Here is a 137,468-nt window from a genome sequence, read left to right as displayed (position 1 = left end):
TAGCATAATAGGAATGTGATCCCAGCCCTATACTACAGTACGAGCAAATATCACATGAGTATTATTCGTCTATTTAGTTGAGCAACATACAATCAGAATATTTTTAAAAGTAAAAACTGACATTATAATTGTTTTGATGGGTTATTACTCGTATACACTGAATAAGTAACACTCGTTGATTATTTGTTTCTACACTGCTACATGCTTTTTACATTTACAAGAATATGAATAATATTCGTTATATATATAGACGTTTGGGAAGAGAACGTCCGTACATATTAATTCTTGTACTGTATGTGATAATATTCTTTATTGGATCACTTTTATGGATGGTGTAATCAGAGTTATGTATTCTTTGTGGACTGTGAAAATGATTCAGATGAGCTCCATATATTCCCCATTATAATCGAAAAGAAAAATTCGTGATGCCCTTCGCTTACCAAGAAAAAATTGTGATGCCCTTCGACTTCAATTTCGGTGGAATGATTATTTTGGAACTAGCCCTATTGCCCACGCAGTGCGTGGGTAATTTCATATATATATATATATATATGAAATTATTATTTTTGTAACTAAGTTTTAGAAAGTATATTAGGATCAGTATATGAAGCTTATGATATGAATACCACAATTATATAAATGGGCGGCATTTGTTGTGCCACCTGAAATCATTAACTATGTAAGTAGTTAGAGTAGTAGCAATAATGTGGCTAGTATGGTGAACCATAATATAGTTATTAATTCTAATTACACGCGTGAATTGTTACAAAAAAAAATAATTTTCATAAATGAAGACCAATCTTCTCTGATGTTAGTGGTCCTATACAATGATTTATTCGAAACAATAAGGTACATAAGTTGCTACAGCAACAAAATTCTCGTAATATAAAGACCAGCACTAACATCATTTTCATCCAATTACCAATTACAAAGAGGATTCTTCAAAAAACAAAGATTTAATTTCTTCATAGCTTAACCTCGGATCTTGCATAACCTCTCTTTTATTGGGCCTACTTCCGAAAGATTGCTAACTCATTCAAAAGTATAGTATAAAATTTTACTTGGACCCATTTCACACGTACGTCAATTGATACGAAAAACAAAATTCGAGAAACATATCCAAGTGTTTCTAATATAAGTGATTGATAATAATCATTTATGTCAGGTTCGTGTTGTGATTATTCACTATCAAATTCGATATTTTCATTTGAGGAGACTTGTGTATCCTATTTGCTTTGCACCTTTTTTGAAACTTCATACAGACAAACGACTCCCCCTTTGTAATGTAGTTCAATGTCATAGTCTTATTGTTTATAAATAATGAGTACACTTTGCCTGAGCCAAAAAAAATGGTTGGTAACCATGACAGACGAGAAATCCATGCAAGCTTCAAAGTACTATTAGTTTTAGGTGGATAACATCAAACTTACGTAACGGAAAATGTCTGAATTTACTAATCGAACTGGATCTTCATCCCAAAGAAGACTGTAAAGAGCAACACAGAGACGGAGACAGAGACGGAGATGGATGGTTGAAATGGTCGATGAAACACAGTGAAAGAGAGGGAGGTGGAGGAGCCGTCGGTCAAACACAGAAAAAGAGTGATATATGGACTCTTGAATTCACCTACAGTGGATGGGAAATAGAATAAATTTTGTAGTAAAATAATTCTAGTCAATGGGCTTATTTAACTTTTTTTTCTTTTTTTTTTTGATAAGTAATTTAACTTTTTTTCTTTACCCAATGAGATAGATGAGAGAGATGAATCATTATCTTTTTCTCATGAGCCAACTAATCTCTAATAAGCGAATTAGGTCAATAAACGATGAACTGAAGCTTTTAAAAAGAATTCATTTTAACCAACCACAACTTGAATGAAGACTTGAGAATTCTTAAAAGGAGCTCTTACATTCTTATTATATATTGATCGAAAATTGTGGCTATTTATTATTTTTTTGGTAGGTTATGGCTATTTATTAATTGTCATTAGAAATACATACGTACATATGCACACACACACATATATATAAATATATGCAGCTCCGTTGAATCTCGAGATTCGATTGGACAAAGTGAGCGCCGATTGGCGGAGCCTTTAATGTCGGAGAAATGTTTGCAAAATGGAAGACTCTTCACCCAAAAATATGAAAGAGGAGGAGAAGAAAAAGAGAGAGAGAGAAGGGAAGAAAAATCCTCCACTTTAATAGATGGGCTATTGGGAAGCATATATTCGTAAAGATTTGTATTAATGGTCCCCAAAAGAATATGTGCATCTCAGTTCTTCTTATATATTAAGAAAGAATCGACCCATTATGTTATCACCTGTCAAAAAAGAAAAACGTTAATAAAAAATAGAATATAGTGTAGTGGGGCACGTGATCGATTAGTAACTAAAAGGTTTTATGTTTGATTCTCGTGATAAGACTACCCGTGCCTTTATATTTGTTGTTAAAATTTATATTTCATTATATTACGTCTGTAGGCCTCCTTTGTAAAAAAAAAAAAAGGAAAAAAATGTTATTTCTTTCAATATATATAATATTAGGCCTCTTGCATGCGTGACTTTTAAGTTATTGTGCAAAATTGTTATTTATACCATTAGTATTTATACATATATATATATATATGATAACAAAGTCCCCAATTGAATTCTCAAGCCGCCACATATTCAAAAGTATAAAACGGAGTTTTTTCGCGTTGCCATGTCATCATCACCTATACTAAGGACATTTTTATATTCTTTTATCAAGAAAATATTCTCATATAGATTGTTATTTATAATCATAATATTTTCTTGTTTACTATTAAGGAAAGTGAACGTATATTAGAATATACAATATATTATTCTAACTAAGTAGATGTCGTTTTGTTTTGTGTGTGTATATAGATATTATAGTAGAAAGTTCTAATAAAAAAGGAATTATTTTTTATTAATTATTAAGGAAATAATTTGCATATATATCTTATCTCAAGAATATTGGACTATAAGAAAGTTTTGAAATATGCACGATATAATAGTATTTACTAATTTGAGGTTCATATGAAATAATTCATCTATGGTATTTCCTATTACGTTTTTTTAACTCATACTATAAAATCCTATTAAAAGTGATATATAATTACAATTTTCATGTTCTATTTCCTCTGCCTCCACGCTCCCTCTTTAGGTTCTTCTCCCTCTTCATACTCTATTATTGCCAATGTTATATCTTCCCACAGTTGTGGTTTTATTTTGATAGTAATCATATCATCAAAAAGAGTTGTTTCACGTTGTCGTGTTATCATCACATATACTGAGGAAATTTTTATATTCTTTTATCAAGAAAATATTCTCATATAGATTGTCATTTATATTCATAATATTTTCTTATTTACTATTAAGGAAAGTGAACGTATAGTAGAATATACAATATATTATTCTAATTAGGTAGATGTCGTTTTCTTTTGTGTGTATATATAGATATTATAGTAGAGTAATTTAATAAAAAGGAAAGAAATATTTTTTTATTAATTATAAAGGAAATAATTTGCATATATATCTTATCTCTAAAATATTAGATTATAAGAAAATTTTGAAATATGTACGATATAGTAGTATTTGCTAATTTAAGGTTAAGAATGAAATTATTCATATACGGTGTTTCCTATTACTTTTTTTTAACTCTTCGTATAAAAAATCATATTAAAAGTGGTATATAATTACAATTCTCGTGTTCTATTTCCTCTGTCTCAAAGCTCTCTCTTTAGGTTGTTCTCTCTCTTCATACTTCATTATTATCAAGCTTATATTTTCTCACAATTTGTTGTTTTATTTTAACGAGTAATCACATATCTATATAAAAAAAATAGTTGAATAGTTTTAATTTTTTGCACATCATCAAAAAATATAAAATGAAACTCTTTATCATTGTCATGTCATCATCACCTATACTAAGGAAATTTTTATACTCTTTTATCAAGAAAATATTCTCATATAGATTGCCCTTTATATTCATAATATTTTCTTATTTACTATTGAGGAAAGTGAACGTATAGTAGAATATACAGTATATTATTCTAATTAAGTTGATGTCGGTTTTTTTTGTGTGCATATATAGATATTGTAGTATAGTATTCTAATAAAAGGGAAAGGAATATTTTTTATTAATTATTAAGGAAATAATTTGCATATATATCTTATCATGAAAATATTAGATTATAAGAAAATTTTGAAGCATGCACGATATAATAGTATTTGCTAATTTGAGGTTAAGAATGAAATAATTCATATATGGTGTTTCCTATTACGATCTTTAACTCATAGTATAAAATCCTATTAGAAGTGATATATAATTACAATTTTCGTGTACCATTTCATTTGCCTTTGAGCTCTCTTTTTAGGTTCTTCTATCTCTTCAAACTCTATTATTGTCAAGCTTATATTTTCACGCAATTTGTCATTTTATTTTGATGATTAATCGCATATTTACACAAAAATAGTTGAACAATTTTAATCTTATCACATTATCAAAAATGTAAAACGGACATCTTTCACGTTGCCATGTCATCGTCACCTGTAATAAGAAAATTCTTATATTCTTTTATGAAGAAAATATTCTCATATAGATTATCCTTTATATTCATAATATTTTCTTATTTACTATTAAGGAAAGTGAAAGTATAGTAGAATTTACAATATACTATTCTAATTAAGCAGATGTCGTTTTTTTTTGTGTATATATAGATATTATAGTAGAATTTTCTAATAAAAAGGAAAAGCATATTTCTTATTAATTATTAAGGAAATAACTTGCATATATATATTTTATATCTAAAATATTAGATTATGAGAAAATTTTGAAATATGCATGATATAATAGTATTTACTAACTTAAGGTTAAGAATGAGATAATTCATATATGATGTTTCCTATTATGTTTTTTTAACTCATAGTATAAAATCCTATTAAAAGTGATATGTAATTACAATTTTTGTGTTCTATTTCCTTTGTCTCCAAGCTCTCACTTTAAGTTATTCTCTCTCTTCATACTTTACTACTGTCAAGCTTATATTTTCACACAATTTGTCGTTTTATTTTGATGAGTAATAGCAAATTTAAATAAAAAATAATTGAATTGTTTTAATTTTTTTTTCTAAATTCATGTAGTTTGGTTTATATTGTTTGATGAATAATTCATCGTTAAAGAGTCAATATTAGAGATAAACTATATGATTGAATAAATTCTTTTTATTTTATTTTATTGTAACTCTTATGTTAATCGTACTTTTGTTAGGTGATTAATATATATCATGCTTATAATTTTAAATATAAGGAGATAATTTACTCAATATTAATTATTATTATTATTATTATTATTATTATTATTATTATTATTATTGTTATTGTTATTGTTCTTATCATTGTTTAAAAATTACCTTTTCTACCTAATTCAAAAATCTACTTTTTTAGATATATACTAGAACATTATTAAAAAATTTTCAATCCGGCACATTGCGCGGGTTATCATCTAGTTTTTGCTGTAATTTAGAAAATTGAATTTGATCTTTTTATTTTACTTTCTTTAAATCGATTATTATATTGAGATCATCGATTGTTATTTATAAGGAGAACGAAAGATGATTTTTTTAATTTAATCTCTTACAGAATTGGCCACGTTTTTTAGGAGAGCAAATAAATTACTTTTTTTCTGCATTAAGATTGATCTTAAGGAATTCTTTAGGCGGTTACAACATGAAGAATTCTCTCTTTTATTATAGTATAATAAATACCGAGATTCTACAGCAGTTGGTTAGGAAAAACAACTACTACTGTTATTTTATTCTCAATCATTAGATTCATTTACGTAAGACACTAGTCGTATACATGTCCAAGATTATTGTATCTTAAGATTCATCCCTTATACTTTGAGTGTTGATATTTTCGACCACGCATCTTCCATTGAGGATCGGTCTCGCCTGTGAACGAGTCGGACCGCTCTGATAACCGAATTGAAATGTACCGGTTAAATCAAATAAAAATGATTTAGTCAATTAAGAAATCTATATATAATATATAATGCCAATATGAAGGGAGAGAATGAATATGGTTTCGTCAAATTTACTCTTGGCTTCACCAGAATCTGCCACATGTTACTTCTAACTTCTCTAAATCCTGCCACATGGCATCTTCTCAATCCTTATTAATGCAAAAAAATTTATCTCCGTGTGGCATCTTCTATACCCTCTTTAATACAAGAATTGAAGGATTTCAAAATTAGTGCAATACAATAATAAATTTAATTTTGTAAATTTAATTTATTAATTATTTTCATTTTTCAATATTCAGTTTAACAAGTAAATCGATATTGACTAGAATATCTAAATTTTTTTTTGCTAACATCAAATAAACTCAAAGATTAAAAAAATATGATACAAATAAATTGATTAAAGAATTCGTATAATTTAGAAATAAATAGTCTTTTCAAATTCAATTAATTAAATTATTTTCTTTTTCAAATTTCCAATGTTACAATGCTTGATTACATTTGAAACCGTAATTTGGAATATTTAAAGGCTATTACAAGTTTTATACTAATATTAAATCCACTTAGAAATTAAAAGTGATGCTTATGAATTTATTTATTAAAAAAGGACATTTAAATATTTTTGAAATCAAATTTAATTTTTCAATTTAAAAGGGGCATTGAAATATTTTTTAAAAATTTCCACGCAAGTGATTTTACCTACATTATTGAAATCGCAAGGACCTTGGAAAAAAATAATACAAGTGAATTAATCTAAGAATTCGTACAATTTAGAAATAAATATATCTTTTCAAATTGGGCAAATGATGGCATATATCCTATGGTTTCACCTTTTTTTCAAATCTATCATATACTTTTAAAATTATCAAAAATATTCCATGGTTTACATTTTTTTCAAATTATCCCGCTATTATATCTTTCGTCAATATTTAACGGTCTTGTCACTGTTGCTCTTTACCCATGATAGATTTGAGAAAAAAAATTAAAACCATGGGATAGATTTGAGAAAAAAATTAAAATCATAGATAGATTTGGAACCTACTTACGTTTCATTAAAGGAAAATATAACGCCGGGATAGATTTGGAAAAAAAATGCAAACCATGGGATATTTTTTATAATTTTAAAAGTATATGATAGATTTGAAAAAAATGTGAAACCATCGGATATATGAAGTAAAAACCCCTTTCAAATTTGATTAATTAGAATTGGTTTCTTTTTTCTTTTTTCATTTTTCATTTCGACAAATGCTTAATTATACTCTTGAAATCGTAATTGGATTATTTAGTTCAAAAACGATGTTGAAATACTTTTTGAAAATTTTTCACGCAAGTAATTACTTACAAAATTGAAATTGTATGGAGTTTTGGAATGTTCAATAACCACGACTTGTTCTGTATTAATATTAATTACAATTCGAAACAAAAATGATGCTAAAAGAATTTATTTATTTAGAAGTTCATAAAACAAATGGATTGCTATGTCTTGTTGTGGAGTTGGAAATTCTCCATTTAACTCCACTTTACTCCACATTACTTTTTCTTCAATTCAAAAACACAATCATTACTTTTTTATCTTTTTTTCAATATAAAAATAAATTTTCTCACATATTTTTTCTTGACTCCTATTCAATTCAATTTTTTAATACTAAATTCTCTAAACTCTTCATTACTTTTCTAACAATTCAACAATACAATCATTACTTTTTTATCTTCTTCCTCAATTTATTATTACAACCCCACTTAAATATATATAGTTGGAGAGGAATGGAGTTAAACTCCACTCCATTACCAAATGCTATATTCTATGTTTATTAAATTTACTTAAATTTGAAACATTCAAATTCTATTAGTGATTTACTTTTCAGTGGCTACGAGTAATTTATTTTTGTTTCTAATTTTCAATTTCACGAGCTTAAACATATTCTTGAAATCAAATTCAATTTTTCAATTTAAAAAGGATATTGAAATATTTTTCAAAGATTTTCACGCAAGTCATTTTACTTACATTATTGAAATCTCAAGGACCTTAGAAAAAATCATACAAGTAAATTACTCTAACAATTCATATGATTTAAAAATATATATCTCTTTTCAAATTCGATTAATTAGAATTAGTTTCTTTTTTCATTTTCCAATTCTACAAATACTTAATTATACTCTTGAAATCGTAATTGAATTATTTAGTTCAAAAAGGATGTTGAAATACTTTTTGAAAACTTTTCGCACAAGTAATTACTTACAAAATTAATTATAATTGTAAGGATTTTTGGAATATTCAATAGTCATTACATGTTTTATATCAATATTTATTACACTTCAAAATAAAAATGATGCTATGGGAATTGATTTCTTTTTTTTTTTTGGCGTTAACCCTGGTATCCGGAAACTTAATTAAGCCCCGACTAATTCAGTTAAGCTGAGTCAGTCCACAACAGGGTAAAGCTTTCCCAGCGTGAATTTTCTGCATTCACAAGGACTCGAATTCAAAACCTTGTTAAAGTGAAACAAGCATCAAACCGGTTGAACCAACCGGCATTGGTTAAGATAATTGATTTATTTAGAAGTTCGTAAAACGAATGGAATAAATTTAGTAATTTACTTTTCAGTGAGCTACGAGTGATTTATTTTTATACAATAGATATATATACAAATATATTCTATGATAGATATTGAAAATTAAGATTCTTTTTAGAAACTAAAAGGTTTAATTATCACCTCAATTTTAATCAAATTAATGTTGTTCATGTTTATACTAATCGTATCTATAAAGTATATAAATTAATACTTTTTAAATAAATTATATAGTTTCTTATGTGTCTATGATAAATTTAACAATTTTATTTATTGTTATTTTGATAATTATCGAAGAGTTAATTCTATAACTATAAGCTAATTACTATTTTTAAATACACTTTATAATAAAAATATACAAATTTCTACTATTATAAGTAATCGCGCGCAATGCGTGGGTGAAATGACTAGTAATAGACAAACACTAAATGTTATCTTCTGTTCATACACTTCCAATTGAACAGGAATCAAATCTCCCAAATTGAAAGAAAAGTTCTCCAAAAAGCACAATAAATGGATTGTTAATAGAATATCAACAAATCATAGCAAGAATCGAAAAAATTCTTTGAAATTCTAGTAAGATATAAGATATATATTTATATATATATATATATAACAGGATTGTCTATCTTGCAATTAAGAAATAAAAAACGCAAATCTTTTGCATTGATTCTGGTTGGAGAAACAAAATTCACAGATACACTTACAAAAAGGAAAACGTGTCAAAGAAAAGATTCGAGCAAGTATATTTGAGGCAAATTGCAACAGCAGTGGCCTCGACTAGTCAATGCATACGTTATATGAGGAGATCTATCTATACAGAATGCCACTGATGAGTTTCCGGCTTTTCTCAATTTTTTTTTTCCTTTCGGGAGATTTGGTTCTTGTTTAATTGGGAGGGTGCAAATCGAAGATAACATTTGATGTTTCTTTATTGTTTCTTTATTTTTTCTAGAGTAAATAAATTGTTTTTTAGTTGATCGAACTGGTACACTTCGGTTCGGTTTAATCAAATCTGATCCGACTCGTTAACGGGCGAGATCGAGTGTCAATGAGAAGACACGTGATCGAAAATATCAATAGTCAAACTATGAGGGGTGGATCTTAAACGAAAAGAATTAAAGACACATGTAAGGTCATCGTATTAAGTAAGGAAATCGGACGACCAAAAATAAAATAACCATCATGATTGTTTTTCCTTACCAACCACTGTAGCATCACCCAACATTTTTAAGGACATGTGTAATTGAACATACACACCCATGTATATCTATCTATATCTATATCTATTTCTATTTTTTTTGCTCGGTCGGTAATGAGGATCCTTCATAAATCGGTCCACTGCAAAAACTGATACAAAGGAAAATTATATCTATATCTTTATCTATATCAATATTTATATATACTATAAACATGAATTCTTGTGAGCATTGTGAGAGAAAATAAAAGTTTTTGTATATTTTATTTAATTTTTAATGAATAGAAAAGAAAAAGAAACAATTTGTCTATATATTTATTCCCTTTTTATTATACATTTTAAAATTTAAAGATCAATGCATTATTTAATTAAAATAATCCCATTATTATCTTTTTGGTACTCCAGCCCCTCATTATCTTCCTCATCAAAATACACAAATGCCGAAACTGATGAATATGTCGGTTTCTTTGCCTCATGTGTGCATTTTTTTAAAAGTATTTTTTTTTATTGAATCTTGGTTATTTCATTGAGATCTAATAGCAACTACTTATTTTCCATTTTAAGATAATTTTGTTAATGCTAATATCATTTTTGGTCATTAATTGGAGATGAATGATCCTAATATAATGATAGAAAATAAAGCGAAATAAAAGAAGTCTCACTGATGAGAATCAAATTTAAAATCCTTTCGCTTTTTGTACCATTGCTCTCAACTTTGTATTTTATTTTGTCAATACTGCTTTTTTTCTGCTACATCATAGTTGAAACGAAAATGTGGATATACGTATGCATGTATATGTATATGTATATGTATATGTATATGTATATGTATATGTATATGTATATGTGTATGCACTTATCTTGGACAAGAAGACACAAGGGCAGAGAGTGAGAAGACTCGTTCAACTTTCTTCTTCAAACTTCGTTTTCACCTCCCAAAGAAATTAAGGCCACGTCGATAATTTCAAGAGGGCGTATATTTGTAATCCATATCACTCTTTCGATATTTGTTTTATAATATGTTGCAAGAATGAGATTGTGTTTTATTATGTGTGTGTGTGCGCGTGTATATATGTATGAAGGGTAATATCTATATATAGATGGATAGATCGTATGCTTCATGTGAAGTAAGGGAAGGCTGAAAGGATGGTCTGACTCGTAGGAATGACCAGCAGAAATCTGTCTTCGTCATAATAATCGATCGAAGCAATTAAAATGTCGACAGCACCTTTTTCATTTATATATTTTCAAGTCAATTCCTTAAAACTATAGATATCATGGATTATAGTCAAACTGGAGTTCCAATTTATATGACTTCCATACACATCGATTAGTGATTAGAAATTAACAATTGGCAGCAAGAAAAGGGGAATAAAAAAGGAGACTGCCGTGAATGTGAAAGGGCAAAAAAAAAAAAAAAAGAATCAGAAGATTCAAGAAAATGTAGTGTAGTTCTTACTGGAAAATGCCTTTTTGTGATCGCGAACTAGTTAATTAGGTTGTTAGTGTAACTGGCACCACTACTAATAACGTCCAAAATGAAATTCGTTATAAGGGTATTGAATTTCCTATTATACTCAATACTTCAATGAACATACAAAATAACCGTGTTTAATAAATGTATGTATTAGCATAATACATACAAACTCGGCAAATAATTGGGTTGAAGAAGGAAAAAGAAAATATGCGATTGAATTCAGAGACCCTGATGCAACCATTGCAGGAAAAAAGCAAATAAAAGAATTCCACACAGGGAAAATAAAAAAGATGAGCTCAAAAGTCCATATTTATTATGGTTGATGCTAGAGCGAATGACAAGAAAAAATAATTACCATAGTTATTTTATTTTTGACCGTCTGATTTCTTTACTTAAGATAATGACCGTATACGTGTTTTCGATTCTTTTAGTTTAAGATTCGTCCCTTATAGTTTGATTATTGATGTTTTCAATCAACACGTCTTCTCATTGACGCTCAATCTCACCTTGTTAACGAGGCAGATCAGAATTGATATTAAACCGAACCAAAGTGTACTAGTTTGATTATATAAAAAAACAATTTATTGACTCTAAAAAAATAATAAACAAACTATAAACAAACATCAAATGTTATCTTCTATTTGTACACTCCCAATTAAACAGGAACCAAATCTCTCGAATAGAAAGAAAATTTGAGAAAAGCCGGAAGCTCATCAGTGGCACTCTCTATAGATAGATCTCCTCATATAACATATGCATTAACTAGTCGAGGCCACTGCTGTTGCAATTTGCATCAAATATACTTGCTGGAATGTCTTTTCTTTGACACCGTTTTCCTTTTTGTTTGTGTATCTGTGAATTTTGTTTCTCCGACCAGAATCAATGCAAAAGATTTGCGTTTTTTATTTCTTAATTGCATTTCCTTGTGATGTGATTTATATACATACTTTTTTTAACAAAAGAAAATCTTTTATAAGATAGACAATCCTGTTATATATCTTTATATGTATATATATCTTATATCTTACCAGAATTTATGAGAATTTTTTGGATTCTTGCTATGATTTTTTGATATTTTATTGACAATCCATTTATAGTACTTTTTGGAGAATTTCTCTTTCAATTTGGGAGATTCGATTCATGTCCAATTGGGAGTGTACGAACAAAAGATAACATTTAGTATTTGTCTATTACTAGCCATTTCACCCGCGCGTTGTACGCGATTACTTATCATAGTATAAATTTGTATATTTTTATTATAAACTGTCTTTAAAAATATTAATTAGCTTATAGTTATAGAATTAACTATTTGATAATTATCAAAATAGTAATAAATAAAATTGTTAAATTTATCATATATACATAAGAAACCATCTAATTTATTTAAAAAGTATTAATTTATATATTTTATAGATAAGATTAGTAAAAGCATGAAAAACATTAATTTGATTAAAATTAAGATGATAATTAAACCTTTTAGTTTCTAAAAAGAACCTTAATTTTCAATATCGATATTGTATAAGATATTTGGATATATATCTTTTGTATAAAAATAAATCACTCGTAACTCATTGAAAAGTAAATCACCGTTTGAATTTAAATATTTCAACTTTAAGTAAATTTAATAAAAATGAAAACTAAATTTATTCTATTCGTTTTATGAACTTCTAAAGAAATCAATTTACTTAATCAATGTGGATTGGTTCAAGCGTTTCGACACTTGTTTCGCTTAAATAAGGTCTTGGATTCGAGTTTTTGTGAACGCAGAAAATTCACGCTGAGATAGTTTTATCCCCCGATGGGCCGACCTGGTTTGACTGAATTAATCTTGGCCTAATTGAGTTTTCAAATATTAGGGTTAATATCGAAAAAAAATAAAAAATTATCATAGCATCATTTCTATTTCTAAGTGTAATAAATATTGATACAAACATGTAATGGTTATTGAATATTCCAAAAATCCTTACAATTACAATTAATTTTGTAAGTATTACTTGCATGAAAAGTTTTCAAAAAGTATTTCAACATCCTTTTTGAACTAAATAATCCAATTACTATTTCAAGAGTATGATTAAGCATTTGTAGAATTGGAAAATGAAAAAAAGAAACTAATTCTAACTAATCGGGTTTGAAAAGATATATATATATATATATATATATTTCTAAATTGTATGAATTGTTAGAGTAACTTACTTGTATGATTATTTTTCTAAGGACCTTGAGATTTTAATAATGTAAGTAAAATTACTTGTGTTGAAATTTTTGAAGAATATTTCATTATCCTTTTTAAATTGAAAAATTGAATTAGATTTCAAGAATATGTTTATGCTCGTGGAATTGAAAATTAGAAACAAAAATAAATCACTCATAACTCATTGAAATGTAAATCTCCCATATAATTTAGATGTTTCAAATTTAAGTAAATTTAATAAACATAGAATATAGCATTTGGTAATGAAGTGGAGTTTAATTCTACTCCACTCTAAATATTTATATATATTTATGTGGAGTTGTAATAATTAAATTGAGGATGAAAATAAAAATTAATGATTTTGTTGTTGAATTGTTATAGTAGTAATGATTAATTGAAAGAATTTAATATTAAAAAATTAAATTGAATATGAGTTACGAAAAAGTATATGAGAAAATTTATCTTTATATTGAAGAAAAATATAAAAAAAGTAATGATTACGTTATTGAAGTGAAGAAAAGTAAAGTGGAGTAAAATGGTGAACTTCTAAAGAAATCAATTCTGTTTAGCATCATTTTTATTTCTAAGTGTAATTAATATTAATACAGAATATGTCATGGTTATTGAATATTCCAATTTATATAAAAATAGTTAGAAAAAAGTATGTAATTCATATTTTTAATACACTTGGTGAAACCACATTCATTCTCTCCATTCGTATTGGCATTATATATTATACATAGATTTGTTAATTAATTAAATCATTTTTATTTGATTTAACCGGCACATTTCAGTCCGATTTAATATCAAAGCGAATCTGACTTGTTCACGGATGAGATCGAGTGTCGACGAGAAGATACGTGATCGAAAATATCAATCTTATAATAAAATAATCTTAGACACGTGTACACCAGTAACTTACATAAATGGATATAACATTCAAGAATAAAATAACTATTATAGTTTTTTTTCTAGTCAAACATTATAAAATCTCTAAAAAAAATGTTTGTGCAACCCTTCTAAATATTTCCAACAAATACGCTTCGTTTTTATATCGCAATAGTGTTCGTTCAATCTCGAGAAGAGATCGATAGCCGCTAATCAATTTCATAAGCTATAATGAAAAAACAATAAGAAAAGTTACTTTTAATTTTTCGAAGAAAGGTAGTACGCATCAAAATTGACTGTGTCTATAGGTTGTTTTTTATTCTAAGGAGGAGGACTAGGAAAAGCAAGCAAAATCTGACCAAAATTTGCTTTTACTAAAAAGTGGTACAAACTTTCTACAGAATGATTTAAAAAATGATTGCCTACGCATTATTTGATTTTAAGATGATAATCTTATTAAATTCAACTCAACTTTATTTTTTATTAAATTTAATAATATAATTATTTTTTTAATTTAATAATAAATTCATAATTTTTTAATTATTTTTTAATTAATTTTTTAATAATAAAATTTTCAAATATTTTCATATCTATATATATATATATTCTCACGTATCAATATGTTTGTCAATATTTATAATAATTACGTAAAATCAAATTGAGAAATTCCTCCATTTTCAAGGATTAGAGAAATCATCATTTATTTATGAAAATATAACCCCTTTATCTATTACAGTTGATTAGCGGCATAAACGCACTCGATACTTCTCTTAACAATTCACGGTTTTTCTTTTCTAGTGATAATAATGGATGACGCTTTTGACGCTTGCTTTAATCTCATTTCTATGGATTCCGTTCAATTGGAAGGTTGGCCTATAAGCAATTAACTTCTTAAATTTAACAAAGTGGATTATTATTATTATTATTATTATTATTATTTTTGCTTGAACAACAAAATGAATTATAAGAGGTAATCATAACATAATGAAAAATGGAAACAAAAAAAAAAAAACGTGTTGATTCCAACTTAGGTTTGCTACGAATGACCAGACGATACGACCCCTTCCCAATGCTTTCTTTTTCCCCGAAATTTTGATCCGAACATTTTGGTTAAAATTAAATCCGTACCGTTGAAAATGCCACGTGGAGCCACCACTTGCATAAAAAGACGATGTTACCCTCACCGAATCTCCTAATTTCCTTCTTTTACCCTTTATGAACAGGACGCCAAATTCACATTGTCTGGTCAGGTTAAGTTGCACGTCCTCTTCTCATTCATTCATAATTTATGTTATCTTATATTCGGAAAGCTAATGAGTCACGAGACTAAGAGATAAAAGTTTTCTCGGTATAAATATTTTTCATTCACGGGATTTGAATTTTAAATTCACTTAACCCGAGCAGGTATTAAATCACTTTGATTAAACCAAGTTGAATTTTTACCCTTTTTTTATTTTTTAAATCTTATCTTCTCCCCGCGGTGGGGCTGCGAATCCAACCCCAGGGAACTTTATTTATTTATTTATTTTTCTAACAATTTTCTGTGAAATTATTTAATTTAGCCGTCAGCGATGACGAGTGTGTGTTATATGTGCCCAAAAGAACATGTACTGTTGTCCTTCTTTATGTCAGCTGATTAAATATTTGCAACATTGTTGGGTCGTCGTCCTCTCAAACTCATTGCAGAGATACAGGAGATACCCAGAGTTCTTCTTCCCATTCATGGCGCACATGGTGGCCAAGCTCTCGAGCCTTTGATACCCATTCGCTGCCGGAGACCAGAGGTTCGATTCGTTTTCGTTGTCTTTTTGTTGGCGGGACTTTCCGAGACACGGAAAGACGGATTCTTTTCGCCTTCCTCCTTCACCCCTTTTCATGAGATTCGGGAAAGCTGAATGCTTGATCGTGTGCGAGATTTTTGGTCTTGAAAATCTGTTTTTTCAAGGTTCTACTGTGTTTTTTCTCCTCCTTTTTTTTTTTTTTGTTTAAGCTTCCTTCGAGTCTCTTCTGTTGTCGGTTTAGCGTCGGCTGCTTTCTTCTGGTTATTCGATTGAAATGTTGCAGTGACCTGACTGATTATCAATCTGTTGGGTTGCTGAATTTTTATTTTTTTTTGCGGGGTCAACGGTCGTTATTGCCTTACAGTTCCCAGATGAAAAATGTCTTGCAAAACTGCTTTCTTGATCTGATAATGAGTCGTTCTATTTGTTCAAGGAAGAAATGAGTCAAGCTTTCCTTCTGGAAAAATCACGGGGGTGCTGGGTGCTTTTCCATTTATATTGCTGTTCAAAATCTCTAATTTCTGTGAGGTGCACGGTGAAGGTTTATACTGGCTACTCTCTAATTTAGAAACTTCATCCGTCAGGTCGGTCTTTCATGATACTTCCAGCTCTTTGAGCCTTCTCACAATGACATCGTGTCTTCAGATTTGGGAAGACTGTTAGTGTAGAGTCTCTGCCTCAAAATAATTCTAGTGTAACATAATATGGCTTCGAAAACAAGTGTCTCTATCGATAGTTGTCATATGTATGAAATGGAAGCATGTGATTAATGTTTGCCCAGGAACTGGCTCAATATGTAATCACCTTATTAGAGTACAAAGAAATTCTAGTAGAGTCCAATTTGTTTCATTCATGACCCATAATCTTTCTTCATTGTGGCTCAATGATACTGCAGGAGCATAGCTCAACACAGGATATTGCCTGAATAGAAGAGAGAAAAAGGTGGGAAGATTATGCTTTGAAGGTGAAGAGAGTGGGATAGATTGAAAGAACGAAATATGGCTTTCAAGCCATTAGTGTGGTATTGTCAGCCTGTACCTAATGGGGTGTGGGGAAGAGCTGTGGAGAATGCCTTAGGTGTGTACACTCCTTGTGCGGTTGATTCTCTGGTGGTGTCTGTCTCTCAGTTGGTGCTTTTGGGTCTCTGCTTGTACCGAATATGGCGGATAAAGAAGGATTTCAAAGTGCAGAGATTTTCCTTGAGGTCGAAACTCTACAATTACTTGTTGGGATTACTGGCCGCTTACTGCACTGCAGAACCACTCTTCAGGTTAATAATGGGAATCTCCGTGTTGAACTTAGATGGACAGAGAGGCTTTGCTCCATATGAGGTGTGCTTCTCCTGCTTATATTTCATCTGTACACTTTGCTGGAGCTGGAGCTATTATAATCAGTTTTGGTGTCAGTGGGCTGACAGTGCAATTTTTTTTTTAATGTAATGTCCGTTCTTGTTGTTTGCCTAAAGAGTTCTTCTGTTTGTGGAAGAAACCGTGTTATCACTTCCTCTCAAGTTTCCAGCAGATTCTTTGAAGCTCACATTTCACTGACCTTGGCTTCTCTTTTAGCAATTTGATGGTTGATTCTATTAGACTGCCGTCAATCCATTAGTTGAGACGGCAGTATAATTTTCGCATTCTTGTTTCTTTTTACCTGGTTAGGTAGCTTATTTGTATACTTTTGTTCTTGCAGATTGTTTCTTTGATTGTGGAGGCTCTTACTTGGTGTTCTATGCTGGTCATGCTCATCTTAGAAACTAAAGTTTATATCCGTGAGTTTCGATGGTTTGTAAGGTTTGGAGTGATCTATGCCTTGGTAGGGGATGCCGTCATGCTCAACCTCGTCCTCTCTTTGAAGGATTTGTATAACAGGTCTCTATTTTCCCATTTTCTTGGATTTGTTGTTTTTGGACAGAACAGAATGAAAATTGTTCAAGTTCAGGAGGAATCAATTAGTTACACGAGAAAAATTATTCACCTAAACTTTAAGTGAAGATGTAGACCTCAAACCTTTGACTTCTCTGTAGCAAAGATCTTTCGGCGTGCTGAATGCAGTTACCTGTGTTTTCTTTCGGATGCAGGTCCACTCTGTACTTGTACTTCAGTGAGGTCGCCATTCAGGTTAGTAGCTTTTGTACTTGCTTTGCTTTCCCCTGTAATATCAATGGGACATGTTCTGTTTATATATTAATCTTAGGAAAAGATGGAGGGGCACTTTTCCTATCAGCCTCAAAAAGCGAGCATCTATATTCCCTGTGACGCTTTTGGTAGACTTTGACTTTGTTGAGTAATTTGTTCTTGGATATGATTCTTTCTTGTACTGGTAATTTATTCTTAGATATGATATATGTAGGTTTTAACTCTTATGTAGGTTCTGTTTGGGATTCTCCTGACATTTTACGTGCCTGGTTTGGATCCATATTCTGGGTATACCCCTATACTTTCTGAATCTGTGGACGAGAATGAATATGAAGAACTGCCTGGAGGAGAGCAGATTTGTCCTGAGAGGCATGTCAACATAATCTCAAGTGCGTATCGCAGCTGTTTCAAACTGTCATTAGATTTCATAAATCGAGTTCTGATAGCTCAACAGAAAACGCAAAGTATTTCTTACGCTATCAACCTGAGGTGATTTAGCATTGAAAATATATTGTTATCATTTCTGGGTTTATCGTCTCTCCTGGGAACACATTGAAGTTTGGTTGATTCAGTTTATAAGCCCGTGCAAAGCTAGAAATAATTTATGAATATTCTTCTTAATTTTACATATTCTACATCAGTTGTAATTCTTTTCCTGTATTGTGGATTTTGCAATTAGTAGCATAAAGCATTGACTATATAACATGAGTGACTGAATCATCTCTTGTGTCGCCAGGAACACTTTTCTCATGGATGGGTCCACTCATGAAGTTGGGCTACAAAAGGCCTCTCACTGAGAGGGATATCTGGAAATTAGATGCTTGGGATCGGACAGAAACCCTATACAACAAGTCTGTACTTTTGCTCTTTTGACCCTACTTCAGGCTATGCATGATCATTAAATTTATATGCAGTTATATCTTAATTTTGCTGACTCTGTAGGTTCCAGAGATGTTGGGCTGAGGAATCCCGAAAACCAAGACCATGGCTTTTGAGAGCCTTGAATAGTAGTCTTGGAGGCAGGTAAGAATTGATTTTCTTTTCTTTGATTATAACATCAGGTTTCAATTTAAGTTGCATTTGGAATTTAATAAATCAATCTTCTTCAATAAGTTTTCATTTGAGATATATCAATATTATATTGGATGTGGCAGTTTAGGATTTGAAGAAGCTAATAACCCTTTACATTAATCTCATCTTCTCGTTCTCTGTGTTCTGCAGGTTCTGGTTTGGTGGCTTTTGGAAGGTGAAAAGATCATATCCTTGCATTTACAAGCTAAATCAATACTCTGTTTAATATTTGATGAATTAATTCCATTTGAACTTGTAAATTTTATTTATTTAGGCTTTGAACGTTTTGTAGATTGGGAATGATCTGTCGCAATTCGTCGGACCGCTCATCTTGAACCGCCTGTTGCAGGTTAGTTCTATTTCCGACCCTCAAAAAAGATAAGTGATCTGTATGTTGGTTGGTTTTCTTCACTCTCAGTTTCTAATTGTAGTAAGTCTCTCTCTTATCTTTTACGTACAATTTCATAAAAAATCTTTAGCATCTTTAAAGTTATTTATCTTGTCTAAAAATTTCCCAGTTGCCATAATTGTTTTAATTGTTTCTGATAAATCACTCGCAGTCTATGCAAGAAGGGGACCCAGCTTGGGTTGGTTACATCTACGCCTTCTCAATATTTGTTGGAGTGGTATGATATAATACTACCTTTTGCTCTTGTAATGTTGCATACTTAATTGGATCTACTGGACAACCTCATCGTTGTTTATTACTGAGGTTCCTGATTGTTGCAGGTAGGAGGAGTGTTGTGTGAAGCTCAGTACTTTCAGAATGTTATGCGTGTCGGTTTTCGCCTGAGATCAACTCTGGTAAATCTCTCTCTCTCTCTCTCTCTCTATCGGCATCTCACATTCTTATCACGACCTCATCTTTCTTGCAGGTTGCAGCTGTGTTCAGAAAATCTTTGAGGCTAACCCATGAGGCTCGTAAGCGCTTTGCTTCAGGGAAAATAACCAACTTGATGACAACTGATGCTGAAGCACTTCAGGCACGGTGTTATTAACTTTGGTTTATTCCTGCATTTTTGAATAGCGGGACAGCACCAAATCTTAGATGATGAAGCATTTTGATGTTAGTGTTCTCATGTTAGGAAATGACCAGTCCTGCTAGAGTGACGGATGGATTTAGTTTGCCTGCTTCTTTGTAGTTTACAAACTGTAATATCCGCATGAACCTGCTGAGGAATTTTCTTGAATTAATCTACCATTCTCTGCATTTGTCGTCCAAACTCCATCTTAATCAATTGATGTTTATGTGACATATCCTGCTTAACTTGAAATTTACTGGTTGTTTTTCAGTCCTAAAATATATCTTGCCATAGCAGACTTCAGCTGTTATTTGATTTTGAAAATGGAAGGTCTTCTCTCTTTGATGACAAAATGGGGGGAAAAGAGGAGAAAGATACTTGTGCAGAATTTCTGCGCTTTGTTGTTACTTGTCTAATTAACCTGTGGTTGTTGCACCGTTTGTGTAGCAAATATGCCAATCGCTCCACACTCTCTGGTCAGCTCCATTTCGTATTATTATCGCAATGGTGCTTCTGTATAAGCAGCTGGGGGTTGCTTCTCTTCTTGGAGCTCTCATGCTTGTCCTCTTGTTCCCCATACAGGTGCAGAAGCTTTTACATTGTTGGTTTATTGTTCTCTCCGATTATGCCCTTTAAATTATCTTCTTGTTTATATCTCATTTCGTCTTCATTTTTTGATTGCTTGGAACAGACATTTGTTATAAGCAAAATGCAAAAACTCTCCAAAGAGGGGTTACAACGCACAGATAAGCGAATCGGTCTGATGAATGAAATTTTGGCTGCAATGGACACAGTGAAGTACGATTTAATTGAAGAGCACTATAATTCATAATTTTTTAATGCAAACGACTGAACTTTAACATTTTCCCCTCTTCTTTGTGTACTTCAGATGTTATGCATGGGAGAATAGTTTCCAGGCTAAAGTTCAGAGTGTCCGTACTGATGAACTGTCATGGTTCCGAAAGGCTTCCATGCTGGGAGCGGTACGATATCAAGTTACATTTCTCATAAGTTTATGTGAATAGTATCCCACTTTACATATTTTATTGAAATACTGCAAAAAGAAATGGTTATTTCTAATCACACGCCAAATGTACGGAAATTAACCTTTTTCCAGGAAGTTACGTCCCCTGATGGACATTTTTCACCCGAATAGAGTTTTCCGCACAATTAACAGACCCTTGATTTGGTTCAAATTTATTTAGTGGTGGTATTAAGATTCACTTTTCTTTTGTTCTCTCATGCCTCTCTTCTGTTATCTACTCTGCAGTGCAATTTTTTCATTCTGAACGCGATCCCTGTTGTGGTGACCGTGATCTCTTTCGGAATGTTCACATTGCTTGGGGGAAATCTGACACCAGCTAGAGCTTTCACTTCACTGTCTCTCTTTGCTGTGCTTCGCTTTCCCCTATTTATGCTCCCTAATATAATAACTCAGGTTCATCCTTCTTCTCTTTACCTCATAACTAGTGCAATATCAATTAGAAAACTTTGAACATTATGAAATCTGGCTATTGCATTTATTTTCTGGGAAACCCTTATGCTGTTTGTGTTTGGCAGACTGTGAACGCGAACGTGTCGTTGAAGCGTTTGGAGGAGCTACTCTTAGCTGAGGAAAGAGTTCTATTACCAAATCCACCTCTGGATCCCCGATTACCAGCTGTCTCCATAAGAAATGGAAACTTTTCATGGGATGCGAAGGTACTCTTATAAGTTCCTTGCTCATTTCTATGTATGGAAAGTGGAACATTTGCAGAGTTCCAACAAAAACTTTGTAATGATCATTGCTCATTCTTTATATCAGTGATGATAGCAAGCTACGGTCACTGTCTTGTTAAAACCGTAAAATTTTCCTTATTCTAGTATCTCGGAGCTTGTAAAATTCCTTGCTATCTGCTGAGACCTTGGATGGTTTCTTTCAGGCGGAGAGGCCCACACTGTCAAACATCAATTTAGACGTCCCAGTGGGAAGCTTGGTTGCTATTGTTGGGAGCACTGGAGAAGGAAAGACTTCTTTGATATCAGCAATGCTTGGGGAGCTTCCTTCTGTGGGAGATGCAAGCGTGACCGTTAGAGGAAGAGTGGCTTATGTTCCTCAAGTTTCATGGATTTTTAATGCAACTGTAAGTCGTCATCAAAAAATAAAATGAAGAAACAGAACAGATCAACTCCAAGAAACTCATTCTTCAGTATGGGATTACTTGTTCGAACACTACACCAATTGACTTCAATATTTTTTATTTTGAAAATTGTCATATGTATCTGTAGGTCCGTGACAACATTTTATTTGGATCTCCATTTGAATCCTCAAGATACGAGACAGCAATAGATGTGACCGCATTAAGGCATGACCTTGACTTACTGCCTGTAAGTAAAATAAATCGCCTGAGCTATTTTGAGCTGTTTCTTATTCTTCGAACAGCATTCATGTTATTTGCCTTATACACCCTTATGCTTCTCTTATAGGGCGGCGATCTAACCGAGATTGGTGAAAGAGGAGTTAACATAAGTGGTGGGCAAAAGCAAAGAGTTTCCATGGCCCGGGCTGTTTATTCCAATTCAGATGTCTACATTTTCGATGACCCGCTAAGTGCATTGGATGCTCATGTGGCCCGTCAGGTACATCCCATGGTGTTTGATATAATTTTCTTTTACTTTTGCAATGCAGCGGCACTTAGTCAAAAAACTCAAACAAACAGATAAATAAATAAATAAGTAAATAAATGCCCTATTAGTAGTAAATTGTTCGTCTGAGGATTGTCCTCCAGCAGGGGAGCTAATGGCCTGGCAAAGTGTTGGAAGTGCTGGTGGAATTGACCAAAAGCTGTACTTTATTCTGATTATTTTTATTTTTTTTATCCCGAAAGGTGTTTGATAAATGCATTAAGGGGGAGCTGAGCAAGAAAACTCGAGTGCTCGTCACAAATCAACTGCATTTTCTATCTCAAGTAGACAAGATTATTCTGGTCCATGAAGGAATGGTGAAAGAGGAGGGTACCTTTGACGAGCTTTCCAACAATGGCATGTTGTTCCAAAAGTTGATGGAAAATGCTGGGAAAATGGAAGAGTATGTGGAAGAAAAGGAAGGAAGTAGTGAGACTCTGGATAATAAGACCACAGCCGCCAAACCGACAGCTAATGGGGTGGAGAATGATCTTTCCAAGAGTTCAGCCGACACAAATAAACCAAAGGAGGCGAAATCCGTCCTTATTAAGAAGGAAGAAAGGGAAACAGGTGTTATCAGCTCTAAAGTTTTGATCAGGTAGGATGAAGGAACTGCCTTTTCGGGTTCTTTACCGAATATGTTTCATTTCCAAGTGAATCATTTTTATTATATACCGACTCTCCTTGTGTGCAAATTTAACTAACGCCTGGTGTACTCAGATATAAGAATGCATTGGGAGGCCTATGGGTGGTTATGATCCTCTTTTCTTGCTATTTCCTGACGGAAGTTTTACGAGTTTCAAGTAGCACGTGGCTGAGCTACTGGACAGATCAAGGTGACTCGCCCAGTCACGGACCTGGTTACTATAACATGATCTATGCATTCCTATCATTTGGTCAGGTAATGAATTTAGGAAGATCAGATAATGTGGTTGTTCTCTGTAAGAGTTTCTGTTGATATGTGTGCAAAAGAGAATGGATTATCTGTACTTACAGAGAATTTTCAAACTTCAGGTTCTAGTTGCACTGACAAACTCGTACTGGTTAATTATCTCAAGTTTGTATGCTGCCAAAAGGTTGCACGATGCCATGCTCAATTCAATCTTAAGAGCTCCAATGGTTTTCTTCCACACGAACCCTCTCGGGCGAATCATCAACAGGTTTGCCAAAGACCTTGGAGACATTGATCGCTTTGTCGCCCAATTCGTGAACATGTTCCTCGGTCAGGTGTCCCAGCTTCTCTCTACGTTCGTATTGATTGGGATCGTAAGCACCATGTCTTTGTGGGCTATTATGCCGCTTCTGGTTCTGTTCTATGCAGCCTATTTGTACTACCAGGTAAGCTCTTATCCTTTCCAAAGAAGTCACTCCACTTCATTTCTTTGTCGTGCCTTAGGTTCAACTTGCATTAGACGATGGCCTTCTATTGATTGTTATGTTACTCCTCTTATAGAACTCAGCCCGTGAAGTGAAGCGCTTGGACTCAATATCAAGATCACCAGTTTACGCACAATTTGGGGAAGCTCTGAATGGCTTATCGGCAATTCGCGCATATAAAGCCTATGACCGGATGGCTGAGATCAATGGGAAATCAGTGGACAACAACATCAGATTCTATCATGTGAACATGAGTGGGAACCGTTGGCTCGCAATTCGCTTAGAGTTCATTGGCGGCCTCATGATATGGTTCACAGCCACATTTGCTGTGATGCAGAATGGGAGGGCAGCAGACCAGAAAGCCTTTGCTTCAACAATGGGTCTCCTCCTCAGCTACGCCTTGAATATTACGGGATTACTAACCGGAGTCCTAAGGCTCGCAAGTCTTGCTGAGAACAGCTTAAATGCTGTGGAACGGGTGGGTACTTATGTAGATTTGCCTTCGGAAGCTCCGCCTGTCATCGAGAGCAATCGACCCCCTCCTGCATGGCCTTCTTCTGGGTCCATCGAATTCGAGGACGTGGTCCTTCGGTACAGGCCTGAGCTGCCTCCAGTTCTGCATGGTTTGTCCTTCACCGTTCCTCCAAGCGACAAGGTGGGAATAGTGGGGAGAACTGGGGCCGGGAAGTCAAGCATGATTAATGCCTTGTTTAGGATTGTCGAGCTGGAGAGAGGCAGGATCTTGATTGATGGGTATGATATTGGAAAGTTTGGACTCATGGATCTTCGAAAGGTTCTGGGTATAATACCGCAATCACCGGTTCTCTTTTCAGGTGAGCTAAGAAATATCAACCGTTTTCATCAGTTCGAGTTTATTTGAGGCTTAACGGGATTTTGCTCATACCCAGGGACGGTGCGATTCAATCTCGATCCTTTCAATGAGCACAATGATGCTGACCTGTGGGAGGCTTTAGAGCGGGCACATTTAAAGGATGTCATCAGGAGGAATGCATTAGGTCTCGAAGCTGAGGTACAAAATACTACACCTTGGTGGTCGAATGATACTTTAACCAAATCCTTATTAATAGTTTATTTGAATGGATGGTTTTCCCTTTTATTCTCTGCAATCACCAGCCTCCTCTGTAGCTGAAGGTAAATGTTTTTCTGTTCAATTGAATATTAAGAACTTACTTATCCCGAAATCGACAATCTTCAGGTCTCAGAAGCTGGAGAGAACTTCAGTGTGGGACAGAGGCAACTCCTGAGTCTTGCTCGTGCACTGTTGAGAAGGTCGAAGATACTAGTCCTTGATGAAGCAACTGCTGCTGTTGATGTTAGAACTGATGCTCTTATTCAGAAAACCATTCGAGAAGAATTCAAATCTTGTACTATGTTGATCATTGCTCATCGCCTGAATACCATCATCGATTGCGATAGGATCCTTCTCCTCGATTCTGGCAAGGTATGTATGTTGTTCTCATATCCTTTTTAAATGAGTGAGTACCAGTGAATCCCTGCACCTTGGAGTTTGCATCAATATTCCGATTAAAAGTTCGAGTGCTTTTCAGTTTGTAATTAAACCCGGTGTTTTCGACTATCTCCTTTCTACTTTGGTTGACTGAAATTGTTTTCTTGGCCTTATTTTAGGTCCTGGAATACAATTCTCCGGAAGTGTTGCTGTCTAACGAAGGAAGCGCCTTCTCTAAGATGGTACAAAGCACGGGAGCAGCAAATGCTCAGTATCTCCGCAGCTTAGTCTTTGGTGGAGGGGATGAGGAAAGAAATTCGGGCAGGGAACAGAACAGGAGATTGGATGGACGGAGGAGATGGCTCGCTTCTTCTCGGTGGGCTGCAGCTGCACAGTATGCCCTTGCTGTCAGCCTCACGTCGTCCCAAAACGATCTCCAGAAGCTGGAAATTGAGGACGAGGACAACATTCTAAAGAGAACGAAGAATGCAGTGATTACCCTTCAGGGAGTTTTGGAAGGCAAACACGACAATGTCATCGAGGAGTCACTAGAACAGTATCAGATTCCGAGAGATGGGTGGTGGTCGTCTCTTTACAGAATGGTGGAAGGTAGGAAAATCGTCTGCTCTAATCGTACTTTCACCCTTAGATACCAATAGTGGTCAAGATAAATAAAAGCAGAACAAGATCGAAATGGCCCTTTAGGATTGTTTTCGAGCATGACTTGGTTCAGATTCTGACACCAAGACCAAAGCATGTTCCCCCTTGCATTGATATGAATCTCACAAGTTCCGTTGTTTGGCAAATCAGGTCTGGCAGTGATGAGCAGGTTGGCACGGAACAGGCTACCCCAGCCGGAGTACGGGTTCGAAGACAGAACAATCGACTGGGACCATGCTGAGATGTAGAGATCAGAAATGCCTATTGGATCTAACCAACTCTTATTGAATTTTGCATCCTAATTTCCTCCTTTTTTTATGTACAATAATTACATACTTATTAATTTAGCATAAGGGGAAATTTAGGCTTGGCAATACTACGAGGATTCTTGTGCTGTGTACATTTGTCTTGAAAGTTTGGTTCACATGCAGGCGACCCGTCAAGAAATAATAAAGGGTCCGCCTCAACATGTCATACACTACGAAGGAACACTATCGGGTTTCAAGTAATATTATCAAGTTTGGTTTTGTTGTGCTTATTACCTCTTTGGTGCAAATCGCAAAGAAGATTCCTCGATTGAATATTTGATCCGTTGTGACTCCTGGAGGAAGTATGTACTAACTAATGCCAAAGTAACGCAAAAAACATATAATATTGTGGCGATGGTTTTTGTGAGGGACACCGTTTAAAGAAAGTTAAGGTCAGTGAAATGGAGATTTACTCGTGGCGATCCTCGGCAGGCTTGTCATGGCCATGAATGGCCTCAAGGGCATCAGCAGAGGCACTCGAGAACACCATCAGTGCCTGAAAAATGTTTGGAAGGGCTGTCTTAAGGTTGTTAAGGACCATCGCCCTTGTACCGTGCACTGAGTTCACATACTCGGCTTTCTCGTCTTCTACTCGCTTCTTCAAAGTTTCAATTTTGGCGCGCTTCAGTGAGAGAGGATGCTTGGGGCTTAATGCTTCAGAATTTGTGACATCAGAAGCGTTGGGTCCTCCCTCAATCCTCTTTTCCAGATCATCAAGCGAATGCAACTCCTTCTGCAGCCTCTTCTCAAGCTTATCAGATCTCTTGCGCTGGTCTAGTTCTTGCGCCTGCTGCAGAAGGATCGACTGGACTGCACACAGAACGCCTTTGATGGCTTCCGAAGCCATCTGCAGTGAAACAAAATAAAGCCATCAATCAAGTGCAGCTGTTTTTATGGGGGTAAAGAATAAGGACATAAAGCTAATAGTCTCCTCTATGTAAGTACCTGATGGGGCATTTTCTCAAGGTGATGAAGCCATTGCTGGCAGAGGCTGCAAACTGCAGAAGAGAAGCTGCTGCGTTGCCCTTGTTCATCGACGAGGGAATCAGTCAGTTGGATCCACTGCAACAGTGTTTTTGCGTATTCCCTCTGAGACTTTACAAGGTAGCAGAAGCTGTTGTACCAGGATTCTACCTCAGCCTCAAGCTGCACTGCTGCTCGGCGATGGTAATCTGAGGTCAAGTCCGTGATCTGATCCACGGTGATACGATGCAGTTGCAGAGAAATATGGTTCTGAACTTGGTGGCACTCGTACATTGTTCTCCACATGTGCGTCAGCCTGTAGAAATAAAGAAGGTAGTATCACAATGAAATGCCAACTGATTTCCCAGAAATTACAGAGTTTTCCGTGCTATCTGGAGAGAAAAAGTACACAGTATTATACGGCTTTTACCCAGAAATCAATGCGACAAACTGAGGGTAAAGCTCCTCATCTACGAGGGCCAGTATCGATGAACAAGTCTGACTGATAGATTCTTGAAGAAATGCTATTTCAGACTCCAGGGTCTCTACACTCAATCTTGTTCTCTCAGACTTGGTCCATTCGTGCACTTCATCTTCTTGCTTCTGCAGCAATAAGGACTTCCTCTCATGCTCTAGTTTCATGCTTTCTTCCTCCTATAGAGAAAAAACGAGAGGATTGACAATTTCATAAAGGAAATCTGATTGAGGCAATGATCGAAAGTATACAACAGATAAGTACAACACTCTAGAAAATGCAAGATTAAAAGAAGGGAAAAGTACAAAAACCCCCATTGTGGTTTTAGCTTGAGACAAATTGCACCCTGTGATTTTTCGAAGGATAAATAATACTATTTGGTTCACTTCTTAAAACATAATGGACCTCACCGTTAAGTTTTTTGTCACTTTTGGTCCTCAAAATTTTTTTTTACCATTATACTGTCAAACTTTCAACTTTTATTCAATTTGATCCTTAAAAAAAGGGGGGAAAGGCCAAGGCCATCAGTGGGCAACCCTGACCCCACCACCGAGGTCACATGCACCCACAGGGGATGTCAGTGACCATGGAGGTGAGGTCGGGGCCGCAGATTGGCAGCCCCCGCCCCTGAATCGACGGGAATCTCAAACTCGAGACCCCAATAAATTCAAGGGATAGGGCCACCAATCAGCAATCCCGACCCCACCCTCGAGGTTCTGGCGTCTTCTGTGGGTTTTAGCAACCTCGGTGGTGAGGTCAAGGTCGCCGACCGGCGGCCCAAGTCCCTTCCTTCCCTTTTTTTCCAAATTTTAGGACCAAATTGAAAAAAGTTAAAAGTTTGAGAGTGATAATGAAAAAAGAAAAGTTTGAGAACCAAAAATGATGAAAAAATTAACAGTGATGTCCATTATGTCTCACGAAATGAACACAGGATGTTATTTATCCATAGAAAAATCGCAGGGTATAATTTGTCCTAAGCTAAAACCATAGGGGGGGTTTTTGTACTTTTCCCTTAAAAAAATTCTAGAGAAGAAAGTAAGTGAATGATCAGAACCAACAGCTACCAAAACTAAGGCATCTCCACATTAATCCATAAGTTAATAATTGAATCTTATTCGTTTAACCAAATCTCATCAGCTTATTTGTTTGGAAGAACTGCATGTGCTATTCACATTATAGAAATGATGTTTCAAATGCGAGTCGTACCTTTACATCCTTGTGAAGTCTTTGCTCTGCAGCAAATATCTTTTCCAGTGTAATACAATGAGCTCCAGGCCTGCATGGTTCACTGGGACCATTGCTGCAGTCGGAAGCTTCTCTAGTGAGTTGAAGCGATTTGGAAGACCAACTCCATGACAGAGCACTGAACACCTTTGCAGAATTACTTCTCTTCCCTGAAACGAAAACAAATTGAAATCTTCAATGTGATAATCTCAACCTGCAGCTGTCCAAGTATCAGAAGAAAAGATTGCGAGTGTGATTACTCTTATTGAAATTCTGAGGGGGGAAAACATCCCCTGAGTTTATATCCACGAGAATAGCAATCTCTTTCCCAAGCGCCGAAGCTTTCAAGAAATAATCATCCAAGTCCTTTACTATGCCCTCCAAGGTCTTCTTGCTCCTGCTCCATGCAACCATCGTCCTCATGTCCAAAGCTCTCTTAGTATTCCAGCTCATCACCGAAGATGAGCTATCATCCACTATCATCTCTACAGGTTGCTTTTCTGGCTTCTCGGGCAATGGATCAGAAGTAACTTCTTCTACTATTTCCTCAGCGCACTCTTCCTCGAACTCCGTCCTGGTCTCCGCCCAGTGTTCTTCCTCCAAGTGTTCAGTTTTCTTCTCCTGATGCTGTGGTGAAAGAGTCTTGAAAGGGTCCCAGAAGTCCCACGACGAGCTCGGGACTGGGGGAGGAGGTGGGGTACCACCGTCGTCATCTTCATTGATCTCTATGCTTTCTTCTTGGCCAGTTTCATTGTCTGCTTTACGGGGCTTGGCTTTTCTTTCGGGACTGAAATGGGGAGGCGGTGGAGGAGAAGGAGGCAAAGGGGGAGGAGGAGAGGAAGGCGATGCAAGGGAATCCGGTGGGATGTCTTCGATCTCGAGTGACTCCGACTCCGTGAACTGCCTAAGGGTCACTCCCGTATTCTTAAGTGCTCTCAAGTAGGCCAATAGAGCATCAGAGAATTCACCCCTGTGGACCAAAAGCTGCTTCATCAGCCTCCTCCTCTCCTTGAAGGTCTGCACCCTCTCCTCCTTATCAATCGTCCTCGAAGCAACACACCCCATTTCTCTGATTCCCACTGAAGACTCTTCTATCTCTGTCAAATGCAAGCAACTAGAGAAGCCCCAAAAAGCAAATGCCCACTAACACTATTGCAGCCCTCTGTGTTCTTTGCGGAAGATCGCTACCCTGACAGTAGAATAGAGCATTGAATATACAGCTGCAGGAAAGAAATGGTAAAATAATTCATCGACAAGGAGACATAATGAGGCATTCAACTTTCTCAAAGAACACCCCCATGGGAGAAGCTCCCCAGCACATTAAGAATCTGCAAGAACTTCAAAGCTTTGAAGCCACTGGTACTAAAGATATAACTAGAGAATGCATCAGAATCCCAAAAGCAGCGAGAACTACAAGATTTCCGAGGAAGAATCCCAGACCCAGTTCGAGAATCTGAAAAATTTGGGCAGCAAACTTACTTTTTATTGTTTGAAATCTGCCCAGATGGGCTTCAGAGCACAGCACCCCCTTGCAGGACATTGCCTCATTAAAAAAATCACGAAAAAGAGGATGAGATAGAGAGAGACCGGGGGGGTGAAACATGCTTTTCCCCGGGCAGAACCAAGGAGGAAGGAGAAGAAGAAGAACCAGGTCTGACACACGGAGACAGTCTGACAGACCGCTGGTCTCTAGCTACATTATCATTATTGTTAATATATATTAAAAAAAAACACATTAGATAAAATAATGGGGGTGGGTTGGTTTTTGGCCTTTTGTGTCTGAAGAACAACTCGGAAGGAACAGAATCATCCTATAATGTGGAAAAAGCTTAGAACTTAGGAAGAAGACAAACACCAAATGGAAAAACCCACCTCACCTTCTTCTCTACTCTCCCTCTCTCTCTCTAAGCTTCCTCCCAGATCACAACTGTGAAATCTGTCTCTCTGTACTGTACTATCTGAACTTTTTTGATTTCGCAATCTGGTCCCATTTCCCCAATCTTGGGCAGAATGTTAGAGAGAGAGAGAGAGAGGGAGAGAGGGGCACGGAGGGGAACGAAGCTCGATCGAAGGCAAGGGGCTGTAGTGGCCCCTTAAAATTTTCAACACTTACAATTAAATCTAAACAAACACAATCTTACATTGGCAATGGCATGCTTTCAGTCTCTCTCTCGGGGAGTAAAAGAAAGTGAGAGAGCTCAACGCCCAAAGCTTCAAAAAAGCAGCAGCGAAGGTGCAGATGGAGAAGAAGAAGAAGAAGAAGAGAGGAGGAGGAGGAGGAAGACGATGACAAAGCAGGCAGAGGCAGCATCCGAGGAACAAAATCAAGTTACAGATAAAGTCATTTTATTTTTCTTTTCTTTTCTTTTTTTGGGTTAAGCAACTACCGGCTTACACTCCAGTCAATGCGAGTCAAATTAGACAAATTGGAAAATAAAATAAAATTAAGATTAAAAAAAACCAGAAACTGCGCATTTTAGCACAATTTTCTGGGTAAGGAATTGTGTGTTTTTAAAAACAGGTTATTGCATGGATTAGCATAAGCTAAGTTGAATTTAGTATCTAATAAATGGGTCGAACTCGGATACATTTGCAACGATAATTAATCATGTTTAAAACCGCTGTAAAATTAATATACCTATTAAATATGCTTTATTGTATTATTATTGGACATACATAAATTATTTATGTAAAAAAAAATTGCTATGTCCCCCTGCCTTAAACTAAACAATAAAATATTGGGGCCTTCTATGGTACCCTAAGAATTTATGGTGGTAACAAAACGGGGTGGACGAGATTGCATTGCACCATGCTACTCAAGAGGGATTATTTTCTATTCTCATTCTGGACGCATATATTTCCTTCATATTGTCGAAAAAGCTCTAAATTCAAAGATCTCAATTTTTATTTTATTTCAAAATTGCCCCAATTGGGAGGGGACTCTTCGAATAAACACTCCTCTCTCTAATTAAAAATAGAGCTCTCTCACAGTTTCTAGTGATGGAAGGCTCGGTGATCATTCACCGTTGATATCTTCCCTAAGAGGGGGGAATTTTGAGGGGAAAAAAAAAAAAACCTCAATCAAGGAAGCAGGGGCGATGTAGGTGAGGTTAGCAATCACCGCATAGGAGGTCGCAGGACGATGGTCAGAGTGACCTTCCTCGGGCAGTGATGGGTGGCTAGCCATGAACACAACTCCCAAGATCTATATATAATATTAAAAACCGAGACAACGCATTGAGAAGCGTCATGTATGATAGATGACGTTTCTCCTTGTATGACATTTGATGTGATCACTAATAATAATGCGATAAGTGGCCCAATATTTTGATGTCACCTTACTTCTCGAATCGGAAATGACATGCATCATGCATGGAATGCAAAAGGACTAACCTAATGATCTATCAAATTGCCACACATAGTCTACCAAGATGCAAAATTGTTCTCTACAGTTTGCTGGAAACATTTCCTAGAAGATCGAGCACTTGCTTTTCAAAATATTTTGCTTGAGACATTTCTAGGAAATTGAACCCACTTGCCTTTTATAACTTTGTTTCACATTTTTTTTTCTAATTTGTCACATTAAGAGTATGTGTGATTTTTCAAATCTGATCGCACCATAATTTCAACTTGGGAGTTGGAGAAAAATTTTCGCTTTAATGGGAAGAATGTCATTCTCAATAGGTTGGGGCAATAACAGTCCTTTCGATTACAAAGATATGAATAATGTCCGTTCAACTAATTATAGGTTGGGGACATATTAGTCATTCGGACTAGTCTGCTCTTGGATATTGAGAAGAATCGGTTTTTAAAAAATCATAAAACTATTGAAAAAATTCATTTTCTAAATATATTGCAAGTTCTCCTAATAGATTTATAATAAATTAAATAAAAATGTTCCTCATTTGCTGTTACCATTCTTTTTACAAGTTAGATATATATATATATATATATATAAGTATCATTTTTAAGTGTTTTTTCATTCATGATATTAATGATTATACTTCATATTAGAATATTTTAAATAATATTAAAAGAATAAAATGATTGACCCCGATAACGCTAGCCCGTGCATATGCGCGCGCCTGTCGTCTAGTTAAAAGGAAGGAGCACGAAGGGGAGAGGGAGGAAGATAAGATTTTGGGGCCATTTTCGAAGAGTAGAATTATGGGGAGTGGATGGCACGTGGCAAACTGTTATTGCTTGGTTTTATTACCCTTATTTTATCGAAGGTACCATAAAGAGGTCCTAAAAAAATAACACACTATTTCTTTTTGATAAGTAATTAAAAAAAAACACACTATTAAGGAATAACACAGTATTGGGGCGTGACAACAATATGACAATTTGGTTTTATGTCTTCTTTTGTTAATTATGTACATTTTATGGAGTGTATTAGTGGTCCTTGGATTACTCTGCCATCAATTGATTTATTGGGTTAAGCATGTTTTTATTGTGTTAATTGTGCATTGATATATATATATATATATATATATATATATTTATTGGGTGAAATATATGTATATTATGTCATATAGTTGTGATACACTCTTTTTTGTTTGTGTGATGTGACATACCATGTATATAAATAAATAGATTGTGCTATAAATCTCCTTTTTTTTCCCACTATACTCTGTTTTTTCAGCTTTACATAGAAAAGCTCTTTTTTCCTGTCTAATAATTTGGCTTGAGAGTGTACCTTCTTTCTGCTAGCTTTTCATGCCTTGTCTCGTCATCTTTTTTTTTTTTCAGTTTTATTTACCAACTCCCACTTATATAATCTTTGCAATATATTACTCTCAAATAAAAATGCCTCACAAATAATTGTCTGGTAGATTGAATTTCCGGATGTATTGATGTTGCAGTTGCAAGCACATTGCATCCGATATCGAACATCAAAAGGTTATCATCTAATAATTAGCACAAGCATGGGAAGAAATGTCATGTTTGATAACTCTTTTATTTTTTTCCCCCTCAATGAGTGTAATTATGAGCATTTGATCGAGTCTTGCAAATGTGGGCAGGCATGGAATGGCTCTACTCATTTTTCCCTTCATGATTATTGATTGGATGGTCGGGTGATGGTCCGCAAACAAGCACGCGCTATTGAGTTTCGATGGCTCCCTAAGTCAATTAATTCGAGATTTGAACATGGATGAATCCGTGGATGAATATCCACTCTCCCATACCGTGATACCAAGACTCATCTGGGTGGATAAATGTCCACTCTAATCATTTGCCCAACTCTCGAAGCTCCTCCGTTCATTTCTCACTAAATCGACTAGCAAAACACTAATGATTGTTTCATAAAAAAGTACCCAAAAAAGAAGAAGAAGAAGAGATGTATGTAACACATTAATTAGTGAGATATAAAAACCGATTAAATCCCCTGTGAAATGTAAATCTTAATAAGCTGGAAAATGAAAGTCCGGCCCTCATTGTTATGATTTGACGCAATCAAGTTAGCAAAAATGGGATTTGCTTTGGCCCAAAATCAAAGAGAGATGTTAGACAAATCACGGCCAACAGCCCAAAACTCCTCCTATGATTATGGTTGCAGTCCTGCGTGGGCTTTGTATCAAATTCCATCATGTCTCGTGGGCCCAATATCATACTTACATGTAATATTTTATCCAAAGGCCAAAGTAAAGCTATAGTGCTTGACTAGTTGACTCGACAAGCCAATCCACATTAGCATTAGTATACCTAAACATGCCCACAATGACCACTCCCTCGAAAGCAAATATCGAACTTAATGAAGAGCGAATTAACGGGCGAAGTGTCAACATCTATCGCAGCTGCTATGGGATGACCCTAACATGATCCATAGCCTCATCTCGTTTGACATGTATGAAGAATCGAAATGGCGTTGTTTCTGAACTGGATAAGTCGAGCTGTTTTATTGTCTTTGCATCGATAGGGGCATTTTCCGTCTTCGTTTAACATGGATATGTATGCGGAATGAGATATTGGATGGGTTAGCTCATATGGCCTTCAAGTCCAAGCGAAGGAAATCAATTTGGCGAGCTCTGTCAGATGGATTTCATGCACTGTAGTGATCTTCGATCGGGCCAGATGAACTAAACCCTTCATTGCGATAAGAGGCGACGTCGCTGTCATTCAGTCAGTTAAAAATTATCAAAGGTCATCGATTGCTCTCTTTTTTCTATATGAAATCATTTGAAACTTAGGTTTCCTTAAAAGACAATGGACAATGAGTTCTGTTAGTTGAGATCTTGAATATTAAACTCCTAAAAAAAGTAGAAATTAAAGGTAATCCTCTGAATTTGTCTTTATTCCCTAGTCATTAAAAAGGTTCCTTGTAATCCTAAGCAATCAAACCATGACGAATAGAGGCTTTGCCCCCCCAAAAAGCAAATGATATAGAAAAAAGAATAATATTGAGTAACAAATCAAACCTCCATAATAATATAGTGTGTGGTTTGCAAGTGTTATTTTAGAATCACAATTTTAACTTAACTCTACCTACTACAAAATAAAATAAATCATACAAAGTCAAAGAGTGAGCCTCATTTATATCATATTTTTCCACAACAAAACAAAATAACTCATACAAAGTCAAATGGTGAATCCCATTTATACTACTCTTTTTCAAAATCAAAATTTGATTTTAAAATCATAATATGAAACCAAACAAGCCATAAATCTCCTTTTACAATTTAAATTTTTATTTTATGAATAAAAATCACGCCAGACATATAATTAAAAGGAAAAACCCGAAGGGATCATGTTTGTATTGTTCTTAATTTTTTTGAGATGCAGATGTTCGGCTCGGATGCATTAATAAAGATTCCAGCAGCCATATGATAACTAGATAGGAGGTTCCGAGGTTGTATACTGCACATCGGAATGAGCTGCCCAGTACGTACAAAGTTAGAATAGAGGATGCGACCGATTGTACCACCATGCTCAAATATGGGGAGATCAAGAAGGCACCGCATGATGGAGCAGCGCGAATCGTATTATCGGGCAACAAACCCTTAGCTTAGCAGCAACATTTGCCCTGAGATTTGTTCTAAGCGTGAACTCAAGAGATCTAGGCATTGTCATGGAGCTATGAGTCTTATCAACTGCTCATATAAAATAACGACAAAAAACAAGACAGAAAAGAGGGGAAGAATTCTTGGGGGAAGGATGAGGTAACGCATCCGGGACACATGGCCCAGCTGGAGCTTGATAAATATACAGACAGAGACAGAGAGAGCGAGAGAGAGAGAGAGAGAGGGAGAGAGGGAGAGGGAGGAGGGAGCAGTTACTTTCAGACGTTTCAAAAGCCTTCTCTCATGTCATTAATCTACAAAAGAAAATTCCCTCATGAATATATTATTGATTGATATTTGATAGTCCATTTGCAATTTGCATCGGTTATGGCTGTGGAATGGGATTTGTTTAATGCCACGGACGGACACAGAGGGAAGAAGGGCAGAGGTTTCTGTCTAAAAATGAAACGGCGATGAGTGTGTCTCAAGACATTGACCCCACATGCCCTCAGTAATGAGGGGTTGCTTTCTTTCTCCTCCTCTCCCCCCTGTTCCCTCCATTAATACAAAAAAAAAAAAAAGACCTCCTTTTTTGTTTAATCAATCAATCAATCAATCAGAGAGCTGGGCTCCTCCATTGGCGTGAGTGTGAGTGAGGTCTCCGAGCCCTCTGCCAGTCTGCCTCCTTCCCATTTCTTTATTCAGCAGCCCTCTGAGCGAGAAAAAGCAAAGCTTGTGCCGCAGCGTTTCAGTTCTTGTCGACTCTCTCCGGGAGAGGGAGTCCCATATGAGTCCGGGTTTTGGAATCTTCTTGGTGGGTTTTGGACCATAAAAAAATATTGCGAGCTTCGCTTCTGGGTTGGTGACTGAGCAATGCCGTTGGTATTGGGGGGGTTGGCCTTCGTTCTTTGTCTCTGTCTTTGTCGGGGGGATAAGTTGACCTAAAATCTACTGGACTGAGATCTTGGGGCATTTCGGGTACGACCCGGGTGGAGTTGTTCCGAGCTCAAGGATGAGGTCGTCTGCAGGCTTGCAGATTTGGTGAAGTGGGTTCAGTCGGCGGAGGCAAATGGGAGCAGAGAAGTTAGTGAAGAATCTGGATTTTCTTGGTGAGGCCGTGCAAGATTGATTCTGGGCTCTCTGTTCTTGCCCGGGAAAGCCTTTCTGCTCGAAGTTGGAGCGCTCGGGTGGAGGAATTTAGCATAATTTCGTGCGTACTCTGCAGAAACTTTGGGTCTTGAATTACTGTTTCGGTGTATTGTCTGCTGGTTCGTTTCCAAGAATTGGCAATGGCGAGTGTGAAGTTGGGTTCCAAAACAGATGCATTCCAGCGACAAGGCCAAGCTTGGTACGTCTTTCATCCGTCTGTTATCTCAGAATCTTATGTCGTTGTCAGACTATGAACTGTTTTTAAGATACCGGGATGTGTGGTTAGATCCATTGGAATCTTTGATCGGAGTTCATGTTGTCTTCTGTTTGGCGATGCAATGTGACTCGAGTAACGCTGTGCTGGGACTAGTTTGGGGTTTGGTTGAATTTTTGATGGTCTAATTCTGCTGGTGATTCACAATTCTTATTGCAGATATTCCTAACCATTGCCAGACAGAGAATATTAATAGATCCAAACATTGTTTGTTGAACTGTCACTGAGAAATTATTTTTTAGGGGATTCCAAGATTTGAATTGCATGAAATGTTTATGTTCGACAGCTTCTGCATTTGACACCTCCTGCAGAAGGAATTTTCGCATTGTTTGATTACTGAAACACACTATGTGCGTGTGTTTGCAGGTTCTGTACAACTGGCCTTCCTAGCGACCTTACAGTAGAAGTCGGGGAGATGTCCTTTCATCTACACAAGGTAGTGGCGCTCATCAAGAATTCTTTACCATATGGAGAAATACCAAAGCACATGTTTTTTCACGAACAAGATGACTTCAGTTTCGCAGCATGAGTAAAGCTGCTCCAGTTGTGTTGTTGTTTGCTTGGCTAGAAAATTTTCTTTTCAAGATAATAACTGAAGAGCATATGAGCTACGGGAGACTGCGTGGTGGTATTCATAAAATTCAACATGCCACTTTCAATTCTATGAATTGAGCATGATTTTTTCCATTCAAATTCAGAAGTTTCTACCCGTCCCAGATTGTTTACCCTGAGCTAACAGCAGATAGTAGAGAAGAGAACAACTTTTATGCATTTTTTTGTTTCCCTTTTATAAGTAGAACTAACACGTAATTGGTCTGATGCAGTTCCCATTGCTCTCCAGAAGCGGTGTTCTGGAAAGAATGATTACAGAGGCGACCGAAGAATCAGGGGAAGAGAAATGTTTTATAAGCCTCTCTGACCTTCCTGGGAGCTCGAAGACTTTTGAGTTGGTAGCAAAATTCTGCTATGGGATGAAACTCGAGCTCACTTCCTCGAATATTGTATATCTCCGTTGTGCAGCTGAACACCTGGAGATGACCGAGGAGTATGGGGAAGGAAATCTGATTATGCAGACGGAGAATTTCCTAAATCAAGTGGTCCTCCGGAACTGGAAAGACTCCCTCCGGGCCCTCCAGGCATGCGACGATATCCTTCCCCATGCCGACGAGCTCAATATTACGAAAAGGTGCATAGAGTCATTGGCCACGAGAGCTTCAATGGACCCGAACCTCTTCGGGTGGCCCATTATGGAGCATGGGGGCCCCCTGCAGAGCCCTGGGGGAAGTCTTCTTTGGAATGGAATAAGCACTGGAGCGAAGCTGAAGAATGATAGTTCAGACTGGTGGTACGAGGACGTTTCAGTCCTGAATCTACCCCTCTACAAGAGGTTGATATCTGCAATGGAATCTCGTGGACTCAGAGAGGAGCTTATTGCCGGGTCTCTCACTTTTTATGCGAAAAGGTACCTTCCCGGGGTGAACAGGCGGCAGGGAGTGAGTGAGTCAAGCACCCGCCTAGCCTCTGCGGGCCTGGGAGCCCCACTTTCAGAAGAGGAGCAGAGGACTCTGTTGGAAGAGATTGACCGAATGCTCCCAATGCTGAAGGGTCTCGTCCCAGCTAAGTTCCTGTTTGGGTTGCTCCGAACCGCCACAATCCTGCAAGCAGGTTCCTCTTGCATATCGAGTTTAGAGAGGAGAATCGGGATGCAGCTCGATCAGGCCACCTTGGAGGACCTCTTGATGCCTAACCTCTCTCATTCCATGGAGACTCTATACAATGTGGACTGTGTTCAGAGGCTTCTCGAGCACTTCCTTGCCATGGATCAGGCTGCAGGTTGTGCAGGTGGAGCCTCTCCATGTTCTCTGGATGATGACGAGCAGTTAATGGGATCCCCATCGTTGACTCCGGTCATGATGGTTGCAAAGCTTATTGATGGGTACCTCGCTGAGGTCGCCCCTGATATCAACCTTAAGCTCCCCAAATTTCAGGCTGTTGCCGCTGCTGTCCCTGACTACGCTAGACCTTTGGATGATGGTCTTTACCGTGCAATAGATATCTATCTCAAGGTGATGCATTTTTTACTATACATTTAGAGTTGGTTGATTTCTAAGACTCCTTTTGTTTCGATGTTCTTTAAATTTATCACGAGATCCAATGTCTTTGATGTAATTCGTATGTTCATAATGTGTTGTATGCAGTCACACCCGTGGCTTTCCGAGTTGGAAAGGGAGCAGCTGTGCAGACTGATGGACTGCCAGAAGCTTTCGCTGGAAGCTTGCACCCATGCAGCACAGAACGAGAGGCTACCCTTGCGAGTGATAGTCCAAGTCCTCTTCTTCGAGCAGCTGCAGCTCAGGACTTCCATCGCAGGCTGCTTCCTTGTGTCTGAGAATCTCGACGGCGGGTCTCGACAGCTGAGAGGCGGGCTCGCGGGACCAGCTGCTGATGGATTAGGAGGGGGTTGGACCTCAGCTGTGAAGGAGAACCAGGTGCTGAAAGTCGGGATGGACAACATGAGGATGAGGGTGTCGGAGCTCGAGAAGGAGTGCTCCCACATGAGGCAGGAGATCGAGAAGCTGGGACGTGCCAAAGGTGGGGGCGGATCAACGGCATGGGGGAATGTGTCCAAGAAGTTGGGGTTACGGATGAAATCCCAAATGTGCAGCGCCCAAGAAGGCTCGGTGAGCACCCAGAACAACCAAGGCAAGGTTAAGGAAAGGCATGGGAAGCTCAAGAAAAACTCTTCTTCGGAAGGATAATACAATTTATTCACTCTTTCTTTCTTTCTTTCTTTCTTTGGTAAGATCGTTTTCGTCGTTCCACTTGTAAGTTTCCAAACGAATCAGAAACTGCCTGTGTTCGAGCTAAATGTTACTCGATATCATGTTGTTGTGCTATTTGTTTGTTTTTCCTAGTCGTCTACTGAACATGAGAGAATTGTTTGGATGGTATGTAAAATTTGAACGGGGCGCAGGGCGGGTCGGTTCAAGTTCACGCATTTGCATCGAGAAAACTTATTTGTTTTGGAATGAGTAGGTTTGCCCGCCGCAGCCAAACCAAAAGATAATCTAATTAGCATTGGTGACTTTCATACGAGACCCCACGTAAAGGCCTAGCTACTACTAAACCCGGACAATCTACCGGCCCAAGGTTTCAGTGGCCATTTTCTATAGAAACAATAATAGAGGACCCAAGTGTAGATTCAACGTCCGTACAAATATAATGCCCGAACAATGGGATAGAATTCCTTATCGTAGGTGGAGTTAACTTCTGCGGGCATCATCGGCTTGCCGTCTTGGTTAAGTAACCCGTCAATCCCAACATTAGAAGCGTCGTATTCTACTTCAAAAACTTTGTCGAAATGAGGAGAGGAAAAAAAGGGAATTGAGTACTCGTCACCTTTTCCATGAGCTCAAAACTCTTCTCTGCTTCTTTTGATCACTTGAAACCACCTTTGATTGGAGAAATAATCGTACTAAAACTCGAAGTTAGCCTATGAAAACTCCGAATTTCCAAAACAAATATGCGGAATTGGCCAGCTAAGAATTGCTTCAACGTTGCATGAATCCATCTTCACTCCATTTTTCGAAACAAGGCATCCCAAGAGAACCAGTCTTTTGTTGAAGAATCACACTTCTTCAAATTTCGGAACAGCTTTTGATCTCTGAAAGTTTGAATTACTTGCTTAAGATGAGACAAATGTTACTCTTTGTCCCGATTAAACACAAGGAAATCATCAAAATAATCCACTCCGAACTTGCCAATAAACTGGTTAAAAACGTGTTTATCAAGCGCATGAAAGTACTCAAAGCATTGGTTAAACTGAATGGCATCGTAAAGTCCATCTCGCGTCTTGTATTGCGCCTTCCATTTGTCTCTTATTCTCATCCGAATCTGATGGTAGCCACTTCTGAGATCAATCTTTGAGAAAATAGTAGCACCATGGAGTTGATCCAAGAGATCCTCGAGTCATGAAATCGGAAATCAGCACGCAATAGTGATCTTGTTCCCAGCTTGACTATCGATACACATTCTCCACGTTCCCTCTTTCTTAAGAACAGAAGAGTTTGTGCAACGCACATTTGTTTTGGCTTGAGAATTTTAATTTTGTCATACCATTAAAAGTCCACAACATTTTTGCTCGAAATGCTGACCTGTACGCTTTGAACATTTCTCAAGTAGTTGAAAATCTTCAGAGTTTTCATTTTTATTTTTATTTTTGATTATTTTTAATTCTGCCTTTTATTTAAAAAAAAAAAAATTTAGACTGCACGTTAATTTTTAACGCTCTTTTAGTTTGTAAAAACCAAACACCGAATTTATGTTATTTCTTTTTGTTTTCCGGTTGTTTTTCTTTTTCTTTTTGAACTTTTTTTTTCAAATTTTATGAATTCTTTTGTAATTTCTTGTATTTAAATGTTTTAGTTTTTTAATAAAACTTTAATTTTCTGGATTTTTATTATTTCAGTCTGGATTTAGGTTGCTAATTTTATTTCATTTTTTTAAAAAAGTTTCAGATTATGTTACTTTTATGAATTTTTTGAAAATTAATCTAAATAAATGTTTTTTTTTGGGTGAGGAGACGTGTCAATTCATGATTAAAGAGGTATGAGATGGAAATAGAAGTAGGTACAAAGGGCGCATTTTGTGAGAGGCCGAACACAAGCCACGTGAAGTGCATGCCAAAAAAGCATGTTTCGTAAATAGAGCTGCAAGACAAAAGGTAACCATAATTTGCATAATTGAGGCGAATGGCTGGCAATAGAGGGTACAAATTCATTTATGACAATGTATAGGTATCTAAGTACATATTTGGACATATTTTCTTTTTTATTACTTCATTTGGACAGAGATTAAATACACCCACATCTAAGATACATTTTTCTTTGGGTGGCATTTGATGCATTAATATTTAAGATTATCGGTATTTTATTTTCATCGAGATTAGATTTTCACATTTAAAATTACTGATAATGTTCAATACCATGTTTAGTATGGACTGGTAATTGTTTACATTACTTGTAATTTTGTTGGTAATCTATAAACACTCAGGGTTATGTATATTACCAGTAATCTACTGCATTCATATTACCAGTAATTCATTATAACCAAACATGGTAATTTGTGGAGCTCAGGGAATTTAAAAATGAGATTATCAGTAATCCGCGTAAATTACGTCATATCAAATGCCTTATATCAGGATAATCCGTAAAATTTGGGGTCACCGGGTGTGATCAATATATTGAATTTATGTACAATTACAAATGGTAACATAATAAATGCCCCAAATTAATTACATTCTATGAGTACTCCTGAAGTGGGACACTAAATAATGTTTTATTCGGAGATACTAATCTTATCTATTAGATATTTCAACATGAAATCTTAGTCCTTCAACTATTATATTCGCGATTTTTGCCCACAATAGTTTGTATTTGTCCCTCCCTCGCCCGACAAGTGGCCTAATCAAATCGTCACGTGTGTCCACACGCTGCCAACATGTAATCGGGTGATGGAAAAAAGTCGACCCTAATTAGTCGGATTACAACCGAACCTATGGACCGATTTTTTGCAACTCCAATTTGAAATTAATTATTAAACCGGTTTGTTCGGTTTTCCATTGGTTCATTATATTGTTTTCCAACTAGTTTTTTTTGGTCTTTCATCTGTTCATCTATCATTTTCAATTCCAATCACCATATTCGATCATCATCTAGCAATTGATACAAATGTTTCTATCTTTTCAATCATTAAATTGCTATCACAAATAACCAATTTTCTCATCTCTGTATTTAATTGAAAATTTTGTTCACCGAAATTGAAACTTCAACCCCACCATCAATTTCTGATGCATTCGATATCAAAATAGTCCCCCTGCTGGATGTTCCGCCGTTGCGATGGGAAACTGATTTGGATTGTGGTGACCAATTCCCTATCGACATGTTTTGCTTCACTTCATCAAACCGCGCCAAGCCCAAATCTTTTTGTAGTACTCTCGAAGAGTTTGCCGGTGGCCGGCCATGTTGATCTTTCTTTTTTTTTTAATCTCCGATCTGTTTTCCTTTTGGCAATGATGATTTCCTTATTTTATTCCCAAATATTAAGGGATATTTTGCAACCATATTCTCCGGTAAGTTGATATTTTCCAAGGATATTTCATTCGTTTATTTATTTAATTTTTCTTTCCAAAAATGTTATATTATTCGCTCAGGCTAATATGCACATTATAATCGGGCGAACTATGGCTGACTTGTAGAATAACCGAATTTATCATTATCACAGTATTATTCGCCTTGTTGGTTTAACTGATTGGCTCAAGCCAATATTGTATATCAGTAACACGATACGACCCTCAATATTTGAAGAAAAAGATCAAAGATATGAAGGATCAGATGAAGGGTATGACCGTCCCCGATCGATTACATATCTCTCAAAAACAGGAAAAACTTAAGCATATTCGGGATGGCGTTCAGCTAGAAGTAGATTCCCTGAAGAACCGCATCGAAGAGCCTGTACAGTTCATCTGAGATATGAAGAAAAAGGAGGCTATCTCCCTAGCTTCTCTTAGTTCAATGACACAAGCATGGGATACGATAGTTGAGGAGTTTAATAATGTCTTAGGTGAAATAATTTCTTCCTATAATGTACTGCATGTTGCTCACGATAGCAACAGTAAAGAAGAACTTGATGAAAACGAAAATTATTGGAATGAATATGAACTATTAATGTGAATATTTTTGTCAGTTTATCAATACAGCCGAGCCAATATTAATGATTGCCAAAGCGGATTCAGTCTGCACAAATTGTGAATCTAAATTTCTTTAGTTTGGGAGAGTAAAATTTGATCTTAAAGACTTTGAGCAAAACTGTTTTGATTGATTGAATGACTTGTCAATGCCAACATTCATATTTTATTCTTGTTTACAGTTTAAGTTGTTGGTGAATGCGGCAATGCTGATGACCATCCAATAGAAACAAATATTTAGAATAAATTTAACTTTTCTTCTGTTTGTATGTATTGGTTCCATCAAATTGTAATGTCTGCTGGAACTTATTTGGGTTATAAATGGTAATAGTAATACGTATTTATTTAGGAGGGAAAATAAAAGCATCATTGAGTGGACCCTAATGAAAAAAATGCCAAGTTTGTATATTTACAGATTGGCCCTACCTAATTCTTGAATATGCTTAAGCCATTCTAAGTACCATGTTGAAAAACTGATATATTTATATATGGCCTTGGCTAATTCTTTAATCCGCTTAAGCCATTATAAGGACCCTAATGAAAAAACAACTAAGTTCAGTCTTTATATATTGGCTTTGTCTAATCATGTTATTCGCTTGGGTAATTCGCAGGACTCGGATGAAAAACTAATGGCTTCATATTAGCCTTGACCAATTCTTCAATCTACTTGAGCATTTCTGGATAAAGGGATAACAAGAAGTAATTCTAAAATGGTGGTTTAGATAAATAATGTTTTTCAGATTTTTTTTGACCTTTTTTTTAAAAAATTATTTTACTTTTTTAATTCCATAATTAGGGATAATGATCTCATGAAAAACTAAGATTCTATATTTTAAGGAAGTTAAATTAGTGAAGTTATATCCCCCCTTCCTTTTTGCGGACAATTGAAAAAAAGGCAATCGTTCGTTTTATCGGAAGCAGTCATCGACAACTGTGTTCATCATCTTTAAAATATGTCGATAGTTATTGTAACAATCTTGTTTCCTTTCCACAATCTTGTTGATGTTCAATGAATTTGCATCCCGCCATGTCGTGTTCATCGAGTTCCCATCTTTGTCCAACTGCACGACAAGACAACCACTAACGGTCATTGTTAGCAGTCAGCACGTATGAGCATGACTGGACATAAACCATTCGTGAAACTAAATCATAAGATGACTAAATTCATTTGTTTGATTCATTGGATTATGTATTGCTTCATTCGATTGTAATTCTTGAATGAAAACCTAAGTCCGTCTCTCTATTCTTCGGCAATGATGGAAGCCATGGCCGACACTGTTGTTTCATATGAATAACTAAATGTTTAAATCGAGTCTCCGAATCAAATCGATAACTCCGAGCCGATTTAATAATGAACCGCCTTCTATTAAACCGGTTATTTTGAAAAACCGTTCCACTCAAAAACATCGGATCGGGTTTCTGGTGGTACGAGCGTGAGCAGTTAAAGAGTCGAGTAGTAATTGTGACACGTGTCGGCTTCTAAATACGGCACATCATCATTACAATATATTTGATTGTTTTAGAATGCGATTCAATAATATTGTAATGAGATTATAAAAATTTCGTCAAAATGTAAGTTTTAATATTGTAAAAAGGTATGTGTCCCACCACGATCTATTCTGTTCACACGGCACGATATGTTTGACCCAATCTCTGAGGATTATCTTTTTTGTTCCGGTAGATCTCTAAGGATTATCTTCATTATCTCTTTTTGGTACGAATTAATGACATTCTATACACGTGTCTTCTTTTGCTGGACCTTACTTTCATAAACCAAAAACAAAAAGCAACTAATAATTTAAGAGATTTTTCTCTTGATATATAACCGTATAAATAGTCTACAATGTATAGACAGACGATTGTCTTCCAAGAAAAGCAGAAAAGAAAATACGAAGCAATAAAGAACATCGGAGAAGGAAAATTTCGTCTCTTGATAATAAGACGAAAATATCCATATCAAATTCTCATTTTTATCAATATGAGACGAAAATTTCTATCTTAAATTTCCATATATATGGTTGCAGATATTTATTATAAATTCGTATCTTCCTTTTTCTCTTTTTTCATTCCAAATCTTCTTCTTCACCTTCTGTAAAATCCAAAAGTCCTCTAAGATTTCACACTTCGAAAAAATAATTTGATCACTCTCATATTAAATGCATCAAATAAGTTATTAATTGCTATATCAATTTTGATATTGAGTGCAAATTAAATCACAAATAGCTCTGTATATGAATATAAATTATAAAGAAAGTCAATAAAAAAGTTTCAAAAATTATTAAAATAATAGAGATGAATATTGATTGTACATTAAAATTTTCGTAGATAAAATAATAAATAAATTACATTCAAAAGATTAATAGCATCGGGAAAAATGTACAAATTACAATAAGAGCATAGATATTTAACAAATAAGTAATAGAAAAGTAAATATTAGTTTTAAAATGAAAATTTGTTGATGTATAATAATAAATATAATGAAATTTTAAAAGGTAACAATAAATGAGAGTAGCCTAGGCAATAATATACACAGAAGCTCGTGCTCCCTCTAGGCTTGGCCGAACTAATAATTTATTTTATTTTTTTACTTTTTACATTTTTCGATGGGTTTGGGTCTCAAGGATTGAGATGGAGAAAAAGATGGAATTTTTCCTCTCTTATGGAGAGACAGAGCTCCGTCTCTCTTTCTGTCTCTAAGTTAGAGACGATAAATTGCGTCTCCCTTTCAGTCTCAATTAGTGAGACGGAAATTGAGACGGTATTTTGCATCTATGAAGTTAAAGACGAATTTTTCTGTATCAAATTTCCATCTCATCCTTGACTTAAGACCGAAATTTTCGTCTTATTATTTTGGGACGAGACTTTTTGAGATGGACCCGTTGAGACGGACTTTTCTGTCTCTATATCATGTAGAGACGGAGTTTATCATCTCAATTGTTATCCCTATAAGGCTAATTTCTTGTAGTGATAACTAAATTTGCTATTGCCACAATCAAAGATTGTGAATGAACCAAATTGGCCTCCTTAACAATAAGAAACTAGAAAGAAACTGCAATAAGGAACACACATCCTATGTCCCCAATTCCTATCTTCTTCTTCTTCTTCTTCTATCGTTCCCAAAGTAACAATTCCAATTTAATTTTCAAAAATACATAAAAGTAACATATAAAAATTTTAAAAAATTAAAAACTAAAATAAAATAGATCAAAATCCAGACAAAAGTAACAAAAACTCAAAGAATTTCCAAAACATTTCAATAATAAGAAATTACACAAGTTTCATAAAATTTAGGGGAAAAAAAGTTAAGATTACAAGAAAAACCAGAAAATGATCAGAAATAACATAAAATTTAGAGTTTGTAAAAACTACAACTGAAAATTAAAACGCAATTTAAAAATAAAATAAAATAAAATGCAGAAGTAGTGAAAACAATTAAAATTCAGCTACTCAAGAAATGTTAGAGAGCGTACATGTCAGCACTCTGACGGAAAACATTGTGGACTTTAGTTAACGATATGACCAAAATTATAATTCTGAAACACAAATAAAATTAAGTATTACAAAATCAACATAAATTTGTATTTGAATATCTGAATTCATCATATAACGAATATCGAGCTAGAAAACAACAAAAAAACTACAAGTTGCTTGGAAGAAATATATCCTAGCATTTCCTTTTAATATTGGTAATTCATCCCTAGTCCTAGATCCTACATCCATCCTTCTCAGCGTTATTGCCTCCTCCAATTCATTCACTTTGGTCTCTAGATGTTAGTTATCTTATTTCTATACGGAAAATAAAATAAAATATATAAAATTGCACTTCAATATAAATCTTGAAGTACTAAATTAAATAGAAAAAACTATATTATTACCTATAACGTGTTCGTGAACTTATTTGTTATCACAGAAGAGCTGATATGGAGGTCACCGTTTGAATTGAAAAAATGTCGGTGATAATTAAGACGTGGGACTTTTTTTATTGGATTAGTCGGTGTCCAATTAGATTTCTAAATACCAGAGTTCATACAAAAAAAAGATGCGGGACTTTTTGACTCTCTCTACACTCCTCCATAATTAGGGTTTTTATTTTTATTTTTTTATTTTATTAAAATATTCAAAAAAAATTATGTAAAAGGTAAACCGCTATGAGACATGTGGCACAGTGCATTTATGTAAATTTCGTTAAAATTAACAAAAGTGATATCATGCTAATATTGATAGCAAATCAATATAAACTATACATTTATATAAATTATTGTTTTTGCATATAAATTTTTATAATAAAATTTTCTTTATAAAATTTGTGCAATGTATGGGTCTGAGCTAGTGTATTTAGATATTTGTGTTGCCTAAGATCATTCTTCTAAGACTTTTCTAAGACCAAATGAAGAGATAATATATATATATATATATAGAATTTAAGGCACTTGAATTCTAATAAGTCCAATCGCGTCAGTCAAATATCCATCGACTCCTGCACCTAGGTTCGGGCTCGGCCTCGGCCTCGGCATTAGCTGAGCTCATTCCCACCATCATCAAGACCTTCTTTGAGGTTAGCTCGATGAAACTGACTACAAAGTGTCCGATTGAGTACCGTTGAGTTTCAATCAGCCCGAATCCAAACTTACTTCTTGCATTGGACTACTCCAATCCAATTCAGACAACTCCGACATCATTTTTTTTTCTTTTGCAATTTGACCCAGAAAAGTCGTCAAGATATACGGACGAACTTTTTTTTTTTCCTTAAATTTTTTTTGGTTGAATATATGGGCTACCTTTGAATGTGTGTGCTTTCAATTACACTCGGATGCTGTGGCTGGCCTATATGGGAATGGGCAGTGGCCGGAAAATGAGCCCATGGGCCGCCGGAAGAGGAAAGGGCAAACAAAGGAAGTACGGGAAGAGTTCCCCCGATAAAAATGGAACACTTTTCATTTTGCATTGATGGTTCGGAAATAAGTATTGAGAGCACCAACATACATATATATATATATATATATATATGGCTATGATACAACTGGAACAACATTAACTCGCCTTGACTTCCGAATCTTTGCACAATTGTAGTATATAGGTACATATATTTAAACCATCTTTTTAAATTTATCAAGGAATCTCAGTTAATGTCGGTTACCACAATTACCATATTTCCTTAAATTAAGGAATCCCAAATATCTGTTACCATAGGATTCCCATGAACATTTCAAGATGGCATGCATCCTATCAATTGTTCCATATGCATACATATGATCCTTAGTTACCAATATACACTTGTTGCAGACACATGCATGGGCTAGATAAGCGCATGCGTTGGTAGTGGGCATAAATGATGATAAATCTGTATAATGAAGGAGATATATGCGATACTTTTTCGTCAACGTCGCTGTGAGAAAACGACTGTTTAAGATTTTCTATCTACATCCATATTATATATAGGCGGGTTCATGTGCAATGTAATTTACCTCAAGTGTCCACTAAGAACTCAACGTAATTCACTCTCAATTAATCGACTTAATATATATATATATATATATATAATTTTTACTCGAAATATGTGCAGTTTAATCGATATCTAGTGATGTATAGTGGTTGCACGTACGTCCGAGTAATGTGAACGGAAGAAATCCTTTATTGTGATAGTTTTTGTAAAAATTCACTGGGCTAATAAGCTACTAGATCCATCTCCAATTCAAAAACTCAAGCTGGTGGGTTGTAATTACACGTGTCACGTGACCACATAAACACCCACTCTCAACAACTTATTTTGAGCCGGGTTTTCCTCTCTTTCGAACTCGACCTTAACTACCTCAAGGAGGGCTTTCTCTTCCACACTCAAGGGAGGGGGGTCGAACCAACTGCGAGCTGAGCTTCCACTTCCGAACTCGGACTTCATTGGTCACAAGTTTCACACTCCGGCCTGGCATAATATTAGTCTCGACTCGGGTGCACGAAAACTTAACTTGCTCTGATACCATATAAAATTTCACTGGGCCTAAAAGCTATTGAATTCATCTCCAACTAAAAAGATCGAGTTAGTAGGTTGTGAAACCCAATTTTTTATAAATCCGTGCATTTATTTTTAATTTTTCCGTGTGAAACAATCTCTCGATTAACCACGATTCATTAGAGTTTTGAATATCAGGCGATACACACCGGTCGAGAAATGGAGCGTTGACCAAGCAACTAGGATTTTTAATGAGGTTCCAAAAACTTCGAGCTGTCACCTTCCTTCACTGCGCAATAATTTCCCGGGGGGGCGCATGCATTGCATACGATACGATTCTCCGAATTAATTTCTCTGTTACTCTCTCATCTGAACTGTATTCTTCTGCTAAATATGGCAATTCCGCCATGGCCACCATCACTTCCCATGCGTTCGTTCGCACTGGCCGAATATGCCGTTGTGCTCCCTACGGCCTGACCCCTATTTAAGATCCGATCTCTCTCCCCCTCCTCTTCCTTCCCCTCTGTGTGTGTGTGAGAGAGAGAGAGAGAGAGAGAGAGAGAGAGATTTCTCTCTCATTTGTCACCTTCAGTCCTCCGACCAACTCCTCTTCCTCTGTCTCGTCCCCTCCGCGGCCGCCTCACCCGACGACCGAGACCAAAGCTGCAGGTGAGTCCGAATCCGATATCACGCTCTCCTTTCGTCATCTGCACAAATATCTCTCTATGAATGTCAAGAATGGCCTCCTAGCGTGATTTAGATTTAATATTATAACAAATAAAAAAAAAAAAGATTCGACCTCCGGTTCGCGAGGCTGTCTTGGCCATTTGATCGACTTAGGTTCCTCCACTCTTAAGACCTTCATGAACCGCTCCTATCCCAAGGTCGGAAAATCAAGAAAGATCTGATCTTGATTCTCGGAGAAATTATGCATGGTCATGCAATATAATATATGATATATATATATATAGTAAATTAAATAATAGTATTATACGTACGCGAAGATCTTCTGTTTCCTAGAAAATATTATGTATATCGGGTCGATAGATGATCTCGGGTGGGTGATGTGGTGGACAGAAGGGACACAGAAGATGGGAGGGAGCGGCGGCGGAGAAGTGAGGAGAAGGGGATGCGGGTGCTCCAAGGACGACTTCCTCCCCGAGGAGTCGTTCAAGAGCTTCGGCAGCTACCTCAGTGCCCTCAAGGACACCCCGGCCCGCCTCAAGGACCGCGTCCTCTCCCGGTCCCTCGACTCCCGGGAGCTCCATGAGGTCAAGGCCCAGAGCCAGCACGAGATGAAGAAGACCCTCAACTGGTGGGACCTCATGTGGTTCGGCATTGGGGCTGTCATCGGCGCTGGTATCTTCGTGCTCACAGGCCTCGAGGCCAAGGAACACGCGGGACCTGCCGTCGTGCTGTCCTATGTCGTGTCGGGCGTTTCCGCCCTGCTCTCGGTCTTCTGCTACACGGAGTTTGCCGTGGAAATTCCCGTTGCAGGTATCGTGTCGGAATCTGCAGATCTATTTTATATTTCAAATCAAATGGAACAAGTTATCCAGCCGAATTGCACCGATATGAATAATCGTTAATGATTCATCAGGTGGATCATTTGCTTACCTGAGGGTGGAGCTTGGAGATTTCATGGCCTTCATAGCCGCTGGGAACATCCTGCTGGAGTACGTGATCGGCGGGGCCGCCGTGTCCCGGTCGTGGACGTCCTACTTGGCGACCCTTCTCAACCATGAGCCCAGTGACTTCCGCATAAATGTTGACAGCCTCCCCAAGGACTACAGCGAACTTGACCCGATTGCCGTCGGCGTCTGCGCGGCCATATGCGTCTTGGCCGTCCTCAGCACCAAGGGCTCCTCCCGTCTCAACTATGTGGCCTCCGTCGTGCACATTGCCGTCATCCTCTTCATTATCATTGCTGGCCTCTGCAAAGCTGACCCGAAGAACTACACCACGTTCGCTCCCAACGGCCCACGGGGCATCTTCCAAGCGTCTGCCGTCCTCTTCTTTGCTTACGTCGGGTTCGATGCCGTGTCCACGATGGCTGAGGAGACCAAGAACCCGGCCAAGGACATCCCCATTGGCCTCGTTGGGTCGATGGTCATCACCACCACCTGCTACTGCCTTATGGCGGTGACTCTCTGCCTGATGCAGCCATACAAAACCATCGACGAGAATGCTCCATTCTCGGTGGCATTCGAGAAGGTCGGGTGGAGCTGGGCCAAGTACATTGTGGCTGCAGGGGCGCTCAAGGGGATGACCACCGTGCTGCTCGTGGGCGCCGTGGGCCAGGCTCGCTACCTGACCCACATTGCCCGGACCCACATGATGCCGCCCTGGTTTGCCAAGGTGAGCGGCAAGACTGGGACTCCGGTGAATGCCACCGTCACTATGCTCTTCGTTACCGCAGTCATCGCCTTCTTCACGAAACTCGAGATCCTGTCGAACCTCCTATCCATCTCCACCCTCTTCATCTTCATGCTCGTCGCTGTCGCCCTCCTCGTGCGCCGCTACTACGTCACGGGAGAGACCTCAGCCTCGGACCGCAACAAGCTCATCACTTGCCTTGTACTCATCATCGGGTCATCCATTGGCACTGCCGCTTACTGGGGCATCGGTGGGACTGGCTGGGTCGGTTATGCCGTCACAATCCCGATCTGGCTCATAGCCACGGTGTGCCTGCATGTGTTTGTCCCACATGCTCGTAAACCCAAGCTCTGGGGGGTCCCACTGGTCCCGTGGCTGCCCTCGGTCTCAATCGCCGTCAACATCTTCCTCCTCGGGTCGATTGACAGGCATTCGTTCGAGAGGTTCGGGGTGTGGACTGGCTTACTCCTGGTGTACTACCTCTTGTTTGGGCTGCACGCAACGTATGACACCGCGAAGGAAGCAGACGCAAACCGAGAAAAGGCAAAGATCGGCCACATCGAAGAGGGGACGATGTGAGTTCTGCCATAATTGGGGGCCATCACTAGTTTCAGCAAATATGTACATATCTCAGCAGGCAACCAGGAATATCAGGAAAACCGTCTACAACATTCGAAATTGGTAGTTTGCCCGACTCATGTGGTACGTTTATTTCATGCTTCGAAGGGGTTTTCGTAAAGATTGGTCCGTTTGGATTTCTGAAAGCATTTGCTCTTATTTGATTTGTGCATCCGGCACGAGTTCTCTCTCTCTCTCTTTCCCGTCGATCACTGCTAAACAATCAGCGACCGCCTTGACACAAAGTTCAGATATAGAGTTGGAAATCCGTAATTATGACACATCCGCAATGTTACTAAACCGGTAATAGGCCAATAGCCCGAGATTACAGACGAGTTATATACCGTGCATCAATTTTCACTTGAAACAAATAACCCCAACGCCAATCAATGATGATTTGAGGGCAGTGGGGGAAGAAAAGCTTACCACTTGCCATGAACTCAACTCAATAAAGCTTAGTGACTGAACAACATACGCACCAGAACGGACAGAACTGTACATGTAAAATCGCAAACTGAGAGTAATATATAGTTGAGCGAGCTTGTTTTTAGGTCTCTATCTTGAGGAGGGAGTTGAGGGATGTGCTGTTGAAACGCTGTGCAAGTCCTCGGATCACGAGGACAACCACATCCCGCAAGTGCTTCGACTGCACAATCAGGTCCACTTCATTATCGCTGTCCACGACTATCCTCAGCCTGTGCTGGTCGTTCCTGAAGGTCTCCACCTGCCCAACACACAGCTCTTTCCCCTTAGTCGATTTACAGAATCCATGTATTTCAGATAAATGAAGAATACATTGTAACCAAACATTTTGGAGTGGTCCGGTGAATTTTCGACTGAAATTAAAGTCTCAGCCAACTAGCCAAGGGAGAGGCATTCCCCAAAGTCAGGCTGTCGCAATGGTGGAGAACATTAAACTAATTTTGACAATTCGTGAGATATTTGCCAACAGTAGACTGCTGTTGACAACATCAGCAAATATTTGGGCATCGATACACGAGAATCCATAATATTGCACAAGTCATGGCCAACAATTATCTAGAGGTGTGGATGGCAATCAACCGTGGTCCAGAAAATGAAAATAAACCTGAGTCCTCAACTTTTAGAAATATATGACATGTTAAAATCTGCTTCAATTTCATCTGTACTGTTACTAGACTTGATGGGAGTTCTGAGAGGCTTACTGTAGAGAAACCCAATTGAAAGAGTTAGATAGAAACTCACATGAAATGGAGGAGCGTAGCTTCCACGAATTTCTGTAGTTGGGAAGGAAGTCTTTGAGCCCGGCTTCACAACTTTAACTCGTTTCCTGTTGATCTCTAATATCCTTCTCTCAAGGGTTCCAGAACCGGGAGTCTGAAACATCACTTTGTTAATAAGAAAAGATCTTTTAAGAGAGAGCCACTAATTATCACAAAGTACTCCAAGGGCCCTAACCTTTTTTGTAGACCGATCCTTGTCGCACAGTACCTGCTAGTTGGGAATATATTTGTAAGTAACTTCAGTTTTGAATGGAACCAGAATCAACGCAAGCTGAAATTGAGAAGCTTCTCAAGTTTTAAAAGACAAAAACACAGTCAAATCCCACACCTCAAACTTCACTGCTCCAAGTTCAAGCTTCTGTTTCACCTCTTTGAGAACATCGGGCTCTGCAGTCAAGCATGAGCAAGCACAAATGTTAGAGAGATACTCTTCATAAAGTTGATCTATGTAGTGCCCTAGCATTTTCAGTAGATATATATATAAATATAGAAAAGGGAATATCAATTTACCAACTGCAATTGGCTCTGTTGATGCAGACACTGGGGGCCCTTCAACTCCATCCTCTCTTTCAGGAGTGTAAATTGCCACTAACCTGTATCCGACATCATCAACATTAGCTTCATACATCGTTCCAGTCTCTCCTGCAACATCAGATTGCATCCAGCATTAGTTACAGAAAACTAAGTTGATCGTGATGCAGAAGAAAAGAACATATCTTCCCAGACTCTGCTTTCAACCCCTATTCTATCCATGGATTTTCCACTGTGCACACGTGCTAGATTACAAGCTCTTTCATTTGATTATCACACGTCGCTATATTTGTGTTTGTGAATATAAATATCAAATGGTACCTTTTCTATGCCAAGGGAAGTCTCCAATCAACAGATACATGAATGAAAATAGCTTTCTTAAAGGAGGCTTTCATCAGTGTATATATCCATGAAGGATGGGTTGTATCTTGCTGGATACCTGGTATAGAGATAAGATCAGGGCTTCCAATCATAGCCCGAAGCCACTGAATCCTACTTTTTCCTTCCTTTCCACCACTATAAACTCCACGGACGGCATATAAGTTGGTATGGAAACCTCTACCTTCAATCTCCAGCTTATCTATTCTAGGAATACCTGAATCACAATGAAAAGGTCAGCTTAATTGACAAAAATGAAGATAGGACGATAAAATGTCGCGAAAGACATGGGAAATTAAAAACACATTGAGAGAACACTGAATAGAGTTCTCCAAATATCCAAGTCCAAAGTTTTGCAGACGAATTCAAGAGACCTGGAAGAACTGGAGCAGTCTCAGCATACACTGGTTCAGTTGACCTTCCAAATACATCCGTCACAATGCATTCACATCTGAGGCATCGACCAACATCTTCGAGTCGCACCTTGTAGGAGCAGGAAGTCTGTGAAGCTAAAGGTTCAAAGGGTTCTTTATTTCCTTCCTCTGATGAGCAGAACCTACATACAAGTGAAATGCTTATCAGAGGAAAATCCAAATAGAGTTGCTTTCGGTAATTGGGGAAGTTGCTAGAAAGACACGCTTGTAAACAAGGGAAGAGATCATGAGATAAGGAATTCCAGTTTCCACCTATTTCAGGCATAGTAGGTTAAGACAACTTATCCTTTTCAGGAAATTATTAGTTTGCTTCTGAGAAAGACTAAAACATAAGTTTTCTCCCTAACTGCAACTACAATATACTATGAATGTTGGGCCACCCGATGGTATCGATCATTGACGCAATTCTGTGAAGTACCTCTGTATAGTATTGGAGTAATTATTTGCATTTACTGGAGGAAGAAAGGTTTCTCATTTGAGTCTATATCGAAGATTATGTTTAGATAAAATAAAAGTTACAAAATACCAAAAAAAAAAAGAAGATAGTTGTTAGGCTGAAGCATTTACTCTTTCTGTAGTTATACAAAGCAAGTTTCAGAAATTTTTTTGAGATACTGGAATTTGCTTGGATTTCTAGAAGCTACTTGGATTCTCACTTAGTCTAACCCCCAGTGCTCTGACAATGGTTAAACAAGTAATCCTGGTACATAATCTCAAAGACTCAAAAGTCTGCCATCTGCATTCTGTTCTGCAACTGAGATGGACTTAGAAAGTGGATGACTCCCTATCAAGTCTTTCAGGTTAGTGTCGTTCTTAAGCTTTAATCTCAGTGATACACACATCATCTGATTCTCACCAACTCAACTATCTACAGGAACTGATGGTTATTCTGAGAAAACAAAATAAGCAGCACTGTGTTATTCAATGAGATAAAAGTGTAATACCATTGGTATTTGACATCCTTCTTGTACTTGCCCCAAACGTGCTTTTGCATTTCACTTTCGGGGATCACTTCAACAGCAGTGAGCACATCACGTTCAATAGCCTTTCCAGTGAGGGCAAGCATATTTACTTGCAGTTCCTCTGAAACAAATGCAGTGAACAAGTCATAATCCTAGTCAAACATTCATGTCTTATAATTTAGATAGATCAGGCATAAGCTGCCATCAATTTTTTGCTGGGAAATCCATTAATAGGAGAAATATAAACTTTTAAAAAAAAATTGAGAATTCTGCATGCAATTATAGGCATGCAAATATTGCAAATTACAGGCTGGAACCTAACTTACCAGGGAAGATGGTTTCCATGGGGCCAGATAATTTGAGCTCACCAACAACAGAATCTGATCGAACTGGCATGTACCTGTGAAGCAATAAAGAAATTACTACAAAACAACAGCAACAAAATAAATATTATAATGGACTTTGCATAAAGAACAAATAGATGAATGCTACCACCTTTCATAGCCCTAGGATATATTTCTGCCAACAAGGATCTGATAGAATTCAATTTCAACATTGTACAGCCACTGGCAGCATAAAGTAAGATGAACTAGCTATTGATTGCATTTGGCTATAAGCGCTTGACATTGAAATTTTAAAATCTAACATACCACCTTTTTAGGTCCCTTGTTTTGGATATATCAAACGATCCTACATGCATGTTCCCAGCACATGCATATCAGAAATTCATGCTGCATGAAATAGCTAACTTTGTAGACTTCGCCAATGAGGGTGTGGGCAACTTACCCAAACAACAAACGGCAATTGTAATCTGATTCTGTAACTTCATAGGTTTTGGTATTGGCCCCATTGATAAGAACAATAGTTCCCTCCGAATCTTCTCTGTACCAACTGAAGAGACTTGACCCCTCATATCCACCAAAATATTCTCCATCTCCAGAATAAACACCCAAGGATAATTTCTTTGCATGAACATTGGTAACAACAGGAAGTGCTGCCAGCCATTTATCATAGAGGTAAATTAATTACTCAAAGGAGATAATCTAAGACTAACTCATAAGAGTTCAGCCAAGACAAATAGATTAAGCTAGACAGACCACTGCATTAAATGAGACAGAATTTGTTTATTCATTTTCTTTTTTTACGTGATAAATAAGAGAATTTTATCGATAAGTGCGAAAGATTTTTGAAAGGAAAAAATTTGAATCACACAATTTATATCAGCAAGAAATAGAAATAATCAACAAGAACAAACAGCCTCATATCTTACTGCAGATAAGGCAGTAATTAGAGGAGAAGGTCGCCATTTAACACCTCTCCCCAGAAATAGAATGCTCAATGTAAATTGAATAGGAAACCAAATATATCACCTGGGCTAACAGGAGAGTTGGAAATCGCAATTAAGGGCTTTCCTTGTTTGCCATCTGCGCGAGTAGGTACCCAACAAAAGGCCAAGTATTTTCCAACATCCTCGAGTACAGGAGTGTATGTCCTGCCAATCAGAATATCTCAATCATCAATATGTAGTTTACAATATGGTAGTAATGGTCCAAGAAATATCATAATTTATTGTCTTGATTCGCAACTTACATTGTTTTACCACGTATGAGAACACCATCAGGATCAGTTAAAACCTCCATGAGTTCCGATTCATACAGCTTATTTTTCACCTTGAACCATGTATAGTCCCCAGTACCTTCCAACCCGCCAAAGTACTTTTTTTGTGGGACTACTTCCTCATTCTCGCAGCAATCAGGAACTACCAGTTGTAGTCCTAGAGGATCCGCTGTTGCAATGAGGACCAAAGTTGAAAAAGCAGTTTACTTACAGAATAAAAGAGAGCCATAAGGTGAAATGTGTCTGTCCAATAGAATAAGAAAGCAAAAATCTAATTCTAAAGTTTGCTCGTGTTCAATTTATGTCTTTTAGAACAAGAATAACAATAATCTCTTTATTAAGATTCATTTCTTACGTGCAACTTGGGGTAATAATGAAAATATACAATTGTCAGTCACATTCAATCTAAGTCTTGATTAAAGATGATTTCTCTTACCAGGAGCTACAGTTTCAGATATAATGCTCACAGGACTCCCAAATATTCCATCACTGCGCACTGGGGTGTAAACAAGTTCGATGTGCCTCCCCACATCGTCAAAGCTCAGATCAATAAATTCTGGCCAAGGGTCAACTGACGCATGTTACATACATACAGATTTAATCTATAAATCCTGTCGACAGGAGGAAAAGGAATAATGCTAAAACATATTTGAACCAGATGTTACCTTCAGTGCTTATTCTCTCCTTGGCGCCATTACTTTTCACCCGAAACCACTCATACAAGCACTCCCCTCTTTCCCTGTGACCAAATAATTATTCAGTTTGAAACCCAGCAGATGGAAGTTGGAACTGAAAGACCAGGTCCAACAATAACAAGAATTTTCTTATGTGTCTCACCCTCCACCGTAGGAAGCAACGAAACTTATGCGTTGTCCTTCGACTATTGATCCTAGAAACTCTAGGGAATGACATGTGGGAGGTCCTACAACATATAATCAGTTTGTTAACTCCCAACTTATACAGCAAAAAAAAAGCCATTCCAGAAAGAACACTTCTGATATGGCTCAAGTAATTGCTCAAGTTAATTAGTTTTAAAAAGCTTCCAATTGCATACCAGGTATTACTGGTCCAATTTGCTCAGAGAGAACGACTGGACCACGAGCCCAGTCACTTCTGATGGGTTCACAAGAAACAGAGATAAAACAGCCAATCTCATCATATGATAGTGTGTATGATGCAGTCGTAGCACCTCTAATCTCGCATTGTGAGCCATCTGGACCAGCCTGTAATTTCAATTATTCATTTTAAACAGAAATTCTTCAGCGTCATCAATTAATACCCAAAAAAATGAAAAAAAATCAACAAAAGCCCATGCCCGGAGAAAATATAGTAGCTCATGGCACAATAAGGAAGCTTCATTATTTAAAGTACTCGTAATCAAGCAGAAAGAAACTAGATCTAGCAATAATACCCGGAACCATTGAAAAATTGACTCTCCTTCTTCACCACCCCAGTAATTTTTGTCAACATATAGTGTTGTTCCTTCAACCAGATTCCCAATTATTTGCAGTGAAAGCAATCTTGGGCTTCCTGCAGATCATGCAGTGTTTTGGTTACAAGTGAAATTAAACAAGATAATAAACCACAGTCCTTCACCAAGGACAACTGCGAAATGGAATTTATCACTGTTCTACAGAGCATCATAAAAGAACAAAGAGAAATTAGGTAGTATCCTGTTTTATTTCAATTTGTCCCATCAATATAATATCTATTAGACATGGGGTCTATTAAACATGGGGATGCGAGTGGGTGTTTGTGGGTTGGGATTAGGGGGAATGAATTATTCCAGCATATGGCACATGCAACTGACATCAGGTGAAATAGATAAAAACGTCTACCAATATGCATATTTTTTCTGTATTCACTCGACATATTTCAATTTCCATATTTGACCAGCGGAGGACCTCATTGGATCAAAAATCAACAGCAAAAGATTTTTCCATCTCTAATCTTCTGGTCAAAGTACCTAGTTTCAACATAGAAATGTCACATCACATAAGTTCCACAATTACAGACAGCAAACTTACCAGGGCGTATACGTTCTTGTCCCATGGAAGTCCTTGGCTCACCTACAGTCCCATCATCACGTACTGGGGTACACTGAAATGAGACAAACTTGCCAATTGCATCTTTGGTAATGCGATACTGAAGAAGCCCTGAAACTCCACTAATCAAAACACCAGGTTCAGTTTCAACCTGCAGATCCCAAAAGTAAGTCAGTTATGTACTAGTCTATGTTCATTCAGTCAGATATAAAGCAAGTATCGAAGCTAGTTGCTCACTGTATTGCAACCCAGATATATAAATGTAATGCAAAATGTACCTCCTCCTCTGTCTCCCGTTTAATAATTAATTATATAAAGAAATAAGTAGTCGATAATTTTTACCCAAAAAAAATTGAACAGAAAAGCACCTCGATTTTTTATCTGAAGGAAACACTGTAGCTCCAATGCAAATGTTAGAAAATTAAAAGACGCATATGGAGAAACATACTTACTGATCAAGTCAATATTTTTTTTTAGTGGAACTTTAGAAAAAACATATGGATCAGCAGAAGTAAGTTACCTCATGAAGGCACCAATTATAGATACTTTTTCCTTCATGTCCCCCAATGTAGCCATATGACGCTGTCAGAATTCCTCCTTCCGCATACTCCCCAGTAATGGACAGAAAGTTTAGGCTAGGGGGAAGATCTACAATGTGAATCGAATCAGCCGCCAAATTATCTAAGATAGGTATAATCATATAAAGTTATATAATCATGTCATCCTATTTTTCTATAAATTTCTTCATAGAACACCATAAATTTAGAACAAGAGTATAGTCATAATATAGTGAACAGGCCTTCATCCACCAAGTTATGCTTCTATTAAAACCTTCTAGTGTGTTCTTGTCCCCGCACCCGACCAAGTTATGACTACTAAAAGCCTCTTGCCTGTATCTTCCTCCCGTTCAGAGCATCCAACAGCAATATCCTGTAGTTACCATCTGAAAACCATCTCAAGTGATTATCTTTTTTTGTTTTTCCTCCGTTGATTATTCTCCAGATCCAATCCAACAAATCCTAGGACATGCATCAGGCTCAGAGCATCATCAACTTATCAAAATGGTTTTCATTCATCTTGTTCTAACACCGTTGTCGGTTATATTGCAGAAGATATGGTGGACTGCCCACATTTTAGTCATGCAAGATTAATTATTAACATTGTTTCCATCAAAGAATCAGAAACCCACATGTGACCCAATGGACTTCCAGGCCCCAACGCTACATCATCTTATATGACCAAATGCTGTTCACATCCACTCATTGAGATAAACAGAAGATGCTCGACAATGACCAGTATTATAAAATATCATCTCAATTACAACTTCTCAAGGATCAGAAAATGTATAACTTACTCTCAACAGCTCTTTCAGAGATAACATATGCTGGTTCGCCAGATTCCCCATCCGGAGTCATGGGTATATACTTTGCAACAAGGTAGTGACCCACAGCTCCTAAAGGAATGCGGAAGGCCTATAAAATGAAAGCTAAATGAGCATTGTCATCCGCTATGTACAATTTCTCGTCTTTTTGAATTTTAGCAGAAATAAGTACATGCACTGTGATTACACCAAAGAATATTAATCTTTACCTTTGCAATTTTGGAGCTGGTCAGGGCTTCAAGACCATTCTCACCATTTAGAATTGAAGAATTTGTCTTAAACCACTGCACCCTGCTTGAACCTTCAGTTCCTCCAGTAACATTGCCCGTAACAGTTATTTTACTGTTTTCCCTCAGATCACCAATTATTTTAACATTTGTAACTTTTGGAGGGGCTGCAAGTCCGTCATAAGAAATCGTAAATGACGGTCACAAAGAGCATCATAAATGACCATTCTGTTTACTGCATCATAAGCACTAGTATCATAGCACAACGAAAGCATGTGTTATGCACGATGATTTCTTTCATTAGAGTAGTTAATTAGACGCTTCCATCTCATAAAGATAAAAACTATCTGTTAACTTAGTACAGTTGATTGCAAAGTAGAAAAGGATTGCATATTTTCGGCCACTAAATATCCAAGAACTTTACCCAAAAAAAAAAAAGGAGAAAAGAGTTACAGAAGTTGGGATTCAAAACTATGAGAATGACTAGCATAATTCATACCTTGTTTCACTATCTGAGACACCAATGACACTGGTTCACCTTCCTGCCCTGGAAAATCAAAGTTACAAAGTTATAATGGGTTATTTTCATAAGGTTCAACACTTGTGTGATGACAGATTGAATACCCTCAAAGTTGATAGGAACATATACGAATAATATTCTTCGCCCAACATCTTCTTTAGTTAACGTGTATTCTGATGTTCCTCTGGACACTGTTGTGAAATCTCTGGAAGAACATCAAGTAAAAAAATTTGGGGGTTAGATTCTTAGAGAAACTGCAAGCTTGCATGTCATACCTGTATCAGTATCATTTGTGGCCTTGAAAGTTGACATAGGAATAGTAAATTTCGGGCGATGGATTTGCATATACATAGTACAGATAGAACAACATGAAAACTCCATTAGAACTTATTGTAAAGTAGAATGTAGATGCTGGAGACACTAGGAGAAGAAAACATAATTCACCCATATGAACACGTCTTTAACACAGAAAAGATAATTTATAACTAACCCAGTTTCCCCATTTTCCCGCTGCCATTCAAATTTGCTTGGACCTTCTTTTCCTCCAAAGTAGTCCCCAACTCCTTTGATGGTATTTCCTTCGACAATATCTCCAATGATCCGGACATTGTTGACTGATGGAGGAGCTGCAAAAGAAAACAGACTCATCAATTCTAACCAATTGCACAGCTCTGATTCTGACAAGGAGGAATAAGAATCTGAGGAAGCTGGATGTCCACGGAAATGCGAAAGAAAACAGACTCGTTAACTAATTGCACAGCTCTGATTCTGACAAGAGAGGAATAAGAATCTGAGGAACCTAGAGAGGAAATGATAAAGCAAATATTGGCACGAATGCAGATTCGATAAGCATTTCCAACGTCAGGAAATTTTAATGGACGAAACAATTATAAATCAGCACATTCTCCCACTTTAGGTCACATAATAACAGTGGGAAAAGATATGCTTGGAGAGCACATCCAGGAATTGAAACTATTTTCCCTAAAGGAAAATTAATAAACAAGAACAATAAACAATTGGTTTTGAAACAGCTACGAGATAAGGATAGCAATGAATTGCAAAATCAATTCCAAAGTCCAAGAAAGTACCTCCCAATCTACGGAGAAAGGTTAAGTCCATCTTTGGAAAGCAATTTAAAGTTCAAATTATTGTCTTACCTACATGGTCTCTGAAATTATAATAACCAACATGAGTGCCCAGTGCACCAGAACATAAAACAAGAAAAATAAGACATCTTCAAAAGCTTTTTTTTTTTATGGATAATAAGAATTCATTTATAAGTGAAGAACAAAGTACACGGGAGGTATACAAAGCACCTCATCATAAATGAGCTGAAAGAAAGAAGAGAACAAAGAAGAGAAAGGAAGAACCTAAGGTGCCATTTGCTACCATCCAACCACCACCCGAGGTCTCATGGATCATAAATTTTAGAAACCAATTTGCCATAATTCGGCTCTCTCTCTCTCTCTCTCTCACAATCAAATAAGCATACATTTTGACATGTTTCATAGTGCAAAAGAGAGAAGGAACCAAAAACAGATGGTCTCAACAAGCATGTGCACAAGGACATTAGATGTAAGTTTGATTTGATGAAGAACATTAACGCAGAAAATAAAGTGAAGGTCCTCAAAAGTTCTTGTTTGCACCTGCTTTTATGAAGTCAGTGTATTTATACTGAGGTTCTCCTTTGGCACCTTCTTCTGTTACTGGTGTGTACATAAAAACCAAACTTGTGTCAATGTCATCCATAGACAACTGATACCCCTCATCTTCAGCTCCAACAATTACTACCGGACTGCTGTTCCATCTCCTTCTCAACCAACTGAAGTGATGAAAGACATATCAACTCCCATAACAAATAAACAGCACAAATGAGATGGGCCTGCAACCACTATAGCATGCAACATTACCTAGCAACACCTTTTCCTGGAGTTCCACCACACCAAGCAACTTTTGCATGGCCCTTTATGGTATTTCCTTCTACAAGTTCACCTTGCACTTCGAGGCTCACAACCTTTGGAATTTTAGTTCCTTCACAAAAGACAAAGGTATTAAAGAGGAAGCCATGGGGCTGTCATGCCAACTTCAGTGAATTAGACATTTAAAAGGGCTACCCATAAAACAAGCACTAGAAAGGCAAGGAACCATGAACAAACATGAGGCAAAAAAAAAAGGACATTAAAGAGAAAAATAAATCAATGGTAAAGGAGAGGAGGTTAAACAATTATGGCATGCTTTCTATTTACTTTCAGATAGGGCTGTATTGGACTTCTAGATGAGTCATCATTCACTTTATGCTGTTAACAAGTTATTCAATACAAAGTAACAAAATGATGATGCTAGAAAAATGTCCCCATGTACCTGGTGAGACTGGTGAAGATATAGCAAAAACTGGGAGGTATTCAATTTCTCCCAAGATGGGCGTACATTGCACTTTCAAAATTTTACCGATGTCCTCATTCCTTGGCCAGTACACCTGCCCAGTTGTAGGATAATCAGCTTGGAAATTTTAGAGCATAAACTTTTCTAGAAAGTAGGAGAAGCATTAACCTCCCCAGTGGCATCCGGAATAGCAGTAAAATTTGAAGGTGTTCTCTCTCCAATAAACCATTGATACTTCAAGATCAACTGAGGATCAAGACTCAAAGTACTGTCTTGAACGAAGTTGAAATGGCAGGCACAAGCATCCTCCTCAAATGGTTTATCAATAGAAGCTTCTTTGAGCAGATACCCTGGAGGAAACTTATCCTTCCACTGCTCAACTAAAAATCGAAATGTCGATTCTGTTCAAGAAATGACGGAACTTTAGAATTGGTGCTTATACAACAGCTCTCAGAAGCAGAAAACACAAGAGGGACAATGATTTGAGATTTACCCCAGATCATTGTCTTCACTAATAATAAGTGACAAATAGAATAGACTGCAAACCCTATGATACAAAAATTCTGTGAAATCTATATAATTCTTTTACTATACAAGCTTCCAGGCATATCTTTTTCTGTTATGACAAAAAACAAGAAAAAGTAAATTATATTGAAACAGTACTTCATGAAAACAAACCTGCCGCTTGATCAGGACGGCAAAACTCCCAACCATCTCTAATGCACAAAGCAGCATGTGTTGGATAACGTTTTGCAAGTGCCAACTCCTCCCTCAACAGATCTTCATAAAATTGACAAAATCAGTGACAGAAGAAGGGTTTCCCTCCACTCATGGAAGCAAATAATGTAGCTACCTCTATCATTGAACTTTTTAAGTGTTGGACCAACAAGTAAAATAGAAGCTGCTTCCAGATGAGGCATTTTCAGTATAGGGTTCTCCTCGACTCGTAGATGCTGCAGTAACATAAATTGAAACAGATGGATCAGATCTACTTAAAGCAGAAGAGGTTGATCATTCTTTCAATCTAATCTCATTTTATAGACTCATCACTGCATCAAAAAATTGTCCCATGGAATCATAAAGCAACACTGGCCAAAACAGTAGCTTTCTTTAGCCTCATTTAAAAGTTCTTGTCAATATGAATATCCCCTGCTTCTAACTTGAAGGTAGTTAAATCTCCAAGAAAATAGAAACTTGTACATAAACCAACTCTTTTATTTTCAAGTCTAAAAGAAAAAAACAAAAGGACTATTTTTTTTTCTTTCAATGTTTGAGAACTCCAGAAAGAAAGATCTGTACATTCATATCAATCAAGTTTCGTCAATTTGCCATATTTTCTGAGTTTAGAGCTAAGATACAGATGAAGCCTGAAATATGAGGGGAAAAAAAATATTGTTGGAGATATTCTAGCAAACTAGCCGTATAAATTCCTTCAAGAAGAGCAATTGAAATAGCTACCTCAAGTGAAGGTAAATGCGGAAATCCCTTCAGGGTGGAAATTTTATTTTTGCTGGCAGCTAAAACCTGCATGAAGGACAATATATAACACCAGAAAGGAATTGCAGATTGACCTTTTACATAGGAGATAGACGAGGTCATGCTATTTAATTAACCACTATATCAGATTTTATAGAATCAAAAGAACTACCTGCAGTCTTGGTTGGCTTGCCATTGCCAGAGACTTGAGCTTGTTTTGAGCAACAGAGAGAAACTAAAGACAGAAAAAAATTTATAACTTTACAAGCCCAACTCTGTCTAACAATTGAATTGTACACTGATCACAAAAGCGAAAAGTAAAATTCAACAGCTGTACCTCCAAATTGGGAAGCTGAGGAAGGCTTGCTAGTGAAGTTATTTGATTTCCAGCAAGATATAGTTGCTGCACAAACAGGTTTAGCTCATTAAATGAATAAAATATCCCCAGCATTCATCCATGTATTCCGGTTAAAGTTTTATATATGCACCTGTAAGGCCTTGCAATTCTCAAGAGGTTCAAAACCAGGCCCTTTAAAATCATTGAAACTCAAATCCAGAACCTGGAGCACAGATCTTTTCAGAATCATAATCTAACTCAAAATATAAGAAGAAAAGAATCCCCTCAGGGATAGGGATCCAAATGAATTGTGATTAGTTTTTTACTAGGACGGAAATTATCAGTTGACACACCTTGACTCGACTTAGTATCTCAATCCCTTCAAGCGTGGACAAGAGATTGTCCCTGAGATAAACAAACTGCCAAAAGAAGTATCAGTTGAGCAAATCTTGAGTCCGGGGCCTCATAAAAATATACAATCTGTTCATAAGATAATAATATAATCACTCAAACATAAAACAAGTTTATATACCAGAAAAGGAAAGGTTAATGGTGACAGGTTCAACAAGAGTAAAAAGTTTAAATTCATTACTAATATTGTCCATACTAGTATGAAAACAGACCATGCAATGCGTCAAATTTTTTGTCAAAAACTTGAATATACTTGGTTCATTCACATCATAGCCCCCCAGCAAACCGTCACTGACACACTGAAGACTAATTTAGTCTAATTAAAGACCATCCATCTTTTGGAACCTAGCTGCTACCAATATGGTCCAGCCTCTTGTCAACTGCTTCTCTGATACAGGATTTGAGATTCTTGATCAGGCTTTACTGGACTTCAATTTTTAAGCTTACAGGCAGGCCAGCATTTTGTTCCAATTCTAATAGGAGTTGTGAGCTCAAGAATGGGCTTTTTTCTAGAAGCACACATTCCTCCGGGAGAACTTGGGATGCAGAAAAATCAATAGACTTCTCACTTATAATTTACTGGTTAGCACATCAATTGCCAGCCAACTTTACGTCAGCTCAAAGCTGAACTCAGGTATAGCAATAAGAAAGTATTTAGGCGGACCCTTCAGGACTTAAACATCCTTATTATCTTGAATATATACTATACAAGCACATTTCTTCAGCAAGACCCTATATAACAATAAATAATTATCCAAAATTTCAAAGGAAATTAACAAATGTATAAGTACGAGAAGTGAATTCTGCAATGTCATAAAATATCTGACTTGATCTTATTCTAACTATTCAAGATTATGAGAGTTGCTCACTACTCAGAGGATAAGTCCAGTGAACCAAGTTTCCATGGCACCACAAATCCAGTCCAGCAATGTGGTACGGTTCTCATGATTATAACAAATAACCACTGATAAAAAATGAGAAAAAAAACAATCTAATAATCCTGATGTTACATAATCCGCATGAAAATGTTATCTGGAAACATTTACTTCCACTGAAACAGCAGTGTTACTAAGGCAGGAAAGCAGGCCATTAAGAACACAAGCCACTCAGCAGATGGAAGCAAACCAAGAAGTTAGAACTATGAAATTATGAATAACTCTTTAAATTTCCTTTACCTCTAAATTTGGTGACAAATTCAAGCCGCTGGCATTGAGAGTTCTAACTCTGTGGCCCCTTAGATCCAACCTCTGGAACAACAAAAGGGAAGAACAGAGAAGGATGAAATAGTCAAACAAGATAAGCACTAAAATGCACCAACAATTCAAACATGAAACGTCAAAGGGAGAAATTTAACCAAAAGTGCAAAAGAGGTACGGTCAACTATTTCGATAAGCTGGTCCTGTACTTTTTTCCTGGACACTTTGAGATGGTGTTCAGGGAAATTTAGGTGCTGAGACATAAATGCTTACGGCTCTTCTTGATATCGCGGCAACATATATCAAAGAACAATAACGACTCAACTATATTTCTCACTTAATGAAATCAGATGCCAAGTGATTCGCACTGCCCAAGAAAAATAATGCAAATTTTTAACCCATACTAGTATATGATGTTTCCAGTCTTAACTACATGATATACATCAAACATGCATGACCGACTCATTGTTTTGATGTTAATAACAAAGTAAGATCTAATTTCCTCCACAGTCAAGCCCCCAAAGTTATACAAAATGATATATAACTAAAAAATTAGAACAACCAAGCTTCCAAATGAGACAAGCCTAGATTACAAACAAGCGGTGAAAAGGATTACATAAAATCCAAACCAAAAGCTTACCACTTCATCACTTGCTTTAATCTCAACCTGTGGAAGCATCATGAACTTTGAGTCCTTACTGTCTGGAGTCATAGTTTTCTTCCGCCCAGATAAATTAGCGCTCCTATTGACTGATGATGACAGAGAAGACGTTCTGAGTCCGCTAGAAACAGAAGGTGATCGAGCTGATGGGGAGGAGACTGTGGAAACCACCTTCCTAGTCCCACTGCTCCTAACACTGTCCAAAGAAGTAGAAGCACCTTTCCTCGAAGAAGAAGACAGAGTTGGCACCGCTGGCTTGACTGCAGATTTCTTGAGAGGTTCTTGCTTTGTTCCATCAGATGCAGTCGGTGTCCTCACACCCCTTCCCCCTGGAGAATCAGCTGCCCCCGTCTTCTTGATATCTGAGGCACTTGCTCTGGTTGCTGCCGGTTTGGTTGTTCCAGCAGGCAAAGATGCCCTCCTGATTTCCGGGAGGGAGCGCCTTACTGGGTCTGAGGCCGAAGGCGTGGTGAACTTCTTCCCTGAAGCTGCACCCGCACTGTTCTGTGAAGGCGTCTTCTGGGACAAACCCCCCGTGCTGTTCCTTCTGGTGGCTGCAGCTAAACACGAAGTTTTGGCCGATGCAGTCACGGTGGATTTGCTTACGCTGGAGACCGATTCCGAATCACTTTTCAGGTCCATCTTGTTCCTGCTGGAAAAGGTAGGCCTAGCAAACCGAGCAGTTTCTATGGCGACAGGTCTCGTAGCCTTCGTGGCCGATTTCGGGGTGTCGGAAGGAGCAACAGGGGACTGTTTAACCGAATTTAAGAGGATTTCCCCCGGATCATCACCTGATTGCACATCCGGATCCTCCATATGACAAGCTGGAGCAAGTAAATGAGGAGAAGATTCGCGGCTGCAATGAAAGGCAAGTAGCAGTCAACATGACGAAGTAGCAACACCAACACCACCAAAGCACACGACTTGAAGCACCAGAAATGGAAGAAATCCAAGGCGATAAACACCGGAATCGAGGAATCGGAATTCCGAACACAGACTGTACAATGCAACTTATTAGCTGGCTCGCACAGTGGTTGCAATGCATTACTCAAATAATTGTCCAACAGCCATATCCCATTAATTTAGTATTTATTCACACACAATTGTCTCATCCACCCCTTTAGGAAAATACCACAAGGTCTCAGCTACAGCTACCAAACAGAGTAGTTCAGCAGAAACCACACGCATCCCGCTACTCACACTTGCGACTACAACCTCAGAGCTTCGGGAGAGACCACCGCACGCGGATCTCAAGCAGGACGCGGCACCTGCAGGTGAACACGGGGGGTGCTCTGCACGATCCGAGCGAGATGGCCGAGCTGCGAGGTGAAACCGGCAGTGCGGATGGTGAGAGAGCAGCACGGCCACTCCGGCGAGTTCCGGATGACGGAGTAAGCAAATGCTGTAGATCTAGCGGAGCGGTAGAGGATGCAACAGCGCTAGGGTTTATTGGAGAGGGGAAGCTCAGCTGCAGAAAGGAAAAGCGAGGGAAGTTCTGTGGCGTCCAAAAAGGAAAGCGCATAAAGCAGAGTGGGAGAAACAGACGACAGTGTGCTGGAGAAGATGATGGAGTGAGGTCTGGATATTGATTTACTTCCTTTTTTTATTACTTTTTTGTTTTCATGTGTTGCTTTCATTAAAGGAAAAAAATTATGTCAACTATCACTGTAACCATCTACTTATTCATTAACGATCGTTTTTATTTTTAAAATACTTTTACTTTCAATTGTCTCGAACGTTAGCATTCTTTCTAACATTTATACTCTTCCGTTAATTTCCGTGATGAAAAATTCATTGACGACGTTATGTTTTTCGTCACAGAATAATATAAATATTAGACGGAATCTCAATATTTAAGGTTAATTAAACATGTTATTGATAAAACGATTATTAATAAATAATTGAAGAGTAACTGTGATAGTTTATTAAAAAAATCTAAATAATTGGCAGTGGTTGGATAAGATTTTTTTTTGTGATTTTTTTAATAAAAGAAAAATGGAAAATCGTAGTGTCAGGTAATAATTGAGGGCGAGACCGAACGGTTGTCCGCACAAAATGGCGGAAACAGTACGTTGGGTCGTAGTGGAGGGAGAGACACTTTTGACGGTTTTTGAATTTTTAACCCCTTCTAGAAAAAAGAAATTACAAATAAATAACTTTTAAAAAAAAATCGAGAATGGATTAGATAAATCAATCGGGAGAATACTCTATACCTAGTCATCGGCGTGGCCGACTTTAGCTATTTTGTGGTCTCTACTGCGTTCAAGTGTTATTCGAAAAGGAAGAGGTAGTGCAGTAATATTTGTGCTCCTTCATTTAACGTTTTATTTTTTTATAATAAAATCTCTCTTATAATTGAAACATAAATAATCTTTAGAGATTAATCGGGTAATTGTGTATATTTTGGTCAGTTTCGAATCTCTCCTTCGAAAATGACTATTTTGAAAATCCTTTATACTTTAAAATTAAATGTGGACGGCCTACTTTTAACTAGTCCGTCGAGATGATTTTTTTTCTAATTTAGAAAGGTAAATTAGTCAAGTAAATTAATATCGGCACTACCTTTTGTATACGAAAAATAAAATAAGATAAAAATCAGACTCGGACCTTCGAACATAAGAAAAAGAGTACAGCGACGGAGACGTACTGGTGAAGCGCCCCTTTCCGCTCCATCGTCGTCGTCTTTTAAATTTTTTGAAATTAATGATTAATTAAATATTAGCAGTTGAGCCCCAAATTAGCTGGAGTCACGTGCCATGCACGTGTGCGTATATGTCAGGAAGGATAAGAGGGAAAAGAAAAGAGGTCTCACACTTTTCAGAACCCCCAAAAAAGGAGAGTTGCTTCAGTTTCACTCCTCATCGTGATCGAACTGTCCCAACTGAAATCGAGAAAATGTCACGTAGTTGTTACCCCATCACCGTGGGCCATAACTCCCGAATATATTATCCGATAGATCTATTTAAATTTTAATTGATAGTCACTTGTAAGGGGGCAAACAAATCAAGCCGTGCCGAGCTCGAATATACAAGGTTCAAGTTTGGACTCGTCAAACTTTTCCTAAGCTCAAGCCTAATCGAGCCTTAAAACCCGAGCTTGAACTTACCTCGTCAGACAAATCAAAGGCTCGAGCTCGCTCGTGTGACACTTGGCTAATGGGTCAAGTTCAGTAGAAAAGTCGGGCTCGGACTCAGGCTCGAGTTTGGGCTCATTTAGACTCGAAAAAAAATATAAACTAAATTATAAAACAATAATATCGTGTAAAATATAATTCAAAAATACAAATTACGACCTCATAGTGCTCAAATTCAAATCGTATGGAATTCCATTAAAATACTACGTTTAACAAATATGAAAAAATTATTAGAGTTTCATTCATAAAAGGATTAACATCAATATCTTAAATGAATAATAATAATAATAATAATATAATAAAAGCTCGGTTAAGCTCGTGAGCTTCGCAAGCCGAATACTATTAAACTCAGCTCGGCTCATTTAATTGATGAGCTCAAGCTTAATAAGAGCTAGCCGAACTCGAGCTTTCGTCGAGCCGACTCTGAACTGTTCGCGAATAGTCTCGTCTAATTTATGCTTCTAGTCACTCTAACTTACTCTTATAGCCTTGATAAATAGCGACGAGCTAACATTTTTTCCGGTGAAATCGACCGAATGGCTAGTCTATCTCAATCGATTCTGTCCATGAAGTATTGCGGTAGACATCTCAAAAACAATTATGTCAAGTTTGGTTTTGAACTACTAAAAAAAGTAGACGATTTATAGATTTAGATTTTCATTATACAATTCCTATGTTAATTAAGCAAGACATTCATTTACAAATAGACAATATTTTCAATTAAAAATGGTAATCTTATCCTTGCCAAGATGCAGTCACCTCGAATACAATAATTGATGGTACATTTTTCCCAATAGATATGTTGGAACTTAGATTAGTTGTTATCATAAGCTATGCAGTTTTCATCAATCATCTCCCTGACAACTTCAATCATAAATTGCCTCATGATTAGACCCCTTTGAAATTATCTAAATACTAACTTCTATCCTCTATCTTCCACTTTTTTTTATTAAGCTAAAGTAGAGTTATAACAATCTCTCCAAAGGAGAGTAGCGAAGAAAAGCCTACTCTCAAGAGAGTGAAGATTCAATATGTTGCCCATTTTTAATTTTAGTGAGGGACCGTTTTGTTGGCATTCTCTTTTATCAATTAAAAAATTGTTCACGAAAATTGGAGAATATTAAGCCAACAAACTGAGCATGTATCATATATCATCTCTCTCTATATATATATATAATCGTATCCCACCATTAAATAGGTTAGAAAAGTAATTTTTAAAATATTATAAGGTCATATAAGTAAATGTGTAAATAATATTCTGAATTAAAAAATACTATATTGATGATATATTTACATAAATTAAATGCAAATAAAAGTGAAGTAATTGTAAATATATATAGTTATTTTCATAAAAAAATAAAATAAAAAATTGTTTTAAAATTATTCTCAAAACTTAAATAATTTTATGATATTTGATTAAAATAAATATTTTGATTTTCATGAAAATAATTGAGTCATTTTAGCTAAATTATACAAATTTCAGCTAACTATATATATAATGCCTTACAGTCAATATATCTCAACATAGAGATATTATATATATATATGGAGAGAAATAATTACGATCAATAATTAAAATTGTTAAATACGATATTAAAAAATTAATTTTTCGCCATCAAACACTAATAAATTGACTATAAAAGATAAAGTCTACTAACTGTTTGCATTAAGTGGTCTCATATAGTATTTTTACCATCAATACCAATGCCAATTCAATGTAAATTTTATCGCCAATGTTGTATAATAAATGTATTGTACTTCACAGATTAATATGTTTAAAATAATAGGTATTATTATAAATAACAATAGCAAATATGAAAATGAAAAACACATTATTTCGAATCATTATTGTTATTTGAATAGTAAATAAATATTTATAATCTTAGAAAAATAAAGAAAATTTATAATTATGTGAATTTAAACTTTATTGAACAATGTTTTCAAAACTATTGCAAATCTTATAAATCTCAATTAAGTAAATCTCACATGGAAATAATCGATTCATTCTAGCTAAAATTATTCAAATTCACGAAATTTAACATATGAGATTTAAGTAAGAATATCAAAACAAATAGTGAAATTTGATTTTTTGAAAAAATAAAAAATTATCCTAAAAAATTATCTTTTAATAACTCATAAAAAATCCTAATTAAGAAAATATTTTAGTGTACAACAAAGAGATCAAGATTTTAAGAACTTACCAATGACAACAAAAGATAACAGAAAATCAAGTGCAACGAAAAAAATTATAATCACTAAATTTTATCGGATTAGAAAATTGATAATTTTGAAAATGTTACATCACTATTTTTTTTATGGTTTTCCAATATAATTGTAATATGCGAACTGATCAAAATTCCTAAATATATTTGGATATAATTAGTAGATAGTATATACTTTAGAAAAAGGGAATATTTCTTCCCGAAATATATATATATATATACGCGAATAGATTTGTAAGGAAAGAAAAAGCCAAAAATGAAAGGGAGAAAAAGGGAAAACGATCACGGCGGGCCGGGCCTCTGGTCAATGGGCCAGGTTGGACCGCGGAAGGCCCAACCCAGCCAGAGTATCGTCCGAGTTCTCGTCCTCCTCAGGTTCTCGTCCCTTCTCTTCTTGCAGAGCTTAAACCCTACTGAAACTGAAGCTCTCACTGACCATCAATGGCGCGCTTAGCTCGATCACTCAGAAGCCTTCTCTCTCCGTCTGCTTCCTCTAGGCCGGCTCTACTGCGGGCACATCCCGGTCTCTACTCGCTCTCCTCGCGCTTGGCAGAGAAGCACGCCTCGGCGCCGAGTCCTTATGTTCCCCAAGCTGCAGCCCGGACTTACATTTCTGAAATGCGCAAGTCCGCGTTTGAAGGCAACATACTCAGGATTATCCGCAATGAGATTGAGTACGAGCTCGAGCTCTGTCCTCCCGCTCAGGTTTTAAACCTCTCTGTCTGTATATGTACTGATGGACATCTAGCTGCACTGATAGTAAGAAGGCGGATGCTAGGGGAATGAGTTGCAATCAGTTTGAGCTTATTCTGCACATTGCTCTTCGAAATCATTTGTCGGATGCCATTTTACCGACAGTCTGCGCTTACCAGTTGAATCCTGGGAATTGTCAGTAGCTCCCTAAAGTTAATCCTTGTCTTGATATTGAGGTTTTGCAATCGCCAAGGTGAAGGGCAGCGGTATGGAGTTCATTTTTTAGTCTATAGTAGCTAAATGATGGCTAATTTTCATGTCTGATCATGTCGGCAATTGTACCGTAGACATTATAGCCAATTAGCCATTCTGGGCGCATTCCATTTCGTGCTGCTAGCTGCATTGACTTGCTAGCACTCATCTTTCGACAATAACAATGGTCTAATTCTGGTATGCCTCGCTAGCGACCGGGCATATCCTTTGTTTAATTATGCTGTTGTTCTCAAGGAACTGTTTGTTATCACTCTTTGATTGCTTTGTCTTGGTACTAAAGTCAAACACGAACTTGCATACATCTGCAGGGCTTCATAGTGCCTTTACTCAACAGTTAGATGTATGTTTTTGCAGCCCGTAAACAAGTACGACTCTTTTATTGTGGATGACCGACCTGGGGAGCAATGGATTAGTTTGAAGAGGAAGTATGGGGATAATGAAGACATTGCTATTGAAGCCACCATGTTTGATGGAGCCGTTCCCCTGTCGAAAGCTGCTGTTATTGAGTCTGGAGATGCCATGCAGCTTCATATCACTATATTCGTCACTATCTCCAAGGGAGAAGGTGGTGATGTATTGGAGTTTGTATGCTCAGCTTTGCCTGATAGCATAGAAATACGCAGGCTCTACACCCGTTCGTCGAAGATGCCACCGCAGGTCTACCTGGGACCTCAATTCAAGTAAAGATTATCTATCTATTTTGCACTTACTGTCGCTCTTTGCAAATTGTAATTTTTTTCCTTCTCTATTTTAGTTATAAGAGGCATGTGGATTGATAGCTTAACGATGGAAGTAGATAGGAAGCCCCAAAACCATTTGTCTGACAACTGGAAAATATGAGTTTCTTGACCAAATTTGGGCTTTATACTATCCTGCAGTGACCTTCAAAAAAACTACCAGTCTTTCGATGTTGGAGTGTAGGTTGACATGATCTGTGTTGGTTTCAGGGAGCTGGATAATAAGCTGCAGGAGTTGCTTTACGATTACCTGGAAGAGAGAGGTGTAAGTGATGAACTTGCGGGTTTCTTGCATGAATACATGAGGAATAAAGATAAAATCGAGTTGATCAGGTGGATGGGAACTCTGAAATCTTTTGTCGAGAAGAAACGATGATATTGTGCTCTCTGCTTCTCTTCTTTTGCAGTATTGTTTTGATTAGAGATTAGATAACTGAGCCTCGTACGCCATCATAGTACAATATTTGTTTCAATGGAAGTGCATTCTCTGTCCCTGCAGGACACAAAATTTGTATAAGTCTGCTGAGAGTTTTTCTTTTGGTTAGTTCATGGGACAGAAGTAGAACATTTATAATGTTTGATACAAGAAAAATGAATAGAATGACATAGGCGCTTCATCGCATGGATAGAATAAGATTTATGATTGGATTGAACAAGATTTTGAGATTCGTTCGACTGACACTGTCCAAATTATGTGTTTGGATTGTGCAGTTTGGAAATGAAGTGAGATGATGAATGTGCTATTCTAGTTAATTATCATTAAAATTCTGGAAATAAAAGCAGTCATCGAAGTAATAAAGAAAACTAAAATTAGAAAGTATTGAGAGAAACTGGAGGGAGAGGGGATCGCTGGCTGTAACAACGCCGACCGACCATCATCTCGTTGGTGTGCAAATGAGACTGTTGATCAATAGGTTGCAAAGCTGTTTGGGAGTTGTGAAGCTCCTAATGTCGGAACTTCGTATGGTGATTGATTATGCTCGAGGCACGAATTAGGTGCGTGATTCTGCTCATGGGATCAAATCAAATATATGGCGACTCCAAACCTATTCTATGGAAATAATATGTCACTTATAAGTTATAACAGCACGATTCTCTTATTATAATTTTTTCAAAATGTTATGTCATAATTTTAAGTGTTTTAATGTCTTTTTTTGTTTTTCAAGGGGAATTTAGACTTTGTCACTTACATATCTAGTAATGTCAATTTGAGTATTTGTTAACACACCAAACACTGTAATGTGGATGATCGGTAATTCATCTAGCGGCAATCCATGTTGAGGTAATGTGGATCAACTAGAAAGATGACCGGTAATTGCACCAAACGTCTACTAAAATCACATTACGTGGACACATATATTGCCTAACAAGATGGTTCTAGGAATTCGCCATTGAAGTAACATGCTTCTACCTGATGGAGGAATTTTGCAGAAGTTATAAGCCTTTAATCATATAATCGGATAAAAGCGTTTAGATTCAGTTTGAATTATTCGTGAACACTATTTGTGCCATTGTTATTATATTATAACGCTAGTTTTCTTATTTTTTGCAATTGAATACTTAAAAAATTGGTGAATTATTTTGTTACATTTTGATGGCCATGTTAACTTATGAAAATTGAGAGGTGTTTACCCTTTGAGCTTATGTTGTGCACCAATTTACTTCTTTTGGGCGCACGACTTTTCGTTAAGGGGAAAAAAAAACAAAGGGAGTGTTTGGTTCAGTATTGTTGATTACAAGAAATGTGAAGATTGTAGAAATTTTTTACAATGAAATCATTTTCCCTATATTACAGAGAATGCGAATAATATATTATTTATTTATTTATTGAAATATGATGTGGATTTCACAACTATAATTCCGTTCATATGTTTGTTGAGTTTAAAATTTTTACAGAACATAGTTGTAAATTTTTTAATCTTGAAAAAATTATTACAATGATCAATTTTACTACCAAATGTTGTCAAATATGATGCAAATTTTGAATTTCAATATATAGAATCTCCTCTTTACATTTCACCCAAAAGAAAGAAAAAATCTCCTCCCTACATCCAATCAAACGCCCTCCTAACGTAATTTATTTTTTGGGTGAAAAAGAGTGTGTATTAAATTAACTATTAAGAATAGATATAATTAATAAAAAAGAAAAATAAGAGAGAGGAAAGAATGGATATAATAAAAAACAAAAAAGGAAATGGGAGAGGAAAGGAAAGAGTTGTGTGTGGTTTTGGTCCCTAAAAGATTCTAAAGCCTTGGGTTCGGTCCTTCAAATTTTTTTGTCATTGTTTTCGTCCCTCAATATCAATTTCATCTGATATTTTAGTCCTGCCGTCATCTTACGCGTGTCAATGATGGCGGAAATCTCACGTGGCGGATGAGCTGGACGTAACGCCGTTAACCACCCTCCAAAATTGCCAAAAACAGTGTCATTGTCTTCCTTGATTGAAGGTCGCCCTAAAACCCAAACTGATGCATCCATTCCCGCCAAAATCACTCATCAATGTTGTTCGGATTTTTAGGTCAAACTGAGGGGCCCAAATGCTATAACCGTTGTACAAATCGATTTGGGTGAGTTGAAATTGGGCGGAAGATCTACTATTCGCACATTGAAGAGGCGGAAATTTCAACAACAGTATACTCGATCGAAGCAATTTCCATTTGTTGGCATCGGTCAGTCGAAATTCCCTTCCTTTTTCAATTTTTGTTGTTGAATTACAGTTGAAATATTTGGAATGGCAAAAAGCCGACTTTGGTTGTTGTCACATACTGTAGTGAAGCAAATGTTGTCAAATGCCAGTGCAATAACATGTCTGAGCAGTTCAATGCTGCTATAGTGAAGTATCGAGCAAAACCTATTATCAAAATGTTGGAGGAGATCATGTTATATTTGATGAGAAAGATGAACTCTAGTAGGAATCATATTGCAAGATACGGAGGTACAATCACACCAACTGCACAGTCTAAGTTAGAAATAGCAAATAATGATAGTAAAAAATGGCATGCTCTTTGAGTTAGAGATCCTGACCTTGCAAGGTTTCAGGTGCAACATATATACAGAAGCAACCATCAATATGTTGTTGACTTAAAGATGTCGACCTGTTCATGTGGAGAGTGAGATTTGTGTGGAATCCCTTGTAAGCATGCAGTAGCATGTATACACTTGGTTGTCATTGATGCAGAGAAACATGTCAATCCTTGCTATTATAAGGAAACATAGGAGATGGTTTATGCTCCGTATATTGCTCCACTGAGAGGTGAAGATCAATGGATGAAGTCAGGTGCAGAACCTGTTGAGGCTCCACTTCAAGATTTACCAAGGGTAGTGGTCGTCCAAAAGAAAAGGTCCAAGGCTAATGATGTGCTTCAAAACCCATATAAGTCTAAGAGGAAGTACAATGAAATACAATGTGGAAGGTATGGTGAGAAATGACACAATGTGAAGAGATGCAAGGGTATAATATCGAACGAGAAGCAAAGAAAGAAGGCTATGATCGATACCACCCCCCAAAATGCCTTAGCTTTACCCTTTGAGACTCGGCTTACAGGAGAAGAAGTGCAGGTATACTGACTTCAATTATATATTTTTTCCCCTTTATACTGTTGATCTGTGAAATTGACAAACTATTGCCTTTAAGGAGTGGCATCAAGCATGGTCCAGCAGCCATAGATGATGTCTCAAGAAGCATATAACATTTCTCAGCCTACCATGACTCATCCAGAACCAAGGAGACCTCAGAAGCTAGCAATCAAACCAATGAGAAGAAAACCAACAACGAATGATTCAAGCAATGGTGCACCAACGTTAATCTCACCAAATCAGACTCAACATTCAATTGCACCAACCACGTTCATTCATAATATTATTGTAGAGGTGGGTTATTGTTCTTATGTGCCTGTGCCAGTGCTGGTGTATTTTAATGTGCTCATCTGCTTGTGCTGGTGTATTTTCATGTGCTCAGTGATATGCTTGTGCTTGTGGTACTAAACTGTGCAGGGAAATGATTGTATTTGTCTTTTGGTGCCTGTGTAAGTTCAGGCTACTAAATTTTGTTGTGCTTGTGCTACTAAACTTTGCAGTGAAATGATGTGCTTGTGCTTGTACTGCTGAATTTTGCAGGAAATGTCACCATCGATGTGTTAGCATTTGGCTAGTGGCCCCTCCAATGCTCATGTTGTCTCAGGACCAAGAGAACCTAAGAAACCAGCAAACAAGCCAAAAAAGGATTCAAGGAAGCGAAATAAGTAGTCTATTCTGTATAGAGAAGATTGTGGTTTGTGAATACTTTTGATAATGTTAGGAGTATTTGTGGCCATTGGCTTTTGATACCTTTTTGTATAGAGAAGAATTTGATACCATTTTGTATGGAGAAGAATGTTAAAGAGTGGCAAGGAATGTTCATATGGCGTGTTCCATCATTACAAATAGTACAAGTTTTTTTGGTACACATGGTTTACATATTGCAAGTTGGTATATTGATTGCAAGTTGGAAATAGTATTGTGATTGCATTTGTAATACAATCAGGTAAAAACCAAATGCAAGTTCCAGAGTAGTGAAATCAAATTGCATATGGTAAACGTATAAAAGATGCAGATGGAGATGGACAAATGGATAAGAACTTGGCAAATGAATTTCATTATCAACATCAATACAAACCAAGTCATACACAAGGCTGAGTTGGACAAGAACTTGCATGGGCCGTTTGGATTCAAAGTTAAAGTTACTTTGATTTTGATTGTGGAAAAGGACAAGTGAGATGTGATTATAAATTTGACTTGGGAAACGTGTGTTTTTGTTGTGTAGTGTGTTGAGTTAAAGTTAAAGTTAAAATTTTTGAATTGGGAAATGTATATTTTTGTTGTGTAGCGTGTCGAGTTAAAATTAAAATTAAAATCAATTATCTTTGAATCCAAACGGGCCAGCAAAAACTTCCAACTTATTACTTTAACACTACAACATCAATCCAACATATCCTAACTAACTAAAATTACCCACAATCCATCCATAACCAAGCTCAGAACCACCCACAGCAATCCTCACAACCAACAAGCTCACTCGACAATCACAAGCTCAGAAAACAACAATATTCACAACCAACACACACTCGATTTTCTGATCTTTGTTCATCTTTTTCTTCTGCAATTGAATTGTAATTGGAGTGGCAAGTGATTAAGGCTTCTTTCCCTCACATGAACTTCTTCCTTCCTCTTAAATTGAGCTATAATTTCGAGTGAGCAGCCTCCAATTTCTTCCTCCAAAGCCTCGTACTTCTTCCAATTGTTGAGTAATTGGAGTGGCCAGCCTCGAAATTGAGTGCCCAGCCTCGGACTTCTTCCGATTGAGTGGCCAACCTCCAATTTCGAGGCTGGCTACTCCAATTACCCAACAATCGGAAGAAGTATGAGGCTTTGGAGGAAGAAATTGAAGGCTGCTCACTCAAAATTGGAGTGGCCAGCCTCGAAATTGAGTGCCTAGCCTCGGACTTCTTCCTTCAAAGCCTCGAACCTCTTCATTCATCTGCACTATATTTGCAATTGCAGCTAGGGTTTCGAATTTGGGGGAGCGAAATCGCAATTAGGGATTGTAATTGGCAAATTGGGGATTCTGGGTAATAGGCTTTCAAGGGAGGCATTCAACGCACCGTTTTTTTTGTTGAGTAAGAGGGGGGAACGACGTCGTTTAGGGCGACCTTCGATCGAGGAAGGCAACGACGTCGTTTTTGACAATTTGGGGGGTGGTTAATGGCGTTACGTCCAGTTCATCTGTCACGTGAGATTTTTGTTCGTTGACACTTGCAAGATGATGCAGGACTAAAACATTAGACAAATGGATATTGATGGACGAAAACAATGGCAAAAATTTTAGAGGGACCGAACCAAGGCTTTGGAATCTTTTTAAGGACCAAAACCGCAGCCAACTCAAAGAGAAAAGGAGGAAGGCACATCACGTGATACGTCCAAACAATTGGTTGGGAATTGGATTCTCCTCTTCTTTTGCAGCGGTGGAACTCTCCGGCGCCGGCGACGAACGGACGGAGGTAGGGAGAGGGAGAATCCGTAGACAGTGAGAGGGCCGAGGTCTCCTTCCCCGGCTCCAATGGCGAACGCAGCGGACAGCGACAAGCCGCTGAGGAAGATAGCCGAGGCTTTCAAGGAGCTAGCGATTGTCGTGAACTCCCAGGATGCGGGAGGGGCTGACGTCTCCGTCGCACCTTTCTCTCGCGCCTGCTCCCTCGTCTCCCCTCTCTTCGGCTGCCTGGGCATCGCTTTCAAGTTCGCCGAGATGGATTACGTCGCCAAGGTTATTATCATCCTCCTCCAATTCACCCTCTCTCTTTCTCACTCCCACTTGCTTCCTCACTTCTTCATCATTTCTCGCCATCGCTTTCTATGATTGATTCCATTTCAACGAAGCTAAAGTATGATTTGCGCATTGATAAAAGCTTTGCCGTGGCTTCATGTATCTTTCCGGTGCTCCTCTTGATTAGCAATTGGACTCTAGGCTTTTCGGAGCATTGATATTGTTTGTTGCGCTCGAACACGAAGTGACCGTATTCGTTGATTTCTTATTATGGGAGCTGCAGGAGTGTAAATCGTAATATCGTCTCTCTCCTTTTGTTTATGTACGCAAAATCACCGTGGTCGGCTGCTTTATGTATTGCACATACTTCATTGGGTTTACTTGGTGTTCCCATGGATGTCAGATTATTCAGCTCTCTCTTATGATGCTTCGGATCCATGCTTAGGGGTCAATTTTCGGTGACAGGTTAATGATCTTCTAGAGGCATCCAAATCTATCAACACCCTGCACACTTTGATTGATCTCGACGTGGAAGGAAACTGCGTCCGGAAAGCTGGGAGTCGTACCAGAAACCTTTTGCGGGTCAAGCGCGGCCTGGACATGGTCAGGGTGCTGTTTGAGGAAATTCTAGCAACAGGGTATGTCATTGACTCTGGCTCCTTAAAATTTTGTCCTTACACGACTCTGGAAGCATTTTCCTTGTAATTGAGGTTAGCAATGAGAAGGGCATAGATGAAGTTGACAAGGTTAGGAGGGGTAATAAGAATTTTGTGAGTTGGAGAATTGGGAGATTGTGACAGGTAATACATGGTTAGTCAATGAAATGACCTTTAATGAAAGGGTTAGAGCTATTGTCCCTCTACTTTGGATGTTGCAGTAGCCTCTTTGAAAAGTAATAGGAAACTTTTAAGGGTGCAATTTCCTTTCATGCTGGACCGAAGTTTAGCCTGCCATCAGGTGTCACGCGATTACATTTTATTGTGGGGAACATAAAGGCTGTGAAGTTTATATAAATTTTCTTCAGTATTTGATAATTTCAAATCGTTCTAAGCTGGGGGTTTGTAAGTATGCAAACATAGGACGGTACTTTCAAGATTAGAATGACAATACTTTGTTAGGTTATGGGTTGGCTTTTCTTTTTCTTCCAGATACTTATTTTGGATGGGATTTAGATTTCTCGACTACTATAGCTTCTGGATTTTTTTCTTTGTTACTATTTAGTAGCTTAGAAAGCCATTGGGGGATATTCTGAGAGTGTATAATGCTTATTGTATTGCTTATATTGTTATACGTGTTTTGGGACCTTCTATGTTGCTGAGCATCATGCTAGGCGGCAACCGTTCTTGTTTTAATTTTAGTACGTAAGATGTAGATTTATAGAGTACTTGTTTATGAGGAGAGGAATTGTTTGGATATAAGGATTGGTTAGCTAAATGCACAATATGGCTACTAAAATGAGGTTTGACATAGTTCCAGATTTACTTCAATATAAAAGATAATTGATTGATGAACTTATAAAGAGGGCAATGCTTTTGTGATGATGAATCCAGCGAATATGGCTGCCTTCAAGCAGAACTGTCTTTGTACTTTGTCTTGAGGGACGAGAATATGAGTTGAACGTGTGAGCCTATCGGATGAAATATAAGTTAATTGGTAAATAAAAAGAATATACGAGAAATTCTTACCAGTTTGAGTTGACTGCAAGTGGCTCGACTTCCTTTCCCCCAGAAAGGCCTATTCTTGCCTGGAATTGTTGCTATCTCCAATGGTCACTCTTTGCAGGCCAATTCATAATTTCATCTGTTATGGAAAACAAAAGAACATTATTCATAAAAACATAAAAGAGTGTTTAATTTCAGTATCTGAAGATTTAATGAGTGGTTTGGTTGATGCCCGCTTCTTATGATCAAATGTCTCCCTTGAGCCATCATTGCTTTGGAAAATTTATTAGTTTCCTGTCTACCATTGGCAGGGGAAATTCCTTGAAAGATCCAGCGTCTAAAGCTTATGCTCAGGTTTTTGCTCCTCATCATGGTTGGGCTATTAGGAAAGCTGTAGCTGCGGGAATGTATGCCCTCCCTACAAGAGCGCAGCTATTGAGGAAACTCAATGAAGATGGTGAGTCTGTAACCTCGATGAACGTCTGATTTTCTGTTTATGAACAAGCTGGTTGACATTGGGGGGTGGCTTCCTTAGTCTGTTTGCTTATTCCTCTATATATTAGCCTGTAACGTGCTAAACTTTAGACTGCTCTATCTTGGACTCGTACCCTGCATGTCCTTGTTAGAGACTTTTGGTACAAAGAGATTCGTCTTTCTAGACTTTGATCTTTGTCAAGCTGCCCATGATATTGAAAAGGACATATCTCAGGGGCGTAAAACAAATGCTGCAAATTAGATACATCTTACTTTCAGATGCCAGGAATGTTGGTAGGTAGATATAATCAACAGATTGCAGAACATGGACCGTCAAAGTACTGTGGTTGGATATTTTGAGATAGCCTAGTTCTGATGAGATAGTATCTTGGTGGAAACTATTGATGAAATGCCGAGGCGCATGTTCCACCAGCATATGCTAAAATATAGTTCCTTCCTAGTGCAGTTAAGATCTGTGCTCACGATCATTCTGATTTGCTTTAGATAATCCCTTCCTCTCTTACTCTCTGATCATTTCTGCTGTCAGAAAACTCGGCAAGAATTCATATGCAGAGTTACATCACGGCATCAACTCCTCTTATTCTCTACATCAACGGACTCTTTACTTCTAGAGATTTGGGCGTCGACTGGTAAAACACAGGTTGCATTTTTTGTGCCATGCGCTACTATATACCATTTGTAGGGCATTGGGAATAAAATGTAATTAGTTTTATCTTTTTAATCTCGACTCTGGTAGTCTTTCTGCAAATGGAAGCATAAAGCCATTGTTGTTTCAATATCATCATTTCCGCGATGGGCTTTATTTTATTTGCACATTGAAACATGTAGTATGAGCAGAGTTCAGATCGAAGGCAAACGGGGGAATGAATTATCACAATGTTATGGAACATGATGAGTTCTGTACCCAAGCACAAGTGTTTGAAGGGTGAAAATAACATATCATCGAGGAAGGATTCTAAGGAACGAAGTTGTTTTTATCTCGAGAGATAAAATACTTCTGTGGAAAGATGCTTTACTTTGATTTTGATGCCATTCAAGCTCTATCGATTCGAAGAAATTAATAAACCGCCCGAAAGTAACTTTGATCAATGCAGTTCGCTCTGGGATTTCACCGCGCACAAGTATCTCTTCCGTTGATTCGATATCCAATGGCCCCACAGGTCTAACTATGTATTGTGAGAAATTAACGAGACCACTGCAAATCTTTATCCCATGACATCAGCCAGTTTGCGAAGTTGCTCTGAATAACGGAATGGTACCAGCGACGTGACTAATTTGTTATTGTTATTGGCTTTGTCAATGGTGCCATCTACCCGTCATGAAATATAAACTTCATGGTGTAAAATTGGTACTATGTAAACTTTAGCATGGATATATTATACTGCCCCATATATATATATATATATTTAAAAATAGCTAACATGTAAATTGAAATCAAAATAAATATAGAGTCGTCGTTTGCGCCTTCACCTGATAATTAAGAGATTTTAAATTTAACACTCTTTATGAAACTATCCGTGTCCCTTTATGCTATTGAAACTTTTATTTCATTATACTAAATCTATAGACTTTCCTCGCAATCGAAAATTCTTTGCAGCGGAAAAAAAATGTAAAAATTGAAATTAGTGTGGAAAAATGGCCCCGAACGTAAACCTTCGGGGTTCAAAATGTAATTTTCTCAAACTAAGGGACTGATGAGGATATTCGGAACGCTGCGCCTCCCCGTCGTCCTGAACTCAAAACTCAACAGGAAAGCAAAATGAGCTGAAACCTCTCTCTCTCCCTCCCTGACAACATCGGAGAGTTGACGACAGCATAACGAAGAGCCTCTCATGGAGGACGCCGAAGGTGTTCTCAGCTTCGACTTCGAGGGCGGCCTCGACACCGGCCCCCCCAACCCCGCCTCCTCCTCGGTTCCCGCCTCCAACAATCCCGATCCCTCCTCTGCTGCTGCCACCGCCGCCGCCCCCTCCTCCGCCGTTGGAGGAGGCGGGGGCGGCGTGGCCTCCGCTCCGGGCGCCGACCCTGGCTCGGGCGGGCCTAATCCCATGGGGAGGCGGAGCTTCAGGCAGACGGTGTGCAGGCACTGGCTGAGGAGCTTGTGCATGAAGGGCGACGCCTGCGGGTTCCTGCACCAGTACGACAAGTCCAGGATGCCGATTTGCCGCTTCTTCCGCCTATACGGGGAGTGCCGCGAGCAGGACTGCGTCTACAAGCACACCAACGAGGACATCAAGGAGTGTAACATGTCTGTCCTTTCTCTTCTCTCTCTTCGACCTGCGACATGGGATCACATGACATAGAAAATTCTGGTTTCGGAGGATGTTTTGTTAAACTTGGTGGGATTTATCATTAGGAAAAAAAGGTCAAGACTTTAATCCTCCGCACAATGTTGATGTTGACTGGGAAAGGTTATTGTTGTTGTTCTTGAAGATAGTGCAAGGCTTTTACATGGTCGAAGCTCTTTGTATATGTTTTCAGATTGCTGCATCTAGTTTCTGTTTCGTGAGAGTGGAAACACAAAATTGGAGCGTTTGGCTTATAATTGCTGCACTAAACCTGCTCTCTTGATAAGCATTGGAGCATCTCTGCTGATACTGCATCTTACTGTGTGCCATATCTATCTTTCTTTGGCAATTGATGGATTTCCTACTGAGTGGAATATCATTTCCTGTGATCTTTTGCTCGGGTATTGTTAGCTTTAGTATATATCGGAGAGTTTTTGGTGCTCTGATAAGCTTGATTTGCTTTTCTTCTGTCAGTTTGTGCGTGTGCCCACGTGTTTGCATTAAAAGATTTTTAAACAGAATATGGCCAATTCTATGTTTTAAGGGGCGTTAGAGCAGTTGAATCCCTTTACTTATGGGTATGGCGATATTCTTGTAACTGTAGGTACAAGTTGGGTTTCTGTCCAAATGGTCCTGATTGCCGGTATAGGCATGCAAAAATGCCTGGGCCACCGCCTCCGGTTGAAGAAGTCCTCCAAAAGATCCAACAGCTCACTTCCTACTATGGCAATTCAAATAGATTCTTCCAGCAACGTAATAATGGTGTTCCTCAACAAACTGAAAAATCTCCGCTTCAGCAAGGCCCCAACAATATAAATCAGGGAGGCGCCAAACCTTCTCCAGCAGAGTCTGCTAATGTGCAGCAGCAACAGCATGTTCAACAAACTCACCAACCAGTCGTCCAGACGCAGTCACAGAATCAGTCAGGTGGCCTGCCTAATCCAACAGGGAAAGGTCCTTCTCCTTTGCCTCAAGGAGTATCTAGGTGTGTTCAGAGTCCCAAGGTCTTTCAAGTAATTAAGTATTAATACTCTAAAAAGTAAATGAATACTTGTATTTCTTCTATACACTGTAAAGAGGTTAATTGACATTCGTAATCTTCCTCCTAGATTGAAAAGTTATTGACCCTGTGTTTCAGTTTAAAGATCTGGCTACATGTCTTCACTCTATGCATCATATATGTGACGATGAGCTAGCTTTTCAAGGCTCTTCTGTTCTTTGCTTTTGATAAATGCGTGATTTAGCACGTATGTCTGTACTGGTAGCACTGACACATACTCTCTTAGATCTACATATAATGCTCCTGTCTGAAACTAGGAATGCCAAATGACTGGTGATTCCTCTAGTACTGAAAAGAAAATGTGTGTGACATTTTCCCTTATTAAGAAATGAAAAGGTGCTGCCATAGATAAGTCTGGCAGTTGGGAGTGGCACGATAATTATGACAGACAGCAGTGGAATAGTTTAGAAAGAGTCTCCCATGTCTATTTAAACATGTATAATGCACCCATATGTTAGCAATGCTGAAGACCCACTTTGCTGAAGGTATTAAGAGTTTTTCTTTTTTAATTTTTACTTCTTTCAAAGCTTCTTCATTAATCTCATTCTTACCTTCGTCATTCTAAGTATAAGATTTTCAACCCATAAGATTTGCTCTTCAAAGACCAGGAACAAGTATAAACTTTATTTCCTGTATTGCCACTGTTATTTTTGGGAACATTATGTCTTTCATTATAAAGCTGTTGGAAAGGAACAAATGTGAGTGAATGGATTAGTAGTTAAAGAAAAAGACCAAAAAAAAAATCTGGTCGGAAGTTTTCAATTCATTGGAGAAGTCATGTAGGAACTTCTAGTAAGCAGTTTCACTAAAGTCCAGTTAGGGCTATGAGCTTTATCATTGAAAATCCCCCAGATGGCAAAACCATAAACTTCTTACAAAATGGAGACACTATTTTCAAACTGCATGTTTCCATGCTTTAGTGATGTTCTGCATTGAAGTTACCAATCTGTTGGTCTCCTCTTTAAATACTATGTACATGCGTTTTGCACTTGCAGAAGCAGTTCTAAATTCATGTATTGGTCTCTGCTTTTTATCTTCTAGTCTTTAAGTATCATCCTGATGTGTACCGTCTTTGGTGTATTTGCATTGAACCTTGTACTATTAAAATTTTGACCCTACCCTATTGCATAGTTAGATAACTTTTAACCTTCTGTATTCCAACATGTGCCAATAGTATATATGTTAAGATTCAGTGACCTAGCATAGTTATTCCCTTTTCTTCTTCTTGCTCGGAGAACAACATTCCTTAGCTTGTTGCAGGAGTTGCGCTTTTATCAGTGCAATTGTTCCTTGATTGTGTTATAATTGAAAATTCATCGATGATCTGACAGATCAATTGTGAGGTGTAACTTAGACCTGTTAAAATCCATCAAGTGAGATTCCCTGATGGTATTGGTTGGAGTTTTGTGCATGTGCTACTTTTTGCTTTCCTCGAGCCCCTGACCCATTGCTGTATGTTTGCTCTCTTTGTTAATCTATCATTTCAATTACCCGGTCAGACTTTTGATCCATGTCCATGTGTCTTTGTCTTAAATGTGAAATCTTAGGTATTTTATTGTAAAAAGTTGTAACCGTGAAAATCTGGAATTATCTGTACAACAAGGAGTTTGGGCAACCCAGAGGAGCAACGAAGCCAAACTGAATGAGGCTTTTGACTCTACTGAAAATGTGATTTTGATCTTTTCTGTCAATCGTACTCGTCATTTCCAGGTGTGTTTCGAATTATCCTCTATGACTTATTAGATCCATGCATTAGATCCTGTACTTAGATAAAAGGGCTTCGAACGACTGTATAATTTTTTTTTTCTGGTTTTTTTTATCCTTTTACTTTTGTTTCATTAACATTCAAAAGGGCATGGTCTGTTAGGGTTGTGCAAAGATGACATCTCGGATAGGTGGAGCTGTTATTGGAGGGAATTGGAAGTATGCACATGGAACAGCACACTATGGGAGGAATTTTTCAGTCAAGTGGTTAAAGGTAAACTTTTCTTTTGCCTGAGCCTTATATCCATATTAACACGTGAACTGTTTCTCTGGCATATTGACCGTCATTGTTGTCGCAAGAGTTATCTTAAATGCTTACGATGGAAGATGCTACAGCTCCATTCAGTTTTTTTAATTGCTATCATGCCTGTTATGCCATCGTTGCTTTTCTTTTTCCTCATCCATCCCTCCCTCATTTCGTGTCATATGTAAGTTACACTGATGAATCAATGTTAGCCTGTTTTTTTAATTTGAATATTTTGATAGTCATCAAATAGCAGGTTGAATAGCACTTGCCTTTCTTCCTTTCTCATTGAGGTGTTTTCTTTTGATTTTTTTTTTCCCTGCAGTTATGTGAATTGTCCTTCCAAAAAACTCGCCATCTGAGGAACCCATACAATGAAAACCTACCAGTGAAGGTAAAATCTTGGGTCCCAAGGATCTACATTGGGTAAAGTAGAAATTTTTTTTATCGTGTATTGGCTAATTTCAATTCTCAGTTCATGGCATAAAACCTCTTTCACCGGGCCTTTCTTCTTTGAGGCATTTCTTAGTGAGTTTAAATCTTTTTTGACCGTTTTAGTTTGTGAATAGTCGTGGCATGGTTTAGGCCACTTTTCCCTTGGGATTCTCTGCCCAAAGGAATAGGTCTCCTTGCGAAATTCGCAAAAGCATGGTGCAGTTGATAATTGGTATGCTTTTGTCAATATATTTAAGACATTTGTGGCTCTTAGCCTCATGGGAACTTATTTACTGGCTCAGACAAGTTCTGTTGACGAGTGCATGGTTGGGTTGCTGGTGATATTTGGTCTGCTGGTACATTATTATATACATTCAAGAATTTCTGCTCACCACTATGGGGCATCTCACATCTGCAGATAAGTAGGGACTGTCAAGAGTTAGAGCCTTCCATTGGTGAGCAGTTGGCTTCCTTGCTTTACCTCGAGCCAGATAGTGAACTTATGGTACGTCTTCTGTTAACAATAATGAAGCAAGCAAGAAATATGCAAGAATTGACTTTGCAAGAATGAAGCAAGCAACCTTGCTTTTCTTCTCATCTTTGGAATCTCCTTAATGGATGTGTTAGATTTGTAAGTGGATGGAGCATCTTCTGTCTGGGAACTTTGGCTTAGCCATTCACCCTTGAACTTGTATGCTCCTTAGGTTATATGGGCTAAAGATTAAAAGGAAATCTGAGAAACTGAAAGCCATGTGAAGAAAAATGAGATTGTTTGCCCCATACTTGCATAATCTGTTTGTTGGTACTTGCAAGCAGTCAAATTTTCAGGTTATAATAAATCTGGAGATCTATAGCAGGCTTGATTAAAACATTAAAGAGATGTTAAGCTCGTTGGGCAGTGACTGCAATATGCATGTATCTTCTAAGTTCATGAGACAGACCGAAATTGATTTTGGATGCAATGGGTATTCCTCGGATATAGGAAAATTTGACTCATTCCTTTCTTATCATGGCATCAGGCCATATCCCTTGCAGCAGAATCCAAGAGGGAAGAGGAAAAGGCGAAAGGATTAAATCCAGATAATGGTGCTGAAAACCCTGATATTGTTCCTTTCGACGACAATGAAGAAGAGGAGGAAGAGGAGGAGGAAGAAGAGGAAAGTGAAGAGGAGGAGGAAGGCTATGGCTCTGGCTTTGGGCCAGGATCTCAGGGTAGAGGGAGGGGTAGAGGGATGATGTGGCCTCCGATGCCACTGGCGCGTGGGGCCCGGCCAATGCCTGGAATGCGAGGTTTCCCTCCCATGATGATGGGCCCCGATGGATTCTCCTATGGGCCTGATGGTTTTGGGATGCCAGACCTATTCGGGATGGGCCCACCTCGTCCCCCTTTTCCTCCTTATGGACCAAGATTCTCTGGGGATTTCCCTGGCCCTGGAGCTGGCATGATGTTCCCTGGACGGCCTGGGCAACCCGGGTCATTTCCACCAGGACCTGGTGGGTTTGGTATGATGATGGGACGCGGTCCCCCCTTCATGGGAGGCCCTCGTGCTGCTGGTGGTCGTCCCTCAATTCTTCCACCACCTCCTCCACCCCCTCAGAGTGGGGGTGGTCGGATCGTAAAGAAGCCAGTGGGGTCTAACGAGAGATACGGTGGTGGATCAGAACAAGGCAGGGCTGCAAGCGATCATGACTCGCTCAACCAGCCAGGAGGGGGGCCCTCCAGGGCAATTCATGGAGAGCAATTCGGTGGAAACAACAGCTATAGGAATGAATACGACAGCGAGAGCGAGGATGAAGCACCCAGGAGATCGAGGCATGGGGATGCAAGGAAGAAGCGTCGTGGCGCTGAATCAGATGCTGCGAATATGGGCTCGGAGCACTAGCAGAAAAGGCAACCCTTGCTTGGTCTATCTTTATGAAGTACACCAACTGATCAGCATAGGCAGGCATTGTACATCATCCATAAGGGATTACGTCCCGTTCTCCAGCTGATTTTGTCCAATACGTATCTAAAATTGCGATTTCATTAGGCCTGTTTGTTGAGGTGAGGTTAGGCATTGTGATGTGTAGAATTTTGTATGAGCCTCATTGGATGCCTTGGATAGAGGAAGTCTTTCTATATATATAGATTCTCCTTTGCGTATCATTAGCATTGAAACATTTGTTCTGTACATCGGAATGGCCTGTTCATAAGGACAGAAGAAGATTATCACCGTAGAAGCAAAAGCAAATACGGAACATGGGATAGAGTAGCAATGCTCTTTTTATCTGTAACAGGGGCCGGCACTGGCAGGGTTCAATTATAAGCCAAAATTGAAGGAATGGACCGGGAGAGGACTATTGAACTCTTGGAACAGTGGCGGTTAAATTTCCGAATCTCCTCAGGTAAATTCGAACTCGGTTAGGCTGCACGATAATAAAGGCCTTAAACAATTATACTGCCCAGCACAAAGATACACTCGGCAGTGAATACACCTTCTGGCGATGGAAAAGGCAGCGACCGGTGAGAACGAGATATTGGGTATTCAATCCCCATTCATTTACATAGTGATTGATATTCGACAGAATAAGATGGAATAAGACAATCGTGTGATACAACCAAAAACTATGAATCTGATAAAAAAAAAATAAAAATTGTTCGAGATGTCCACTTCCAGCAGGAGCAGATTAAATGAACTGATTTTTTTATGAGTGAAACACCGATATACTCCTGCTTTCCTTCCTCCTCTTTGAACTTCAATGATTTCTCGCTCCGGAGGATGGAAATCTCCCCCGCCAATAGCTCCAAACAAAGATAAGGTCATGGAATCGGCATGCCCGCCAGAGAACTAATGTGAAATCTTAGGGAGTAAAATCTGATCAATATTTTTCTTACTAAAGGGTATGTGTCCGAGTCAGACCGGCCAATAGATCAATCTGTGTCAAGGAGGGTTTTGAGTGCTCAGTTTGCCGCTGCTGCTGCCACCGCCGCCGTTGCCTTCTCTTCATCTTTTTTGTCTTCCTGATGAGCATCTTCTTCATCTGTTGATTTTTCCGCCACCTTTCCAACCTCAGAATCAGCCACGGGACCAGGACCCGGCTTGCCCTCATCCAATGGTTCGGACACTGCAGAAGAACCAGAGACGGCACTTCCATCATCTGGTACTGAAGGCGATTCAGTGGTGGAAGGAGAAGGCCCAGATTCGGGTGCATTTGGTTCTTGGTCATGACTGTCGTGACCTGGTGCCACTTCTACTTCACCATTAGGTACTTTAGTAGGGGACTGTTCGGCAGCATCAACTTGGTTGACGAAGTCAGAATTCTCCCGCCACTCAATCCACTCAACTGGCTTCTCAGTTTCACTCTGCCCACCAGTCTCTTCTTCTGGAGGGCCTTCTTTTCTCGTATCAGGAACTGATAAAGATGCCTCGGCATCCACTGGATTTCCACCATCCTCTCCACCAGTGCTTGGGTCAGGGTTGCTGACAGGTGATGAAGAAGGCTGTGTCTGCGAGCCAGCTAGCTGCTGCTCGTTGGCAGCTTTGTCATCCTCGAATGCAAACCAGTTGGAGTTTGTAAACAGAGATTCTCTGCTAACCAAAAAATGGAAAGGTTGAGCAAAAAATTGTAAGAAGATAAGATGTCGAGACACAAATATAACAATATTCTACATAACAGACAGACATCTATATGGAGGAACTTCAACCTTGTGTCCTTAATAAAGACTAAAGTAAATCAGCAAATACTATTTACTCCAGCATATGGAGCTTGACAGCTAAAAATATAAAATGGCATCCATAAATCTAATGAGACGATCAAGATTCCAATTATGCAATGCAAATGGAGAACACCGCAGATCATAAGTACTAAAATATGAGAGATAACAAATAGCAATTAGTTATGTACTAATCCTCATAACCACAATAATGTAAAGCGTACTTATGAAGCAGCCAGCAGGATCACTATGGCTGTATTTTGTCGAGCTACCTCACTTTCACTCAGATAAAAACGTAAAGAGACCAACACCACCACTACATCCACAATTGACAGCCTACACTACATTATAATGGTGCAACGCTAGTAGGAAAATGACACAGCATAAGAAAAGAGAACCATTGCTTAGCAGAAGTACAACTGGATAGTAAAAATATACAAATAACTAATGTTGGAGAGAAGAAAAAGAATAAAGATGGGCACCATACCCTTCATGGTCATCTCCAAGGCGTAATGAGGAAATAACAACTTCAGCAGATTCATCATCAAAGTAGACATCCTGCCACGAATCCACCATTTGGAACTTATAGTCGTCAATACGAAATAAGATGAACCTTTTGCTGACTAGGTACAGGAAAACGCTAGTAGATCGTACTTAAAAACAGAAGTCCTTTTTCCGCCCTAAGGGTGGTTACTTAATTGAGAGAGAACATTTTTTGGGTGGTAGCAGGCGGGAAGCAACCAACGTAAGTGTTAAGGTCTATCCAACAGTGCTGAAAGTGCAAATTGGTCCAGAGGTATGGACGTGACTACGTAATGGATAATAGATAAAGTGGCTATATAAAAGATCAGCAAAAAGATCTACACTTCATAATATATTTACTGGGATATCATTATTTAGGAAAATGCAAAGATCTAGTGGGATATCATTATCCTGGATGATCACCTCTCGAATTGTTTTTAAATTCAAACAAATATCAAATAATGCCAAATAAATATTAGGTAACTGCTATTCCGAAAGAAAGATCAAGAATTATTCTTGATAAGTTTTTTTCCATACATATAAGTCAAAAGGGTCGTTTCCGTCAGTCACGTCTCTTTTGGTGGAATAAAAGGCCATTATTTTGAATCTGAAGATCAGAGAAAATTCAAGGTGATCCTAACGCACCAAGTCAGTTCTCCGATTAGGACATATTCCTCAAAAGCAACTTGTTATTAGAGAGGCTTCGATCTATGTCTTTCACAATTTGTTTAATGGATAGTAATGAGGATACTTAGAAGGCAGTTAGAAACAGTAGTAGTTATTACCTCGTCATCCCTCTCCAATGAGCCGTGAGCCTGCAATAGATTTGGAAAATCAGTGAAGTTCATAGATGAGTATGACTGCATGGTTAAATGTTGAAGGAGAACAACTGTCACAACATTGTCCTATTCTAGCAAAGAAAACACAAACCCCTAAACAAATTGCATGTCATAGACTATGCTGCCCATCAACTCATCAATAAGCAAATGCGCCCAGATTAAGCCAAGAACCATGGATTAATAGACGCCATAGTCTATGAGTGAACTGCTAATACATTAAAGACCCATAATGAAAATAACATGTTATCGTTCTGTCTTCCCAATTATCAAAGTCCAATCGGAATGGCTAATACATTGCGCACATTCACATGAAAAGAGTTTTGCATGTTTTAACCACCCACATGCACGCACGCATGACGCATGATAAATTGAAAGACAGAGGTTACACACATGTTGAGAAGATCACCAATATAACACCAACATAACATCAAGCAATATCCCTCCATAATAATATTTCCTGTCATCATACAAAAATCAAATTTAAATGATGATCTGAATGGGTTTAGATTAACCTCATCAACATCCTCATTGCTGTAAATGCCATATCGAAATGCCTGGCTCAAATTATTTGCTAGGGCTGCCACATCATAATCTCTGTCTTGGTAATCATCATCATCACTATCTCTAGTCCGGTCCTGAAGTGCAGTTGGACGTCTGTTACAGTCAAAAAGCCATGACTTAGATAAAACTTCCACTGCTTTTACCATGTTACTGGAAATTTTTCTTAGGGCTGGGAAGTTGTGGTCATGGGCAAGCAGTGCTTCAGGTTGACCTTTATCCATAATGACTATATGCATTGGGTTGATTTGAGAGAAACAGAGCAGATTGAGTTACATTATTGAAAAAAACTTACCCACAGGTCCACTGGTATACATTTTCTACCGCATTACGCTTTGAGAGAACATTTGCTTGCCAATCATTCCACTCATTGTTTTCCTGTAAAAGAGAGATTACAGCATAAAGAAAGTCAAAACATAAAATCTCATTAAAGCATTATGTGATGTCCACTATAACAAACTTCCACAGGTATCAAAGCAGTACAGATGACACGATTAGGCCATTGTTAGCCACATTAACCAAGCCCATTCACAAGAAAATCTGATCATTGTAATCGTTGACACAAAAACTGTTCATTATTGAAATCAGCAGAGGTTCTTTGATACCTGTAAATATGCCTGAATTTCATTATTGCTACTCCCCATCTGGATAACCTTGTTGGATACACGTGTTAAGTGCCCAATATTTCCTATCCGGGGTGGTTGCCTGCCTTCGGCCGGAAGGGTTGGCTGCACTCATTATTTCCAATCATACTTCAGATGAGAGTTTAAAAAGCAATAAAAAGAAATGATGATTAAAAGAAAAACTATCTGTTAGGAAATAACCTTGTCTGGATTAGCTGCCAAGCTGCAGTTCTTCTCTGCTTCAAGTATTTTTCCAACGAGAGCACAATCACGGAGAAGATGCTCAATGAGAGAAGCGTTCTTGCTCTCCAGGCATGATAACAATATGTTATCCACATGATGGTGCAAAAAGTTGTTGTATGGATAACTACAATTGCAGATACAACACGCACAATAAAAACCTCCATTGAATTCCTTTGTATTTTAATCGCAAATTCACTAACACTTACTCAAAAAACAGGCACAATATTCTCTGTACTGCTCCAAGATTAATCAATTCCTTCTCAGCAGCTTCGCCTCCAACCGTGAGTAAAACCGAAACAAACTCCACAATCTGAAAAGGTCACTTACGAAAACAACTTAGCCACCAAAATATACAAAATAAAACAATTAGTAGTTGAGAGCAAAGTCAATTATTATTTTAAAACAAAACATATATGAGGGAGAGCATCTTCCACTTCTTCACTCAAAATTGTAAAAAATTAAACTGAGAAAACACTTCTCTACATTCTTAGATATAACCTTTCCATTTTTATCAAGTGAAATATATATAAGTTTTTTCAGTTTACTTTTTTTTTTGTTCCAGAAATTATTAATAAAAGAAAGATTTCCTGTAAATAAACTGAGCCCACGTGTCTCTAATTTATTTATTTTTTTAAAAAGAAAAAGTAATGCAGAAGTTTGTTGGATACTGATGCCAGATGAAAACATGGCATCAGTGAAAGGAACTACCTTCAAGCGATGCTTTCCAAGAGGGGGTTGCAACTTGCCATAGGTTGTTGGTAAAACACTCTCTGAGGATGAAAACTCCAGAAGCTTTAGTAGGTCACCTGCAAAATTCAGAGTCAAGGTTCCACAACTTAGTTTAACTCTGCAGTAAAATGGTAACTTTCAAACCCTAGACCTATATTTTCTTTTCAAAAGCATAATTTTCTATGCTATAAGAATTAGGAAGAGCAGTTTGAAACCTTACCAAGTTTCTGTAACATGCCATCAACTGTCCCAGGAAGAGCAGTTACTGTTGATGCAGGAGTCAATTGGCGGCTGTACATATATGCCCCCGCCGGTAACCTTTTGGGATCTAACAGAGAGATGCATACTGACAACAAATTTACCAGAACTGATTTTGGCCTGGAGTCTTCCAGTGCATGTAAAAATAGTCTCTCAATAAAACTGAAGAAACAGAAAAAGTTGCAGTCAGTGAACGGAAGAGATAAGATGCATGAAATGATATAGGCAATATCAGGCCAGCAACTGAACTAAGATGTAGCGCAACAAAGTTTTTATGCATTAAATGTGGCACCAAGCTATCAAAGATTTTGATGCCTTGCTGTTTAGTTATCATATTTAACAAAGGATAGTGCAGTAACGTAAAATAGGGTTGTCTGCTGGCCTTGAAACTTATCAGAAGTAATAAACCAACAGCCTCATTGCTTTTTTCTGAAAGTTGTCTCATGTGAAACTAAGATGACCAAACCAGGTTGAAATAAGTTGTTTATCCAATGAAGAGAATATTTGCAAGCATTTGTTTATGCTGTCAATATCAGGACGCCACTTTGACTATGACAGAAAAGAAGCTGAGATTCCTCAAGCATAACAAAGTAGGCCTTTCCATATAATCTGGTCCATCTAATAGAGGATAGGGTTTCTAAGAGAATCCCATGTACCTAGGGCTGGAGACCTTTGCAGCAAGACCTGGAGGAGCAAATCTTGCTATTGCACATAGTGTTTCAGCAGAGTTAGAATGGACTTCTGGACAGTCCTGCAAAGAGTCATTAAAAGAAAAGAAACAGAGAAAAACTGGTAAGAATACTACTTACCACTCAACTCATATCTTCATCTAAAGTACTCCAAAACTCTTGTTTAAGAAAGAATCAGTCTTTCACCCAGGGAAAAAGTTATGTACTAGAAAAAAAAATGTATAAGGATAAAATGGACTGGACTAAAATCCCTGCACACTCATGAACGCCAAAGCGTTTTCTTCTCCAAGTTTTCAAAAAGCATCATCCTCTTTTCTGGTGAATATACCATTGCACGTCATCATAGGAAACACGAATCTGGATACTACTTGCATTAAACGCTGCACAAGAATTCCACATCCATGAAAAGACTGTTTATTTGATTGAAGTATTATTTCCCCTTCCCAAAAGCCAATTAGTTTTTCCAGAGGAGGAACGGTCTGACTTAGGATCTCCAATATTAGAATTCCTCTTGATCTATTCTGGATTATCAGGAGCCTCATCATAACTTGATCATCCCTGCAGACCTTAGAGCTACGCTCCTGCATTCTTGGACACCCTAAGCCAATCTTTCTTATTCCTTCTGACAAATAACAATATATATATATATATATATATATCGTTTCCAATTACTACAAAATACAATCTCCAACTCCCATCCCAACTATCAGAGAGGCACTTTCTAATCACAGAAGAAATCTCTTCATTAACGATTTGAAACTGAACATAAAAATGGGAAAGCAAGGGGGGGAGGGGAAGTCATCTCCTCAGGCACTTTTGAATCACCAAATTTCTCGCATAGGCTAACTGCATGTCTTGTTTCCCCATTTTAATATGTTAGGTATATAAATACAATAACCAAATTACAGACCCAAAAATCCCATAACAAAACAAAACTAAGATATTTTAAAAATCCATCAAAGGATTCAACTTACTGAAGAGCTGAACTTGCTCACAATCATCTCCAAAACATCACTATCTTCTATCCAGCGCATTGCTTCCATGTAGTTAGCATACATATGTTCATCAACACCAAACAGCCGTATTAATACCTGTGAGAGCAATATTGCTGGTCATGTACCCTCTTCAGAAAATTTGGCAAAATCGTTATTCGATTATTAAGCAGCTACATAAGGAGGGCAAATCAATCACTAGGGATCTCAAATAAAACGACAATATCAATGAGATTTTTACACCAGATATATCCTAAAATTGACACCTAGAGGAAGTCAACGCAAAGATCCACTATCACACTGTAATTAGGACCAGTCATTATGCAGGATCAGAGTTCACCGAATAAATGCCCGAGAACAATCTCTCTCTTTCTGTTTTTTTTTATAAGCCCAAGAACAATCTCTGTTATTAGTGCGTTCATCTTGATAATGCAGATGACATGTCAGGATATGAGCTTAGCTGCAAGCTTTCCACTGGTAAGCCATTAAAATAGCAAACATGCTCACACCTTAACTTCCCTGCAAAATCTTAGTCCCACAAGGAATGGCATGAGCACCCAAGTTGCAACCATCGCTATGTCAATTTTGGAAGAAAAAACCATAAGGATTATTGCAAACATGCAGCCGGAGCATATAAATACATGGTTTCTAAACTGAGATCATGTAAAAAATATAAAAAAGTGAGCAACAACCAACCTCCATAATTGATGTAATCCCGATAAGTTCAACTAACTGCCTGATTATTTCTTGATGAGCCTGGTATCAGCAAGAGAAAAGTAGATTAACTAGAATAATTTCTTTACTCATACCTAGCATAAATGCTTACTGAACAGATATCATACAAAACAGCACTGCCATAATGTGTAAGAGAGATCTAAACTGTGGTCCTGGCACAATGATAAAGAAATGCATCTTGCATTGTTTATAATATACTGCACATCGACAAAAATCAATAATACAGTATATAACTCTTTTACTTACTTGAATATATTGCATGAGAGGAACTGTCTTTCGAAGCAATAGGCATATTACAACCTTTCAGAAAGCAAAAGCAAAAAGAAAAATACGTCAGCATAGGGCTAAGGTGGTTGTTTCACGTAAAAGAAAATTGCAAAAATTGGTGACAATTCGACAATATAGAGATATGGAATATGAGAACCACAACCTGAGAAAAGGTATGGCTGAATTCAACCAAATAAACTTACGAGCTAGGACTTCGAATATATATTAGGAAGTACCTTGCTGAAGTAGCCAGCCAGCAGTGTGCCATGAGAACGTTTCGGATTCACAAAAGAAAACAACAAGTTCATCAACTGCAAGAAGGTCAAGCAACTTTTATCCAATTGAAGTCACTAGATGACAGTCGTGATTATAGATGACTTTCTCAAACAGTCAATAATGTCAACAATTAAAGAGTCTAAGAGTTACCTCCTCATCCTCTACCAATGTTTTGAGTATGATATCAACTTCACAAGTAAATATCTCACAGGAAATGAAAGGGAACCTATAAAATTATGACAAAAGTTAGTAGAAACATCCATTGAAGGTATATACAATGCAGGACCACATTGCAGGTAAAACATACTTGAGAGTTCTCCTTGTATCTGCATCCTCAGGTGCTTCCTCCACAATATACCGCACAAGTTGTTCAACTTGTGGTTTTTCTCTCAAACTGGAAAAGATAGCAAAGTTTAGCAATGAATATAATTGGGAGGCTAAAGCGAATCAGGCAACTGTTTCACAAAACAATGGAACAGAAAGAGGATAATGTTTGTCAATATAATAAACAAACGTAAGGAATGAATATTAATACATTTAAAAAATATGGAGAGAAACTTGGGTGCGATTGTTCAGAATCAAATCCTACTGATGGAACTAAAGCATGAAAGAAGAATATGTTAGAACAAGCTATCCTGTTAAAGTGGATACTCAGAATTGAATTTCAAGTATTGGTCTCCTGTTATTTAAGTTTTATGCATGCTTCAGGACATTAGTTTTGGGGATACTTTATGCAAAACCTTGTCTGTCTACATAGCTGATGCTTTTTATTTGATGTCGGACCACAAAAAGTTTTCATCTCATTTCCTCTTTTAGGATACAGTTTGCCAGGCATAGTGTTGAGAATGGGGGCAAAACAGGTTCAAGCTTTCAACGTCAAAAATTCAGAATAGCAAAATTAGCAATTGCTTCCTCTATAAACTTCCCTAAAGTATCTTACATTAAAATGGGAGAAGTATGGCTTACAAGAGGCCAGGACATAGATCAAGACTCATGAACAAGAGCAGGACATAGATCAGCTGATATTGGTATTAACCCAATTCAGGTAAAGCATATTCAGAGCAAATTCTCGGAGCGACAAATAACTAACAATATAGAAAAGCCAATAAACATAAATCCAAGTCTTACAAATTAATGAGACGCCCATTAAGAGCTTTACACTCTTGAATTATTTCATCCTCATCCAGAAGCTCTTCCAAGGTAAAATTTTCCTTATCCAATATTGTCTCCACCTGCAAATCAAACAGCAGAAGGTTGCATAACTCGACCAAAGTATCATCATACAAGCATCTTTTTCTTCACAAAGTAAAAATGGTCGGCGGGCCTTCTTCAAAGCTGTTTTACATAATGTTTGGTCACCCTCTCAGCTCACAACACACCAAGCAACTTTTCGCTAGACAAGGGACTCGAGATTGGTCCTTGGGAGGTCATTCCTTCTACCAGGTTTTAAACTTAAGACTTATATTTCCTGAAACACACTTTCAGCTTGATACTTACACAATACTGGATTCAGAAATAGGAAACAGTACATCATCAAACCATCATACTCTGATACAAACCTACAGGTATCCTCTTCCTTTCTAGTATTTTTACATCAACTACCAGGGTTGTGGCATACGTCTCTCCTTTTATAGACAAACATGTAAAGATATACCAAAAAACACCTTACAAGCTGTCTAGGAGAATCATTGACTTTTTCTCATTTCTTTAATACACTGAGCAAGGAGAACTGGGTCTTCAGCCATATAAATACTTTTACAAAGTTTTATCGAACGGCCTAAATTAAGATGGACATGACTAAGAAAGTTAATCATGTCAAGTATCACAAGAACCTGTTAGGATGATTCAGTAATAAGCCATCTTCTATGAGCTTTACCACCTCCAAATTATTCAGAAGCATTCATATCCTGGACATTTGAGAGACTACATTCTTTTTTAAAGTATGGTTAACACTAAGATTGTATTTTTTATGTAGTCATTCAAGAATCAATTCAAGTCAGTACGCATCCTAAGCATGGTGTGAGGGTTAAGTTAGAACTCGAACTCCAATATCCAAGATCCCAGTAGTTAAATTCAAACTTGATATTCCACCCATTCTTCTCCAACCATCATGCTCGCTTGATCAGTCATATTTTTTACAATTTTCCCATATTATAAATTACAACTTGCACCATCTTTCTCGGCAGTTTCTTATGCACCTCAAACTCGGCCTCCGTAATGTCCTTTCTGAGAACTTCTCACATTGTACCTTCTCTGCGCCATTAGTGTCTCCCACACGCCAATCAGCCCTTCCACCATTCAACTCCCGAAATTCTATTTACTATTACTTGCAAATTCCCAGTGCAAACGCTGTTTCAACCGAATCTCCACTCCACATTCATTGTTAAAGATATATATGTATTGTCCAAAGAGAATGAACTTCATTTAAACTGCAGGCCTCCATCGGAAAGCTCATCTTCACACCCAATATGGCATCATCTCTGGACCGAAACAGCTTACTGAGCACTCCCCTCGGCACATACAATCCTCAAATCTTGTGAAGTCAGCAGAATTAACGCCATATCAGTCCACTGAATCTAAGGAATGGAGAGAACCAGAGCCCGGACTGTTACATTAAACATCAAGATATCCCCCCGCGCCACTTCCATACTCCAAAGGATTCAGCCTGAACATGCCGGGACTATGTCCACACGACGGCATATACGGAACAAGACGTACGACCAATTCACATCTCTCAATCACTCGAATCCCGACGCCATTCCACGACAACTGACGACTGAATCATCAGTGCGGGAGCAGGAGGAAGCCAGCAAAATCAAAAGAAAACTCGCCAAGGTAAAACGGGAGCAGAGGGAGAAACGAAGACTCACCGGAGAAGCGGTGGACAATCCCGCCATACGCCAAAACATCTTGGTTATTTTCCGGGGAAATGGCACTCCGAATTCAAAGATCCGCGAGGATACGGCGGCGAGGGTAGATGATCCGCTAGGGCAACCAAACCCTAGGGGGAATCAGGGCGGCTGGGGGGGATCGAAGCGGGGGCTTCCACCGGCGACCTTCAATTCGGGAGGAGGGAGAAGAAAGCAACAACGACGAAGAACCAACGGAGACGGGGAAGGTGATATCATTCACTTTTTCCCGTCTACAATTCCAATTTTCTCGCATTTCATTTCATTTCATTTATTTTATTTTTTTCTCCCCTTTTTCAAAAATTTTATATTTATTTATCTGTTAATTATTAATTTGTGAAATTTCATTTTTGAATTTCTGTTTTGCTTCCTGGCTGATCTACTTATATGGCCGTATGAACCATATGCAATACAGCCCTTCTAATTTCACTTGTCGAGAAAGTTCGGCAATTTGGCCACCTGAACAGATCTGATAGTCAACGCATATGTCTCAAATCTAATGGCGGCTTAATGTAAGTTATTAATCTCGAACCAAGAATTGTTGAGGGACTATTGACCCCATTTGATTATTGATATGGTTTCCTTTTTTTCCCTTAAATCTTGCTTGGTTTTTTTTTCGCATGTAATTTCCACATTATATTTTTGTATCATAAACACAAATTCAAGTTGATTAATTTTGTTTGTAAAAAAATTTGATTAACTTTCAAATTATTTACAAAATTTTTAAACATAAATTAAGATATGATAATATTTGATTAAGAACTCTAAAAGCATACATTTGTTGGAGACACCCATTTCATGTTTTGTATTTTGGAATGGAAAGGAAGGAAAGGAATGAAATTACTTCTATGCAATAACATTAATAGAAAAAATGGTGATTATTTTTTTTTGTTGAATTTCAAAATATGAGTCAATGTAATTAATACATCGAACTTACTACCAAGAACGTATATCTGCAGATATGAGAAATCCTGAGAGAATATGTCACACTTATACAAAAAAATTAATTAAAAATGTGGAATGAATATTATTTTATTATTTTGAATGAATGTTCATTCCAAAGTTGAAGAAGAAATGTTATCATAAAAAAATGGCCATTTCAACTTACAGAATGGCACAAAATAAGTAAACGGAATGGAAGGATGAGATGATCATTCTATTCCATTCTTCTCCATTGACTGATGTGTATCAAACACAGTCTTAACATTTTATGAAATGGATGGTTTTGTATTAGTCTATAATACATGTGAAGTTTGAAAATTTTGTCTTCATATTCAAATATCCGTAAATTAGAGGTGTAGAAAATAGTCGGTAAACTGCAAACACCACTAGGCAGAATATTCGAAAATCACTAAAGTATTTCATGATTAGAAGAAACTAATACACTATCATGAATAGACTATAATTTGAGAGTACCTCGTGCTTTAACGGTAAAAACATTCCCTTCAAGAGTCTATTGTCGTTGCCAGGCAGTAGTAGGCAGCATCATGCAGTGTTCCGAAACAATTAAATTTGACTTAGGGCTTCATGTAAATTATATCCGATAATCTCCCACTTGATATTTGTGAATATACAAACAAAGGTCCAAATATTGATTTGCGCTACAAAAATCTAACTACTCTCCGTAATGATATTATGACTAATGCTATAGCCAATTTAATGTCTAGGCTTTCACAATTTTGATTTATACTCATATAATATAATAAAGAGTGAATAGGCAATTTGGTCTTGACTTTTCATGATTGTATCAATTGGTCACTGACTTATTTTTTGCATCAACTCGGTCCCTGACTTTTCACAATTGCATCTATTTGGTTCTCGTTTCATCATTTAGGTCCCTCACTTTGCAAAACTGCATCATTTAGGTCCAAAATGATGCAAATTTTGCATAGCGAGGGACCTAAATTATGCAATTTTGAAAAGTGAAGGACCTAAATGATGTAGCGAGGATCAAATTAATACAATCGTAAAATGTCAAGAACCAAATTGATGCAAAAAATAAATCAGGAACTAAATTGATATAATCGTGAAAAGTAAGGAGAAAATTGCCTATTTACTCTATTTTGAATTATTATATGAGGGTTTTTGGACGCCTTCAAGATATGTTTTAGAGTTGACCCCATAGTATCTGATTTTTTTTTCTTTTTTCTTTTTTCGGTTACGAGTATGTGATTCATTTTCTTATTGAAGAAAAGGAACAAAATAAATAAGTTGGTTGGTTTATAGAAGTACTACTACAACATCAGTTTGTTCTTCTTAATCCATCCCAATCTCATTCGTATACATTCTTTCTTTGCAGTATACATTCTATCTAATAAGCTAAAATAATGATACAAAACACGATTCGGATACATTCTTTGTTCGCAGCAAAGAAGCCCGTAAACATGGTTCATTCAAGTACATAACATTCTTTCCAGTCTTTTCAATTATTGCCCTTTCCACCTGGTTTAATTAACCCATGGCAACGTCATCTAGAATTGTTATTTTTTTTGGGCCAAAATTTGATTTTTCAGATAATTATATTTTTGCCCAAAAAAGAAGATAGACAGAATTGCCCTCATAACAAGGAAATTCTATTGTCCACTTTATTTCTTTTTTCTTTTTTTGTCAATCGATTTCTTCTTTCTGGGTTATTGATTAGCCGGCAGGCCACAACATCATTCCACAACCATCACATATCTCAATTGTATTTTCCTCTCCCCTTCCTTTTCTCGTCCGTCTTTGTCAAACTCAACCATTCTCACATGCATATTGAACCAGTTGAATGTTCCCCAACTCGAACAAACAAAAAACCTATCCCATGCATGAAACCAATACTTCGCGGCGTGAGAATACAAAACAAAACTGTACCTGCACTACAAAATCAAACACCTACAAGTAGTCGAGCCGAGCACCTAAATACAGACAAAACCTTTACCGCTCAGAACCAAAAACATTGCAAGGAACCCTACTCTATCTGTAAATGTACAGGGGGACAAAAACACAGATGATATATGTACAAAGGCTTACTTAACAAATTCAGATGCACCATATATTACGTATGTATAGCTTGCTCTCCCCCTCGCCCGGTTTTTCTTTAGAGCGGCGGGCTGTTACCTACATTCCACGAAGTAAAGACACATGTATAAACATCTCTGCATGAATTTTTTTTAGTTTTTACTGTGGCACTATTTGGAAATGGATCATATTATCATCACCTTGCTTGGAAAGGACTTCAGAGGTCGTTCCTTTTCAGAGACTCCCCACTCAACTCTCCCTTAACTAGCTTCAGGATCTCCATAACCTACAAACAATCGTAATGAAAACACTCAAAAAGGAGTAGAGCAACCTGTCTAAGGGAGACTATCAAGTATCAATCGGGACTCCCTCTGAAGTTTAAACAACTAGAAAAAAGGGAAAAAGTTGAAGACTCACCCCGGGATAATGTTTCAATATCGGGGAATAATGATCAAGTGCAATATATATCTTCTCCAGCAAGCTCAATTGATTCTCCACCTCATCTCCTAATAGATCAACCTGCAGCCCGCATACAGAAATTAAATCCAACGAATAATTAAGAGACACTCTGGCAGAAAATCAACCATCCACTAAGTAAACAAAGAAAACAGAATGAAGAAGCAATTGATAAGTCTCGCTCATTGATTGGAAATTCTAAATTCTTCAATATGTATACCTCCTTTTCTGCCTTTTCAAGATCCAAACATTTCTTCTCAAGTCTCTGCTTGTACGACAATTTGAGTAATTTAGCATCCCGAGTGAGGCAATTCAGCTCGGATCCCAACAAATGCAACCTAAGAGAAGAAGATTGCAAGTCCTCAGTCTTGAAGAATATAGATAACTCCAACTTCAGTTGGGCATCAAACACACGAAGGTAGAATAACAAACTGAAAAAAAAAAAAAATAGCCATTCGCACTTTCTCAAAAGAATCACATTTTGTAAGAAGATAGAAACAGATTTTCACAGATACTCTTATTACACTTCACATATTTCCTAACACAATTAACTAGAAGTTTCAACTGCAGAAGCATCAAATGACACCTGTCTGTCATATTTGTAGTCTCTGAACAGAATGGTGTTTGGTCTACCCACAAAAACATCTGTCAAACACATATTTCAGCAATTAGCTGATGTTTCCCAACTATTTGATTATATGTTCAGTGTTCTCTATTCAGTGGAAAAACCTAGAAGAATCAAGTACTACTGCTTCTCTTATGCAGCTCAAGAATGAAATCAATATCTATGAGTCAATTACATTCATTATATGAATATGAATATTAGTAAAATGGGAAAATCAACAAATAAAGAAAACACATCAAACCCTCTTAACTCTAGAAAAAAATTGAGTGTCATGATACTAATTACATACCTCGATTGATTCCTCTTAATATCTAAAATTGCTCTGTTTTCTAACTCGGCTATTGATTTCATTATCCCATGAGAAACTTCCATAACTGATTCCATTTGCTTCTTGCACACAAGCAGGAGCAGCTTGTTTTCTTCCTCTGTCCTGTTCAACTCTTCCATAGCCAAATCAAGTTTCTGATTTAGCATGCAAGAGTCCTTTTCACGCAGTTTAATTTTCCCCAACGCTTGATCCAAATCACTTCTTATCGCTTCTGATTTTTTATTGATCTCTGCAATAAAACAGTCTTTCGCCTTGTTTCATCCCTTAACCCTTCCAGTTCTTGATTGGCTTGATCAAGCAGCTCCCTCTTTCTGGCCAATTGATTTCCTATTTCCTCTGCTAATCTTTCCTTTTGTTTCACTGATGCTGCCAGCTGTAGCATCTCTTCTTTTAACCTCTGGTTCTCTACAGCCTCCAATTGTGCTAATTCTGCTTTCTCCAGTGCTTTCTCTTCAAAAGAGGCTCGAACGACCTTTTCATAGATACATTCATAGATACATTCATTACTCAAACAATCAAATTTCTCCTTAGCTTCTTTCAGGGCCTGAAGAAATACAAACCCCATCAACTCCTGCGAGATGACAGACTCAAAATAGAGATTTTCAATCTCGGACTCACTGCTATTTTGACCATCAGAGACGGCTTCTCCACATGAATTTTCACAAATCACTTTTCTGTGGTCAGACTCCGTGCAAATATCATCAATGCAACTTATATCAGTTGGCAGCATTCGCAGAAAACACTGGTATACCTCCTCGCGAATTGTGGCTTTGATGCATACCTCTTCTTTTTCTTGTTTAAGCTTTCCTATCACCTCCTGCAGATTAGCCTCAGCCGGTGAATAGCCAAATATTTTCTCACCAGCATCAGAAACCTCTGCAGAAAGACGCTCAATCTCCCTCTTCTTGTTGTCAAGCATATCCTTGAGCTGGCCGTTTTCTAAAAGAAGCGCGTCTAGTCTCTCCTTCACATTGCAGAATCCTTCAACATCACCACTGAAAGAAGGGACGGTGTCACTTTCCTCCAAAATCTCATCCAACTTCAAGATGACCTCCGGGATCTTTCTCTTTAAACCATCAAGGTCCTTATCCTTCTTCAAAAGCAAGGAAGAACCCCGCTCCCTCAACTTCCAGTACTCCTTCTTGAGTCGAAAATATTCTTCACGGTCTATATCCTCAGACATAGCAATTGTCAACTCCTCATGCTGGCCATTCACTTCACCAAGAGGACAGGAAAAAACATGACTACCTGATAGCTTGCGATGAAGATGAAGAGGATCAGTTACTTTACCGCTACCACCGTTGCCACATTCTTCACCGATCTCCATGGATCCATGAGAAGTTATATGTCCAGCATCAGGAGCAGCAAGTAGTTTGTTTAAACCATCTAATTCTTGTCGCAAACTAGAAAGTTCTCCCTTCTTCTTTTTTAGGAAATCGATATTTTCATTAACACAAACACAAGAATTTCGACGCTCCCCAAACTCATCCTGGAGACTTCTAAAGTAGATAGCGATAACCATTGCCTCAACTTCAGCTTGAAACTCCTTCTCCTCCTGCCACATGGAAAATGATGACCTGGACAAGCAAACCATGTTGCTCACCCGATTGAAGAAAAAGTCTAGCATCGTCTGCAGACCGTCGACTCTACTATCGATATCAATCCATCTGTCAGGAACCTTCCCCAGTGCCAACTTTAACCCCGGATTAATGCTGTCAAACGAATTTCTGCGCTCGATAGTGTGTATTAGTCCCTTGAGCTCAGTCAACTGCTTCCCAGCCTCAGTTTTACAACTCACCAGAAGATCCCTAAATCTGTCATCCTCCAGTGACCTGACTGAAAGGCCTAGATTTGACTTAGACTGTGTGCTTCCTGCTATACTTGTTTGCTTAGAAGACATTCAAGAACTCCATATTCAGCGGTGGTCAAGTTGTAAGAAAGCAACCTCTCTTTCAACTTACTAATCTCTGATTCTTTCTGAGCAATCCTACCGGCAGCCTCTTGCTCCACAGCACCCACCATGCCTTTTATCACTGAATCGCTCACCATTCTCGAGACCGTAAGCCAATCAGTGATATCTTGCATGCACGAGTCCAAACCATCGAGGATGTTGTCCATAATCCTCACACGCTCCAAATCTTCAGGATTCTCCATCGCCATTCAAAAACACTACTCCCCAATCCCAAGCAGAGCGCTGCAGAAAATAACCAGTAAAACTGTGAGGAAACAAATTAGACAAGCTCATCGCTCAGGCATACATGATCGGAAGACAAGCAAGTTCTCCATACACACAGATACATGAAACACATACATATCTACACACACATATATACATACATACGTATATAGTACTGAGTTACAGAACAAAACGATAAGAGATAGCAGATAAAAGGCTTCCATTTTCAGTGCATTACTTGCTCGAACATCAGCAAAAGCTCCCATTTTTGACTCACTCAGTCCTCTTTCCTGCATTTTCCTCCTCAGCAACCAAACAGAACGACAACCCCACAAGCAAAAACGAGTTTCACGGAAAGCACCGAACGAAGGAAGACGCTTTGAACTTCAAAAGATCAAAGCTGAAAATCAAACGACTGGAACAGCAAAAGGGGGCACTTACAGGTGAAGCGAGGGAGAGCTGATTGTCGGTTAAAGCATCAGCAGCATCAGCAACGGTCAAAAAGCAGCCTGGAAGGGAGATGCCCAGCTTTGAAGCTTTAGCTATTGAATGAGATGAAGATGAAGAAGAAGAAGATTCCTTCCCCGGTGGGTTTGCTCAACTATTAGGCTAGGGTTTCTGCAAGCAAAGCAAAAGGGGGAAGGGGGAGACAAGAAAGGACAATCATTAGATTGGGTTTTGTGGGAATTTGATGGGCGGGAGAGGCGAGACCAATTAAACCGACCACAAACCTCCGAAAGTGGTCAGCCGAAAGTCCTCCGACCCACCACTCGCTCACTCATCAGTGTCGCTGTCTCACCCTGGCGTCTGGGTGTAATTTAACGACAAAAATTGATGCCTCCTACTCCTCTTTTTTTTTTTTTCCGTTGATTAATTGGCTCGGCGAAAGAAAAATAATATATATGTCCGTTACACTTAGCAGAGATTAATGTTAATTAAAGAGGGGTTATGTCTGAAAGTGAAAGAACACTGCATGCGACCCATACGGAGATAATTAAATGGAACGGACAGAAAAAGACTTCGCCACAACGTATTTACACCCAAAAGAAAAGGAATATGAATTTAAATGGAAACGACGTAACAATAACTGACATAACTCTTTAATATGGTCCGATCTCCCCCGATCACGACGTCTAAGGAATCAGCCGACTGGTGCGAGACGGATATATTATTCATATGGTTTCTGTAGTCGCGATAATTTTTGTTGTTGGGGGAATTCATTAATCAGATAGGTGTTTGTTTTATAACATGGAGTATTTATTTATATTTGTAGTTATAAATGGAGAGGGTAAAATGAGGGACTAATTTTTTCACGTGAAGGAGAAGATTGGGCTGGCAGTCGGTCCGTCCGTGACGTTGAAATGTGGGCTATAATCATGTCGAGATGATGATATTTGATGGGCATGAATTGTTTAATTTGATCGAGTCTGAGAGTCAAAAGTAACGATCATATTTTATTGCTTTACTCCTTTGTCAGCAAACCAATTAGCAGACCCCACCGTCAAATAACGTTAATATGGAAAAAGGGATTAGCTGGAGACACTCATGATCAAGAAAAGTTGCTCAAAAGCAACACAATAATTAATCATCAAATCAAATGTACCACAATCCGTCTAGCATAGAGAGAAGTATTGGGTACACGCTTTCATATGAAATCAAGAAATATCATCGTTCAGTTCTCATTAGTGAAATTTTTTCGAGTTCATTTATTTTCTCTTCTCTTATCCTATACGATGCACGTGTGCCGCCATTATAACTAGAAAAAAATGGACTCAACTTATAAGTAACATATATTTATTGTCCATGCTTGGTGAGATCGCAATGTGCCCTCAATATATTAGACTGGGACTAATTTTTTATTTGGATATCGATTTGTATCACTGACTTATATTAGGATATCGATTTGTACCAGACCCGAAGTATTTTTATTGAATTTCCATCTCCGAATTACCCATAACGACGCGATTTACCAATCATGTAAATGAAGGTTCATGACTTAATACAAAAATAAGAAATGAACTGAAATAAAAAATATAAGATTGAACTCAGAGCTTATTAATTTTGTTTATGAAATAAAATATGGAATTTGATATAGTAGGTAGTCACATCCTCTCGGACTCCAACATTGCTAACTCTCACAGGGTGCATTCCCCAATTGAGGGACTAGGGGTCAGCGAGGCGGAGCTTACTTGGCCTCTCACAGGTCAATCGACTCCAACAGGAACCGCAGTTGGACGAGGGGAAAATCGAACCCATGATGTCAAGACAACTTTATCAAGTCTTAACCAATATATTGCTAGACCCGAAAAGTTATTAATTTTGAATCGACGTCTTATGTCATTATACTAAGACTCTGCTAGCTGATACAATGTATATTGAATCTTGAAAAGACTGGCAGTGGCAGGCACCTTTTCTGTCGGGGTTAAAAGAAAAAAGCACTGCTTCGTCTTGTTAGTATTGCATGCGATGCAGTAAGAGAGAGAGAGAAAATTAGTTGGGGGGAAGCCGTTGAAGTCATGCATGTTGAGTTACCAAACAGTATATCTATCTTCGATCGATGCAAAGCTGCTGCCATGCATGGCGTTAATGGTGGTGTTGGTCCAGTGGGAGGAGGAGGAGGGATGAGGAAGACGACAAAGGGAAACGGCGGAGGATCCTCTTTAACTTATTCGGTGTTCAGTTTCTCCGACAGGAAGTCACGCGCTCCCTGCCTTTACTCAATCCCCGCCAATAAATGCGAGAACACAGATTCTCCCCGCATCGACCACGAGAATGTGGCTCAACTTCGTATAAAAGATTAATGCTCATCGAAAATTGATGTCCATGGGGAGTTAGTATGACTATATATTAAATCTCTCTCCTTAGCATAACTATATACTCCACCTACCAGCTGATCATACTCCTGTACTTTCGCCCTGACTCCCTGAGGGTGTTCGGGATTCACCGGAACATCGAGGATCGAGAAATGTGGGGTTGTAGAGGTTGTGGAGGACTCGTGGCGGCAGCTTTGCTGCTGTTGATGGCTGCTGATGATGTCAAGCGCCATGTGCTGGGCAGCGCTAGGGAGCTGAGGCCGTCCGACCACGGGCTGGCTTATCAAGGCAGTCCGCCTGCAGGTCAGCAGTCTCCCCCTGAAATGGTCACATTCTTTGGGGCGTCGTCTTCTTCTTCACCGTCATCTGCTTCGGCTCCTCACCCGCCCAGCGTGGCACTCCCTCGGGCCATGAACTCGAGTGACGCTGCACTGTGGTCGCAGCAGCAGCAACCGGAGCAGCAGCAGCAGGAGAAACCACCTTCGTCGTCGTCAAGATCGAGATCATCGGATCGGGCGATGAAGGAGGGGCTGCTGATCGGCAGCCTGGTATGCGGAATCTCCGGGGTGGCTTTACTGGCGGCCTCTGCGTTCATCTTCCTCTTCTTCACTGCCAAGAAGCCGAATTCGCCCCTTCCTCCTACCTCCTCTGCCTCCGCCGCTCATCCTCCTTCTCCTCCTCATGATCATAACAATGCAGTTTCATGTGTTCCCCCAGCCACCTAATTAGATCATTTCTTTTTTTCGTATTTTCGCGCTTCATTGAACTTAACCACATCAGTAGCCGAGTTCCGGCTTTTACTATGTAGCTCCTTGCTGTAATCAAACACGACTAAGTTGCAGATTAAGATGCGGCCATGTACTTATTGCTTAATGAAAGAGATTCATACAAAAGTAACGATCTCGGGAAAAAGAAAACTCATTATTAAGAATCTATGACAATGCTGCTGCAATCTATAAAGCAATCTCGGAGGAATTAATACATCGAATTACTTCGCTTCTAATCGACTAATGTTGATCAAGGGTGCTCCCAATGTCGATGACAAATCGGTACCGGACATCTCCCCTGGCAAGCCGGTCCATAGCTCTGTTCACATAATCCATCGGGATGACCTCGACATTAGCCGTGATATTGTGCTTCCCTGCGAAATCCATCATCTCTTGCGTCTCCTTCATTCCTCCTGCCATGCTCCCAGTCACGTACTTTCTACCTGCAAAAAGGTTTTCGTGAACTGAACTCCGTTTCGCAGATACTACTGCACGAAATTACCGCCGATGTAGAGGCGATCATACTTCTATCATTTGCTTAAGAGCCAAGTTAGGGGATGCATTATTATTACCGAGCAATGGCAAGAGAGGGATTTCGGCAGGTTTATCAAGATCAGGAGCGCCCAGCATCACTAACTTCCCATCAGTCCTCAGTAGATCGAGCAATGGCTTCAAGGGATGGTGCGCGCTCACCGTGTCTATAATCCCATGCATCGTGCCTGCAGCAGCCTATGCATGTACATTGCATTATCGAACAAGATGCATGATTAGATGATGTGCAACTGACTTAATTAAGCAGCAGATATGCAAGCATCTCGAGCTGAGCTACTCGAGCTCAACCTAATGGCTGCTTCAGTAAGAGTAACTCTTTTTGAGCTTGAGCTCAGCATTATACTCTACTAGCTCGGCCAAGCTGAGCAGTTGGATCTCGAGCTCAACTCAAGTTAAAGTCTGGTCTCATCCAAGATCAGAAAAAAAATGAAATCGAACTAAGCTCGCATATGTGTATATGTGTAAGACACTCGACTGAGCTCAATCCAAGATCCAGCTAAAGTCCTGACACTCATAATCAAACTTGACCCTAGCAGCGCAAGGATTGATTGCAGCTCCTATATATATAGTGTGTATGCAGTACTACCTGCATCTGCCTTGAGTCGTGACAGACTAGGAAGGAGTCAGATCCAAGCTGCTCGGTTGCTTCCATTCTCTTGTGCTCGGAGGAGCTTATCACGGTCACCACAGCCCCGAATGCCTTCGCAAACTTCACAGCCAAGTGCCCTAACCCTCCTAGTCCAACCACCCCAATATGCTTCCCTGGCTGGTCGAGCCCGAGATTCCTGATGGGACTGTAGACTGTGATCCCAGCACAAAGCAGCGGAGCACATCCAGGGAGGTAGAGGCCGTCAGGTATGCAAACCGCAAAGTGTTGGTTGACGACAATGATATCAGAATATCCGCCATACTGTTTGGCCTGACCTTCGAACTCGAGCATTGTGCAGGTGTAGAGAGGACTTGGGCAGTAACTCTCCAGGCCATCCCGGCAGTTGTCACAGGCCCCACAGGAGCCAACCAGAGACCCGACCCCGGCTATGTCCCCAGCCTTGAATTTATCTACATTGGTCCCTACCTGAGTTACCACGCCAACTATCTCATGCCTGGCAAGTTCAACAACAAGAGGAAACTCTCTTGTTACGGTTTCGGTACATTATTTCAATTCGAATATGAATCTGGAAGCATATATCACATTGATAGTTACCCGGGAATAATAGGATACTGGGAAATACCGTGCTCGTCCCTGATTATGTGCAGATCGGAATGGCAAACCCCGCAATAATGAATCTTAACAGTGATGTCGTCTTCTCCATTGCTCCTGAGATCGAATACAGACCATCTCAGTGCTTATCATATCTCAATAAACTTTATGTTTTGTTTCTGACCAAGGCGCTCTTCGGCATGTACACAGTGCCTATCCAAGGATGGACAAACTAATGATCTATCTTCCCATTCTAACTTACATGTATCAAAAAATATTAGAAGGTAAGCGCAGAGCTTGCAAAGAGAAGAGGATAGACCTTCGAGTGAAATGGAATGGAGAAAGGATTCCTGATGCGTCCCGCGCTGCATAACCGAACGCTCTCTGTGTCTGCCCTTCTTGTTGCCCCACCCCAACTACCATATTAGTCTCTTGAGTGTTCGGTTGCGAAACTGATAGGTAGAAGATACAATTCTTCGCGGTATTGTATTGTTTACGAGTTACTGATTTTGACGATTGGATGTAAACTTATATAGGTAAAGCAGGATTAAGCCATGACCTTTTTCTATTAGTGTGACGTACAGGGTGAGTTCCGCGCAATCAAAGTTGTTTAGTCTCCTCCCTTTCCTTCATTCCTCTTCTCCAAGTTAGTCTATTATACCGGTCATTCCGAGCTGATCCAATGCCGTTGATTTAAAAACTGTTGCATTCAGTATGGACGATTCCATTACATTTCCTTCTATTCGTGACTACTAAACATGGTCCGAGCGTAACAAAATGATACGTGTTTCGACACAAAAGGTCACGGATCATTGCAATTCTCGTTCAGCGCTTCGGGGCTGGTCTAAGAGGCCATTGTTGCAGCCGATTGGTATTCCAGTCAGCGAAGGCTCCTCTGGGCTGTTGATGATTGACTAAAATTTTACAAGCCACTGATTTTTCTTCGTCAACAACCCTCTCTCCTTCAAAGCTTATACTTGTTGGACAAGTTTCCTCATTCAAAGTTCGAGTTATTTTGATCAGCACCATGACGTTCGGTTTGCTTAATTAACCGGACATCCTAGCACGTCCATCCAACCATTTCAGTTTGACTGCCAGAGTTCACGAACAGTTGTGCATGACTCTAGGGTTATAATTAACTACTCTCGACAAGCCTTGGATCTACCGAATAGATAAAGAAAGAATTGAGCTGGAGCGTTTGACGTGGAACGGCAATCACTAATAAATTTATTGATTAGATCAACAATACAAGCTCTGCACCCCTCGTACAAGTGAGGGAAAATGAACAGACTGACCGAGATTTCTACGGTGATAGAATCGAATCCGAAGCCTCAACAAGCTTTTCCCCCCAAAAAATCCCTCATCTTTGAACTGCAATAAGCTAGACCCTGGCAGAGACGTTTACAGCTTCATTGTGACAGTTCAAGGTCCGGTCGACGGTCGATGAATTCCTCTTTTGAATCATCCACGAATGCATCAGGGTAGATAGCAACAAGCTTTGATTTCATGCTCCTATAGGGACAGAAAACAAGACAGAATAAGAAAAGGCAATGTGACAACTGCAAAGCAAACGTCGGTGCCTAGGGTGTCCGGTACAAACTACACAAAGATCCCATCATATCATTAGCTAAGCCGAAAGTCGATCCTTGTCCCGCATTAAAAGGGATACAGGTCACTGGAAAACTTGGTGTCTCGTAAAGGAGTGCTAACTACATATAGCACGGTTACATTGATATACTAGTATTATGAACTTTCAGCAAAAATCAAGGAGATGCTTAGGTTCTCAACAAGGACATCAAAGAAACCCATATGGATTGATCCGACGGCCAAAGTAGTTCCGTACCGCTCGTGGCGCATTTGCCACAAACAGAATGGAAAAGGCAGGGGAAAGCGATCCACAGGGTCATTCTCCATTTGCTCAAGTAGCAAACATGGGCTCGTATCTTTCTTGTTTTATGTTCCTTAAGCGACATTCACAGGTTTTTCAACATAGGTAATTCCGACCAAGTGCAGCTAATGTTCTTTCATTCTCGAACAAGCGAGCATCGCAAACGGATATCATAGTCTTACCTCAGCTTTTGGAATATGTAATCGAGGTCCGTCTTCATAGACTTCAACAGGCGCGTGTTCCTCGAGAAATCACCGGAGACCTCAGCGAAGCAGTGCTCGGAGTACTCGTTGAAATGCGAGAGGACCGCATTGCTGTCCTGCAACCTTCCCAAGCTGCAATTCGAAGACACGGTTGCCAAAAACACCCAAATCAGTGCGAAATTTCTACAAATGCAAGCTCGTGAAACCTACAGGAGGGACGATCCTGCTCAATTTCAAATCATTTGAAACCGAACAGGAATTAAACACAGAGAGAGAGAGAGAGAGAGAGAGAGAGAGAGAGAGAGAGGATACATGAGGTGCTGCAGTTGCTTGAGGGAATCGAGATCGCGGAGGTCGATGAGGGTTTTGAACTCACGAGAAACCTCCGCCGACGCCTCTCTCATGGATTCCTTCTCCGTTTCATCCGCCATGATCGCAAGCTCCTCTTCTTCTAACTCTGTTCCTCATTCCTCATCCGGACACCAGGACTAAGCAGAGAAGCAGAAAGAGATGATGTTATTTGGACTGGGCCGGGGCCGGGCCATAATATTGTAAGCGTAGGCCCAACCACGTTTCTTTGCTTCATTCTCCTTATATATATATATATATATATAATCTCTAATGAGTAAAATGATAGGTAACAGTAATCACACCTACGTTCAACCCGCGAACATATCAGACGAACTAAACAATCGGTGCAAACACTGACCCTGTTAACGTAGGATCACCATAAAATTAATATAATTTACAGAAGTCGGTGTGCCTTAAATCCAAATAAATAACACACTTCTCTCCTTCTCCTTTTTTTTTTTCCAGAAATTCTATTATTCAGCCACAAGATCTAGTTGAGTATAAAACTTTTCGCATCTCAAGAACAACATTTCCTACTAAAAAACTTTTGTTGTAGGCAACATTATTTTTATGTGCATAAGGTTTTTCTTTTGTTGAATTGTTCTTTTTTCCATAGTCTTAGGCTCTTTTCAATGGGGGTATCTCCACCCTTGTTTCTGAATTGGACCTCACACTATCACATAAGTGCTACTTTAGACAAAAAAAAATCCATGAAAAAAAGAGAACTACTCTAATGGGTTTCTTGATTTTGGTGTCTCTAATCCGGCCCCATATACATATTATATTAATTAAATGCATATAACTATTATCACATATAATTAATGTATTTCTTAATAGTTTTAATTAATTAAAATAATCAAACATAATTAAAAAATACAAAATAAATAAAATAAATTATTAAATTATTAAAATAAAAAAATGTGTTAATTACTTAAAATAAAATAATATTACATAACGTTAAAAAACAGGACGAAAAAAGAAAAATACATCCATTAAGAAAAAAATTACATGCCGACCACAATTTTTTCATTAAAATTACACTCGACTGTGGTTTTACCATTATTGCCATATATGTTCCACCAAGTTAGCCTATAGTTGTTGATGTTTTTTTCTATCTCGAAGCTTGATATTATTTTGGAAAAATTCCTGTAACAGAGAAAAATTTTGCTCTCCTCACTCCAGTTGTGGTAAGCCACCGTTGGGGGGTTCAACATACAATGTTGCTGGATCGACGTTCATATCATATGTTTTTTGCTCATCCTCGACAATCATATTATGCAGTATAATGCAAACTCTTATAATCACTCCGAGCTTCTCCTAGGACCACGATCTAGCAGGGCCATGTATAATTGCAAAGCGAGCCCTTCTGTGTTGATTCTTGAGCTTTGGCAAACAACTTACTCTTCTCTAATTGTGGTCGGGGATTGTTTTGACGAATGTTGCCCACTAAGGTACATACCATCCGCTAAATAATATCTCATGTTATAGTTGTTGCCGTTGATAGTGAAGTACCTGGAGCACGACCTCATAGCACATCATCAAAGACCGATGACCGGTCTAAAACAATGATATCATTGTTGGACCCAGCTATTCCAAAAAAAGCATGTCATATCCACATGTCAGGTCCTACCACTGCTTCAAGTATTAAGCTTGGGCCACCATTAGGGCTGGCAGCATTTGACATGACACGATAACACGATATGGATATGACACGAAGTTAAACGGGTTCGGGTTGGGGTTTTTTGATATTCGGTCTAAACGGGTTCAACCCGTTTAGATACGATTAATAAGCGTGTCTTAACGGGTTGAACCCGTGTAACCCGATTATACACGATTAAACATGTTTATTTAGACGTGTTTAATCGTGTAACCCGTTAACCCTTTTATTTAACTGAATTTACCAAAATACCCTTCCACTAACCCTAATTTTGAAATTTCCTCCTTCGATTGTCCTTGCCTTCCTGTAATCAGTATTCAGTAACCCTTCCTCCTTCAGTTCCGCCTCCACCCTGAGGCCCTGAGTCAAGCGTCCACCGTTCCATCGTCCACGGTCCTGAATCCTTCCGCTGTTCCGATCGATCTCGATCCCTGCTCGACCCTGCGACCTTTGCCCCGCGACCGCGACCCACGACTCGAGCCCTCTCTCCGACCTCAGACGAAGCGACGTCAGCTTGGTCCTCGGTCCTCTCTCCGAGTGATAATCATCAGCGGATCATAGGGTTACAGGTACTGTACAAGCTCTTTCCTTCTCTCTCTATTCACAATCATCTCGCAGATTCCTTCCGTCCCCTGTCGCTTCTCCATCATAGAGCATTGAACCCTTTGCAATTCATCTCCTTCCATTTCGTGTCTTTGATTTTCTTCTTCTCCGATGCAACTGTAAATATGGATTGACTGGACGAATGGGTCGTGTTAACGTGTTCGGATAACCGGTTATTATCGTGTCGTGCATGGACATATGTATCTATTATGACACGTTTCGATAAACAGGTTTAAATGTGTCTAAACGGGTTAACATGGATATAAACGTGTCGTGTATGGGTTTCCAAAACTTGACCCGTTTAATAAATGTGTCGTGTACGGGTTATGACTTCAATGACACGAACCCGTTTAGACATGACAACACGGCACGACACAAATTGCCACCCCTAGTCACCATGATAACCACTCCGATACATAACGTGCTAAACTTTCTGGCAATTTCTCAACTTCCTGTGCGTGCAGTCAATGCTGCCAATCATACCAAGGAAGCCATTGACTGTGTTAGGCCTTTGCAAGTATTCACCCCCGAACACTGTAACGATGCCGAAGATGAATCTTTCGAAGCATTATGTAGCAATGCTCTCGGCCATCTGAAGACACTCATCAATGATGTCAACTCCAACTCCATAAGCTAAAATACGCATGGTGACTGTACACTTTTGTAGCGGGGAAAAGACTTGGCTACCTATTGTATCGGACCTTTGATGGAAACATAAATCATGATTTGAGAGGCCTTCAACAATGCGAAGGAGCAAAGGCCGTCCCATTTGGAATCTTCATCGGAATAGCTCAGGAGTGTACACCAACTCCTCAGCAAAGTAGTCTTTCACAAGTTGATTGTGCCCTCTAACGCGATTTCTATTTACTTTCTTCTGTTTGGGTCTTGAGAAAGAGCTTCTCCCATTCTCCCCCCGCTGGATCATCTTTAGTATTTCAAGGCATTGCTCTTCTTTATCATCGAAGAACTATTCTTCCATTCAATCCAAGGGATCCATAGAGAAGTTAAATTCATCAAGCTAAATCCATCAGAGCTTCTGTCCATGTTTAGAGGATGGATGTTCGAGAAGTGATTTCAAAGAATGTGAATGAGTAGAAATGAGAGGATGTAAGTGGGTAAATATGACATGAGATGGAAAGTATTTTATAGAGAGGAAGTGATAGAAACGATTAATTTCCAACGGCTACTTTGCAATGGCTAGTTTCTAAAGGCTAGTTTTTCGGATTTATATTAATTAGTAATTTTCACTAATACATGTTATTAGTGAAATTTAAATTTAATCAAATAGATGATCTTACAACGGTATACAATTATATTAATCTAGAAATTACAAATATGATTTAAATGAAAATTACAGCTACATGGCTAATTAGAAGGGTACAAGTTTTCCATAAGATCTGCTATCAACTGTTCATAAATGGCACGTGCATTTGGAGGCATGATAGACTTGTCTGCAGAAATGAGATGCAACAACAATTTTATATTCTCTGATTGGGAACCCCTTTTTTTATCGCAAGTTTTTCCCTCTTTAAGTTGGCTTCGACCTTCTTGGGCTCCAACTCCTTGTTTTTAGCCTCCAACTCCCTCTGTCTCATCTCAAGCTCCTCTGCCTTAGGCTACCTTATGTGCTCAGGAGTGTATGCCGACTCCTCAGTGAAGTAGTCCTTCACAAGTTGGTTGTGCCTTCCAGCGCGGTTTCTATTTACTTTCTTCCTTTTGGACCTCGAGGAAGAGCTTCCCCATACTCTCCCCACTGGATCATCTTCGTTATTTGAAGGCATTGCTCTTCTGTATCATCGAACGACTCCTCTAAAATCCAATCTAAGGGATCTGTAGAGAAGTTAAATTCATCAGAGCTTCCGGCCATGTTTAGAGGATGGATGTTCGAGAAGTGATTTCAGAGGAATAGAAACGAGAGGATGTAAGTGAGTAAATATGGTATGAGATTGAATGCATTTTATATTGAGGAAGTGATAGAAACGGCTAATTTCCAACGGCTAGTTTTCAACTGCTATTTTCCAACGGCTAGTTTTTTCAGACATAAATTAATTAGTAATTTTCACTAACACATGTTATTAGTGAAATTTAAATTTCATTAATAGATAATATTACAATGGTATACAATTCGAGTAATCTAGAAAGTACAAGTACAATTGAAGCGAAAATTACAACTACATAGCTAATTCAAGGGGTACAACTTTTCCACAAGATCTGCTATCAACTATTCATTAATGGCACGTGCGTTTGGAGGCATGATAGACTTATCTACAAAAATGAGATGCGACAACAATTTCATATCCTCCATTTGGGCACGCCTTTTCTTTATCGTAAGTTCTTCCTTCTTTAGGTCAGCTTCGACCTTCTTGGCCTCAACTCCTTGTTCTCGCCTCCAACTCCTTCAATCTCATCTCAAACTCCTCTGCCTTAAGCCTCCTCGTGTGCTCAGGAGAGAACACCAGTTTCTTAGCGAAGTAATCTTTCACAAGTTAATAGTACCCTCTAACGCGATTTGTGTTTAATTTCTTCCTTTTGGGCCTTGAGGAATAACTTCCCCATACTCCCCCCGCTGGGTCATCTTCAGTATTTCAAGGCATTGCTCTTCAATATTATCGAACAACTCCTCTAAGATTCAATCAAAGGGATCTATAGAGAAGTTAAATTCATCAGAGCTTCTGGCCATGTTTAGAGGATGGACATTCAAGAAGTGGTTTAAGATAAATGTAAATGAGAGGATATAAGTGGGTAAATATGATATGAGATTGAAACCACTTTATAGAGAGGAAGTGATAGAAACAACTAGTTTTTAATGGCTAATTACCAACGGCTACTTTGCAACAACCTCTTTCCAACATCTAGTTTCCAATGGCTATTTTCTAAATACTAGTTTTTATAGATTTAGACAAATTTGTAATTTTCAACAACACATGTTATTAGTGAAATTTAAATTTCATTAAATAAATGATATTACAATGGTACAAATTCAAAATTTAGAAATTAAAAATACAATTGAAACGGAAATTACAACTACATAGCTATTTAAAGGGGTACAACTTTTCCATAAGATCTTCTATCAATTGTTTATGAATGGCACGTGCTTTCGGAGGCACAATAGACTTGTCTGCAGAAATGAGATGCGACAACAATTTCATATCCTATGATTCAGCATGCATTTTCTTTATCGCAAGTTCTTCCCTCTTTAGATCGGGTTTCGACCTTCTTGGTCTCCACCTCCTTGTTTCTCTCCTCTAAGTCCCTCTGCCTCATCTTGAACTCCTCTGCCTTAAGCTTCCTCATGTGCTTATATCGAGACGCTCTCGAATCACATCGGACAGAGACGCTCTCGAATCACATCGAACAGAGATAACTCCCACCGCCTCAGCTGCAAAAATAACATTTTTACCTTTACATTTTTTTCTTTCTCTTTGCTGCGTATTTGCCTTCTGGTCGAGATGAGGGCCCACATCTTCATCGAGGTTGGACGATGTTGGGTAACCCCCATAAGCCTTTGTCTTAGTTCTCTTCGAACTATCAGTTGAATCCCAAAGTGCTCTTCTTTTCGGCTTCTTCCTAAATATGTTCCAATGCAACAAGAAATTGAAATTTGATATTATTTTGTGCTTATTTTTAAATAGGTAGTGCGCCTCTTCCATGACATTGTTTTCATTTGCTCTGATTTGGCAACGTCGCTTAGCAGTTTAGTAGTACCTTTCGAATCTCCCACAATATAGATTGATCTTATACCATCGTTGCTTGCAAGAGTATTCTGTTTTCTTCGAGAAGAAGTTGTTGTGTTTGTGACAATGGTAGTGGATTTTGTCCTAGAATTGCCTAGCGGTTTGATTGTTGCCAACACATAATCTTTCCCACATAATTGCAATCCACTAATTAGCATCTCATCTTGTTCCCGCTGCCATTTATTTGAATTGCATATGATCGTGCCTTGACCTTCAACAACCTTAGTATCATCATCGTTGAGGTCGATACCCTCTAGGCCGCGAGTTAGAAAAGGAGTGAACGGTGAATTTCCCGGCATTAAATGTAGAGATTGATCGGAGCCAACAACACTTCCAGATGTGGACCCTATGGCACCCATAAATTGGAAGGGTGAACTCGCATGTCCATAATATGGAGAAGGAAGTGGATGATGATAAAACCCAAGATGATGATAATTTGGTTATGGAAAATTCGGATTTGGAAAGGGAAATTCGAATTTGGATAGGGAAAATTCAAATTTGGATATATCCGAATTTAGATGAGAGATGGGATTTTGAGAATTTAGATTTTGAAGGAAATTCAGATTTGGCATGTAAAACCTAGAAGCGTTCGAAAATTGATTTGGATCAGCCATTTTCTCTTTGATCGTAGAAGAAGAGAATTTGAGGTGAATTTTAAGTTGATTTTGTTAGGTATTTATAGGAAAATTTCACTAACAATTTTTTTTTTCTTTTAAAAAAGAAATTGGTTGTGGCATCGGCCAGAAAATTGGTTGTTGTAGCCAATTTAAAGAAAAATTAAAGGAGACGGGTTTGGGCCCCTGGACATACAAATGCTTTAAATTAAAAATTAAAGCATTTGTATGTCCCGAGTTTTTAAATCTGCACATCTTTCGTATGTTCCGATTTTTCCCAACACCCATCCGAACACAGGAGAAATTTTAATTTCAAACGTGCAGATGCTTTTGCCATATTCATTTCCAAAAGAATCATTTACGAGAAACAAACATAGCCTCACTTTATTGACAAGCCCCGGTATGCCCCCTAGCGATGGCGATGATATTCGGGGCCCTAACACTAAGCTTCTCGAGCATTTATATTCAGTAACAAGGAGCAACAATACAATTAATATTTGCTAATACTATCTAAGCTAACCCTAACCATCCCTAAATCCAACAATAAAAAGGGCAAAGAAAGGAATAAAACACCAATTTCTTTTCTGCACATACCAGACTCATTTTTTACCAACCCAATCTAAACGTACATAGAGAAGACTACAAGCAGCAAAACTCGGAAACCAACTAGGCTTGTCCCGCAACCTAATTTTCTACACAATAACCATCACAGTCATAGAAGTAGAGTTGCAGCTACACAGATCAAAGTTTTACTTGCAATGGAATCAGGATTTTCCAGCCGACGCTGAGATATCTTTTTTATCTGCATTGTTGAGATTGATGTTCTGCTGTGATTTCTCGCCCGTTCCCACCTCGTTCTGTTTGCCTTCGTTCTTCTTTGAGTTCACAAATCGGCCTCCACATCCTCTAGCTCGTCTCAATGCATGCAAATGACGAGATTCGTGCAAGTATGGCTGCAATAAAAGATCAGTTTTTAATTCAAAATCACGACGACGGAGAAGTCATGGCAAGAACAAGATACAGCTCAGAGGGAGTTGTCTAAAACTAACCCAAGCTCATCATAGATCAGTAATGAAATCCGTATTTCTTTCAAGAGGAAAAATTTCATACCCAATTTTCTATAAATTTAGGGCAATGGTTAGCATTTCTCTGTGAACTTTTGGGCAGGTGACTCATTTGCAACCATATAATACGAAACCATGCACAAGGGGTTCTCCCCAGCCAAATAATTGTTCTCTAATGCAAGGACTTGTACCATCCATTACTGGTGTATTCGATCCATTATCCCTAGTTGTGCTGTATAACAATCTTAAGGGCTTATTTTAACCTCTTTTAATTTAATATGCAAGCAACATCCCAGATGTTAATTGGACGTAGCGCAAAAGGAGAGAAAAACACAACAAAAATCATTAGGATCAGATCAAGCCATACCTTCCGAGATTTAAGAGCTTTGTTTTCCAACTCAGCTTTTGCACGAATCTGGCGACGTCGCATGATGCCATGATATTGTTTTGCATTGACGAACACGGGTTCCTCAACTGCATCTGAAGGTAGTGGAACTCCAGCTTGCTGAATTCCCATCAACTGAAGATGGACCTGAAAACAAGCAAGCGAATTGCTTCGTTAGCCAAGGTTGCATGTTGAAGGATGATGAGATGCACAGTTGCACATTGTAGCATACCATTGGTTGAGGATTGTAGGCCTGTTGCGGTGGATAGGACTGTGCATCATAGGGAGCCGGAGCAAAGATACTTCTGTAATAAGGATCTGGATAAGGGTAAGCTGGAGGGACCTGTGGAAAGAGACCAAAAGAAATGATAGTCAATATCTCAGACTCGTTAATAAAATTAGAGCTAGGCTTAAAGCTTCTGTCAAGCCATATCAGCAACAGCATCAATAGAGAAAGACGAATCACATTATTACCATTTACAGAAGCATACTAAACCTTGACTTGATAAATAATCACTTTTGAGGTAGGAAAGCCTAAAAGCTGATTGACTATTATCAGAAGGGGACCATTTTGCCTACCGTACTAACTCATACGAGTATGAAATTAGCTATCAATAGGAATCAGATCTCTTGTAGACGACGAAAAAAACATTTCCCCAATACTTGTGAGCAGCTGTATAAATGCACAAGCTAGATCTATAATTATAGCCTCTCTACTACCTAATGTAGAAATGTTTGACAGATTCAATTAATTTAAGAAGAACCAAGTTACATACACAGAGTTTCTTTTTTGGACAAAAAAATGCATGTAGTTCCAAGAACACTGATATCGACTAAATTATTTTTACCTCCACTACTGCCTAAATGTTTCTACCTCTCTAGAAGCTTAGCCAGTGACTACTTTGAGAACGAATGAGTCTCACAAAATGAGACAAAACATATAATTTTAGGAGTTAAAACTCCAATAATATAGTTTAGGAGAAGAAAGAATCAAAAGATAGGGAAGAGTGAATTTTCCTAAAAATTTTAATAGGCAAAATCACTTCACTGTGTTTTGAAGCAGTTCCTGGTCCATCACAATCTTTGGAGTAGGACAGGGGAGGAGAAGGCTACTCATAATGGAAGGAGCACAGACATCATCAATCCAAAAGTACAGGAGGGAAAGCAGTTCTAAGAATTTCGTATGCTATAAGCATAAAATGAAGTAAAATGATTTGCCAACAAAGTATTCAAAAGAATCAAGACCATATACCATAGCAGGTCCAGCAGCAAGCGGTGGAGGTGTTGCATATTGTACGTTTGGAACTGTCATGCCAGGATGGGGCAACCCAGTTGCAGCTGAAGATTGAACATGTGATTCCAAATGCTCTTGCTGTTCATCAGCTTCACTATTATCTTGATAACAACGACCCAAGTAAGTGTCCTAAATATTCATTATTTTAAACAAAAAAAAGACTAGCAACCATAAACTATAAAGGTGAAACTCTGCAGCCAAGGGTGGTTGCAAAGAAGTAGATTTAAGGGGATTACAAATCATAAAAATTGACTGTTAAAGCTATAAAATTGTTTTGAAAGGATAACAATGTCCAGAACTAAGGACGCATGACAAGCCAAATTTCTAAATAGCCCATTCATTGAAACATTCTTAGCTCTAATCAATCAGACATAGTACCCTACAAAGCAAAACCTGTTGGTTCTGCACTCATTTATAGCTTTTTCTTGAGTGCTTAATAGAGCTCATCAAAACAAAAGATGACTGGGATTAAAGAGGTTGCTTTTGCTAGTAGGGGAAGAAATGCTTGTCTTAAAATACTAACTCCAAATCAGAAGATCAATAGTACATGAAAACAGAAATTCACCACCAGCAGAGAACCAAAGTGAAATGCCCCAGAGCGAAGAAATTGACTAATTAACAACAACATACCTGAAGGGTCGTGCCCAGACGAAGTCATGATGTGTATATCTAAGAGAATCCCAGAATTCAAAAGCTGCAACAATATCAGAACTCAGTTCATGTTCATGCATGGGAAAGTAATGTAATTATGAGCTACTAAAAAAAAAATAATAATACACAAAGCAAAGGCCTAATATCTAAAGCTCATTTTTCCTAAAAAATATCACTTTCTTACAAAGCTAACTGTTGAGGCGTCGCGATAGTGTCGTGTAGAGGTATAGATACATCTTTCTCTCGAACGTTCTCAGTTTTCTTGTAACGTGTTTTACCATGAAAGTTCAATGCACCCACGACTCGAAAAGAGCAAGGTATTCGTTGCTAAGTATAATTTAGTATTTATCTCCTTATGATAAAACGGAGAATGAGGAAGCCTGTAATTTGCGTAAGCCGAAGAACACTGCCACTGCAATTTTCCCACTGCTAAACTGCAGTGAATTCAAGAAGATGGACACATTTGGCAACAATAATCTCCCTGTCGATAATTTTGGCAGTGGCACGAGCAAATTGATCCAGAAAACACCCCAAGACAAGCTCAAGCACCTCAAGCAAACGTGATTATCAGCGGACAGTTAGATGATTGACCAAACAAACTAGAACACCTTATCACTGATTCTCCATTTTAAACATCAATCGCACAACGCAGGAACCACTAGGAGATGATTGACTGCGCATCAAAATTACAGCTTTCACGCCCTTTTCTAACACAGAGAGAGAGAGACTTCCCATCACTTTCCCATATTCCAAGCTACCAGCTCGAAGATAAGCGACAATTGAAGCTATGGTTGCGAGTTTCAGGAACCTACCGTTGCGAGAGCACTCCACCGGCGAATCTCTTCTCCGACGTAATGCTGGCTTTACCGGCCGGGAATTGTATTGTACGTGTGGCAGGGTAAACAGTAAACAGGAGGTCGCGCAGAAGAGAGTAGCGAGAGCAATTCCGATGTCGCAAGCAGCTCAACTGCAGGGAGAGGTCCGGTCGCCGGTCACCGTCCGTCGTTATCGACGACAACTCGAGCTGATTCTTGTCGTCGGTGGTTGGGGAGTGGGATTAGAAGGGTAGGAGGGAGGAGGAAGAAGGGAGGAAAGATCCTGTGGTTCTCATCCATCGGATCTTTTTCCTGATTAGAAAAATGGAAACGCATGAGACGATCTGAGCCGTTGAGATGGAGGAAGGGAAGTTTCGGTTTCGGGTCCGTGGAGGGGGGCCTGACCGGGTACTCGCTCTAGTCCACGAATTCAGTGGGGCCCGCGGCTGTGATCCTGACCGCTCGCCCCTCGCCCCTCGCTTAACGGGGAACCTTCTAATTTTTATCTGTTCAGCCCCTACATTTATTGTGTTTTCTGTTTCATCCATGAAGTTTTCTCTATGAATTATCTACCGATGATAGTTTAATACTTTTTTCAAATTACTCCCACCCGTGAAATAGAAGGAGATGGGATTTTTACTTGGACAAGATACCGGAGTTACTACACATGATTCATTTTAAGTGTATAATTTTTGCTTGTAATTGCACATGCGTCATAATCTTATCCATGGAAAGGCCGTATGCACATGGCATGGGCATTAGGGTGTTCGAGTCTGGGTACTCCGTTTTTTCACGATACCCGAACCCTAACATGTAAGGAACATGTTCGGAGATTTTGAAACCGGACCATACCCTGTTGAGTCTTAGAATCGGAATATATCCGGAACCTGTATTATATCACAGGTTCCGAATACCCTGTTGGAATAAGTAAATTTTTTTGTCTCGTTAAATAAAATTGAAAATGTTTCATCCATAATCAATAATCACGCAAAATAGAATGTCGACGTAGATTTAGATTAATCCACAATACATCTACAGCAAAGAGTAATACAATCCATCAATCCATCCACAAAACCAAGTATCTGTAATACAATCAGGCCTCACCGATAACACACCGAGATCGTCAAACCAAAGCTGCTGACGATAAGAATGAAAATCTTCTACTAAGAGAGAGAGAAAGGGTAAAGTAAAATGGAGAAATATATCTGAATATAACTAGGGAAAATTATTATTAAGTTCGAGTACCGGTTTCGGTTCCTATTCTGGATACCCTATATGCAGGAATCAGAATCGAAATCGGTTTTCACCGGTTCCTTATTTTAATACCTAGACTTTACCTTATTTTCAATACTAGCTATCCGGACCATACCCTAACGGATAGGTTCCGATCGGTTTCAGATATACTCGATATCCGTGTACATCCCTAAGGACATCAATTATATATATATATATATATATATATTGATGACTTACATTAGAGCTTCTCGGTTTGTACTACTTTTGAAATAGCTTCAACTCTAATATTGGAATTTGATGGTGTGTTTGGTTTTAGAATTAAGTAGAGTTGCGTTTTGATTTTAATTGGTTTGTAATGATTGTGTTGTGGAATTATGAGAAAAAGTGTGAAAAAGTAATGAATAGTTGAGAGAATTTATTATTAAAAATTGAAAAAAAAATGGTAAAAGTAATAATTATATTATTGATTTTTGTTGTGTAGTGAGTAGAGTTAAAGTTAGAATTAAAATTTTAAAAACATAACTCACAAATCAAACAGAATGAAGTTGACAACGTTGATAATTATGTTTATAAACCATTGATATTTCCAATGACGGTAATTGACTCGTTGTACTTGCAATTTTTTTTTTTTTTGCTAATCCGGGGTGTTCAGGTTTCGCTCGACTAAATCCCGAGGCTCTGTGAACCCCGGTGGCGCACAGAGTGGGTAATCACGCCAAAGGCGCTCCGATGGTTCCAAGGGGATTCGAATTCGGGATCGAGTGTAAATTAAGCGTACCTTAACCACTAAGCTAAACCCCTTGAGATTCGATGTAGTTGCAATTATTTTGTCAATACGACGAACAAAAATGATTCAGTATGATGAAATCAACATAGAAGTAGAAGCTTTGCGTTAGAGGTGACGGCTTGTGCCATGACTCTGTCATTGGACCAGGCCCCGGTCCAACACCACTAGGCAAGCTGGCATGGCACGATAGGATAAATTAATGGGCCACGGCATGCTGGTCGGACACAACACAATATACTCAACTCAATAGGCCGCATGGCATGACAGGCATGTACTATAAGGGAAATATGATACGATATTATATTGTTATAAGGCACGGCATTTTTTTTTAATAAATGTTATATAATGAATAGGATTTTTCTATCCTATACTTAATAAGCAAACTTAAATTACCAAATTGAAACAGTAGATCATTAATACAAAAATTCTTAAATTTTTGTGTGTCTAATTTACCCCTATTCTCTCTTACCTAATAAATCCGCATCTTCTTTTACCACAAAAACTCCCAGCATTTTAATTGGAAGATATTGAATATCTCTTTGTGGGGATTAAGCCGATTATATTAGTTGGCAAATGACTAATTTTAGCGCCATTTTTACTAAAATGAACATATTTGATTACCTTTCTTGAGCAAAATGAACTTTCAACACCAATAATTTACTAAAATGAACGTAAAAGAATTTACCAGTTGAAGTCCCGTGCTTGATAACCTTATAGTTGCCGTAGTCCATTAATAATATAAGAAATATCTAATTCATGTACGGTTTATCTACAAGAATGGGAAGTCTAACCATGCGTTTGTTTTCGGAGTTAAAGTCAAGAATTTGTTATTGTGATTGTGATTGTAGAAGAAGACAAAAATATTATTTGACCGTTTGTGGGGTCCACCATCCTGTGTCTACCCTTGCCCCCACCACACCCCAGGCTGTGCAAAGGCCCTGTTCGTTGTTTGACTGAAAGAACAAAGGTTGGCCCCTACCCAACGTCTGCATAACAGACACCTCACAGCCTCCCCAAATTTCTTCCTTCTGCGATCTACAGCCGTGAAACTTTAATCCGCGAATCTGTCTGTGAGAGGCGAAAAGGCCATATCCTCTACCCCCAATTGAACGAGCAGTGATCCCCCTGCAGAATTCGGTCGAATTTTGTCGGGATCAGTGGACAGGCGTCGAATTTTGTCGGGCCCCTACCAGTGGGTGTTACGGTATAAGAGGCATCTTCGTCGGAAGCCAATTCCATATCGAACTGAAAGGTACTTTCTTCCTCCAATTTGAAGTTACATTCTGTGATTTTGCCCAATTTTTATCCCGGGTTGAGGATAGTTCTTCGCCCATGCTGTTGGTCGAACTTGCTGATCCCTTTTTGGTCAATTTCGGTTTGATTGCTTTCTGTGCGGTGGAATTTGTTGTTGCTGTTGGCCAATTTGTCTATTCATGTTGCTTTGGATTGGACTAGTGATCTATTTTGCTGCGTTATGTTTGTCTGAAACCTTGCTCGTTGCATTTGTTTGGTTGCCCTGGTCACATGCAGCACAGATGCTCGATGAAATGTCTGTGAAGGGCTTAATAGAAATAGCATTACAATTGTCTGAGCTCTTGCTGATGATTCGTTAAACTTTTAGTTGTTACTCAAACTAAGAAAGTATGCTCTTAACTCACTGTAATTATAGAGAAGAAAGTCCACTTACCACATAGAAGGCCCCGAGCAGTATGAGCAAAAACACACCTGAAGCCTCCTTCCAGCTCGGGGCTGCACAGACGTCTGATCTGGTCTGAAGCCTCCTTTTCCCTCTCTTTGTCCTTCTTCTTGCTCTTTGAAGCGTCTTCTCTCAGCTCTGTATATGACTGTGGTGTGGCTAATACAGCTCAAGTTTAAACTGGATACTCCATGCGCAATGGTGATGCTCATGGCCTTCTGTTTATGTCTCTTTGCATCATTGGTCTTGGTAATTATGGATCACATTTAGAGAAGAGGAGGTTTACTGTGTCTAGCATCCCCTGCCTTGTTGGGCAAAAGATATTGTGCGGTTTAGTCCCCAGTTGGATAATCTAACATATGGTTATTAAGAACTGAGAACTGAAAGGAAGGAAAAAAAACAGAAAAGTAGTAAAAGGAAAAACACTCATAGCAGCTTGGGAATTAACAGAGTTTCCTATCTTGCCACAAATGCTGGAGCTATTTCTGTCAATTTTTCTGGGAAAAGAGAAAGGTTTCTTCCTCAGGTCGGTGGGTTGATTGAAATAATCGAGTCTGAATGTTCATAACCGATTCTGTATTTGATTATTTTCGCAATCATGTGATAAATAACTGCTCTCTTATGATCAAATAATGTTTATCTTAGCACTTGAATCCACTTCTGTAAGTCTGTACGTCGAATTTGGACATATTCTCTACGGTTTGAATTGAAGATGTTGCCTTGCCTGCATATTTATATGTCTGTTTTTGTGCTGAATTTTCAACAAGTGCACACAAACATTGTTGTTTGTCATATTTTATTGTATCACCGCAATATAAGTTGTTGTTATAGTTCTTTCAAAGACATGGCCCCCAAGGGTGAAGGCGTAGTTGAGTGAACTGAAGCGCTGGATAACGCTTTCATTACCATCTTGCTCGAGAAGTTCACAAGGACGCATACAACATATTGGAAAGCCAGGGACTGGGAACAAATGAATAAGGAGCTGGAAGAGCAATTTCCAGGCACCAGTCTCGACGCCAACAAGTTGCGGCAGAAACTACGCAGACTGAGGATCCAATACACGCAGTTCACCGAGCTGATTGCGCACGCTGAAGTCGGCTGGGATGAGACAACTAATACCGTAAAGGCGAATGCTGATGTCTGGGATAAGTTTATTAAGGTATAGTAACACTAACCTTTACTTCTAACACATTTTTCAGTTTGTAATTTTCCATAAAGTAGTTCATACTGTTATATTTGTTGCGTTTTTTTTGAACATGCAGAAGAACAGCAGCTTCAAGACTTTTCAGAACAGAGGTTGCAAGCATTACACATCATTAAAAGAGTTGTTCAGGTCTAAGACAGCAACATGTGCATTACGAATTTCATCAACCGACCCACCAAAGAGCCCAGAAACATATGCACGCATGGAAGAAGAGTTCCTACAAGCCGGGTCAAGCCGTGGGAAAGAACCGATCAATCTTGAAGAGGGATCCGGCGATAGTGATGACCCCGTTCATGAGGTTATCGAACCAGTTGTTACTGGGTCCCGTCGTCGTGTGCGCAAAAGGAGTTCGACCACCGGGTCGCGGTTGTAGGAGTGCCTTGACATGTTGAAGTGCAATCTCAACAATAGGGACAAGGACATAAATTGTACCCCTCCTGAAACGAAGAAAAGCAAATCCGTGACGAGCCCCGACAAACCAGCGAAGGGCAGCATCGAGGAGGCGATGGATGTGCTCAATAAAATGCGTCCATCCATGTCCATAAAAGAGTATCTCGTTGCTAGTGATCGACTTTCAAGGGAGGAGCACACACGGCGTATGTTCATGTGCCTTCTCGATGATACAAGGTTGCCATGGGTTTGTAGCCTGCTTGACCCTTGAACGGCCACGGTCCATCGTCTAATGCGATATATCTTTATAACTAAGAGTTTATTTGTTATGTCATCTACTAAACCTTTGTTTTATATTTGTTGCGTGTGCTATTACTTTGCTTGAACTATGTGTTTGTTTTATGTGACTCTTGTGACATGCAATTACGATGTTTGTGATATGCACTTGCATTTGTTTTACATTTTAATCTTGATTCCTTTGACCATATCATTTCAATTCTATGCTTTTGGTAATCTGCCATCTTCTTTGTCGATATAGTTCGCTAAGCTAAAGGGAACACACAATGTCAAGACATGGGAATTCACGAAGAAATGATAACCAATCAAGAGATGCCCAACTTATGGGGGTGTATCTGGCGCTGGAGATTGCGGCCGCCGAAGAAGATGTCCCGCGCAACATTCCTTGTCGAACATCACGTCTACAAGGCAGATATTACATAGAGGAAGTTCTTGGCAATGACACAAGGTGTTACGAGAATTTCAGGATGAACCCTCACGTATTTCATAACCTGTGCGATACGTTAAGAGCAAACTGTGGAATCAGAAATAGTAGGAATGGTATGACCGTCGAGGAGATGGTCGGCATGTTCTTAATGGTAGTTGCACATAGTACTCGCTTGGCCGTGGTTGCCGAACGATTTCAGCATTCCAAGGAGATGGTGTCACGAGTCATCAAGGTAATGGCTCATGGAATTCATTCGTTGTCACCAACATATATAAGACGGAGGAACGTTGATGTGCAGCCGGAAATTCAGAGTTGCCGAAAATGGTACCCATTCTTTCAGGTATGTGTCGTACATGTGATAAATTAAAATACCACTAATTTTTGTGCTTTATAATGTAATTCGTATTCTTTTCATTATTATTGTAGAATTGCATTGGAGCAATCGATGGGACCCATGTGTCTGCTTGTGTTCCATCATCGGTGAGAGGCGCGTATCGCGATCGAAATAACGAGATTACGCAAAATGTACTCGCTGCTTGTTCGCATGACATGATGTTCACTTATGTCGTCACTGGATGGGAGGGTTCTGCTTATGATTCTCGAATTCTGTCCGATGCCGCTACATTGGAATTATTTCCTGCACCATATGGCGGTAAGTTCTTCATGCTCATATCGTATGTTTCCTTGTCAATCGCGTTATGTATTTTCATAAATACATTCTACTTCTGTTATATCTTAGATCTACATTTGTGCTTGCAGAACAATATTATGTAGTCGATGCGAGATTCCCTAATATTCCCGATTATCTGGCTCCTTACAAAGGCCAAAGGTATCACCGCAGTGATTATAATGACGACACGCCACCAACGACGGAGAAAGAGTTATTCAATCAGCGTTACGCATCCGTTCGTAATGTTATCGAACGGTGTTTTGGGGTGCTGAAGAACAGATTTGCAATACTGCGGACAATGTCAAATTACGGCCCGCTTCGCCAAGGAAAAATTACTCTTGCATGCTTCGTGTTGCACAATTTCATTCGGCTAAATAATTATCACGATAGATTATTCGAAGAGTATGGAAATGCATGGGAATATTACGATGAATTCCGAAATCTTCCTCATCTAACTGGGGATCGGGTTGATGTAGACATGAGAAGTAGGGAAATGGATGCATTAAGTAATCGTATTGCAAATGTAATATGGAATGCAGAAACAAGAGGAAACTGGTAATATTGGAATGAATGGAAGGTATAGATAATTAATTATAATGGGATTGTATGTTTAATAATATATGTGGCTCACCAGTTTGACTTTTGAAATGTGTGTTTTGTTGTGTAGTGTATTGAGTTAAAGTTAAAGTTAAAATCTTAAACCACGACTCTAAAAACAAACGGGCTAAGATTTTGAGCTACTAACTTTCCATGGCTCCAAGTTCTTCTGCCACGAATAATGGATCTAATGTGCATCCCCGAAGTGCTCATTCAAATAAAATGGATAAAAAAGTCATAGCCCGACTTAAATGCGTAGAGATCTACGGAAAAAAAAATTTGCTTCATTGATCGTGTGACGGTACCATTGAGTACGGAACGACAGACAAACATTGCACAGTCCTAATATATCATCATTAAGTTGTTTTATAAGATAATTACTAATACGATCTATAAAGCGTTAATAAATAATAATTAAATAATTAACAAAATAGTATTGTTTATTTAATTTAATTAACAATTAACAGGGTCGTAGAGACGGGACAAGGAAGGAAAAGACCATGTGCCCCACCCCGACCCAAAAAATCCTCCAAAGTCATGTGGGGCCCGTTACTATCTGTCAGTGGGGCCCACCTTTTTAAAACCCCGTTCTCTCGTCCCGACAGTAACAGCATTTGCCCCTGCCAGCCCACCTTAATAATCACAAAATGACAGAAAACAGTGGGGTAATTACATTTCACCCCCCGAACTTTACAGATTCTTGAATTTGCATCCCCCAAGTTCTCGATTAGATTTTGGCTCCACCCTTACATATCGATTACCTGTAGATGTCCAATCATTTCGTCATGCCCACGAGGCCCATTTTTCGGACCTGGGAGATACTCTTGCCCGACCCAAAAAGTTAACTTTTCATATATGGATAGATTTTAAAAGGGTTTACTTCATAACGAAATACGAGAATTTGAAATTTTTCTCCACATAATATG

The 137,468-nt window shown here is 38.3% G+C and overlaps 15 protein-coding genes across 25 annotated transcripts; 8 read left to right on the top strand and 7 right to left on the bottom strand.

The window, feature by feature from the left end:
* The first annotated feature begins 15,975 nt into the window (after positions 1–15,975).
* LOC116187358 (ABC transporter C family member 2) lies at positions 15,976–27,062 on the top strand. The gene is made up of 28 exons (XM_031516018.1): positions 15,976–16,132; positions 17,025–17,460; positions 17,819–17,997; positions 18,207–18,246; positions 18,497–18,653; positions 19,001–19,115; positions 19,207–19,287; positions 19,486–19,510; positions 19,628–19,684; positions 19,896–19,961; positions 20,065–20,139; positions 20,211–20,318; positions 20,805–20,939; positions 21,049–21,155; positions 21,247–21,340; positions 21,628–21,795; positions 21,918–22,058; positions 22,280–22,480; positions 22,626–22,724; positions 22,824–22,976; positions 23,225–23,619; positions 23,742–23,922; positions 24,036–24,359; positions 24,475–25,231; positions 25,307–25,428; positions 25,615–25,860; positions 26,046–26,475; positions 26,677–27,062. The coding sequence occupies exons 2-28, from the start codon at positions 17,128–17,130 to the stop codon at positions 26,772–26,774; spliced, it is 4,887 nt and encodes a 1,628-aa protein (XP_031371878.1). The 5' UTR covers positions 15,976–16,132; positions 17,025–17,127; the 3' UTR covers positions 26,775–27,062.
* A 40-nt stretch (positions 27,063–27,102) lies between these two features.
* Positions 27,103–31,845, bottom strand: LOC116187367 (protein ALTERED PHOSPHATE STARVATION RESPONSE 1). 4 transcript variants are annotated; one of them, XM_031516046.1, is made up of 6 exons: positions 31,638–31,845; positions 29,757–30,716; positions 29,479–29,666; positions 28,228–28,451; positions 27,780–28,113; positions 27,103–27,681 (listed from the first exon to the last, which is right to left on the bottom strand). In XM_031516046.1, the coding sequence occupies exons 2-6, from the start codon at positions 30,559–30,561 to the stop codon at positions 27,244–27,246; spliced, it is 1,989 nt and encodes a 662-aa protein (XP_031371906.1). In that variant the 5' UTR covers positions 30,562–30,716; positions 31,638–31,845; the 3' UTR covers positions 27,103–27,243. The 4 variants fall into 4 exon arrangements, with proteins under 4 accessions (XP_031371906.1, XP_031371913.1, XP_031371898.1 ...); XM_031516053.1 differs by having other exon boundaries at positions 29,757–30,685; positions 31,638–31,844; XM_031516038.1 differs by lacking the exon at positions 31,638–31,845 and adding an exon at positions 30,976–31,612.
* Positions 31,846–36,840: 4,995 nt separating this feature from the next.
* LOC116190942 (BTB/POZ domain-containing protein At1g30440-like) lies at positions 36,841–40,906 on the top strand. Its single transcript, XM_031520194.1, has 4 exons — positions 36,841–37,845; positions 38,287–38,356; positions 38,745–39,986; positions 40,119–40,906. The coding sequence occupies exons 1-4, from the start codon at positions 37,787–37,789 to the stop codon at positions 40,677–40,679; spliced, it is 1,932 nt and encodes a 643-aa protein (XP_031376054.1). The 5' UTR covers positions 36,841–37,786; the 3' UTR covers positions 40,680–40,906.
* A 10,122-nt stretch (positions 40,907–51,028) lies between these two features.
* Positions 51,029–53,702, top strand: LOC116193166 (cationic amino acid transporter 1-like). Of its 2 annotated transcripts, none has more exons than XM_031521961.1 (3): positions 51,029–51,281; positions 51,693–52,109; positions 52,213–53,702. In XM_031521961.1, exons 2-3 carry the CDS (start codon positions 51,704–51,706, stop codon positions 53,565–53,567), a joined length of 1,761 nt encoding a protein of 586 aa, XP_031377821.1. In that variant the 5' UTR covers positions 51,029–51,281; positions 51,693–51,703; the 3' UTR covers positions 53,568–53,702. The 2 variants fall into 2 exon arrangements, with proteins under 2 accessions (XP_031377821.1, XP_031377820.1); XM_031521960.1 differs by having other exon boundaries at positions 51,030–51,281; positions 51,690–52,109.
* A 160-nt stretch (positions 53,703–53,862) lies between these two features.
* Positions 53,863–70,995, bottom strand: LOC116193165 (187-kDa microtubule-associated protein AIR9). Of its 5 annotated transcripts, none has more exons than XM_031521955.1 (38): positions 70,559–70,995; positions 69,406–70,282; positions 68,745–68,816; positions 67,512–67,577; positions 67,310–67,381; positions 67,159–67,224; positions 66,994–67,056; positions 66,804–66,869; positions 66,199–66,298; positions 66,024–66,125; positions 65,514–65,746; positions 65,325–65,439; positions 64,874–64,994; positions 64,610–64,785; positions 63,454–63,589; positions 63,068–63,168; positions 62,943–62,990; positions 62,426–62,610; positions 62,190–62,307; positions 61,356–61,483; positions 60,818–60,986; positions 60,202–60,320; positions 59,845–60,013; positions 59,628–59,712; positions 59,456–59,529; positions 59,227–59,346; positions 58,764–58,959; positions 58,544–58,665; positions 57,960–58,167; positions 57,500–57,573; positions 57,156–57,294; positions 56,152–56,333; positions 55,839–55,994; positions 55,379–55,510; positions 55,197–55,255; positions 55,044–55,079; positions 54,831–54,962; positions 53,863–54,330 (listed from the first exon to the last, which is right to left on the bottom strand). In XM_031521955.1, exons 1-38 carry the CDS (start codon positions 70,612–70,614, stop codon positions 54,154–54,156), a joined length of 5,250 nt encoding a protein of 1,749 aa, XP_031377815.1. In that variant the 5' UTR covers positions 70,615–70,995; the 3' UTR covers positions 53,863–54,153. The 5 variants fall into 5 exon arrangements, with proteins under 5 accessions (XP_031377815.1, XP_031377816.1, XP_031377817.1 ...); XM_031521956.1 differs by having other exon boundaries at positions 55,044–55,076; XM_031521957.1 differs by having other exon boundaries at positions 70,627–70,995.
* A 4,171-nt stretch (positions 70,996–75,166) lies between these two features.
* Positions 75,167–77,106, top strand: LOC116193167 (uncharacterized protein At2g39795, mitochondrial-like). Its single transcript, XM_031521962.1, has 3 exons — positions 75,167–75,486; positions 76,102–76,427; positions 76,695–77,106. The coding sequence occupies exons 1-3, from the start codon at positions 75,223–75,225 to the stop codon at positions 76,858–76,860; spliced, it is 756 nt and encodes a 251-aa protein (XP_031377822.1). The 5' UTR covers positions 75,167–75,222; the 3' UTR covers positions 76,861–77,106.
* A 5,295-nt stretch (positions 77,107–82,401) lies between these two features.
* On the top strand, positions 82,402–85,816 carry LOC116193121 (accelerated cell death 11). Its single transcript, XM_031521893.1, has 4 exons — positions 82,402–82,783; positions 83,249–83,421; positions 84,756–84,901; positions 85,466–85,816. Exons 1-4 carry the CDS (start codon positions 82,580–82,582, stop codon positions 85,570–85,572), a joined length of 630 nt encoding a protein of 209 aa, XP_031377753.1. The 5' UTR covers positions 82,402–82,579; the 3' UTR covers positions 85,573–85,816.
* An 858-nt stretch (positions 85,817–86,674) lies between these two features.
* Positions 86,675–92,882, top strand: LOC116192463 (30-kDa cleavage and polyadenylation specificity factor 30). The gene is made up of 7 exons (XM_031521017.1): positions 86,675–87,187; positions 87,832–88,212; positions 89,835–89,997; positions 90,155–90,265; positions 90,621–90,689; positions 91,149–91,235; positions 91,750–92,882. The coding sequence occupies exons 1-7, from the start codon at positions 86,772–86,774 to the stop codon at positions 92,611–92,613; spliced, it is 2,091 nt and encodes a 696-aa protein (XP_031376877.1). The 5' UTR covers positions 86,675–86,771; the 3' UTR covers positions 92,614–92,882.
* Positions 92,883–93,232: 350 nt separating this feature from the next.
* Positions 93,233–104,321, bottom strand: LOC116192462 (serine/threonine-protein phosphatase 6 regulatory subunit 2). Its single transcript, XM_031521016.1, has 19 exons — positions 104,026–104,321; positions 102,284–102,387; positions 101,463–101,549; positions 101,306–101,381; positions 101,116–101,190; positions 100,859–100,912; positions 100,574–100,633; positions 99,860–99,976; positions 98,853–98,947; positions 98,159–98,358; positions 97,918–98,015; positions 97,416–97,519; positions 97,168–97,333; positions 96,949–97,071; positions 96,639–96,721; positions 96,298–96,439; positions 95,732–95,761; positions 94,912–94,982; positions 93,233–94,299 (listed from the first exon to the last, which is right to left on the bottom strand). The coding sequence occupies exons 1-19, from the start codon at positions 104,062–104,064 to the stop codon at positions 93,672–93,674; spliced, it is 2,352 nt and encodes a 783-aa protein (XP_031376876.1). The 5' UTR covers positions 104,065–104,321; the 3' UTR covers positions 93,233–93,671.
* A 2,519-nt stretch (positions 104,322–106,840) lies between these two features.
* LOC116214113 (WPP domain-associated protein) lies at positions 106,841–111,394 on the bottom strand. The gene is given in 8 exon segments (XM_031549414.1): positions 106,841–107,160; positions 107,262–107,347; positions 107,479–107,580; positions 107,738–107,855; positions 108,432–108,693; positions 108,696–110,373; positions 110,376–110,686; positions 111,088–111,394. Coding segments are annotated over 6 exon segments (2,478 nt in total). The 5' UTR covers positions 110,625–110,686; positions 111,088–111,394; the 3' UTR covers positions 106,841–107,160; positions 107,262–107,278.
* Positions 111,395–113,167: 1,773 nt separating this feature from the next.
* On the top strand, positions 113,168–114,332 carry LOC116192557 (mRNA decay activator protein ZFP36L2). The gene has a single exon (XM_031521132.1). The coding sequence runs from the start codon at positions 113,612–113,614 to the stop codon at positions 114,182–114,184; it is 573 nt and encodes a 190-aa protein (XP_031376992.1). The 5' UTR covers positions 113,168–113,611; the 3' UTR covers positions 114,185–114,332.
* Positions 114,333–114,361: 29 nt separating this feature from the next.
* Positions 114,362–116,462, bottom strand: LOC116192556 (probable mannitol dehydrogenase). Of its 2 annotated transcripts, none has more exons than XM_031521130.1 (5): positions 116,299–116,462; positions 115,983–116,096; positions 115,365–115,881; positions 114,799–114,955; positions 114,362–114,669 (listed from the first exon to the last, which is right to left on the bottom strand). In XM_031521130.1, exons 1-5 carry the CDS (start codon positions 116,400–116,402, stop codon positions 114,467–114,469), a joined length of 1,095 nt encoding a protein of 364 aa, XP_031376990.1. In that variant the 5' UTR covers positions 116,403–116,462; the 3' UTR covers positions 114,362–114,466. The 2 variants fall into 2 exon arrangements, with proteins under 2 accessions (XP_031376990.1, XP_031376991.1); XM_031521131.1 differs by having other exon boundaries at positions 116,242–116,332.
* Positions 116,463–117,176: 714 nt separating this feature from the next.
* LOC116192558 (kxDL motif-containing protein 1) lies at positions 117,177–118,560 on the bottom strand. Its single transcript, XM_031521133.1, has 3 exons — positions 118,383–118,560; positions 118,050–118,202; positions 117,177–117,491 (listed from the first exon to the last, which is right to left on the bottom strand). Exons 1-3 carry the CDS (start codon positions 118,499–118,501, stop codon positions 117,389–117,391), a joined length of 375 nt encoding a protein of 124 aa, XP_031376993.1. The 5' UTR covers positions 118,502–118,560; the 3' UTR covers positions 117,177–117,388.
* A 6,826-nt stretch (positions 118,561–125,386) lies between these two features.
* On the bottom strand, positions 125,387–129,576 carry LOC116193090 (nuclear transcription factor Y subunit A-7-like). 2 transcript variants are annotated; one of them, XM_031521842.1, is made up of 6 exons: positions 129,236–129,576; positions 128,403–128,466; positions 127,731–127,873; positions 126,711–126,821; positions 126,461–126,625; positions 125,387–125,982 (listed from the first exon to the last, which is right to left on the bottom strand). In XM_031521842.1, exons 2-6 carry the CDS (start codon positions 128,428–128,430, stop codon positions 125,794–125,796), a joined length of 636 nt encoding a protein of 211 aa, XP_031377702.1. In that variant the 5' UTR covers positions 128,431–128,466; positions 129,236–129,576; the 3' UTR covers positions 125,387–125,793. The 2 variants fall into 2 exon arrangements, with proteins under 2 accessions (XP_031377702.1, XP_031377703.1); XM_031521843.1 differs by having other exon boundaries at positions 127,731–127,866; positions 129,236–129,530.
* A 4,258-nt stretch (positions 129,577–133,834) lies between these two features.
* Positions 133,835–134,977, top strand: LOC116192101. The gene is made up of 2 exons (XM_031520536.1): positions 133,835–134,116; positions 134,220–134,977. The coding sequence occupies exons 1-2, from the start codon at positions 133,928–133,930 to the stop codon at positions 134,532–134,534; spliced, it is 504 nt and encodes a 167-aa protein (XP_031376396.1). The 5' UTR covers positions 133,835–133,927; the 3' UTR covers positions 134,535–134,977.
* The last annotated feature ends 2,491 nt before the right edge of the window (positions 134,978–137,468 follow it).

The sequence above is a fragment of the Punica granatum genome, chromosome 1 (genome assembly GCF_007655135.1).
Source record: "Punica granatum isolate Tunisia-2019 chromosome 1, ASM765513v2, whole genome shotgun sequence".
Taxonomy (NCBI): Eukaryota; Viridiplantae; Streptophyta; class Magnoliopsida; order Myrtales; family Lythraceae; genus Punica; species Punica granatum.
Note: the sequence above shows the minus strand (reverse complement) of the source record. Positions and strands in the feature narration are given on the sequence as shown.

What these genes read in the sequence shown, in the direction of transcription:
- LOC116187358 (XM_031516018.1), top strand. Translation starts at nt 17,128, where the DNA reads ATGGCTTTCAAGCCATTAGTGTGGTATTGTCAGCCTGTACCTAATGGG. An exon ending in GCTGCAATGGACACAGTGAA is followed by an intron (nt 21,156 to 21,246) that starts GTACGATTTAAT and finishes TGTGTACTTCAG; the next exon opens with ATGTTATGCATGGGAGAATA. An exon ending in ACTTTTCATGGGATGCGAAG is followed by an intron (nt 22,059 to 22,279) that starts GTACTCTTATAA and finishes GGTTTCTTTCAG; the next exon opens with GCGGAGAGGCCCACACTGTC.
- LOC116187367 (XM_031516046.1), bottom strand. Translation starts at nt 30,561, where the DNA reads ATGGGGTGTGTTGCTTCGAGGACGATTGATAAGGAGGAGAGGGTGCAG. An exon ending in CCCTCAGAATTTCAATAAGA is followed by an intron (nt 29,667 to 29,756) that starts GTAATCACACTC and finishes TTTTCGTTTCAG; the next exon opens with GGAAGAGAAGTAATTCTGCA. An exon ending in TTGAGAAAATGCCCCATCAG is followed by an intron (nt 27,682 to 27,779) that starts GTACTTACATAG and finishes GTTTCACTGCAG; the next exon opens with ATGGCTTCGGAAGCCATCAA.
- LOC116190942 (XM_031520194.1), top strand. Translation starts at nt 37,787, where the DNA reads ATGGCGAGTGTGAAGTTGGGTTCCAAAACAGATGCATTCCAGCGACAA. An exon ending in CAGCGACAAGGCCAAGCTTG is followed by an intron (nt 37,846 to 38,286) that starts GTACGTCTTTCA and finishes GTGTGTTTGCAG; the next exon opens with GTTCTGTACAACTGGCCTTC. An exon ending in TGTCCTTTCATCTACACAAG is followed by an intron (nt 38,357 to 38,744) that starts GTAGTGGCGCTC and finishes GGTCTGATGCAG; the next exon opens with TTCCCATTGCTCTCCAGAAG.
- LOC116193166 (XM_031521961.1), top strand. Translation starts at nt 51,704, where the DNA reads ATGGGAGGGAGCGGCGGCGGAGAAGTGAGGAGAAGGGGATGCGGGTGC. An exon ending in CGTGGAAATTCCCGTTGCAG is followed by an intron (nt 52,110 to 52,212) that starts GTATCGTGTCGG and finishes ATGATTCATCAG; the next exon opens with GTGGATCATTTGCTTACCTG.
- LOC116193165 (XM_031521955.1), bottom strand. Translation starts at nt 70,614, where the DNA reads ATGCGTGTGGTTTCTGCTGAACTACTCTGTTTGGTAGCTGTAGCTGAG. An exon ending in AAGGATGTCAAATACCAATG is followed by an intron (nt 56,334 to 57,155) that starts GTATTACACTTT and finishes ACTTGTATGTAG; the next exon opens with GTTCTGCTCATCAGAGGAAG. An exon ending in TTGGAGCAGTGAAGTTTGAG is followed by an intron (nt 55,080 to 55,196) that starts GTGTGGGATTTG and finishes ATTCCCAACTAG; the next exon opens with CAGGTACTGTGCGACAAGGA.
- LOC116193167 (XM_031521962.1), top strand. Translation starts at nt 75,223, where the DNA reads ATGGCGCGCTTAGCTCGATCACTCAGAAGCCTTCTCTCTCCGTCTGCT. An exon ending in AGCTCTGTCCTCCCGCTCAG is followed by an intron (nt 75,487 to 76,101) that starts GTTTTAAACCTC and finishes ATGTTTTTGCAG; the next exon opens with CCCGTAAACAAGTACGACTC. An exon ending in TACCTGGGACCTCAATTCAA is followed by an intron (nt 76,428 to 76,694) that starts GTAAAGATTATC and finishes TGTTGGTTTCAG; the next exon opens with GGAGCTGGATAATAAGCTGC.
- LOC116193121 (XM_031521893.1), top strand. Translation starts at nt 82,580, where the DNA reads ATGGCGAACGCAGCGGACAGCGACAAGCCGCTGAGGAAGATAGCCGAG. An exon ending in GAGGAAATTCTAGCAACAGG is followed by an intron (nt 83,422 to 84,755) that starts GTATGTCATTGA and finishes TACCATTGGCAG; the next exon opens with GGGAAATTCCTTGAAAGATC. An exon ending in GAGGAAACTCAATGAAGATG is followed by an intron (nt 84,902 to 85,465) that starts GTGAGTCTGTAA and finishes TTCTGCTGTCAG; the next exon opens with AAAACTCGGCAAGAATTCAT.
- LOC116192463 (XM_031521017.1), top strand. Translation starts at nt 86,772, where the DNA reads ATGGAGGACGCCGAAGGTGTTCTCAGCTTCGACTTCGAGGGCGGCCTC. An exon ending in TTGCCTCAAGGAGTATCTAG is followed by an intron (nt 88,213 to 89,834) that starts GTGTGTTCAGAG and finishes GTGAAATCTTAG; the next exon opens with GTATTTTATTGTAAAAAGTT. An exon ending in TTTCAGTCAAGTGGTTAAAG is followed by an intron (nt 90,266 to 90,620) that starts GTAAACTTTTCT and finishes TTTTCCCTGCAG; the next exon opens with TTATGTGAATTGTCCTTCCA.
- LOC116192462 (XM_031521016.1), bottom strand. Translation starts at nt 104,064, where the DNA reads ATGTTTTGGCGTATGGCGGGATTGTCCACCGCTTCTCCG. An exon ending in CATTGGTAGAGGATGAGGAG is followed by an intron (nt 101,191 to 101,305) that starts GTAACTCTTAGA and finishes ACCTTCTTGCAG; the next exon opens with TTGATGAACTTGTTGTTTTC. An exon ending in CTTGGAGATGACCATGAAGG is followed by an intron (nt 94,300 to 94,911) that starts GTATGGTGCCCA and finishes TTTGGTTAGCAG; the next exon opens with AGAATCTCTGTTTACAAACT.
- LOC116192557 (XM_031521132.1), top strand. Translation starts at nt 113,612, where the DNA reads ATGTGGGGTTGTAGAGGTTGTGGAGGACTCGTGGCGGCAGCTTTGCTG.
- LOC116192556 (XM_031521130.1), bottom strand. Translation starts at nt 116,402, where the DNA reads ATGGTAGTTGGGGTGGGGCAACAAGAAGGGCAGACACAGAGAGCGTTC. An exon ending in CCATTCCATTTCACTCGAAG is followed by an intron (nt 116,097 to 116,298) that starts GTCTATCCTCTT and finishes ATTCGATCTCAG; the next exon opens with GAGCAATGGAGAAGACGACA. An exon ending in CAGTATCCTATTATTCCCGG is followed by an intron (nt 115,882 to 115,982) that starts GTAACTATCAAT and finishes TGAACTTGCCAG; the next exon opens with GCATGAGATAGTTGGCGTGG.
- LOC116192558 (XM_031521133.1), bottom strand. Translation starts at nt 118,501, where the DNA reads ATGGCGGATGAAACGGAGAAGGAATCCATGAGAGAGGCGTCGGCGGAG. An exon ending in AAGCAACTGCAGCACCTCAT is followed by an intron (nt 118,203 to 118,382) that starts GTATCCTCTCTC and finishes TTCGAATTGCAG; the next exon opens with CTTGGGAAGGTTGCAGGACA. An exon ending in TACATATTCCAAAAGCTGAG is followed by an intron (nt 117,492 to 118,049) that starts GTAAGACTATGA and finishes CTGTCCCTATAG; the next exon opens with GAGCATGAAATCAAAGCTTG.
- LOC116193090 (XM_031521842.1), bottom strand. Translation starts at nt 128,430, where the DNA reads ATGACTTCGTCTGGGCACGACCCTTCAG. An exon ending in GTCTGGGCACGACCCTTCAG is followed by an intron (nt 127,874 to 128,402) that starts GTATGTTGTTGT and finishes GTTGTTATCAAG; the next exon opens with ATAATAGTGAAGCTGATGAA. An exon ending in TTGCTGCTGGACCTGCTATG is followed by an intron (nt 126,822 to 127,730) that starts GTATATGGTCTT and finishes CTCTTTCCACAG; the next exon opens with GTCCCTCCAGCTTACCCTTA.
- LOC116192101 (XM_031520536.1), top strand. Translation starts at nt 133,928, where the DNA reads ATGAATAAGGAGCTGGAAGAGCAATTTCCAGGCACCAGTCTCGACGCC. An exon ending in TCTGGGATAAGTTTATTAAG is followed by an intron (nt 134,117 to 134,219) that starts GTATAGTAACAC and finishes TTGAACATGCAG; the next exon opens with AAGAACAGCAGCTTCAAGAC.